Source organism: Crocodylus siamensis, chromosome 1 (assembly GCF_052110815.1).
Source record: "Crocodylus siamensis isolate JL-2025a chromosome 1, ASM5211081v1, whole genome shotgun sequence".
Taxonomy (NCBI): Eukaryota; Metazoa; Chordata; order Crocodylia; family Crocodylidae; genus Crocodylus; species Crocodylus siamensis.
In genome coordinates this window covers 399,941,136-400,046,904 of record NC_143395.1, presented here as the reverse complement: position 1 = coordinate 400,046,904, position 105,769 = coordinate 399,941,136, and the positions used below count along the sequence as shown (strand labels likewise).

The 105,769-nt window shown below is 45.0% G+C and overlaps 2 protein-coding genes and 1 long non-coding RNA gene across 3 annotated transcripts in view; 2 read left to right on the top strand and 1 right to left on the bottom strand.

The window, feature by feature from the left end:
• FUT4 (fucosyltransferase 4) overlaps positions 1-3,614 on the top strand; it is a 5,208-nt gene extending 1,594 nt beyond the window's left edge. Inside the window, exon 1 of the mRNA XM_090030489.1 lies at positions 1-3,614. This exon is cut by the window's left edge and continues 1,594 nt beyond it. The gene's annotated coding sequence lies outside the window, so the exon portion shown is untranslated.
• Positions 3,615-20,922: 17,308 nt separating this feature from the next.
• PIWIL4 (piwi like RNA-mediated gene silencing 4) lies at positions 20,923-85,894 on the top strand. The gene is made up of 20 exons (XM_090030500.1): positions 20,923-21,025; positions 21,529-21,634; positions 22,285-22,416; positions 23,495-23,709; positions 26,030-26,151; positions 29,710-29,790; positions 31,782-31,979; positions 34,751-34,862; positions 37,137-37,260; positions 46,036-46,153; positions 54,858-54,969; positions 58,122-58,306; positions 61,420-61,492; positions 61,687-61,887; positions 65,884-65,987; positions 74,181-74,251; positions 76,225-76,378; positions 76,718-76,843; positions 78,042-78,189; positions 81,543-85,894. The coding sequence occupies exons 1-20, from the start codon at positions 20,975-20,977 to the stop codon at positions 81,657-81,659; spliced, it is 2,550 nt and encodes an 849-aa protein (XP_089886626.1). The 5' UTR covers positions 20,923-20,974; the 3' UTR covers positions 81,660-85,894.
• A 5,642-nt stretch (positions 85,895-91,536) lies between these two features.
• LOC149875286 (uncharacterized) lies at positions 91,537-105,086 on the bottom strand. The gene is made up of 5 exons (XR_016439603.1): positions 105,034-105,086; positions 104,121-104,333; positions 97,264-97,416; positions 96,241-96,344; positions 91,537-96,130 (listed from the first exon to the last, which is right to left on the bottom strand). It is a non-coding gene; the product is annotated as an uncharacterized LOC149875286 (long non-coding RNA).
• Between the last annotated feature and the right edge of the window lie 683 nt (positions 105,087-105,769).

The following is a 105,769-nucleotide window of genomic DNA, read 5'->3' as shown; positions in this document are numbered from 1 at the left end:
TAAACTGTGCCAATTCTATAGCCATACAGCTGTAACCAATTTTCTCAGTTACTGCCATTCCCAGGATGATGAAACTTCCTTATGCTTCAAGGAGATACAGGATCAGTGCTGGCACTTTGTATTTTTATTCCCTTTTGAGAACGTATTTGCCTGCTACACAGAGGCACGTTTATTTAAAGGCAGTCATTGAGCATACAAAACACTTTTGCAGACACATCCTGAGCCTCAAGCTTGGAATTGGCATGATCCACCAGTATGCTGCTGGCACTTCCCGGCAGTGTTTTAAATTGCAATAGCTAAAAATTCAGCAAGTGAATGCAGACATTTGACCATGTACCCTAAGAATTTCAGCGAGCCGAGGCACAAGCGCATGGAAAGGAACGGGTGTGAGTAGAATATCCACCTTTTACGCAACTTTACTTGAAGCATTTCCTTCATTGCTTGTTGAAATCAAGGGGATGAAGGTTAAGAAGAAGACATCTAGGAACAGGAAAAGAAGGAATGTAAAAACAATGTTGGAACACTTCTATTTTTGCTTTATTCAGAAATGTGTTTACAGGAGCCCGCATGGTTTTCCCTGGCAACCTACTGCCACATAGAGAACAGCAGGAGCAGGGTTAGAGCTCTACAGCTCCCTATGGAAGTTCTCAAACTACATCCAATGTATTTATGAAAAGATTAATTTATTTCTATATCATCATGAGAAATTTTTATCAGATAATAATTGTAGCTTGCAACATGCATTTTCATGGAGAATCATAGATTTTAAAACATTTTTTGAGGTGATAGATAATTTGGTACGCTGCTTTGCAGGCTGTAAAAACAGTTACCTTTCCTGTTAGAATAATATAGCTTAGATGGTTTTCTGCAATCGTTTTAAAGTATTGGATGGTACCAGGAACAAATGCAAATCGGTGAGGACATCTTTCTAATATTTATTGAGTTTGTTTGTTTTCTGATGCTTTTATTCTCCATTTTTGTTTTCTATGAGGTGGGTATGTATTTTTTTTGCCCAGGTAGAATGAAGTCCCTATAATCAGAAGGTTTTCAGTCCATGCCTGTAAGGGCATGTCTCCATGACACTTTGCAGTGCTGTGCAGAGGTAATTGAGCTAGCTTTGAACCATTTAATCTATATACATAAAGCAGTGTGTTAGCATAGAACTTTTCCTGGCCTGTTTGTCCCTCTGAGATGTTGTTAGGCATACAAATGGTGGGTCCCAGCACTTCCAGGCAATTATGCCACTTTGCTTGACTGAGATCTTTGCTTTTAGTAGTCACTGGTTGCCACTTCCTAGTTTCTGCCACCTATAGTGTCTTCACAGCTTTACACTAACCCTAAGGAACTTCTGGGGACTTGAACCACATTGCACCCTATTAGCACATATCAATGTCTAACTATGGGCCTCATCCTGTTCCTGTTATGTCCATGACTTCAATCCAAGGGAAAGCATGGAGCTCCAAAGGAAAAGAGAGGGGAGCAAGACTCATTTGCAAATATTTGAGGTACCAGTACAGGTAAGTTTACCAGCATTGGGAACCAGTGTTGAGAAGGGTAAGCAGTAAACCGTAGTCAAGTTGCTAGCCTTATGATTTATTTATTGTCAGTACATTATACCATGTCTTAAATCAGAGCAGCGTCCCAGTGGCTAGAGTGATGGTGAATTCAAACTTCTGTACATTGTGGAAAAAAAAACTTTTGTTAATAATAAATGACAGTCCATGAGACATTTGCACAGAGCTGTCAGATCACATCATGCTAACAACTCATGTCTTATTTCTAGCTGCTTAAGTGCAATAGAATACAGCTAAAAGTACTTGATGTCGTTTTATGATATTACTATTTAATGGTAGTAATTGCCACAAAAGCCCTAGAATAGTATGTGATAGTGGCAGGGAAAATAATCGCCTGAATGTGGGATTGTCTTTTCATTAAAATGTCCACCTTGTGAAAGAAAGTCGAGGTCTCCTGCTTATGTGATATAATTTAAGGTTCTAGCATATCCTTCACTGCATAAGCTCACCTCTTCATTTGCACAGAAAGGATTAGATCATGCTGCTTTTTTAAGAATTATGGTTTTTTTACACTGTTCTAAAAATAAAGTTCAAGTAAGGTGTGTCAGGGAATTCATCTCTTGGTTATTTGGTTGTAGCTGTATTGGTCTAAGGACATAGGCAGGCAAGGTTCTTTGAATAGATGTGATATCTTTTATTAGACCAACTGAGTAGTTGGAAAAAAGTTCTCAGCAAGCTTTTGGATGCAGTCACCCTTCATCAGGCGTAGGGAATCTCTGCTGGTCTTGGGAGTCTCAGACCAAGGGAGACTTCCTATGTCCGAAGAAGGGTGACTGTGCCTGAAAGCTTGCTAAGAACTTTTTTCCAACTACTCAGTTGGTCTAATAAAAGATATCACATCTACTCAAAGAACCTTGCGTCTCTTTTGGTCAGTCTTCCTGTTTGCTTCCTACTGGTTTCACTAAAACACAAAAAGCAATCCACATTCCTAAAAGGTGGCCAGCTGTTGCTTTTAGCAAATGGATATTGACAGTAAGTTGTTTTTTTTTTCAACATTACTTTTTTATATTTTAAGAGAGCTGAGAAGTTTCTCTGCATGCAATCTCCCATGAAATTGTTAGGCAGAGAGTTTTCAGGATCAGACTCCAGTATTTAGCAGACTGGCTAGTTATTTTTCCTTGTATTTTTAACTTAAACAAGCATTAAAATCTTAACACAAGTGGTCACATGGGCTGAATTTTATAAAATACACCAAATATCTTAAGTTTTCTTGATTTTCATCAGATCATTTTAAAAAATCATTTTCATAAAGAAAATTACTGTCACGCTGTTTTTGTAAATTTACTGAGTATTTTTAAATGTGTAAGGTGAACATTGTACATATATTGTAATTACTATGGGACTTGTTTAAGAAGAAAAGCAGCTCTTGCCTGCTTCAAAGCTTTGCTTGCAACAAGCGCTGCTCAATCTTCCTTTAAAATTTATGAGAGAAAATTCTACCTGTCTAGAGGTACAATTCTGTTAAAGCCAAAAATGTTGCATTCCCATAAGCTTGTTTGGATTTTGGTTCATTTGCAGGAGGAACTGACAAGAAAATATGAAACTGTTAAGTGGACTGTTATAGCTTGAGGCCCAACATCTGCACTCAAATGTGTTGGTGTGGAGCCCTAGGATTTGCATTAGCAGATCTGATTGAAGGATGGGGGGACCAAATGCTTGAGATGTGTTAGGGACTGTATAATCCATCCACAAAAATTGAATTAATTAATTTCCCATTCTGAGAGGGGAAGAAAACCAGTGTGTGTGTATAAAATTATAGAGAATGAATGACATTGGAAAATGTGGTTTATTACATGCCTTAAAATACAGGGAAATGCTCAGTATCTTTTTAAAATGAGAAAATAAATAAATAAATATTACATCTTGATTATCTGGTTCAAGTGAAACAGGAAATGTATGAGCCTTTATTTTAAGGACATATGAAGCTTGTATTATATCTCAGGGAATTTTATACTATCACATCTCTTAATCCTTCTAAATTGAATTACTTTTATACTTGTGTTAATTATGTAGAATTACACACAATAAAGTTATTAACAGAAATAACACAGAGTGAGCCAGTTTTATTATTTCCTAATCCTCAAGTGATGTGAATAATAGCTGTTGTGGAAAACTGCTTTCCTGGAAAAAAACTTCTTCTTAGTGTTTGTTTTTCTACCTCTTCAACTATAGAAATACCTGATTGTTCTCACAGTAACCAGACTGTCTGAGACTAAAAATGAAGGCTAAATTGTTCCAGAAGAAAAGGTTTTAGACTGGCCAGTCTGCACTAAGTGATTTATGATGTGAAAAGGAGTTTTTTTCTAAACTCAAGCCTCTACTCTAATGAGCCATGGCAATGTGTCATTTTAACAAAAGTACTCTCCCTCTTGACTTCCAAATTTAAAGAGTTCAAAAGATCCTGGACTATTTTTTTCCTTTGATTGTAATTACATTCTAAGAAAAAAAGATGTTTATTGAGATATTCAGTACATTTTGCTATAATCAGCAGGGAAAAAGGTGTTTTAGCTGGGACTTTTTATTGCTCACTTGCTAAATATCTTCTGAGCGACTTCAGGCAAGAGGCTCAGATCCTGTCAGCCTTTGTGGGGTCAGGATTGAATTAAACAGCTACTTCCTTTTTTTCATCTTTCATGCTAAACTGTGGTGAAAATCAAGGTGAAGCTCTGCTTTTATATCCACTTGATGGATGCTGGAGTTTCTCAGGCACAACTCAGTGGCTTGAAGGATTGGCCCCTAGCAAGTAACATGGGACACAGGCTGCTAAAACATGTCCATTCTTGTTTACTTGTTTACGCTGTCTCGTGCATTTATATCCGAGAGCTGGTTTGTTGATTTGGAGCCAGTGGAGGATTGTGTCCGATTATTCTGACATTTGCTTTTCCCTCATTTGAATAGCTCTACATTGAACAGGCACTCCATCGATATGCTTCAGCAGTGTCAGCAGCCGTGTGCAGGAAGCATTCAGTGGGCCTGGTATAAAATCAACTCAGGTGACTGGAAAGGCTCATACTGGCTTCAACTGCCTATAGACAAATTCTTAAGTGGAAATTGGAGCCAAACTGCAGAAGTCTATTGTTAACCTGAAATGTCATTAGTTTGAAACTAGAAATGCTGCCTGTGGTACATGGCATTAAATGGATGGATTCTGCACAATCATGCATTTTATTATATTTGTATAGTTGTCCATCCAATAACACTGCTAGAGCCACCACAGTGCAGGCTTCACTTTAGCAGAGGGATGGGAGTCATGAGACTTGGCTTTTACTCTTAGTTCTGAAGTATTTTTTCTGTGTGACATTGAGCAAGTCATACCTTAGAAAAGGTGTCTGCTAATCCTGTGTGCCTTTATTTTAGCACCCAGCTTGAGATGCGTATGGCCTGATTTTCAGAGGTGTTTAGCACCTACAGTTCTACTTGAAGTCAGTGGGACATCGACATGAGACGTTTACTGCTCAGTTGACTAATTAACTACACAGTAAATATCTCAGCATCTACATATGCAAAACTAATGCATGCCACCGCAGGGTAGTACTTGTAAATACAAGTAGTGCCTTGCTGTAGAGTTTTTTCATGCACAGCACCGTGCCCCAGCCAGCCCCTCTGCAGCACATTAAGCCTGGTGAAAGCAGCCCCAGGCTTCCTGAAAGGTGGGGCTGCTGCATCCCAGCTCAATGTGTTGTGATCTGCATGTACCTGAGAGCTTCCCTGGAACAATAAACTGTGGAGCAATATGCTGTACAGTTTGTTGCTGCACCCTAATGACGTGTAGACATGCCCAGTTACAACTTTTGGTGCTTGACATCCCAAGTTAGACACTTTACATTTCCTATTTTTACAGTTAAAATGTAGGCCTAGCAAGGGCAGATCCAGGATTTCCCAAAGCGGGCTGTGGGAGCAGCAACCCATACTGCAGGGGTGGCAGCACCCCCTGCTTCCAACCTTTTCCACCTCCACCAGTATGGGCAGACCACACTGCAGGAGTCCCTAAAGCAGATGAAGACCCCCCCACTTCCTTCTCAAAGCATGCCCCTCCCCTCCTCTTCCTGTTCTTCACCTCACAGCTGCCCTGTCTGCCTCTGCTGCTTTCTCCAGTGTTTAGGGGCAGGGAAACCCCAAGGCCAGCTAGGCTGAACAGGGCCTGGTCTCAGCTGGGGAGGCGAGAGTGGCAACAAGGTGGCTGGAGAATAGCTCCTCTACTCCGCTGAGTCTAGAGCAGGCAGGGCGAAGGGTAACCCTTGTCCATCCCTCCTGCCATTGTCCCTAAACCTAGCTGAGCCCAGCTCCCAAGCAGCAGACAGGAATGGTCCTGGTTCTTTGCCTTCCCCTGATGTCTTGGAGGGAAGCAAGGGAGTGGGGAGCTGGGGGTGAAATCTCCGGAGAATCCTGTGATTCAGTCCAATCCAAAAGGAGGGGCGCAGCTGCACTCTTGCACCCCTTCTGGATCCGCCCTTGGGCCTTAGCCTCTTTATCTAGGAACCAAAATGTAGGCCACTTCACTCTTCGTTCTATCACGGTCTCTGTTCACCAAGCAGGTGCATAGTTCATGAGTCATGACCTTCATTGCTTTCAGGCATAGCCCCAGTCATTTTAACTGGGCATAGGCTGCCTTAATCTGTCAAAGATCATCATAGAGAAAAGGTGTTTATACATTGGGGAGTTGTTTCTCCTGTCACACTGGTATGAATTAGCACTAACTCCTCTGGGCATACTAAAGGTAATGGGATCTTGGCAGATGTCAGTAAAAGGAGTATCAAGGCTGTGGCACTCAGTTTATGCTAGACTTAATTGTGACCCCAACCTTGGAGGAAAAGCTCCATCAGGTCATAATGGTAATAATGGATGTTATAGGCTTTCTGTTTAGATAGGATAATTATTTTGTATAGTATCCCTAAACATTTCTAGTCCCTTGTTATCTCAAAGACTGAATGCTAATGGGGAGTCCCAAATCAATCAGTATGCCTGGACTCCCGTACAAATAAGCTCAGTTAATTAGAGCTAAATACATGCTGAGCTGAAGTTCTAGTAAAACAGCAGCAGGTGTGTTAATAGGAAAACAGAGCTTTATTTTCCCTTCTACTAATTACTGGAAGGCATGCCTTTCAGTACAGAGTCTTGTGGGGGAAACAGAAACCTCGATAGTTCATAGTAAACACTTCTTCGGTTTGTGATCCAGAGCTGTCGTGTTTTTCAAATGTAAAAATTATTGCAATTAAAATAATTCAAGATTTAAATATAAAATATGATATCTAATATATAGCACAAGAAGATATTGAACATATATGTGTATGTTTTCACTAGTACATTTTAAAATATAAGCAGTAAAGCATTATTTTTAATTAATGTAACTGAAGGACGAAAGATGCTCTTAATTAAAGCACAGGGCTGGAAGTGATGAGTTATTCTCTTCCTGGTTTGGCCATGGAAATTCTGTGTGACCTGTTGAGGTTCATGTTAGTCATAACTTTAGGAGACTCTGATTTAACCCCTATAGGCTAGATCCAGAAAACAACTTGAGTTCTAAATCCCACTTTATACATTTGTTGCCGGCACAAGATGCCCGAGGGAGGCAACAATTGGGTTCGTTGCCCAGTGTGCGTCGCGCCAAATAAACACACTGGGGGAGAAGCAGACAGAGTTTATTTAAGCTCAAGTAAAAGGCACGGGGAGACTGTATTGTCTCAAATCCTGCACACCTAACCCTGCAACAGCGAGATCTTTATACCCCGGTCAGTTTCGCTGTCAGTGATTTTCCACCTGCTGGCCCCCCTCTTTCTCCCCTTTCCCTCCTCCTCTCTCTCTCTGAGCGGTGCCCTTGCATTCCACAGATAACAGTTTTAGCTCGCCTGCTTTCCAGAAGGACAGGAGATTGCAGGCGCCAAAGAAAGGGTTACAAAGGTTGGGCAAGGGGGGGCTTTGGCTCGTCTGAGCCTGGAGCAGAAGGACTTCCTCGACACTCGTGATCTTCCATCCCTCTGAGTTACCCAGGGTTATGCCCAGTGACACCAACGCATTTAAGTGCAAAATTGGGAACCAAAATCCCCATTAATCTTCCACCTAGCCCTGGAGCTATCCAGTCTGGAGGCATCTGAGATTTCAGCATTAAAGTTCCACAGGTACCTGAACTTCTGCTTCTGGGCATATGCACAACCACCAAATGTTCCCGAATATCAGTGATTGGGAGCCAGTCCACAATTGCTGTGGATACAGGGGTCCTCATGTACAGTGCCCCAGCACCTAACATTCCAGGAAGAACAGTCACCTTTTCGGTGCTGAAGTGCTATGGCTCCAGCACCAGAGGACCAGAGTGAGCACCTAAGTCCCACATGTATCACAGTGGGTGGGCAATTGCTTGCACCCATGCTTTGGGAATCCCAGGGAGTGGGTGACCTTTGGCTGCTTTCCCTTCTCTCCTAAATATATGTTCAATAAAGTGCAATAGCCTCTACTTGACTAAAGTCTGCAGTATGCTTGTGAAGATAAGTTGTACTGAACAAGCAGTGCAAGGGAGATCATTGATGAAAAATGCCAAGGGGAAAAAGGGGGCAGTAGAGTTTTGGCTGTGTACCAGAGTGGCCAGTTGCAGCAGTAGAGGGCTGAGGGGCAGGAAAGGGGGGATATATAGAGATGCAGTATGGGATGCAGACCTGTGTCATGGAATGCTTGGTGTTTGCACATAACACATATGTAGTTTGCAGTATATCAGTTGAAAGGAATACCTGAGTTTCCAGGTACACTTTTGAACCATTCCAGGCAGTTTTAAACTGGTTTAATAAGTTTGTATGTCTGTCTTTTTTAGTTTTAAACTGCATTCAAAATGGTATAAGTGTTACGTGTGTCCAGGCAGAGATGCCATTGTTCAACAAACCAGGCATTGCTAGCTTGTCAATGCCAAGCTCAGAAAACCTAAAGACATATTTTGCTTATTTGAGCTCTAATACAAAATATGTTTTATAAAGAAGTAAGGTCAGACCCAGGGAAATGTCTTGCATTTGAAAGCTTGTCTAACTATCCAAGCTATATAGTTGATCCAATAAAAGATATCACCCTAAGAAATCCTTGCCTCTGATAATTTCTGGACTGTCATAACTATATCACTCTTACACTACCACATTTTATAAAAATCATATATTTTATCAATTATTTTTTGGTACTTCAGTACTTGGTATAAAGAAACACCAATACAATTTCAGTGGGCATGCTTATACATGCGTTAATGCACCATGGCTACAGTGCATGAAATTTAATGAAGTAAATGTGAAGTAACCAGCATTACTGCACAGTAGAATCGGCGCATGACTTTTAAGTGATGCTAATGTGCAGTAAACTAATTCTACTGCACATTCACACAATAGCATGGCTTTTGCTGTGATGTGCTAATGCTCAATAGAATCAGTCTCCTGCTCATAGCACCTCATGTAGATATACCCAGTGCTAACTCACATGTATCCAAAGCATTCTGGGAATAATGATACAAGTTAGCTTAAATAGAAGCATCCTAGATATCATGGGTGACTGGTGCCTCCTGAGACTGGAGCGGGGGTACAGTTTGTGGGCAGCATTGAGGTGGTAAGCAGGAACAGGGTGGTGAGTGGTGACTGCCCACAGAAGACAGTAGCATCTCAGACAATCTCAGGGGGGACACATGCTCCCCCATCCCCCTCCTATCAGTCATCTATGCTAGGTATGTAATTCATAGTTTAGTATAGTAGGCAACCATCAGTCCTTCTAGATCATGATATTTGCATGAGAAGTCACCAGGACCTTCAATGCATACACTGAGACTGGAGTACAGAGTGGAGTCTGACCAGACCTTCCATTCTCTTTTACGCCATTGATGCCCAAGTCTGGGCATGCAGTTTCTTAATAGTTGTAATTGTATGCGTATCCCAGAACTGAACTTAGGTCTCTCATGTGGCAGACAAGGATTCCACCACTGACCCACAACAGTGAACATTCATAGGTTTGCTTGAATATAAACTAACAATACAATAATCTAATTAACAACAAGCATCAACCAAACCTTTGCCTCCAGCATACTAAACCAGTTTCTAAGGGCTAGTATTACCCAAATTCTTTACAAGAATTTTGTAAAGCTCCCAACTACCAGGAGTAGAAAAATGCTGGAGCTTTTATCATATCTCCCACAGTTTCCAAGGGTACTAGGAGTAGTTGGCTGCATGTACATCAATCTCAAAAAGGCAAGGGAGCAGGTACATGCATATACAAATGAACACGACACATTCTGTGCACGTGATAATGATATGTAATGCCCAATTGTATCTCATGGGTGTCATGGCTAAAAATCTGGGGTCATACCATGAAACCTATATATGGTTGCAGTCCAGATTCTGCAGCTACTTTGTTCAAACAGATTTCCTGCATAGATTGGTGCCACAAAGGCAATGGGATGTTCTCCCTCCCTCATAACAGCATACACACTTCATGACCAGGCCACAGACCACCTCAATGTAGTGCAACCCTACCTAAGTGACTGGTATCTTATCTCAACTGAATGTTTGACTTCACAGGTGACAAAGGTACTACTGTCTCTCCACCCTTCAGTATATCTAAGCAAAGTGACCAAGGACTGACAGTCATGCCCACAAAGTCAATGATGCAGAGCACCTTCATTATCTTAAAGGTCTGATGGAGATGCCTTCATGCATCTGACAGGATGCATGACCCAGAAAGGTCAGGTCAATGAAACATTTCTTTACATTTATTTTGTATAAAATAGCCATGTCATGTGGCACACCACTACATAAGGGGCTAGACATATAGCTGTGCAATATAAAACACTGACATTCATAATATGGTCCTGTACAGTCATTCAGGAATGAGACTGTGCTTTGGGGAATAAAGCTATGGTGTGAGATGTGCTACATAGAGGAAACCCATAACTACTCACCATCACCACCTCCTTTCCAGGGGTAGAGTGACTGGTGGATCCAAGCCAGGGAGTGGCTGTCCCAGCACATTCTGGACACTCAGCTGTCTCCTGAGACCAGCTTGCACAGATCAGGACATGTTAAGAGACTGGGGACAACTACCTCTGCCTTTAAGGAAATGTGTGAAGATAAAGATATGGGGAAATGAATAAAGTTGTTTGTGCCCTCATGAAGTTCTTGAATTGATGCTATACATAACATTCTCTTCATGCTAAACTCTCTTTTTGTCACTAGTTTTAATATCTTGCTGTCAGTAAAATATCTAGTGCAAAGAAAACAATGAATAGTAAAGCAGCACACCGTGCAGGGGGAAAGCAGGTTTGAGAGTGGCCATTGAGCAGAACTACATATCAACAAAAGAACAAGAAAGGAAACCTACCAAACAAGTAGACTGAGCATTGGCCAATACAGAGACAGCTTTAGAAACATGTATTTATGGCACTCAGATATGAAAAAGCAGAGTGCTAGAATGATCTTTATACTCATAAGAAAACAAGAACTGCCATTTACTGGGTTAGACCGTAGGTCCATGTGCCGCAGTATTCTGTATCAATTCCTTCTCTAAAAGAAGGGTATTTATACCTCCTTGCTCAGACAATGGAAAGCATTGAAAGTCAAGAGAAACTGTCATTTTCACATAAATCTTGCACTTCCCTTTTCTTGAGCTAAGCATGCATGGCTCCCACTTAAATAGAAGGAAGGAAGGATTGCTTTCCACTTGAAAGTCAGATTGTTAATACACTAATTTTTCTGTTATTATACTTTTCTTTTACCATGTGGACAGGCAGAAACTAGTCTAAAAATACCTGGTTTATGTTGTGAATCATTAGTGGCATACCACATCACTCTTAAAAGAATCTCAAAGCATCCTAGCTGAGAATCACTGGTCTCAAAGCAAGTCAGCTGAGTCAAAAAAAAGTGGTGTCACAAGAAGAGCACGGGACTAGGCGTTCCTCTTCTAGGATTCTATTACTGGTCCCACTACCTGCTATGTGGTCTTAAATCTTTTTATCCTTACTTTTTCTTGCTGTGATATAATGCTCATTAGAACGCCGGAACTGACCCCTGTGTGTATAAAATAGATATAATAATAATGATATATTGGATGCAATACTGCACAAATAATGACTGTATCTTAATAATGTGCTTTGCTGAGATAGGCTAGGGACAACAGTTACACATAAAGTGGTTTAAGTGATCAGAAACTGGTTTAAACCTGTAGCAGAACAGAAGTTCAGTGCATATAAACCAGTTTCAAATGGCCAAAGCTAGTTTAATATAAACCCAGTTGAATGTAGTATTAGACTTTACTGATTTTGGTCAAAACGGTATATGGAATTTCTGTCCCAGACCCCTTAAATCACAGTCCCCCAACATCTCAGGATGCTTTGCAGCCCTAGGCTGTGCTGTGCTGTCTGCAGAGCAGGGTTGCCCCCACCCCTCTACTCTCTAGCTGGAGCAGTGAGGGCTGGAGGTGGTAAACATGGTTGGGGACACAGCCCAGTCTGCCTGGAGGAGCAGCCCCTGCCAGACTTTTCCCACTACAGTGTAGGGGGCAGGGGTATGGGACAGCAGGCTCAGGTAGAGTAAGATTAAAGCTCCCGGCCTCCCTTCTCCCACCTGCACAGGACCCCAACCAGGGTCTGCCCAACTTTTCCCTCCAGCTTGTGGCTCAGCATGGCTTGGGACCCCCAGAACCCCCCTCCCAGGGAGGTGACAATCCTGCTGCACCTTCCTAGCTGCTGAGGCAGGGGTTTCACTTGGGGAAGCCAAGGAGCAAAGGCCAGATTGGAGGTAGGGAAGGGAGAGAAACTGGCCCTAAGCCCAGGTGCAGGGGGACACAGAGCAGAGCACAGAGGGATAACAGTGGCAGCTGCTCCATCCTGTATATGAGCCTTGCCAAGTAGAGGGATCTGGGCTGTGGGGGCGAGAAAGGGGCTCAAGTGTGTGTCCATGCTTCATAGATTTCACAGATTTCATAGACATTAGGGCTGGAAGGGACCTCGGGAGATCATCGAGTCCAGCCCCCTGCCCAAAGGGCAGGAAGTCAGCTGGGGTCATAGGATCCCAGCAAGATAAGCATCCAATTTACTCTTGAAGGTGTTCAATGTAGGTGCTTGAACCACCTCCGCTGGCAGACTGTTCCAGACCTTGGGGGCTCGGACAGCAAAGAAATTCTTCCTTATGTCCAGCCTGAAATGGTCTTGCAGGAGTTTGTGACCATTCGACCTCGTCATCCCTCGGGGTGCTCTGGTGAACAGACGTTCCCCCAGATCCTGGTGGTCACCCTTGATAAACTTATAGGTGGCCATCAGATCACCCCTGAGCCTGCGCTTTTCCAGGCTAAAGAGTCCCATGGCTCTTAGCCTGTCATCGTAAGATCTGTTTTCCTGACCTCTGATCATGTGTGTGGCTCTCCTCTGGACTCTCTCAAGCTTCTCCACATCCTTTTTGAATTGTGGAGCCCAAAACTGGATGCAGTACTCCAGCTGCGGCCTCACCAAGGCCGAGTACAAGGGGAGAATGACGTCCCAGGATTTGCTCGAGAAGCATCTATGGATGCACGCCAGCATTTTGGTCGCTTTACTAGCCGCAGCGTCACACTGCAGGCTCATGTTCATCTTGTGGTCAATGATGACCCCCAAGTCTCTTTCTTCTGTAGTGCTAACCAACGTAGCACTGCCGAGCCTATACGGGTGCTGCAGGTTTTTCCTCCCAAGGTGGAGAACCTTGCATTTTTCGGTGTTAAACACCATCAGGTTCTCGTCTGCCCATTTGCTGAGCTTGTCCAGGTCAGCCTGGATCACCCGCCTATCTTCTGGCGTGGATGCTTTGCCCCAAAGTTTGGTGTCATCGGCGAACTTGGCCAGTCCACTCCTGACTCCAATGTCCACATCGTTAATGAAGATGTTGAACAGTATGGGTCCCAGGACAGAGCCTTGAGGGACCCCACTGGTCACAGGGCACCATGATGAGTGACTGCCATCAATCACAACCCTCTGGGTCCGACCACGAAGCCAATTTCCCAGCCAGCAGATTGTGGTGGAGCCAAGGCCACAACTGGGCAGTTTTGCCAAGAGGTGATCATGGGATACCAGATCAAAAGCTTTTTTGAAGTCAAGATATATGACATCAATCTCTTCTCCCTTGTCCAGGTGATAGGTCACCTGGTCATAGAAGGAAATGAGATTGGTCAAACAAGACCTACCCGCAACAAACCCGTGCTGGCTGTCACTTAGGATGTTAGCCTGGGCCAGTCCCTCAAGGATGGCCTCCTTAATAAACTTTTCTAAGATCTTCCCCAGGATAGAAGTCAGGCTAATGGGCCTGTAGTTAGCTGGATCCACTCTCCTCCCTTTCTTGAAGATCGGCACCACATTGGCCTTCTTCCATGCTAGTCCAGGGTACAGCTGAGCCAAGCCAACCATGCAACTGGGGGAGCAACTCCTGCCTGGTGGTGCCTTCTACCCACTGGAGAGTGGTGCCTGGGTCAGCCCCAGCCCCCACAGCAATGTGCATGTGGGCTCATTCCAGCAGTGCCTGGAGCTGGGCGAGGGCACCAAGAATTTGGGCATCATGATGATGGAGGCCAAACCAGGACAGGCACTGGGCTCCTTCATTGGCTGCAAGGCCAAGGGCACAAGGGCTCGCTGGCTGATGAGAAGCTGGCTCTGGCTGGTGCTGCACAGTACTCACTGGATGACCTTAGCCCTGAGTGCTACTACCATCCTCCAGGCTGCCAGATGCCAAGCTGGGGTGCGCCCTGCTCGCTCTTCCCCTATTTGGCGGCTGACCACAGTTTGGTGGCACAGGCAGCACCGGCAATGCCTACCATGGTGGCCAAGGCAGGCCCCCCTGATGGCAGCAGCAAGGAAGCTGTAGGTGCAGTGCCCTGCACCTGCTGTCTGGTACACGGAGCCATGCTGTGCTGCCGCTGAAGCTAGGTAGAGGAAGAGCGAGCAGGGCATGCCCAGCCTGGCATCCAGTGGCCCAGGTGACTGCAGGTAGCAGTGCTCAGGGCTGAGGCTGTCCAGTTTCTTGGCGCCCTTGCCCAGGTCCAGGCGCTACTGGAGCAAGGCCACACCATGTGTGGCACTGCGGGGCTAGGGCTGGGGCTGGCCCTAGCACCACTCTCCAGCAGGTAGAAGGGGCCACTGGGCAGAAGCTGCTCTCCCATCTGCATGCTTGGCTTGGTTCTGCCCTGGGCTACTGCAGACACACATTCAAGCCCCTTTCCTGTCTTACTGCCCCCCAAGTTCCTCTGCTTGGTTGGTGGGGCTCACATCCAGGATGGCGCCACCACTGCCCCAATCCCTCTGTGGTCTGCTCTGTGTGTCCGCTCACCTGGGCTTAGGGCCAGTTTTGCTCCCCTCCCTCCCCCTAGTCTGGCTTTTGCTCCTGGGCTGCCTCAAGTGAAACCCCAACCCAGTGGCTGGGAAGCCGTAGCAGGATTGCCCCCTGGCTGGGAGGGGGGCTCTGGGGGTCCCAGGCCATGCTGAGCCTCAAGTAGGGGGAAAAGCTGAGCAGATCCTGCCTGGGGTCTCATGCAGGTGGGAGAGGGGAGGCAGGGGCATTTTATCCCTCTCCTTCTCCCCTCCTTCGCCTGAGGTGCTGCCTGGACCATCAGCTGGCCATGCCCCCTGGTGCTCAAGGAAAAGCCTGGCAGGGGCTGCTTCCCCCCTCCCCCTCTAGGCACACCCGCAGCTGGGGTCCCTGCAGGCCAAGGTGGGGGTTTTAGTCCCTCCCCAATCATACTCAGGCCTGCTGGGCCCTGGCCATGCCCCCCACTCAGCTTCCCTCCAGCCTTCTGGTCACTGCTGAAGGGAAGGGAGAGCTCGCTCTAGCTTTGTGAAAACTCAGGCTTATTCTATCCTATGCCTGGATAAGCTATAAAGCATCTCTATTAGAGTGGAACTCTTGCTGAGCTCCCACTTATCCTTCAGACAGGGCTGTGAAGGTATAGCTTCCATGCTTTATACTCCTCTGGGTTTTGCTTCAGAGAGAAAATTCTCTGTACTGTAATGCTAAACCTAAGCCTTGTCACTGGAAATAGGAACATTTTCCTTGTGGCCAACATTCCTGTATTGAGCTTGATTCTGGTTTCATTAAAGGCATAGATTCATGTCTGATTCACCAAAAATATGGGGAAAAATCGCCAGCAAATTTCTTCATGTGACTATAATCATAGACAAGGTGTTTGATTAATCCAGACACCCAGAGCAGTGATCAAGAATGATCAATTGCTTTCATTATTTTTTTAAAAGGAGAACTGCTAGAGTATCAGTTATACAGAATCAGCTGACATTGTTTGCTTTGAAAGGGAAAACTGAACAATGTCATTCTGTTCTTTTTCACATATAATATATGCAGTGGACTTATTTAGCATCAGACTGGTTTACTTTGCTCAGTATTAAAATACATTGTAATTGCTTTCATCTTTGCAGACATACAGATTGCCAGATATACAGCCCAGGAAAATAGATAAAATTGTATTGTCAAATGCATTCTTTTGTTTGTTCACTGCAGAAAGTCTCACATCTTTCTTTGTATGGATTTCACTTTTCAACGGTCTCCACCATAATGGACCATATCTCACCAAGAAACCAGCACTGTTGCCAGAAACTAGTATTAAGCCCTTGTTCTGCTTTAAGTGAAATCCTTTATTTTTGAATGGCATGTCTCCTAAATCTTATCTAACAAGGAACTTCAATCAGATTCATTAATTTTGTGTCCATAATACCAATGTAATGTTGATGCCAAAGGAGTGACAAATCACAAGAAATCTGGTGGAAACGGCAATGAGCACACTGCCTTCAAGGGATGCCAACAGAGGGAGGTCAAATAATGCAATCTAGGTCACCCCAGATGTCAGCAGCAGGGCACAGAACTGAATCTGAATCTCACAGGTTCCTAGCTGGCTTCTTTACTACTGGGCCAGCTTTTCTCCTCATGAATCAGTGAAAAGTATTTTTTCAAGCACTACATTATTTTGTATCATGACTAAAATAAGCTAGGGGTTCAGCCCTAAAAGTAAGCTTTGGCCTGTGTCTATTATTCATTTGTTCTTTATTTCTTTGAAGCATAAATGGACATACTTCCATGTACTATATCTTTTTTTTTCTTTTTTTTTGCAAAATAATCAAGAACTTTTCTTTCAAACTTATGAAGCAGGTTATAAACCCCCTAATCTAACAGCTTGCCAAGAGTCCAGGGATCACACCCATTTTGCCTCAAATAGATCCACTAACAGTCACCTATTTCTTTTACACAGAAATGTGGCTATTGCTGGTTATAGATACCAGTATAACATGTTCCATCTTATTTCCAGTTAATTTGGGGATATATATATATATATTAGTTCTAAGTACCAAATTCAAAATGTTGTGGGTTGTAATTGCCAATGGAGTGTGTGTGCACATGAGTGCCTGTGTATGCATGCACATGTTCATGTATACAGGTTCTCCCTAGGCTCATCAGTGGGGATGTTCAGAACCAAAGCAGCATGAGTCAAATGAGAACATAATTAGGTGCAAGCAAAAAGATATCTCTAGAGGAAGAAATAGTCACATATTCTAGCTGGATTATTGCAAGTGTGGAAAGGGTAAAGGGAAATGTTCCCCCCCCCGTTGTTTTTTATTGTATTTATTTTAAATTTCTGAGGATGGGTACCTCTACTATCTATTTAGATAGTTACTGAGATGCTCCAATTGATATATTTGTGCCTACCCCATGCTCTGGGTGCCCAAATAGTACTCTGAAATTAAATAATATCACAAACACAGGACTTCTCCTCCTACACTAACATAAGTACATAAATGTATGTCAGAACATAACAGAAACCACATAGCAAAGAACAAACCCCTTTAACCTGCAGCCCAGTCCTCAAATGCTCTAAAAGCAATGATGCCCTGAACAGTAACACACCTTGTATCTGGCTGACCACACCCCCAGCAACATCCTCCCTTTTCTACTGAGGTGTCCCAGTTTGAGTGCTCCCACTGCTTTTAAGTGGGATGGTGTTGCACAAGGAGAGAGGAAAGCTCTTTCCTCATCTAGGACCAGGCTAGGAAGTGCATCAGATGTTAAAACCTACACTTGGAATTCCTCCTTGAAACTTCTTAGCAGACACTGTATCTCTCCCAAGCTCCTGTAGTACGCTCTCAGCAGGGAACTCAGCTTTGGTACATCACTGCATTTCTGTTAGCTTCAAATTGGAGGAGTCTCAGCATGTGGTAGAGGATGTTTCAATAAACCAGGCTCAATGTGTGAAACTACAGATAATTGAGGCAAGGTCCAGGCACTTACAAAAGAGACAGCTAAACCCTATTCATCTAGTCATTGGTCAAGCTGTAGTAATACATCTCTGATACAGCACACTTCTGCTACACATGGTAGCTGTACTCCCTAAGTCAGGTACAGGTACACTGGGGGCACAGCTACACATGCATTAATGTGCCATAGTTATGGCACATTAAGTTTAGTACCTGTAACAGGTACTAACTCAATGCACAGAAACCGATGCTACTGTGCTGTATCACTGGAGCACATCTTTTTAGTGATGCTAAAGGACAGTGAACTAATTCTACAATGCCTTAGCACATTAGCATGGCTTTTGCCACGATGCACTAACACACAGTATAATTAATCTACTGTGCATTTAGCATCTCGTGTAGATGCACCCTGATATATGTACGTATCACTCACACTTCTGTCTGCTTGCCACAAACCATGTATATTGTCTCAGTCATTTTCCACACAGCATCACAACCAAGTGGCCCTCATTCAATTTCCAAGTTCATCTAGACATTGGGATAGTTGTTCCATTTCATCAGCCAGGTCAGGCATGGAGCAAACAACCAGATCCCTGTTACCAGCAACCTGTTTTCCTGAAAGTTATTAGAGAACACAGCTAAGGAGACTGAGATCAAATATAATGAGGGCTCTCAGTTTTAGCCAGATTTCATCTGAGCCTTTAGTTGGTGCAAATAAGTAATTCAGCTTCTAAATTGGGGGCAACTGCAGGTCTACAAAGTAATATTTGTTTTTATGCTATAATTTACGTACATGGATAAATGGAAATATTGATTTCTCCCACTTGTAAAATATTTTATTTGGCTTGCACACTGGCAGTAGAATTGGCTGATGACCTTTTTTCCACTGTTGAATTAGTGATGAGAGCTGGAATGTGCATACCTCTTGAAAACTGAATGGTCACTATTAAAACATGGAACAAAGCTGCTCATTTTCTTGGTTGACGTTCATAAATGCCCTTTGTTTTTGCTATTGACTCCCTAGTGTTATATATCCCAAATGTTATGTTTCTATATTTTTTATTTAAATGTATGCAAACATACAATCCTGTCTTGGGCTATATGTGCCTTTAACATACGACTACATAAATGTATGCAGGTTGATTTGAGGTACAGCTTTAAGTCAACATGGGAACAGGATAGAGCTAGAAAATGCAGTCTAGGTAGGGAGCCTGGGAAATTTCTAAATTTGTTTGTCTCTGCTGAAAGAAAACAAAAAGGCATGAGAGTCTTTAATGCACAAACCTTATGGGTGTGTTTTACCCCTCCTGCTCATGACATATGGGGAATTCAGCGTACATTAGAAGCAGGTGTCACAGGCTTTAAACAAAATGAAAATTTTAAAATGTAGACGTGTCTATGCTTGTTGATTTCATTGCACATCAATATCAAACAGGGAGAGACTCAGTGAAATGCACAGCATTCCTTTAATGCAGATAATAAGAAATCTCAGATACCGTTATCACTTGACTGCAGAATGTTAGACTGCCTCTGGGGAAATTTTTATACAGGATTCAACTTACAAATTCATTCTGTAGCTAGTTTACGTTCAGGGTCCATAAAACCCATCTCCTTGCTGGCTAATAAAGAGATAAAGTGCCCACATGATGCATGTGACCTCTCCCTCAGTGAGTGGGTGAAAATCAGGATGATACACCTATACCTAGATGGCCTTTGAAGGTGCCTTCCAGCCCTACTTTTCTATGATTCTATATGTAAATATACCATATATTTTAGAGTGACTCTAACTACTGAAGTGTGATTACAGCTCATGTAGGCATACCAGTGACAGCTCTAATCTAGCTAGCTCAGGTACCAGTAGCAGTGAAGCTCTGGCACCACAAGTTTCAGCCCTGGCTGCTCAAGCCATCTGGTAGCACAGTAGCTGAAGCGTGGGCTGCTTTGCTGCTGCTTTACTCCAATACTTGAGCTAATAAAAGTAAGACAAGTGAGGAGATGCTGACAAGTTCTGCGATCATCCCGCGCATTTTAGCACAGACTCATCCTTCAGCGCCGCATCTTTGACAGCTAACTGCTAATAAAAATGCCTCACAGATGATGGGATCACTCCATTTCTTTTCCCCTAGCCACATGGCCTGTCCCCAAGCGGGTGCCCTGGCACTGTGCTGCAGCGCCTGGGGTCTTTGTCCTGACTCTGGACTGCACCCCGCTGTGAAGTGACTTGGTGCCGGGCTGTACCTCTACTGTGAAGTGACCTTTCTTGGCTGGCTCCCCACTAGCCACGTGGGAGCTCTGTTGTGAGGGAGCTTTTGGGGGAGGAGGGGTAATATTTTTCAGATTCTAGGTCATATCATAGACAAATCAGTTCTGAATCCTTTCAATTGAGCAAAACTCCGTTGTTCAGACCCCATACGTGATGCTACAACCGGCAAGCATCCTCCACCCCAGACTTTTCAGCCTGGCGCTTCAGATGCTCCCAAATCCACTGGCGGGCATCCTATGGGGACGCACGAGCCCAGAGCCTTGGGGTTTGGATGCCCCCGAGTCTCACCTGCCCTTAGCCAATGGTCACAGGAGCGGGCTAGGCAGAGAACCCCCGTTTTCATGACACAGGTGTGTAGGCAAGATCCTCCTGCTAGAACAGGGGCGGGCAATTATTTCGGGCGGAGGGCCGCTCACTGAGTTTTGGCAAGCCATCGAGGGCCGCATGATAGGCAGACAGGGGCAGATAAATATCAATTTTCTAACTTTTTTAGCAGCCCCGCGGGCCCCTGGAGGGCCACATCCAGCCATTTTGCCCACCCCTGCGCTAGAAGCTGGCCACCGAGGAGCTAATTACAAGACTCACTGGGTGTCCTGTGATCAGGGCATTAGGCAGGGGCGCGCCCTCCACTGCATCGCGCCCCTGGGGCTGGGCACCAGACCTGGACCTACCCCGCACGAGGCCCAGGGAGCGCTACCCCTCCAGGGCACAGCTGCCTTGCAGCAAGCCCTGGCTTTGTGCTGACGCGTGGGTGAGGGCCAGCCACCGCCCCCGCCCCCCGGCTCCAGCACGGACGGACGCCAGGGCGGCGAGGGGCGTGGCTTCCCGCGCGAGGGCGTGGCCTCGCCGCGGAGGGGCGCGGCCTGCCGCCGAGCAGGACTGCCACGTGGCGCACGTGTGCGCGTGGCGGGCGCGATGGGTGGACGCGCGCGGGCCAGTGCCCGGGGCCGGGCCGGGCGCGGCGCGGTGCGTGGGCCCCTGCGCCTGTATCGCTGCTTGCGGGGAAGGGCAGCCCGGGAGGGGGGCCTGCTCGGGGCAGGGGCGGGGTGGCCGGGTTTTCTAAAGAAAGCGGGCTTGTTTGAAATACGGGGCCACCCTTTGCTACCATTTGACCTGCTCTTATATGACACTCTCTCAGTCCTCTGAAACCAGGGCTCATTGTATGCCAGTTCAGCAGAGCACTTCAGCACTTGCTCAGTTGTAAGCCTGTGCCCAAGTCCTAGCGCAGAGAGACTTGCGTACATGCTTAAAGCTGAGAAGCATTGTTTTTATTCTGTTGTTCGTGTTGTGCGCCGCGCTGGGCTTTGGGCCAGTACTACCTGTGTCTCACTTCGCCACTCTCAGGGAAATGCCAGTTTTTCCATGCCTATACATGCCTTGAAGTATTGTGACAATGAGCCAGATACAAAATGGTTTTTTTCATGTATACAAGCTTGCATTTATGGAGATCTGTTATCTGTTTCTTGTAGGATTACTCTAGGAGTGATGATTCCCAAGTTGGTGGGACTTCTGTGTCTGAGGAAGAAGCCTCAACCAGCTCTGCCCATGGTGGAGCAGCAAGACTTTCTCAGAGGTGTAAGTGCACAGCTACGTTGCTTTAATTAATTATTAAAATTATATGATTATAAATAATGATATTAAAATTATTTCTTCTACTTAGATTTTAAGTCCTCAGGGCAGGGGTTGTCTTTTTTTATTCTTTAGTATTAGTATGGGCCTTAAAAACTTTGGGTGCTGGTCTATGACTAGGGCAGTACCACAATACAAATAAATAATAGTAAGATTAAAAGAGTATGGTACCTAATTAATTGGCTTTTTCTTCTACCTAAATATATTAAGGCTTAATAAGGGCTAGTAGATTAAGTGGATGCCATAAAGAACTGTACACCAGGTATACTATTTTTGCAAATACCATGATGTCTTTATAAACAGGAATTTATCTTTTGAATTTGTCAAGGAATAAATTAACAAGTAATGTCAGTAGCCCAGTGGCTCAGGCTCTGCTTATTATAAATTGATTTGGCATATTATACAGTATGTTATGCACTACTTTCCAAGTACAATCTAATTAAATATGCTCATGCTTTACAATATGGATTACCAAAACTGAAAGCCGTAAAAAGGGTGAAGATAATAAAAGTGCCCATGTCCCTGTTTCTGAGCTCACTTCTTGGGACCCACGAGGAATGAATAATTTCACATTTCACTCTGTGTTTCTGTTCTAGGTGACCTTTCTGCTGGAGAGTCCAAGTCTCAGTGTGCAGTGCTGGGGAAAGGGGGAAGGACCCGATATGACTTTCCAGATTTGGGAATAAATACTAGAAAAAGTATAGCACATGTCCGAGACTGTAAAACAGGTAGAGTAACTCCTTTTCCTTCACATTAGCTTTGTCTGTGTAGGCCTTGTTTGGAGAAGTGCTAAGCAGTACTTGCGGATTTTTGTGGCAGCTGCGGGAGCTCTGTACTTCTCAAGAGCAGATCCGTAGATTATGGTCAGTATCAGGAAGTCTGAAAATATGGTGGTGCAAAATGCTTAATTTCGAGTTGGAGTCATGAATTAAAGATGTTTTGTGTTTGTGAAATGAAGTATTAGATTTTGGAAGCTTTAGCTGCTTGTCTTGTTACCAGATTTAAAGTAGACTTTTAACATTGCTCAGGACCAAGCATCTTATATCTGTCCCTTATATAGTTAAGAGAATTTTTTTTGTTTCTCTTTCGTGGAAAAGCATATTCTGTTTTTAAAAAATCTGCTATGCTGAAAAAGTGGTCTCGGGGTAGAGCAAAGAACCAGGAGGTAGATCTTTGTTTTGTTACTGACTGGTACGAGCTTTATGTGACTTTGTGGAAATTATGTGTATATAGGCATTCTATGCCTATGTCCCTCAGTCTGTAAAATGGGGATAATATCTTACTTCCTAGTTTTGTTGTCCAAATCCTTTCATGTTTAAATTCTCGAGATGCTCTGGTTGTATGTGATATAGCAGTGCAGAATATTACTTCTTATTCAAAACTAGTATGAACTTCTGTGGGGGGAATTATGCTTAGGAACAAATAAAAAATAGTTTGCTGTATCGTGATTGTGTATTGTTTCATTACATAGCAGACCATTGGGTTTGATATAACCAAGAAGGCTTGGTTTCTGCTGAAGTTCAGCAACCGTATTTGCCTATCATATTTTATCTCAACTGGACCATAGGGTAGTAAGAAGCATTTTTGAAAACACTGCTCTTTTTAGAGAGAGACTAACCTAACTTATATAAGCTGGCATTATCCAGGTTCTTCAAAGAAATTTCTAAAGTTACCAGGTAGTAATATGCAAACATATAATTAACATATAAATAACATATAATTATTTAACATTACTTACCATATACCAATAATATGCTATCTGAAAAAACAAGGAAAACGTAAGTCAACGTAAATGTTTTATTGCAGGCTCCAGTGGAATCCCGGTGAAAGTAATTACAAATCTCTACAGCTTATTGCTTCCTAGGGAATGGCAGCTTTACCAGTACCATGTGACTTTTAACCCAGAGTTTGAGTCAAGGCGTCTATGCCTTGCGTTGCTCTACAGCCATGCTGAATTTCTTGGAAAAGCTAAAGCATTTGATGGAGTCATTCTTTTTCTTTCTCAAAAGCTGGAAAACCAGGTAAAGTGAGCTGCTTATGTTCTGTACATTAAAGAAAAGTCATGGTAGTTGTAATTTCTGATCTTTTTTTCCCATGTGACACTGAAAGAGGGGTAACTACCAGCATCATCAGTAACATTTGCTTCCATTGTTTAAAGCAGTTTAAGTCCTTTGTTTATGACCAAGCCAATTCCTTGGTGAAATTAGTCTAGTATAGCATAGGCAGTGCTTGTTGCTGAAAGACTTGGTTTAGGGCTTAGTTATGTTAACATCAATAGTATAGTACCTGTGGGCATTTGTGCACATGCTTTTGCTGCAGTGCTGGGCGCTTTTAAAAGCTCCTGGCGCTGCAGCACATGCAGTTGTATAAATGGTGAAATGCACATCTGTGCTGAGAAAGTGGCAGCGGTGCGTTTTTGAACTGAAACTCATTGGAGGTGTTTTAGTTCAAAAGCATGCTGCGGCCAGTTTTTTGCGCACTGACCTGCATTTCGCTGTGTATACAACTGCACGCAAAGCAGCACGGTGCATATCAGCTTGTGTCAGATCTCCAGTGCATCGCAGGACAAAAAGGTATGTGTATGTGTCCCATGTTTCCTGGAACTTCAATTTCAATTCTAGTGGAATCAAATCAACTCTTCATCCTTCCAAGGTAAATACACTGACATGCCATTGGTGTGTGGGTCCTTTGGATGGGATTGTTAAAAACAAAGGTGTGTCTGCTGTGTGAAGACAACAAAGATGGCATTTTTCAGTAGGAAAAGAGCTTGTCTCAATCCCTTTGACCGAAACCCTCCTATCCCCTGCCTTCATGATTGTCTTGCCTGCCTTCTCTTGCCTGGCTTGTTGCCTACATTTCATAAAGCTGCATGTCTAAGCAAACGTTGACAGTCCATGCTTGAAGAAAATTCCTTTCTTTCTGTTCATGTTAGTAGATGGTTTTCAGTTACCAGAAATGTCTTTCTAATACGTCTCAAAATTAAAAAATACAGAAGAATTTTTCTCTAAAAAAGATGCTTACTTGATATGCAGTTCTTATTTTTTGAACCGCACGTAATATTTTAAAGCAGCTTCACTTTACCGTGTTAAGATTGCTAGTGTACACTATCTATAGACCGTGTTTAGACTGCAAACTTACCACCCCCAATAGTGGCACACTCAAACACACTGTGTAGCTGCAAGCAGCCAGAAGCCGTAACTATCTGCTACCTTGGGTAGACTTGGTAGCACTGAGATGGGCATTTCTTTGTGGTTGTAGGGGACAAGATTAGGAGCAATGGCCTCAAGCTGCAGCAGGGGAAATTTAGACTTGACATTTGGGGGAACTTTCTGCCTCTGAGAGTGATTAGAAAACAGGTTAGACCAGGAATGTTCAACCCGAATCTGGCCCATAGCACTGCATCATCCAGCCCACGGGGCTCCCAGCAGGTCCAGAAATTTGGCAGCAGGAGAGCAGTGGCACTGGGGAGCCCTGGGCCCTGTGCCATGGATTGGCCCCCAATCCCATTGTATAGACCTGGGTGGGGGTGGCACCAGGGCCCAATCCTGTCATGTGGTAGGCCAGGAGGGAGGCAGTGTCAGTCCCCCAGGACCTAAGCCCGGTCGGTGCTCAGGAGTGGGAGGGTGCCAGGGCCTCAGGGATCAGTCCTGGTGAGGGGGTGGTGCCAGGCCCCAGGGCTCACTCCCAGCACTGATCCTGAGTCAAGATGGTCAGTCTGGCCCATGGACTGGCCCTGCCCCATTCTTTTGGCCCGCAAGGCCAAAAGCTTGAGCACCACTGGGTTAGACAGACACTTGGCTGGCATGATTTACTCAGGAATGATCGTGCCTTGAGTAGGAGGCTGGACTAGATGACCTTGTGAGGTCCCTTGCAGTCCTACCATGCTGTTCTCCTGCATTGGTGCTCTTACTAGCAATGAACTTGCAAGTACTGTGTTTTATAGACCTTTTCAGTAACATATCTGCTATTCCAAGACTCAGCAGCCTGGAACTTAGATTGTAATAAAACAAAAGGGGAATGAGCAAAAATCACTTGCAGACCAGCAAGTTCTTTAGTTTTGTTTATGGGGAAAAAAAATCTCTGGGCATTTTTAAGAGTTGTATTATAGCAGCAGTTTTCCAGCATGGAAATATGGTTGAGGTAGGCAGTGGCTTTTGTGTTATAAAAAAGGTCCGTTTAGGAAGAGTGAAAATTGTGACAAAAATCACAGTGCTCTGGACTTGTTAAATTTAAGGCCTGACTGCTGAGCTGCTCTTACAATAGTTCTTTTACATCATTCAGGGCAAAATGCTCATTCGATATTGTTGTTTTGTCTTCTCACCTTTCCCCCCACCCCCTTAGGTCACAGAATTGTTGACTGAAACAAAAAGGGGCGAGACAGTAAAAATCACCATTACACTAAAAAGCAAATTACCACCCAGTTCTCCAGTCTGTATTCAGTTTTTCAATATCATCTTCAAGAAGTAAGAGATTTTTTTTAATGGGGTTGTTTTTTTTTTTTACATTTAGTAATCTTTGACTTTCAGTTTATTAACTTTCTTTGAAAACCTTTTCGCTTATGGTACATTATTATTATTATTATTATTATTATTATTATTATTATTATTATCATCATCATGTTATGAAAAACTGATAACCAGAAGTCATAAAATTTTTATTTTCATAAATTTCTGTCTCAGTACTGTTTATTTCAGAGCAGCTGCTTCCCTTAGGGCAATTGTGACATTTTTTCCCCTGATAACTAGAAAACATAATGTAGAAACTTCATAAATTGTATTTTTACTTTTATTGAAGTCATTCTCAGTATATCTCAGAGCTTGCATCTCTTTCCATAATTTTAAATAAGCCATGGGTTAAGACTTTTTCCAAGTTGTGTGTTAAAATTTAGTTGGTAGTTCTGACATTGAAGGCTACATACTTAAGCACAGCTGAAAAAGTTGTGCACATATGTGTTTGTAAATACAAATCAAATAACCATAGTTTAGCCATGGTTCATCTATAAATATGTGAGTGAAAATGCAAATTTCACCCAACTTAGTGCTTACAAAATATATTGATACTATTTTGGTATTTAAGGTCTGATGGAGAAAAAGGCCCATTGATGTAATATAACTTAAAATACTGTACTTCTCTTACCCATAAACCCAAAATGGACTCAGATGTATCTACAGCCTAGCTCTGACCTTTCTTAATTGGCAAGTAGTGATCCATAGTATCTATCTTGTCTGTGTCAAAGCAGCCTTCTCTATAGGAAATGCAAACCTTTTGCGGTAAAATTTGCTAGTATGGGCCTGTACAATTTTCTACTTACTGTTTAAGTGCTACCAAAACTTTTAATGCAAGTGCTAATATTTAAGTGATTCATGCGGTCTTGTGTAGGGCCTCTGCACAGGAGGAAATTGCATTTGACGTCCAAGATTTGCCGTTTTTTTTAAATTCGTACCATGGAATAGAATGGTTATTGAATTGTTTGATTTGATGCAACTAGGAGCAGAACTGGGACCTTCCTGTGTTCAGGCATTTAATCTTTCCTAACCTGAATATTATAAGGGGGGCAGTTGTGCTTCCAAGCAGAACAGAAAAACCTTTTGGACGGATAGATGTTTGAGCTCTGAAAATGGAAAAGGCAAAGTTGTGTGCTATGTAGAGCCAATTTATTTTTTAATTATTCACTCATATATTGTAAATGAGACAAATAATAGTAGTGTAAGGTATTTTGGTTTATGTTTGTGGCTTCTATATTGCTGGAATAGAACTTGGTCAGTTCTTTCAGGTTACTCTTTTCTGATACTCCTTACTTGGAAAAAAATTGGTATTATACCTGAGATGCCTTTTTTAAATTGGTCAAGGACTTATTTTCCTCTTCAGTTATAACCAGGGATCTTGGTTTTCTCTGATTTAAAAAAATCCCCAAGTTTTGGATTAGAAAAAGTAACCTAAATCCTACATTTTTCTATGATTAAAATGAAACACCACTGTATATAGATATAGATTTATATATCTTTATAGATCTACGTATTAGTGGTGTTTCATTTTAATCATGGAAAAATGTGGGTTTTGGGTTACTTTTTTCTAATCTGAAAATTGAGGACTTTTTTTTTTTTATCAAAGGAAACCAGGATCCCTGGTTATAATTTGAATTTGAATGTAAGACATGAGAAGCCTTGTATTTTAAGATTATTAGAAGTAATGCCCTATTAGTGGAATAAAGCAAGATAACTGAGGCTGAGTAAGTCTGACTATTGCACAAGTTCATTAATTGGTTTCAGTATCAATTGGTTTGAGTGTTTTGGAATGCTTTATTATTAAGGAGAAACTTGTTTTAATGGAAATAAGGACAGACATCATACATGCACTTCTGCTGGCTATTAAAGATTGTGTGTGTTGGAATCTAGGACCGTTCTGTTTTTCTTCTCTTCCCAATCTAATCTATTGTAAAATGCAGCTCTGCACTGTTTAATGCTTACATTTTCTCACATTTATTGTGTGTGGGAGGGGGTAGGGGAGTGGAAGAGGGAGGGACTGGTATAGTAAGAGTGGAGAGATTCTGGTGCACCTGTTCAGTTCAGAATGCAAGTGATGATAACATCAAGAAAGTATTGCTATTTCAACTTGTTACCTACTCTTAAAGCCACAGTTGTGTTTACGGTTTCCAGATGTAGTAGTGCTGTCCACTTGAACTTTGCACTGGTGCAGGTTTTTGCTTTTTCTTCCAGACCCTCAGGGTGTGAGCCAAATAGATCATATATAAGAGCTATTTCTTTGTGTGTGTGTGTGTGACTATAACCTGTTTTGTAAGAATAATCAAGATGGATTTGTTTCTTGGACTTCACAGCAGATATACTGTAACTTGATGATATCTCAATAAAAGCAACTAGCTTTATGAGACTATGTAAATCTTCATAATACACACAAACCAGTTTCTTATTTCAGCCAAATAAGTATCAGAGTTTGAAATTCACGGTAGTTTTTGCTTTGGTGACTTTACATACTAAAGTCTTATAACTGACAATGTCTTCTGAACTATTGCTTTCTTTTTCTTTTGATTACTTGATAGTAGAGTGGAGATTAGCCTTTTTCCTTTTTTATTATTTTTCTTTACCATAAATTGTGGGATTTACTAGGTACATTTTGACTTTTAGTTTCAGATAGTCTCTTTGAACCCATGCAGTTATTGGAAGTCAGTTTTTGTTTGATATACTGTATATGCATGAATCCAAAACGACTTTGAATTTAAGATGCCCCTCAATTAGATTCTGTAGGAATTTGTTAAATTTTCCAGGTATAGAATCTAATCATTAGAGGGTCACTTTGAATTTGTCACCCCACCCCCAATGTTGCAGGACAGGCAGTGGTAGGAGGCAGGTAGTAGGGGAGTCTGACCCTGCCCCTCCCCAGTGCCTGCATGCCCTGCTGCGTACCCCCCTGCACAGCACCTGCCTTCCTCCCACTTGCCATCCCTTCCTCTGCCCCCCCATGCCTTGTGCCCCGGTGCCTGACTTCCTGGGTGGTGCCTGCCCCCTGCAGCCTCTGTCCTCGCCCCTCTACTCCCTGTTGCTTACCATCTGGGTCCAGTTTCAGTTGCAGCTCTGGCTCCACTCCAACCCAGGATGCAAAGCACACGATCATTTTGGCCCTGACCTGGCCACACAGCAGTGGTTGTGGTGGTGGCCATCTGGCCCTAGCTCCTGAGCCAGAGCTGGGACCAAAGTGACCAAGTACTCCATGCCTCAGGTTGGAGCAGGGCTGGAGCCAGGGCTGGAGGATAAGTGGTGAGGAGCCTGGCAGGGGCAGGTGAGCGGGGCAGAGGTGGTGGTGGTGTTGGGCAGGCCCTGGGTTTGTCAGATCCAGGACAAACTCAACATCTGTTTATAGCCTGATACAAATTTGGTTAACTTAAAACTTAAGTTTAAAGTTGTTATTGGTTTATTACATAATTGATGTTCTCTTTGACCAAAGTTTATCTGATGTCACTTTCTGTTTGTTATGTGATGCGTTTAGAAATCTGTGTTGCTCCATAGGGTTTTGAAAAAGCTGTCCCTGTATCAAGTTGGACGGAACTTCTATAGTCCTTCAGAACCCGTGGTAATTCCCCAACACAGGTGAGTTTTTATTTTGTTTTCTGTCTGCTGAACTTGGTCTTCTGACAGTGCTTTATGGTCATCGTCTTCTCATATCTCTGTTCCACATTTGGCCGTTTTGTTGCACATGGTTGTGCTCAGTTATTGTACTTTATGAGGTCTTCCATTGTACATGTGCCTTCAAGCAGCAGGTACTGCAGCAGGTGTTGCAGGAGTCTGAGGCTCAATGCCGCAGTTGTCGGTGGTTGAACCAATGGTACAGCCCCACTTTTCATTAGTCCCTTGAAGTGTCCGACTCTGGTATGTAGATAGTTGAGACATCGCCACCTTTGCCATGGATGCTTTATGGTAATATTTGGTAACGCTTTGCCAGTATATTTATTTCTGGAGAATAGTTTTCATTTCTGAACCATACATATAAACAGAACACCCAGCACCATAAATGTGAGAAAATGTAAGCGCCCAGCACCATATATAGGTCTTAACTTTATGATTGTGTTTTAGATAGCCTTAATTAATAATACAGATTCTCAAAGGACCTAGGGTACTAACTATATTCCTTGCATATTTGTGCATTTTTGTCTCCCTTGAACTTTTCTACATGTCAAAAATTATCCTTTTGTATGTGTTATGTTCCCCCCAATCCCTTCAACACAGGCATGTGCACACAAGCACATGCACACTTATTCACAATCACTCTTCATGTTGTGGAGGTGTAGTGTATTTTACCCTGGCTATAGGTATGTGTGGATGTAAGATAAAACAGTATAATTTCCAGTTATACATGTGTGACCCCCCCCATCTGGCTTGCAAGTTCTAGAGGCACCTGCAATTGCCATTTTGCGCGTGACTAGGATTCTTGGGACCTGAGCAGCTAGGTGCCTAGCATCTGCTCAGCCCTGTTAGATCCAAACCTATGCAGGGTAGCACTTGTCATCAGAATAGGCACACTTGGAGTATGCCTAACACATGTCAGCAAGAACAGACCCCTCACAAGGTGCAGTGGCTCCTGCTTTATTTTAGTATACTGCTGGTGATGAACTTTTATGAACCTGCCTAGTGGTACCTGGGTGGAGGGTTTAGCTCATACTCTCTGGGACAAGTAGATCTCCAGAGTTGGTGGGTGGAAGGAATACTTCCCTAGGTCAGGTTAGCAAGCACCATGTCATGCATGCATGCTCCTCTCTGAGCATATTTTAATATAGCTAATTTCTCGGTCCTGCAGTGGTTTCTTTGCCTTCTTGCTTTTTTACTTGTGGTACTTTTCTACTTGTCAGGCTTTTTAGAGAGTGCTGAGTGGCTGCAGTGTGTGGGAAGGACAAAGGGGTGTGCACAGACACAAGGCATTGGACTTGATAGCTCAGGTAGCCCCTTCTAGTCCTGTGTGTTTGTGGATACAGAATATTGAGTCAGAAAATGAGGGGTGTCCTGGGCCCAGCCTGAGGGGGTTCAAAGCTGTATCTTTCACCTGCTCCAGCAACAAGGTTATAGGCTTGGTTGGGATGAGGTGCACTGTACCTACCCTCTTGAAACTGGCCTACTGGCAGAAACAGAATCAGAGATGGGATCAGAGATATCACACATTAAGAGAGTGCATGACTTTAACATAATGGTTAGGCTGTTTGCTGTGTGTCCTGCCTGTTCCCCTTGCGGTACGTGTGTTTTATATTAAAAAGGTATTGGATAAAGAAATCATAAGTAACCCTGAGGACTTCAGCTGATGGAAAAAGGCAAATGAGAGATATGGCTGATAACAGGTTTGCTATTTTCAGAAAGTAGCGCACATCCTCATATCTGTTTTAGCAGCTTTGGGTTTTACAGTATTAACAAATCCACTTGTTTTGCTCATCAATGAAAGGAAGGTCTTTCACTGTTTAACAACCTGAGTAACAATAATACTTACAAAAATAAGTACAAAACTTAAATGGAAAGTGACACCACATTGTTGGTTCTGAATGAACATTGTGCTTGACAAAATACCATTGAAAACATTTTTCTTTGTATTCCCTAAGGCTGACTCTTTGGCCAGGATTTGCCATTTCCATTTCACAGTTTGAGAGCAGAGTGATGTTGAGTGTTGATGTGAGCCATAAAGTCCTTTGCAATGACACTGTTTTGGAGTTCATGACTGACCTGTATACAAGGTGTGACAGAGCAGGCTTCACCGAAATGTGTGAAAAGGAGCTAATTGGGCTCATTGTCTTGACCAGGTAAAGACGTTGCCTTTTACTTTGCTGTGATGTGGATTCATGCATTTTGTCACCTAGAACTTTTTAAATCTGGTGCCTTTAGAGCAGGGGTAGGCAGCGTTTTTTGGCCGGAGTGCCGAAAAAACCACAATGTCTACCTTGGAATGTGCTGGGGGGCCGGCATGCCAGAAAAAAAAATGAGGGCGGGGGTACGTGGCAGGATGCACGGCATATTAGTATATTTAATAATCAAAGATATTGCCTTTGTTGTTCTATATTCCTTTTGTGTTGAGCATGTTGCAATAAGAGAGAGAGAAAAGAAGACAAATAAGAGAAGAGAAAGAGAAAGGAGAGCAGAGAGAGAACCAGGCACATGCACATGCACAACAGAGAACCACATGCACAAACACAGAGAACCAAAACACACTCAGAACACACCTGCAACCAGACACGTGTGCACACAGAGGAAAACAAACACACAGAACCAGATGGTGGGCTTGGAGTGGGTGGGAGTCAGGCGGGCTCAGCTGCTGCCAGCCCCAAAGCCAGGGCTGCTCCCAGCAGGCGGCTGGGTGGCTGCAAGCCCTGCTGCAAGCAGACCAGGCTCCGTGATTGGCAGCAGCTACCCAGAGCCCGGGCCAGTTGTAGCCAGGAGGCTGCAAACATCTGCTCCGGACTCTGGCATCAGCTCCATACTGGTGGGTGCATGCACGCCTCAGAGCAGGTGGTGGAGATAGGGCCTGAGGCAGCACAGCCCTTTTGCTATCCGCTTTGAGGTGCATGTGCAGTCACTGTCAGCATGGAGCTGTGAAGCCTGGCACAGCTGTTGGCAGCCTGCTTGCTGTCTGCTGCAGCTGCCCAGAGCCCAGGCTGGCTGCACCAAGCTCCAGACCCCAGTCATCAGCTCTGTCCCAGCAGTGGGGGAGAGGCTGGGGTTGTGCTGCTTCAGGCCCCCCCCACCGTCTGCTCCGAGGTACATGTGCACCCACCGGCATGGAGCTAATGCCGGAGCAGATGTTTGCAGCCTCCTGTCTTACCGGGCTTTGGGTAGCTGCTGCCAACCACAGAGCCCAGTCTGCTTCCAGTTGGACTTGCAGACACCCAGCTTCCTGCTGGGAGCAGCTCAGGCTTTGTGGCTGACAGGAGCTGCCTAGAGCCCAGGCTGGCAGTGGTGTGCTGAGTAAAATAGCCTCCCGTGCCATGCTTGGCACATGTAGCAAGGGTTGCTGACTGCTGCTCTAGAGCATTTCTTAATTAAAAAGAAAGGGCCCATGTTACCAAAGGGCATAGCATTTTGTTACCAGTCACAAACTAAGCATACATGTGCCAGGAGGTGGGTAGATAGTAAATAACAGAGGTTTATAGGAAAAAAATGTCAGGAGCATGAGACCTTTCGTATATGTTGAGACATCTCATGGTAGACACCGAGCAGAAGTGTTGTATTGGCTACCTCTTAAAAGACTAGGTGGGGGAGAGCTGCTGCTACATGTGCACATACTGCCTCTCTGCAGAGGTTAGCAGAAAAGGAAGCACATCCGAATAAGTTCCTCTGGGAAATGACTCTAAAAGGAGTTGTTCTCTGCTAGCCTTTCTGACCTTTCAAGGGTTATTGAGGTTTTCTCCCTGCTCTCTGTGAGTTTCCTGGCTCTAGAAAAATGAGGTTAACTGTTATTTACCTGTGTGTGCATTTGGGCCCTGGGGCTTAGGGCAGAAACCCTCCTTTCCCCTCTCCCCACAAATAAAGCATAATCTGGATGCATGTGAGTCACTGATTTCTTTGAATTAAAGCTGTGTGCACCACAGAGTGACTTTTTTTTCTTTATTATTTTAACTTTTAAAAAAGTTTTCAGGTATGAGGGTTTGACTTACTGTCCCAACACTGTTTTGAAAGGAGAGGGAGGACACTGTTTAGTCTGTTTTCTCTTCCATTTGCAGAACCCCTTCTTCCTGGCCAGGAAGAGGAGGTGAAATGAGAGAGATGAACTGTCCTCTTGAACGTGATTGTTTCAGAACTTGGGTATTGGTCCTACAGGCTTGTACATGTAGTTGGGTTTTGTGGATTTTGAGCAATCACAGTGATATCAATTCATACATAGAAGCAAGGTTTGTTAGATGATGTATTTTATGAAACCAACTGTATAGTTGGGTGAGATGTTAGACATGCTTTGGGGTGAAAAAATGTCCTTCTGCAGGTCTGAGAGAAACAGGTAACAGCCTAGGATAAACAGTAGCTAAAACAATGACTTTTGTTTAACTCTGTTATGTAACTAAAAATAGTTGCTTAAAGAAAGAGAAAAGAGCAATAACTATGTGGTGAAAGAAAAGTTATCAGAAATAACAAAAACACTGATCCAAATAGATTGCTTAAGACTAGCACATGTATAAGTCTTGGCTGGTTTGGTAATTTCGTTTTTTTAAACTCACAGTTTGTTGTCAGTAAAGTGATTACCGCAATAGTAAAGTAAATATGTGCTTATTTGTACATCTCGTTAAGTGTATATACATATTATGAAGTTATTGGCAGTTGTATTTTATAAGACTTAGTTTTGTGAGTTTTATGTTCTGTGTTTGAATAAAGGTGTTACCTTCCATATTTCCCCAGAAAATAAATCTTACATCACACAAAGCAGCTAAGCAATAGCCTGCTGATGAAATTCAGTATTTTATTCTAAACCTTCTTTTTTTTTTTAAACCAAATGGGCAAGTTTTTATGGTATTCCTAGGGCTAGAATTGTTTGTATCACACGTAAGCAAGAACATATAGTTCCCTCTCAAGTTCTGCATTTTTCCAGGTATAACAACAAAACCTACCGTATTGATGATATCAATTGGTCTGTGAAGCCAACTGACACTTTTCCAAAACGAGATGGCACTGACATCTCTTATGTTGATTATTATAAACAGGTGAGTAATGAAAGCCATTACCGAATAATAATAATAAAACAAAGAAAATTCTATATTACTGGTTTCTGAATGCACTGCTGCTATCAGCATGAGTAAATTTTCTTATGTTAAGAATGAATGTGCATGACGGGATCTTAAGTAGAAAAAAGGAAATATTGCTAGTTCCATGATGTATATTAGCATTACAGTATTAATATTTAAGATTACTTTTAAAATAGATTTTTGGTAACTTTTTGCTATGTTCCAGTTTTAAATAATGTTATTAGAAGTGCAGGATAAAAACCTAGCTCTGGAATCCCAGATATACCAGACCCCACTCTGTGTCCTTTCCTGAATGACCAGGTCACTCTCTATGACCAAGTCACTAAAAACTTAGATGCAGGAGTTGAAGTAGATGTAATCTACTTGGACTTTAAGAAGGTCTTCGACATAGTAAATTGAATGGCTGTGCCATAGATGATTTACATAGTCATGTGGGTGGCAAATTGGCTTAAGGGTTGTACCCAGGGAGTGGTGGTGGATGGGTCGGTATTGACCTGGAAAAATGTGGGCAGCGGGGTCCCCCAAGGCTCAGTTCTCGGGTCGGTGCTGTTCACTGTGTTCATCAGCAACCTGGATGAGGGCGTAGAAAGCGCTCTGTCCAAATTTGCAGATGACACCAAACTATGGGGCGAAGGAAACACACTGATGGGAAGAAACTGAATCCAGGCAGACCTGGACAGGTTAGAGAAGTGGGCAGAGAACAACAGGGTGCAGTTCAGTAAAGACAAGTGCAAGGTGCTGCACCTAGGGAGAGGGAATCATCAGCACACCTATAGGCTGGGGGATGACCTCAGCAGCACAGCGGCAGAAAGAGATCTCAGAGTCATTGTCAATTCCAAGATGAATGTGAGTCATCAGTGTGATGAAGCAATTAACAGAGCTAACTGTACTTTGTCATGCATTAGTAGGTGCATCATGAATAGGTCCAGGGAGGTGATGCTTCCCCTCTATGCGGTACTGGTCAGGCTGCAACTAAAGTACTGCATTCAATCCTGGGCACCACAATTCAAAACAGATGTGGACAACCAGCCTCCAGTGGCAGTCTATTCCAAACCTTGGGGGCTCAGACAGTAAAGAAGTTCTTATGTTCAGTCTGAAACGGTCCTGGAAGAGTTTGTGACTGTTCGACCTTGTCATCTCTTTGGGCACTCTGGTGAACAGACGTTCCCCCAGATCCTGGTGAACACCCCTGATAATTTTGTAGGTGGCCACCAGATCACCCCTGAACCTGCACTTTTCCAGGCTGAAGAGTCCCGTAGCTCTCAGCCTTTCATCATAAGGTCTGTTTTCCTGACCTCTGATCATGTGCGAGCTCTCTTCTGCACTCTCTCAAGCTTCTCCACATCCCTTTTGAATTGCGGAGCCCAAAACTGGACGCAGTACTCCAGCTGTGGCCTCATCAAGGCCGAATACAACAGGGGAATGACGTCTTGGGATTTGCTTGAGAAAATCTTGTGGCACTATACAAATTCATGGGGGCGGGGTGCAGCAGGGAATAGGAGATGCTCTGTTTACCAGGGTACCCCTTGGAATAACCAGGAACAACGGCCACAAGCTGATAGAGTAGATTTAGGTTGGACATCAGGAGGAACTTTTTCAAAGTAAGTGTTTCCAGAATCTGGAACAGGCTCCCAAGGGTGGTGGTGCTCTCCCCTACCTCGGGGATCTTCAAGAAGATACTAGACAAGCACCTGGCTGGGGTTGCATGATCCGAGCACTTTTTCCTGCCACGGGCAGGGGGTCAGGCTCGATGATGCATTGAAGTCCCTTCCGACCCTAGCATCTATGAATTTTGGGGGAGCCTTAGGCACCTTTTGAAATATGGAATCATATCAGGGCTCTGCTAAGCTATGCTGAGCTGACTATGGCTCCTAGGGTATAATCGCTGGCCAGGGATAATTGGAAAAATATCATTTTAGGCCCAGCATGCTCTCTGCTCTTGGAAAGCCAGGAATTGCTAGTGTAGAAAAGTCTGTCAGCTCTGTTACAGAGAAATCTGTCTGTATGAAAAAAGTCCCCATTTGGTTAGGGAAGGCAGCCTTCCATTCCCTTTGTACCACAGGAGGGACGCTATTTTATATAATTTTTGTTGACAAAGTGAATTGGGTTTTATTGTACAGCTCCAAATACAGACTTTGGAATTGCTTGCAATTTGTGAGCTGATTTGACTAGTTATTGGAACACAATACAGTTGCTCCTGATTATCTTGTTCTCTTCCTCTTCCATTCACAGCAGTATGAAGTTGTCCTGAGGGATCTAAATCAGCCAGTGCTTGTTAGCCGGCTGAAAAATAAACAGAAAGATAGCATTGAGCCTCGTATCGTCCACCTGATCCCCGAGCTGTGCTATCTAACAGGTAAACGGCATGTAATTTATAAATCATATACAATCCAACAGCCAACTGAAGTTGTCTGACAGCAAGAGAGGACAAGGAACACTATAGAGGAGTGTTTAATGAGCAAAATGCCAGCCTATTGAGCTGACTCAGTGTAAAGGAGTGTGCACATGTTTGTATAAAGGTGTGCATTTAAATAATGGCATCACTCTAGTAATGGATTTATTTCTAGCTTATAAAAGGTAGGAAAATCCTTGTAGGTCTGTAAATTATGCACCTTACTCTGTCATTTAATTAGTTGCTTTTCTTTGATAGTGTCGTTGAAAAATATAAAACTGTTTTGTGTAATACCAAATGCTTTCCAATTTAATAAATCTTCCATCCCACTTTCCCATATGATCTGCATGAGGAAAAAAAAAAAGGCATTTAAATTAGGATGGAAACCAGATGCTGTGTGAAGAGTGCTGCAATAGGTGATAGAACAGTAATTCAGAGTCTCTTGTCTTTTCCATTATACCCTGGATACTTGATCTCTTTGGAAACTAGAAAAAAAATATACTGGAGGGTTGCAGAAATGCAAAAAAAGTCACCCAAGAAAATAATAGATGAATGGTTCACAGTTTGTACCGTGTATAGACATTTACACCTGGGTAAAGTAAGTTTAAAACATTAGGGTAGCAAACTGTAAAATATTGGTAGCTATCTGTTTGGTACCTACTGATGACCACTTCGTCCAAGTGTGACTGACTTGACAAGATAGTTGCCAGTTTTTACAACTGTTCAGTTCCATTGAGTTAAGTTGTGTTGCACCAGTAAAAATGCATAAAAGATCCTGGTGGTCACCCCGATAAACTTATAGGTGGCCATCAGATCACCCCTGAGCCTGCGCTTTTCCAGGCTAAAGAGTCCCATGTCTCTCAGCCTATCATCGTAAGATCTGTTTTCCTGACCTCTGATCATGCGCGTGGCTCTCCTCTGGACTTTCTCAAGCTTCTCCACATCCTTTTTGAATTGTGGAGCCCAAAACTGGACGCAGTACTCCAGCTGCGGCCTCACCAAGGCCGAGTACAAGGGGAGAATGACGTCCCGGGATTTGCTCAAGAAGCATCTATGGATGCAAGCCAGCGTTTTGGTCGCTTTATTAGCCGCAGCATCGCATTGGAGGCTCATGTTCATCTTGTGGTCAATGGTGACCCCCAAGTCTCTTTCTTCTGTAGTGCTATCCAACGTAGCACTGGTGAGCCTATAAGGATGCTGCAGGTTTTTCCTCCCAAGGTGGAGAACCTTGCATTTTTCAGTGTTAAACACCATGAGGTTCTCGTCTGCCCATTTGCTGAGCTTGTCCAGGTCAGCCTGGATCACCCGCCTATCTTCTGGCGTGGATGCTTTGCCCCAAAGTTTGGTGTCATCGGCGAACTTGGCCAGTCTGCTCCTGACTCCAATGTCCACATCATTAATGAAGATATTGAACAGTATGGGTCCCAGGACAGAGCCTTGAGGGACCCCACTGGTCACAGGGTACCACAATGAGTGACTGCCATCAATCACAACCCTCTGGGTCCGACCACGAAGCCAATTTCCCAGCCAGCGGATCGTGGTGGAGCCAAGGCCACAACTGGGCAGTTTTGCCAAGAGGTGATCATGGGATACCAGATCAAAAGCTTTTTTGAAGTCAAGATATATGACATCAATCTCATCTCCCTCGTCCAGGTGATAGGTCACCTGGTCATAGAAGGAAATGAGATTGGTCAAACAAGACCTACCCGCAACAGACCCGTGCTGGCTATCCCTTAGGATGTTAGCCTGGGCCAGTCGATCAAGGATGGCCTCCTTAATAAACTTTTCTAAGATCTTCCCCAGGATAGAAGTCAGGCTAATGGGCCTGTAGTTAGCCGGATCCACTCTCCTCCCTTTCTTGAAGATCGGCACCACATTGGCCTTCTTCCAGCCTTCGGGCACTACACCAGAGCACCAGGAGTTTTCAAAGATCTGTGTCAGGGGCTGGGCTATGACACTCGCCAGCTCCTTGAGTACCCTGGGGTGCAGGTTGTCAGGGCCGGCTGACTTGAAGGTATCCAGCTTCTCAAGGTGTTCCTTCACGAGGTCAGCATTTATGGAGGGTAGGGGATCCCCACCACCCGGATCTCCCTGTCCCATAGCAGGCATGGGCGTCCTGTGGGACTGATGAAAGACTGACGCAAAGTACCTATTTAATAGGTTGGCTTTTTCCTGGGCGTCAGTTGCCCCATCTGGTTTAGCAGGGGTCCAACGTTGGCCTTGCTTTTCCTCCAGCTCCCCACATATCTGAAAAAGGACTTTTTGTTGTCCTTGATGCCTGAAGCTAGTTGGAGTTCAGTTGCAGCCTTGGCTTTCCTGGTTTGCTCCCTGCAGGACTGGACCAGCGCAGAATAATCCTCCTTGGAGGTGAATCCCGTCCTCCATCCTTTGTAGGCTTTCCTTTTTAGCCGCAGGAGGTCCGCTAGGTCCCTAGAGAGCCAGGAAGGCTGCTGTGCCTTCTTGCTGCCTTTCCTCTGTGTTGGAATAGATTTGGCTTGTGCATTGAGGATCGCTTCCTTGAGAAGCAACCACTCTCCTTGAACTCCCATCTCCCTGGGGTCATGGTCCCTAAGGGCCTGACAGACAAGCCTCTTGAGCTTGTCAGAGTTGGCTTTTCTGAAGTCAAGGACTTCTGTGTTGCTGACTGACTTGCCAGCTTTACGGCGGATGGTGAAGGTGATAAGCTCGTGGTATCTGTGAGTTGCAGTGAGACCCCTCAGAGCTAACAGGTTGGGATGGAAGGAAACCAAGCTATCTTCTTCCGTCAGATTGAGGGAGGGGAGGGACATGAGCAGCTAACAGCAGAGTTTCCATGGGACCTTTGTCCAGGTTATTGAATATCTTTGGGTCTTTCATGATTTTTAAGAGTGCAGGGTTGGGGTTTTTTAATTCTTGAGTTCTCTGTTCCGTGTGTGGCTTTGATCTACTGTTTGGTCTTGATCGAGGGAGTTTACTAGAAATTCTTAATTGGGAAGTAGGGTTTGTCTTGACCTAAAACATCTGTTAATGAACCACTGAACTACAAGCAGTGGCATTTCTGTGGGAGTTTGAAAGAATTTGGGATCTTTATTGGATGAATGCTGTTTAACAGGGATGAGAGTCATCAGTTAGTGACAAAGTCCGGACACTAGGGCTGTGTGAAGTTTTGGCAGCCAATTCAGTTCAGAGAAGATTTGGCCCAATTCGGCGGCCAAATCTCTGAATCCGAATCAAAATGGGAGACCAATTGAAAGCACCGAATCAAATTGGAAGCCTCTGAATCAATTCAGAAAAGATTCGGCCCGATTCAGTGATTCAGCCATAGGCTAAACAGGCAGCAATCCTTGAGGATGCTGGACACAGCTGCCTCCAGCTGATAAATCTGTTGTGGTGGGTGGGGGAGGGAAGGAAGGGGTGCTGGGGGGCAGATCAACACCCCCACAGCAAGGGAGGGATTGGGGCAGGGGCTGGGACAAGCTGGCCAGCTGGGGAAAGGGGGCACAGGACTCGGGGAGGGGAGCTCCTGCCACTGCTTGCTGCCAGTCTGGGAGGGCATGGAAGCGGGTATGTGCCCCCAGGTCTGTGCGGGTCAGGCTGGGCTGGGCTGCGCCCTGGAAGGCTAGCCCCAGCTGCCTGCTGCCAGGCTGCGCTCTGCGGGGCGGGTGGAGCAGGGCTGTGCTGCAGCCTGGAGCGCAGCCCTGGCTGCGCCCACCCTGCAGAGTGCAGTGGAGTGGGGGTGATGGGGGGGTTGCAGCCACCCTAACGTCCCATAGCTCCTGCCGCTAGGCCTGGCCCAATCCAGGTGCACGCGCCCTCTCCCACGCCCTGCTGCTGCTCGCCCAGCTGGGGCGAAGCCGTGGCTTGCCCAGGAGGCACGGGTATGCTGGGTGAGTGGCAGGAGGGCAAAGCGCCTTCCACTGCCTGTCCGGAGTGCAACCCCACCCCGCACAGATCTGGAGGCACACGCCCACTCCCGTGCCCTCCGAGAACAGCGGTGCACGGTCGTGGGAGCCCCCCTCCCTGAATCCCACGTCCAGGGGGTGGGAGTGGTGAATCAGGGCGACTGCTTCAGGCCCCGCAGACAGTCCCGTACAGGCCCTGCCGCAGTCGCCGCATGCCGCCACTGCCAGGCGCCGCCAGCTCTGCTGCTGCTGCGCACTGCCGGCTCCAGCTGCTCCTCCGGCTGCTTGCCACCTTTTCCCCCCCGCCCTCCAGCCCTGCACACCCCTACAGATGACTCTGCCCGTGCCCCCCCAGCCCATATCCCTCCCTCACTGTGGGGGGTTGATCTCCCCCTCCACGTCCCTTCCTTCCCCCCTTCCTCCCCCCTCCACCTACCACACCAGACTTACCAGCTAGAGGCAGCCAGCTGTGTCCAGCGTGGTGAGGACTGCCACCTGTTTAGTCTATGGCCAAATCTCTGAAGTGGCGCCAAATCTTCGGATCTAATTCGTCTGAATTGAATTGGGATGGTTATTCGAATCACTGAATCGAGTCACTGTCTGTCCAAACTGACCGAGTCCAAAGCAAATACTTGCTGCTTCACGCAGGCCTACTGACCATTGCAAGAAGAGATAAGACTTTTGAGATCAGTTGGAGAGACTCCTTTGGCTTACATCTGCATTTATACTGGTGGCAATTTACCAGGCACCTTTCCACGGATCCTGGATAACTTGGGGAACAGGCAAATAAGATAGAGAGGAGTATGCAAATTAATCTCTTGGAAATCCTTACTATTACCGAGAGAGAAAAGAAAGGAGGCAGAGCATGCTGGAGGTGAACATTTAGTTAAGTAGTATGAAGGGGGAAGGTCTTGGTTTTGTTAAAGTCGGAGCACCTGCTTGTTGTTCTGAAGGTGTCTGGCTAGTAGCTGAGTACCTGTATCCTCAGTGACTTTAAACAAATCATAAGGGAGAAAGGTGGTAGCTGATGGATCATGGTATAAACACCCCAATATGTAAAACAGCCCCCAAAGGTATCTCTAAGAGGCGTGGCCTGGCCCTAGACCAGGGAGCAGGCATCTCTGTTGAAGAAATCCAGCTGTGGGCATTTAGGATAATGAGGGACTATCCCACTAGTAGCTTAAAATCCCAGAGGAGAGAGCAGGGGGCATAAAAATGAGTGAAGGAGCAGTTTGCAGGCAGGAGGTGTACTGAGACTCAAATAAATTTGCTGCTACAAAGGGACCCCACAACTGTGCTGGGCCAGAGCCAAAGGGCCCTTCCTGCTGCCTGGAAAAGGCTAACTGAGTACAGAGGGAAAGTTTTATGGCTGACAATTTTGTGAAACATCAGAAACATGGAACATTCCGGCTCTGGATACTTAGATTTTATTTGCTTGTTGGCTTGCTTGGTGCAAGGACTATATTTTTGTATTTAAAGGACTAGTTGAAGAGCTCCTTAGGGAACAAAGGCAGCCTGCTAGGCAGCAGGCTCACACCATCCTGCATGCAGTATCACAGATAGCATGCATCCAAGCAAATAGGGCATATAAGGGACACATTTTTAATGGTGTACAGTATATGCAAATGCTAGTGATAAATAAGAGGACTTGAAGATGCTCTACAAAAGAACTATATTCATATTAATGAAAGTTGGTGAAAGTGGGTCATATGATTAGAAAAACAGCTGTCCATAAGTACTGAGATTTTTTTTATTGGCGATTGACACAAGATAGGCCTGGACTATGTTTTTGTTTTTTCAGTATAGTCATACGTTACTTGGCCCCCATTGTTCTTGTCTGTCATTTCAGAAAGAGAAACCTTAGATCAGTACAGTAACATCTCTCTTAATATAGGTCCTTGGAATTTTTATGAGGGTTTTGTGCATTTTCTTTGACCATTTTTGTCTGCATTTAACAATTATCTTCCCTTTTACTACACAGCTTCTTTAATTGCTTATGAATGTAGTTGCATGAACATGTTGCAGGGGGGAGGGTGAGTAGGCTTATAATGTAGATATTTAATCAAGAGAAACTTCTTGTTTCCCTTGCAGGATACGGACCTCTTATTTTAGTCTACTTACAAACTATTATACACTTAAAACAACATTTTATAGAGCTTGCAGAGCCAGCATGCAAAACTGCTGTGAAAAATCATGAAACAAACAGTATAAATCTTTTTGCTAAAGAAATACCTGATTATGTTGCATATGAGGTAGTGCTTAGAAATAAGCATTTCCTTGCTTCTCTGTTGTTCCTTTTATGGTGTGCCTGTCTACTGTGACTTAGTCTAAACCTGGGATGAATCCAGTGAATACAAATTTATCAGAGCATATTTTTGGCTCCTTGTTAGTATTGGAGTAGATTAGAATATAATTCTGACCCAGTGTAACATTCAGAAATAGGCAGCAGCAGGAAATATGGTATAAACATTTATGCTTCTTGGATTGATACTTATTTTTGAAGCAAATCGAAAACTTTGGATCACCTGGATCATTTTGATTCAGTTACACCAGATTAAGCTGAGTGGACTCCTCAGCAGAGAATCTAAAATTGAGAAGGAGCCACACTAAGATGTTGGCCAGTGCTGTGACAATTTGGTGTGCTGAGAGAGGTGTGATTGCTCGTATACATTAAAGGTACATAAATTGATGTCAGTAAGGGTGTCTGTGGCACACTCTGAAAACACTCAAGGGGGCACAATACCTGGCAGTCTTAATGTAAATCTGAAGGAGGAAAAGGTCCCTATTTCAGTAATCTGTGATTCAGGCATTGTGGTGGAAGGAGATCCAATGGCTATTATCAACCTAGACACTTGAGAGCGTTTTTTGGCCATGGCTTTAAGATGTGGCCGAAGAAAGGCCAGTGTATTTCCAAGACTGGTAGTGGATGTCACCATTTAGTTCCCCAACGGCCAAGAGATTCACAGAATAACAATTCTCTACACCTGAGTTTAGATTCCTCACCTTTCGTTTGTATTCAGTGCCCACAGACTTCCAATAAGTTAGTCTGTAGGTCATGCCCAGGACTAGGCAGATTGTACCATGGCATGCTGGGTTTTGTCTATCAAAGGAAAGGATTGGCCTTCATTATTTTATAGGGAATTTCTTTTGTTTTGTGTGTATTTTGTGTGTGCAATTACAGTTGTAGCTACTGCTTCTGACTGAATTGCATGCCTAGTACATAGCAGAATCTAAGTATTTTTGTCAACTTTCCTTTCCACAAACCCAGCCCACTCATTTATCTTATTCTACGCTTACATCCTTTAAACTAGAAGGGTTTGGGAGATGGGGGTTGTCATTTCCTATTCATTTGTACAGTGCCTTGCATAAAGAAGTCCAACCAGGATGCGGCTTTTATCTATCTATCTATCTATCTATTGGGGCTGTGCGAAATTTTGCCAACTTTTTCAATTTGACACTGTTTCAACTCATTTTGAGCTCGAAAGAGTGAAATCAATTTGAAATTAAGGGTTTTAAAACAGCCTCGAAACAAAATGAGGCTAGTTGCAATGTTTTGAAGCGTTTCGAGTTTTGAAGTCAGCAGCGAGGTGGTGAGAGACAGGGGAGAACCAGGGCTGCGCTCCCAGCAACAGCTGGGAGCGCAGCCCTGGCTCTCCCCAACTCCCACTGTCAGGCTGCGGGAAGCTGATAACAGCTCAGGGAAAGGGAACTGAGCCTGGGCTCAGTTTCTCCCCCTGGCACTGCGATCTTGTAGGGAGTCAGCCCAGCTGACTTTCTGCCCCTGCCTGATCACAGCGCCAGGGATGGAGTATCAGCCCAGCTGGGCTGACTCCCTTCCCCCAGCCCCATCGAGTAAAAACTCAAAACAGTGTCAAAACAGCCTCACTGTTTCAACAAAGCAAAACAGAGCGGCTGTTTCGAATTAAAATGAAATTGGAAGCGGAACACTGTTCCATGGAAACCTTGAAACTGAAGACGAAACGGAACAGTGTTGTTTCGCACAATCTGCCTGCCTGCATGCCTGCCCGTCTGTCACATTTAGATACCAGGATGATCATAACTACTCGAGATCAGTGCCTTTTCTGGAATATTTTTGTTTAAGAAGTTGTGGAAAGACGTTGTCATTGATTCCCCAGGGAAGCATTTGCTTGCGACCCACGGCTTCATACAGTTTTTTTGAATGTTACTTGAAGTCAGCTCAGGCATTATTTCTAGAGTAGCTGACCCCTGGACTCCTTGGAATTTAAGATGTGGCTTTGTGTTCTCTGACCTCCCCAGGGAGCTACCTTCTGCCTTGGCTCCTAGAGAGTCTGCAATAAAGCATATTGCTTCATAAAACAAAACCAACTTTTATTGGTCAATAGCAATACATCAAGCAGAGTTCTTTGGTCACAAGGTCTAGGCCAACTCCGAGAGAGTCCCTGTCAGGTAAATATTGCCTCCCTCTTTCCCCATACTATTCTGTCTCAAGACCGTACTCTCCTTGTCTTGCATTTTTTCTCTATCCTCCTTTTCAAGCCTGTCTCTTAGCACTGAATCTTTGAAGTCCCTTTTTGGCATGAAAAAAGCCTCAAGATGTTAGGGCTAAAATCTATTTGGGCTATGGTGTGTCAGCATATGTAAATTGGTCTGTTCTTTTGGCCTAGTCCCCCTTAGCGGAGCACTTCAGTAGATCCTCAGAAAACTCTTTTAACCTATACTTTTCTATGTGCAGTTTTTCTATGTGCTATTCAGGAAAACTCAGGCATGCAACATTATTATTATTATAAACGCATTTAACCCCAAAATACTGTATGCAGTACCATAATCTATCACAGACATTCTGTTTTTTATATTTTGCCTTTGCTTTCATTGGTAGGTTTGACCAGTCAGGCAAGGGCTGACTATCGACTGATGAAGGATCTGGTTCAGGAAACTCGCTTGAATCCTGAGCGTAGGCAGCAGAGGTTGTCAAGACTCACTGACAACATTCAGAGGTAATATAATGTAAAAACTAAAGTTAATGTAAAAATAAACCCCCAACAGCTACCTTCCTGCCTCTAAGATGGAAATCAGATTTCTGCCTGAGCTCCTAAGTAAAGTGAGTTCTGGGATGATGTGATCTGCTGACAATTCGTGGTCTTTTATGCCTTACTAGACAGTCAGGCACCATCTCATTCTATACAAATGCAGAAGAGGAAGAAAAGATTATTGAAAAACCTGAGCACTCCAGAAAAAGAAAATCTTGCAAAACATTCTGGTCCAATTTGCACAAGACACAAAACCAGGAGGAGTCGCAATTACTTTGGGTGACACGATTAAAATTCACAGGGATCATGAAAAAGTGGAGAACTGGGCAATAGACAGCAAAATGCAGATCAACAAAGATGATGGTAAGGTTCCACACATGGGCATTTGACTCTTTTTCCTGAAGTACTTAATGGGAGATAACTGACTTGGATCTTCTGAGGGTCATGGTGGATCACAAAGGCAACAGGAATTATCCCTGTGTTTGTGTCAGAAATGCATATTTAGACTGCATTGACAGAAGCATTGTATGCAAAACTTAGGAGGTCATAGTACAATTTTACTCAGTGTTGGTTAGTTTGGAGTATTAGTTCATTTAGTGTAATTCTGAGCACCATATTTTAAGAAGGATGTTGAGAAACTGGAGAGGATCCAGAGGTGAGTGATAAAGATAAACATAGGGTCACCCTATGAGAAGTTGTAGGAAGTAGGTGTATTTAGTGTGAAGATAAGGAGTTTAAAGGGAAACATGTTAGCTGTTTTTGAATATTTGAAATGTTGCTGTAAGGAAGAGTGACAAAAATTATTGTCCTTTGCCACAGAAGGCAAGACAAGAGGCAGTGGGTTTAAACAACAGCAAAAACAGAATTAAGTTGGAAAAATTTCCCATCAGAACAGCAGAGTAATGGGACAAGCTGCCCAGAGAGGTTGTGGCATCTCCTCCTTCACTGGATGTTTTTAAAAAGAGTTTGGATACAAATTTTTCTGGAATGGAAGCATATCCTTTCTCTGGGGGTTTGGGGATGGGGAGTGAGAGGGAATGGGTTTAGTTAGATGATCCCTGTCTTCTAACTGTAACTCTTCAGTTCTGTGGTTCATGAATCATACAGTAGCCTGGTTTCAAGCTTACCGAGAACTATTTTGGGACACAGCTAAAATATAGGTTGTTCTTTTCTCTGCCATTTGTCATAGCATGTTGAAGGTGTGCCAGGGACAATCTTTTGCAAATTAGGGCCCATGACATAGTTGGTTTTTTTATTTTTGAGGGATTTTTACCCTGTACATACTGTAAAGGGACCAAAAACAAGAGAATGCATCATTAAGAGTGCCTTCTGGAGAAGTTTGATCAGTAGCTGAGCAGCTATAACAGCCATAAACTTTTAGTAGCACATTAGCTCAGTTTTATAGCACTGCCAGTTTTTCAGTTGAAGGCTCAGTATTGCAGCTATGGAAGTCAATGGCTGAGTTGACACTGATTACCATTAATGAGCATCATAGAAACTATCATATTCAGATCAGTATGTGGGGGTATTGTGTGTAACTTAAGCACTGTTTAACTATTTTTCTTTTAAATTGATAAATGAGTGTGTGTGTGCGCATGCACATACATGTGAGTTTGTGTATGTATGTATATATACATATGAGATGCATACATACACACGTATGTATGTCTCATGTATATATATGGGATACATATAGGTAGAATATAGGTTTTCAAATATTTTATTCAAATTATGTATGTATGTCTGTATAGATCTCCTGTTTGGAAATAGAAGGGGGTGAAATAATGATAATGCTATTTACATCACTGAACAGTTCCCCCATGCAGCTATGCTAAGCTTTGAGATGAATTGATGAAAGCAGTATATGTCACCTCTCGTGCCTTATTGCTAGGACAAAGCATACAGAAATTTATGTGGGTATTGCAAAACTTCTGTTTTATTGTAAGACAAGATTTCATAAGATCTAACATTTTTCATACAGTAGAAATTATTTTTAATCATTTTTATTCTTAAATGTCTCTACTGGACTCAGTACTTAGGTTTATATTTTGCCAATATTGATTAGCATCAACAAGAGGGGAAATAGGCATAACAGCAGCAGTGAAGGTATGTCAGAGTGAAAATGTATTGAGAAGAAAAGTATAAGAGTTGTGTAGCTGAGGACAAGAATAGGGAGCTTTATGGCTATCAGAAAAATCAGGGGTTAAGAAGAGACAAATACAGGCTTTGGGCTTGAAACCATGTTACTGTATTTAAGACGAACACCACTTTCAATTCAGTGTTGGGTCCTTAACAATTGTGCACACCATGCACACATGTAAGTCGCACCATGACTTACAATATAATTAGACCCCTAGATGGAGTAATAGTACCATAATCCTTGTTTGTGGCGTTACTTACAGTGCACTAGCTGGTGAAGACTAGTTGATTTAAAATATTTTGTGACATTGACATTACCAAATACTCTAGATAACAATTCTAACCAGCTGTTATTTTTTCTTGTCTGAGAAATTAAAATAGACTAAGAAACACATTGTTTGAAATTCTAAGTTTGCTGTAGATCAAGGGTAGGCAATTATTTTGCTTGGCAAGCCACTTAAGTTTTGATGAGCTGTTGAGGGCTCTACACACACAATCTTTCAAAAGAAATCATTTAAAAAATTATAAAAAAAACAAATCATGTTCTAAAAAGCAGCTACTATAACACATTTTAATTTTATTTCAAAAAAATATTTTTTGTCCTTATTTATGTTTTTTGAGTAGTGTAGGTAGAGGCAATTCCATAATAGATCAAAACAAAGTCTTACTTTTGTATACAGATTTCCCTTGATTTATACAGGTTCCACATAGGCGAATTTGCTCTTATGCGTTCACCCTTTTTCTACCCCAAATTCCTTATATGCGAGGTAAATTCACTCGTATGCAATCAGCGCTCCACTTGTCTCCACTCGCCCCAGCCCCTGGGCTGTGCCGTGCCATGGTGCAGGGAGGTGGTGTCAGCTGGGGTGAGTGGGGAGAAGTGGAGCCCTGGGAGGTTTGGGGCATGGTGCAGCCCAGCGGCTACAGGCAGCTGGTGTTGGCTGCTCCTGCGATTGCTGCAGCAGGGGCTGACGTGATCAGGGAGAAGTGGAGGCCCTGGCCTGCAGCAAGCAGCAAGGCTGCAGGAAATGAGTGGGTGGGGGCCACGAGGCAGGGGGGTGCAGCTCTTGCTGCTACATGCCCTCTGGGAGGCTGCAGGCTGGAGGGCTGCGTTGGGCTCCTCCCAGGGGGCACAGGCTCCTGGATCTTTGTGTGGGATGACAGCAGGCTACCACTGCAGGCTGGGGCTTGCAGTGGCACTGGGCTGTCCCTGGCACTCGGCCCCCCGGCACAGCCCTTCCAGTGAATGTGTAGCAGCAAGAGCTGCGTCCCCACACCCACTCACAGTTCCCACTGCTTTGCTGCCTGCTGCAGCACTGGGAGCTGTGGACAGGCTGTACCGCACCCTTACCCCCCACCCCTTCCCTAATCCCAGCCTCACTCACTCCCTTCCCTCCCTCACAGCCATGGAAAGGTATCCCTATTTGTTGCATTATAAAGTGGGTTCGCTTTATGCAAATTCAGTTTATGCACTGTTTTCCAGGAACAAACGTACCACATAAATTGAGAGAAACCTGTATTGTGGAGGGGGGGGAGGGGTGTGGAATGTGTGTAGGCATGCAGTGTGTTTTTTCAGTGTGCACAGCTTCCCAATGGGAGGGATGCCCTTGCTGCTGCAGCCACCCAGGTGCTGCTTGGCTCCCCTCACCTCCAGTGGTTCCTCCTGCCCCTGCTGTGCTGCTCTAGGCAGGGAGAAAACTGCAGCCAGGCGGCTCCTGCCCCAGTATGCAGGGCTCCTGCTCCAGCTCCTGGCGATCTTCCACCCACTCAGCCCCCACAGGCGGCTGCTCATTGCACTGGATGGGCAGAATGGGTGAAAGGCACCCAGGAGCTAGTGCTGACATTGGTGTTGGAGCCTCACACGCTGGGGAAGGAGCTACCTGGCTACAGCTTCCCCCTGGCCCGGTGTGGTGCAGCACAGCAGGAAAAAGAGGAGGGACCATTGGAGCAGACCTGCTGAGAGAAGGAGCAGCCCCACTGGGAAGCTGTGTGCACTGGCTGGGGCTGGTGCTGGTGCTGTCAGTGAGCATGGGGCAGGTGCACAAGGGAGCACGCATGGCATGGGCTGCCCCTGGTGGGAATGGATGGGGCTCAGCCCCATGCGGAGTGCTGTGGGGGCACTGTGGGCTAGAGTCATAGTTTCATAGATTCTAGGGTCGGAAGGGACCTGAGTAGATCGAGTCCGACCCCCTGCCATGGCAGGAAAGAGTACTGGGGTCAAACGACCCCAGCAAGGTGTTCATCTAACCTCCTCTTAAAAACTCCCAGGGTAGGAGCCAGCACCACTTCTCTTGGAAGTTGGTTCCAGATCCTAGCCGGGCTGACAGTGAAGTAGCACCTCCTGATATCTAGCCTGAATCTACCCTCTGCCAGCTTGTGACCGTTATTCCTACTTACTCCTGGTGGTGCTCGGGGGAACAGGGACTCGCCCATTGCCTGCTGGTCCCCCCTGACTAGGTTGTAACAGACCACTAGATCCCCCTCAGCCTTCTCTTGTGGAGGCTGAACAGGTTCAGGTCCTGTAGCCTGTCCTCATAGGGCCTGCCCTGCTGTCCCAGATCATGTGAGCGGCCTCCTCTGGACCCTCTCCATGTTGTCCACATCCCTCTTGAAGCGCCCAGAATGCTGTCTGATAAATGCTATCTGTGTTCCAATTCCTTTACCCCTCTGGCTGCATTCTCATAGTCTCTTCCAAGATGCTGAGGGTAATATCAGGCAGTATCATTAGTGCCAACATGGATGAGCAGGAAGGGGACATGGTCAGAGGAGCTGAGTCTCAATGACCTCTCTACAAAATGTCCTGAATTTCAGCTATGGGCAAGCAGCACACCATATTTTCTCATATAATACATGCACCCTGTTTTTTTGGAAGGCAGAATGTATAGAAAACCGGTTTTCCACTGTCATACCAGAGAGCTGACTGAATGTAGTACCACGCTTGACCTCAGCAAACTTGTCTCTTCAGGCAAATTCTGTTGTGGAGACAGGGCAGTAAAAACAGGATGCAAGCAACTCTTAGCCGAATCAAGGGCACTCACCGCAACTCACAGCCCATCTAGTCCATGAGTTTGCAGTTTACTGCTTATATTACAGAAGTGCCACATTTTAAGGCATGACTTGATTGTAGTGGCTTTATAGACTGCATCTGGGATCCTTTCACTGGTAAGGAGGGGCAGCCACTGAACCCTTTTCACTGGTAGGAGGGGCAACCGTTTTCACAGCCGCTGCCAAATGGGCAACAGCTCTTGGCTGCTTAGCCAAAAGCTATTGCCAATTCAACACCAACACTGAAAGGATGAACACTGGACTCCACCTTTGCTGCTTGCTGGCCCAGAGTAGTAGCCATTACAGTTCAGCATCTTCATGCTTCTGTTCCTCTATGCTTCCATTACAGTGAAGAAAATTAGCTTCCCCACTATTTGAGGGCTGATTTTTAGGACAATAGTACATGTGGCATGCAAGTACATGTGGCATTTGCCCAAATCCAAGATGACCTTGAATTTAAAATAACTAACTTCTACACATGGAAAATGTATACGTTTGTTACAATTTTTCATGTATACAATCTGACTGTTGGAGGATTGTCTTAAATTCGTCCCCATTGCCAGTGTAGTGGGGAAAGCAATGATCGAGGGAGGCAGTGGGGAGGGCAGGCGGCTTGCCTTTTACCATCTGTCCCCCGCACTTATCCTTTCCTTGTGTTTTCCCCCATCTCTGCACCTTCACACCTTGGCTCTTTCCCTACCTGCCTTTCCCCATTTTCCCCACACCTCCTCCCATGCTGCAGCCAGCAGCTTTGGGCCCCCTTCCCTTTTTCCCCCTGTCTTCTCCCCACTGCTTACCCTTGCTCCAGCACTGGCAGGCTTAATCCCTGATCCAGCCTGGGGCATGGCCCAGATATGCACCAGCAGAGCAGAGCCAGCACATCTGCTACAGGGCTGTGCTCCATGATCTAAGCTGGAACAAGGGTGGAGCCTGTTGGCACTGAAGGAAAGGTAAGCAAAGCAGGTGGTAGGAGGAATAGTGCAGGGAAACAGAGTCTGCAGCATGGGGGTGGGAGAAGAGAGGAAGGGGGATAGAGGAGGAGACAAGATGGGAGCGGGGGCATGAGGCTGCAGGGGGAGAGACATGGGGTGCAGAGGTGGTTGTGGGGCAGGCAGCAACTGTAGTTCCAGCTCCTACCTGGGGCTGGGGCTGGGGCCACAGCCTGGGCCACAGCAGCTGGATTAGGGGTTTTTCCTCCATGTTGAATTGGGGGAAGGGGAGGGAACTAATCTTGGAATGGAATAAATACAGTAAACACAGTAGGTCTCAGTAGTTAGGTCAACCCAACCATTAGGTACTTTTTTTAAGTAGTTCTCAAGCACGCCCCCTCCCCCCAGTTCTTTTCTCGGGTATGGTGGTCACAACCTTTTTATTCCTGGGGAGTAAGTGACTCCTTTGAACTGATGCCATCCTCTGCTGTTACCCAAGATGCTGTCTGCAGTACCATTGCTGAGAAACAGAAAGCAATTATTCATCCTTTTGTGTATGGGGTGTTTTGTGATTCACTTTCTGGGGGTCAGAAATTCTCTTATTCTCCAGCCAGCTTTAGTGCTTTCTCTCTTCGTACCTGAGGCAAAATCTTTTGGCTTGTGGATGTCTGCTTTTCTGATGCTATGAAACAGGTAGTTGTGCTTCCAGACACTGGACATTTTCCTCCAGTATGGCCACTGGCTTGTATTTAGCATACCAGCACATGCAGAAAGGCTGCTCCGACATGCTGTAAATCCAGTGCATCAGAGCAGACTCACTTAATCGAGTCTGCTGGAGTGCAGAAATTTACATGCTCCAGCATCATGTATATCTCTGTCCCGGTGCTGAAAAATGGCAGCGGGGCACTTTGAACTAAATCTCGTTGGACAAGCTTTTAGTTCAAAGCACCACCCTGATACACATGATGCTTGGGTGCTTTTAATTAATGTGGCTTGCTAATTAAAGCACCTCCTGCAGCCTCCCTGAGCACGTCTGGAAATCCCCCAGAAGTCTCCTTAGTATTCGGGGGAGTACAAACAGCATATACCCCGTGGGTTCCAACACCTGATTTCTTCTTGGCCAGACTCACCCCTGTGCACCCTCAAGAAGTGGAAGCTATTTCCCTACTCTCATGTTTTAAAAATAAAATAAGTCCTTCCTGGGTCCCTTTTCAGGGGAACTCATAGGCAGTCTCCTTCCTTGCTGTTTGCTGCTTACTCTGTTCACAAGTGGCTGTGCTGATTTTTAATACAAGTCAGCTGTACCTGACATTTTTGGCAAGCTATGACCCCCAGGCACCATACAACAGAGAACACCATGGACATATCAGGGGGCCAGACCTGATGATCTGTTTAGGACTGTAGCAGGGCATTGGGGCGCCTGCTGCTGACAAGCAGTGGTGTGGGATCAGCTGCCGGTCGCCGGGGCGGCGCAGGTGTGGGTTGCCGAGACGGCCAGTCTGGTCGGCTGACCGGAAGGGGGCAGGGCCTGGCCTATGTAATCAGCCAGGCTGAGACCAGAGCTGGTTCCCCTCTGGCAGCCAAGGAAGGAGGAGCTCTGCTGCAGCAAGCAGGGCAGGCATAGCAGAGAAGCCTGATGGCCTAAGCGGCGTCTGCATGAGGATACTGGGTGGAGGAAACCCTAGTAGGGATATATATGCAGGTTAGCCGGGTGGCTTGGAATTTGTGTTGGGACGCAGGAGTGGTAGTTTTCTGTTTTGTTGCTGTGTAACACCGGAGGACCGGGTGAGGCTGTAGGGGTTGGAGGAGCCTCATAGGAGCTCCCCAGTAGTGGAGGGGGGGCGTTCCTGGCGCCGGAGAGGGCACTGCGTTTTGGGGTGTCCTGACCCCAGCCCTAGTGTGGGCAGTATCGGGAGGAGCGCAAGACCTGAGCCTTGATTGTGAGGATCCCAGTGGGTGTGAAACCCGGGAAAGAGGTCTGGAGGCCAGGCGTGGCTACGGCTACCTGAGCCTCAGCTGCGGGGAATTGCGAGGCAAGGCCCCGGTGCGGGCGGGGGATCGCGGAGACAGGCCCCGGTGCGGGCAGGGGGATCGCGGAGACAGGCCCCGGTGCGGGCAGGGGGATCGCGGAGACAGGCCCCGGTGCGGGCAGGGGGATCGCGGAGACAGGCCCCGGTGCGGGCAGGAGCCGCAAGAGAAAGCAGTAGGCGCCCGCGAGGGCACAGGCAGGCAACTAGACAGAGCCCAGATGCATCAAGGCACCGTGCCAAGGAGGGTTAGAAAGGCAGCCTCCCCTTTACTATATCAATATCAAAGACGTGGCGGGCGAGATAGCGAGGGTGCATTAAACCCGATTTGGCACGGTAGGTAGGGGGCGCTAGGGGAGTTCACGGCACCCCCAGGTCGCACGCTGCCACGAGGACCTTTCCGACCCTAAGTACCATGATACTATGAATGACTGCTGCTTTCGTGGGATTTCTGTGTGTGAGTGCGGTGCTTCTTGTTTGTTTGCTTGATGCTATGGGCAAGAATTAAAAACAAACACAATCTTTGTGCAGAAACAGTGAGGCTCGTTTAGAGCTGGAAACCTGGGGGCTGCAGCTCGAGTGCCAGATTTCCCTGACTGGCCGCATTGTCCCAGCTGAAAAAATCCTGATGCAGGGGGAGATGGTGAGTACCAAACCTTCCACTTGAAATTTCATACTCAAATCTTTTCACTCGAGGTCTGTTTGCCATTGGGTAAGCGCCAGCAGATCCAAGGCTGGGGACGACACGGACGCGAGAGCAAGAGAGGACACCGCCACGCGGAGGGGTGGGTGGCCCGGCGGTGAACCAATGCTGCCGAGAGACGACCCCTGGCGCTGGGCGGGAGCCCCTCCGGGGACCCCACTCCTGGCCTCCCCGAGGGGAGGGGGAGGGGGAGCGGTGGCGGAGGGGGCCTCCCGGGGGAGCCGGGGGGCCGCTCGGCACCTGGGTCCCTCCCACAGCCGGGGAGGGACCCGTACTGCACGTCGATCGGTGTGTCCTGGGGCTGGTCTGTGCATGGAGCCCGGTCCTATAGCCTGCCTTCATTTTATAACTACAAGGGTTGGCTCAGCAGCCTAGGATTGAGTGTATGAAAATGGGTATTCGTTATTTTACCATTTGTAGTTGGATGTTTTCTGTAAGCCTTTATGTACTACGTCATCTTGGGTACAGAAAATTCCTTTCTTCATAAGTCTGCTCACCCACCATTAACACCTTTGACATGAGGGCATTGAGCCAGCTCTGAGGCATCTTTTTGTAAAATTGTACATTTTAAAAACCAGCTTTTTTCTAATAATGTAAAGTGCAGTATGCCCCATCTCCCACTGAAAACACTTGCTTCTTTACATAGTGGTGAACCCAAAGCTGGTTTGTCCTCAAGTCTGTCAAGTTGACTTTGGGTTGGAGGGAAGATGCTTTCCAGGCAATAGGTGGAATCAGCTCAGCTGCAGAAATCATTTAGTCTGATGCCTTAAGATCAACTCCCAAAATTGCAAGTTCCCTGAAGAAGAAAACCTTGAAATTTCATACATCTCCTGACCTCCCTACAGAAACAAGCTTTCTTTTCCTGTCCTGGTGTAGGCTCCCCTGTTATTATTACAGACTTGTCAGCTTGCCCTGCTTGGTCCTAGGACCAAATTTGTTTCTAATTCTGTTTCAATTAAAAATTCTTGTTGGGGGTTTTACCTGGTTTTTTTTAAATGTTTTTCCTTTGTTCTGGGTAATAATGTTTATGTAAAAAAACTGTAAGAAAGTTTGTATGAATATTTATGAAATATATTGTACGAATGTCACTCACTTACTCCTTGTTCCAGGCATATGTGTCATCAGGTCTGCTGTTTATGATGTTTGTTACAGAAGGTACCCCCTGCAGGTGGGGTGAATTTCTCATTTGCCTGCAGGCTCATCCCAGATCCCAGCTTACAACTCTTCACACTCAGATTTGGTTATTATTTCCAGGTTGGATCTGTGGAGCAAAGTCAATATATACTCAAGCTAATAAGATTTTCCCAGTACAAGGAAATGAAGAGTTTGATTTCACACTTTGATTAAACCCTATAAAAATGCTGCTATGTTCCCTTAGCAGACTACTAAAACGTGCCTGTCTAGAGAATGACAAGGTGCAAACACTTGACATGTTTACACTATTGTAATCTGCCTTTACACCAGCACAAATGGGTAGTTGGCATAAGACACATAGCCAACACCAGTGTAAAATCATACTGGGGTAAAGTTACCCCAGAGTCAGGACTAACTGGAATACTATAGTATAAGTTACTTGTGTATGGCTCCTGTATCTGCATATTCGGTTACATCTCAGTGTAGTCCTTTGCTCAGCTCAAGCATACAGTGACGTGCTTCTCCAAAACCTCATGGTGAAACATTGTAATTGTGCTTGCTGTGGGCAGCTACCTTGTCTGGTCATCTGACTGCTCTGGACAGCCGTCTGCTTTGGACATGAGTGTACAAACCAGCACATGTCACACAAGTGTAAAGATGTATTACATGTCTGCACCCTTCAGCTTGATGCAGAAATAGTAGGATGATGCGTAAATACTGTATTTTCTCACATACCATACACCACCAGGTAAAACACACACTTGTTTTTGGGAGTGAGGAAGGGGGGGAAAAAAGATTTTTCTAAAGTTATGGCTGCACAGAGCAAGGGCAGAGCCTAATCTTCAGCTCTCACTCACTCTCCCTTTTCTGTTGAAACAACAGCTGTAATCCTAGCTCCAGATGAAGACTGGTCTCCATGAGTGGATCTGTGATTTTGAAAAGAGCTAAAATAATCTCTTAAGACTGTGAAAGAGGTGTAACTAGAGAGCAGACTAAGCTAAGTGTCACACTGCTACTTGCTGTGCGCGAGGACCGGAGATAAAGTTTTCGGGACTTTTAGCGGATGGTGGGGTTGTGCAAGGCCAGCTTGCGCGTTGTTGCGATTAAACAATTGACAAGGAGCGGGTGAGGTGATGAAAAATCGAAGGGTTTTAATTACTTACGGCGGCAGCTGCGGGAGAGAGAAGACAGAAGCAGACGAGAAGAATGCAGCCAGCAGTACATGCTGACATGTCACGGTGATAACAAACGGTGTCTGGCAGTAGCTAATCGCGGACGGGAGGCAGCCTCCCCTTTACTATATCAATATCAAAGAAAAGCTAGGTGATATTGTCAGGCTAGTGTCCCTTGTAATAACGGAGTGGGCGATGAACGACCTCGCTCAGGTGCAGCTAGGCACTCCCTTATATTACTAGGTGATGCATGTGATGATGAGCGGTAAGTTCACCCTGTCACCTGTCTGGTTTTCAAAAAGCGCGCGCTGCAACTTTCCCTTCCTTGGTCCCATGACATGAAGGGCGGGGACTCCCGCCATCTTGTCGCCTTGCGCACTAACGCGATTATAATAGGGAGACACTAAGTAGACAGAAAAATTGCTAGAAGCAAGCTTAGCTTAATTAGTGGAACATCAGGACTATTAAAAAGGAAAAATGGTTGTCAACACCCATGACATGAAGAACAATGAACCATTAAGTCTACTGACTCCCTTAGCTGCCTGAATAGAAATGCCACTGCTTCTTCCTGTTGACAAAGGAATCGAAGTGGGGTGCTTCTATTATGAACAGAAAACCAATTTCCCTGCTTAAGTTATGCGTCCCAATTTGCAGGGGCTGATTTTTGCATAAAAGGTGCATGTGTATGTTAATAAATATGGTATTTTCTGTTTGCTTATGAAGGACTCTCTTCTGAATAGTTTATTTCCTTTTAATTACTAAATTACACTTTTTTTCCTTTGCCAGTGTCTGCCAATGAGTGCTGGTGATTGGTCAAAGGATATGCGTAACATGAAGATGCTTGGAGTACCATCTCTGGACACCTGGTTAATAGTGTGCAGTAACAGAAATGCAGAAATAGTGAAGAATCTTCTGAATTGCCTGAGAAGAGTTGGTGGTCCCATGGGGTTTCGCATTGAATATCCCAAAATGTGAGATTTTTCACACGCTAATTACATTTGCTTTTTGTCATTCATCAGTCTCATTACTACCAGTAGTAATAGCAGCAGCACCTTGCATTTAGGTACCACATACATATGTTACACCTCAGTTCTTCGCAGATCTAACAAACAAATGATGCAGCTGTGAAAAATGAATAATGGCAACACAAGTCAGTCACTCCTCCGTCAAGCATTACTATGCTTTCTTTCACACTGTCCCTCCTTACCAGTGAAAGGATCCCAGATGCAGTCTGTAAAGCCACTACAATCAAGTTATGCCTTAAAACTTGGCTTTTTTGTAATATAAGCAGTAAACTGCAAACTCATGGACTAGATGGGTTGTGAGTTGTGGTGAGTGCCTTTGATTTGGCTAAGAGTTGCTTACATCCTATTTTTACTGCCCTGTATCCACCAACCAGGCCTGTTAGTTTGTCATACTCACCTCTTTTGAGCCCTTTTAGATCTTAAGCTCTTTGGGACAATAACAGTTTTTTACTCTATGTTTATATAGTCCCTCACATAATGGGGTCACATCCCTGTTTGGCTTCTAGGCACTACCATAACATATACGTCAAATAATAGTAATAGTAATAATAAATTAGTAGACTCTATAGGTGAAAAAATATACGCAGCGAAGTGTATATTCTAAAGAAAAAATTGAATCTAAAACACTAAGTAATATTTCCATCACTTTTGAGACATAATGAAGCAGCTTTTTAAAAATACATAGCAACACTATATGATGGAGGTTTAGGGCAGAGGAGTGAAAAGAAAAAATATCTGTTTGAAAGTAGAAGAGTAATTTAGGGAGACGGATAACCATTCAAAGTCAATAAAAGGGTGCAAGACTTAGCTTAAAATCTCTAGAAAAGATTTCTGTGGCTTCATTCATCTACCATAAACAGAGAAACAAAGGTTAAACTTGAAGCTTTACTGAAAGCTAGATTTTAAAGGATGCAGCTTTCAGCAGACACAGCTTATCTCATGGGCCAGACCACTTCTTCAGTTTATTAGTTCTGTGTTGAGAAGGTAAAAATAACATTTTGAAGTCTCCCAACTTCTGAGGATCAGAAATACTATATTTGCTCTCATACCACATACATTGTTTCCCCCCAAAATTAGCTTTCAAAATTGGGGTACATGTCTTAAGTGGGGAAGCTGATTTTTCTGCCCAGAATAGCAGCGGTGGCATTTCTGTTCAGGCAGTGCTGAGGAAGAAAATGGACTTCATGGAGTGTTAGAATCTACTGGATCCTGTTAATTGTTCTTCACTCAGTAGGTGTTAATGACCCATTCTCAGTTGTAATGGTCTTGATGTTCCACTAATCAAACTATCCTTTTAAAAGTCATTTTGCTGAAGAATTTACAGTTTAGATGCACCTGGTCTTACTCTTCCTGTTTCACAGCCCTACAGGCTGTGTTTAGCTGTTTTCAAACTACTTGATATGCCCGTAGAATCCAGTCTTCAGCAGAAGCTCCAGTTTCAGCTTTTGGTAGAGCAACTAACAGCTGCTGGCAATTCAAGATCAGAAACTGTGAAAGGGTTAAAACAGTAACTTTTGCCTGAGCAGGAAAGAGAGGGTGAGTGAGCTGAAGATTAGGCTCTGTTCCTGCCATGTGCAGAAGGCAGGAAAGGTTTGTACCTTATACCCTGCCTTCTGCTTGACTTCAAGCTAACACAAGCCAGCTACCTCTCCCTGCTGTATGGAACCATAATTGCAAACAACAGGTGCCTGTCTTATTTGAGAGCATGTGGTATGCGAGAAAATAAGGTATGCTGATCTAACTTTTCCAGTGGTCTTGGGCTGTGTTCTCTTCTACTTCAAGACCTACTTGGCCTTAGATAGCAAGACACTGTCATGGAGGCACAGGTCGCTTCTAGAGTCTTGGTATACTGTAGGTTCCTGCTAGAGCCAGACTCACTGTTTGCAAGCCTTCTGATTAGTTTAATAATATAAGCCCTTGTTCTGATGCCAAGATAGTTGAAGCATGTGTCCGTACCCCAGGATCAGATATTTGGGGAAGGTCCATCCCTAGCTTAGAACCTCAGACAGGATTGGTGGGCAAATGTATGCAGATTAAGAGAGCACACTCTCTAGCTTTAATGCTGTGGAAGTAGTGTCATCACAGCAAGTTCATGGGATACATACAGCAGTTCTGTAGGATCAGCTGTTAGTGCTGCTGCAGTGGTTCACTTGTTATGGCATTGTTTTTGTCCTCAAAGGAATGTGTCACAAAGAGAAGAACTGTGATGTTTATGAAGATGCAGCTGCCTTCCAGCCAGCAGATGGACTGCTGGGGCTCATCCCCACATGCAGGGGCATGCATTTGTGCCACTGTGCATGCCCCTGCATGTGGAGTTTGGTGTGGGGTAAGATGCCCCACCTTGGAGAAACAGCTGTTTCCCCATACCTACTGGTTCCTGGCATGCTGGAGGAGCCAGGGAACACCTAAAAGCAGTGAAGAGGTTCTAGCCAGCAGCCAGAGCATCTCCTTGGAGGACCCAGCCTCCAGTTGCTCTGCATACTCCTGAAGTGTGCACCATGCTGTTTTTTTGTGGCAGATTTTTGTTGTTTGTTTTATACCGGGAGTTCTCAATGTCAAATTTTGGTGCTGCACTGCAAATATGTAGTGTGGAAAACAGTTGCACATACACTGTGTTTGGTTTGCAGCACCTCAGACAGATTTGAGGCACTGTAAACTGCACAAGTGTGCTCATCTAGATCGGGGAGGGCAAAATGCATCCCGTGGGCTGGGTGCAGCCTGCCAGGCTATTCTATCCAGCCTGCCAGGCCCCTAAAAAACTTAGAAAATTAATATTTATCTGCCCTTGGCCATCTGTCATGTGGCCCTCGATGGCTTACCAAAACTCAGTAAGCGGCCCTCCACCCAAAATAATTGTCCACCCCGATCTAGATGCATCTTTAAGTATTAAATGCAATAGAAGAATTGTGGTGTCCCTGGGTGCTGGCAGATTTGGAACCAGACCGATATGACTAAACTTTTGAGTCTGCCTAGTGAATATTTATGAAGATGTACAATGGATTGGTCTTTGCAGAGTTAGTGCATGTCTAAATGTATATACTGTATATTTTTGCCTTCAGACTGCACGTACAAGAAAGTACCCTGGCCTTCCTGAGGGCGTTGCAGCAGCACGTGAATCCTGAAGTGCAGCTGGTACGTACAGGTTTTTCTTGCTTGTCTGGTGGTGCCTTTCATCAGGATAGACCTTAGGCTTTATAAATTTTTCTTATTTGTAGGGAAAATCATGTATCATTAAACAGGGAAACGTATCAAAGCATAATTAGAGACAGCTGTAGAAGCCCAGCATAGCAGAGCTCTTCATTCTCTTTTCCCCTACTTTCATTTAGGTGATGTGTGTGTTGCCTTCTAATCAGAAGGACTGCTACGACTCGATTAAAAAGTTCTTGATCCTTGACCGACCTGTCCCAAGCCAGTGTGTATTAGCACGCACCCTGACCAAGCCGGGTATGATGATGAGTGTTGCCACAAAAATTGCTATGCAAATTATTTGTAAACTCGGAGGAGAGCTGTGGGCAGTAGAAATCCCTGTAAGTAGTTATTTTAAAGCATTTATTTTTATCATGGCAGATTTTGCTCAAGCAGTCTTTAGTGCATCTTAAGGCCAAGTGATCTTTGGTATGTCTTAAATGTTTAACTCTAGCTGAAGTTGATTTAATCAAACACGGGTTATGCTTCCTCGGCATTCTTCAATCTGAATGCCTCCAAACGCTTTAGATATATAATACTGTACATGAATAATTGCTCCCCATCGTGATGGAGGATCACACATATTGGGGTTCTGTGTTTGTGATGTAGGAGATCTAGGCCTGATGTGATGATTTAAGAAATGAACACTGTATTGATGTTTTTAAACCTGGCACTGTGATTTTCACTTTACAGTAAGTTTGTACGAATACTTAGAAATATGAATACTGGTTGTTTACAAAGGAGATTTAATAAAGGGTTTGATGACAAAGGTTTTACAAAATGCACACATTTTTATAAAGGTTTAAGTAGATGAATGTGAATACCAACATCTGATGAGCTTTTCTTTGATCTCCATTTCTGAACAGGAAATCAAATGTTTGTGACCCCAATGACTCAGTCTAAAATTCTGTAAATAAAAGCTGTGTTTTGGCATGTGGCCACAGGAAACTTGGCTTTGCTTTCTTCAGACATTTTACTTGAGGTTGATAGGGAGAGCAAAATAAGATATTGCCAACAACATGTTACTTGTTTAGTGTTTTGGCCATGGGCCAGTGAAAGTTGGGGGTCATTGCTTTAGCTGTTAGAAAAGAGAACTGGAAATTGTGTGATATTGTTGTAGAGACCAGGGTTACTGTTCCATTGTGCAAAGCACCTTACAAAGGCATAATAAGATGCAGCTCCTCCTGCCAAAAAAGTAGGATCCTAATAGGCAATGGAAGTGTTTTATTGTTTTATATAGCTATGTAGCTGAGACCAAAGTGACCTGCTCAAGTTGCATAGGTTGCTTCTGGCAAATACAAGATCTGAACCCATGTTTTTTCTTTACTCGGTTCTACTGCCTCATTTGTGAGATGACCTTTTCTTTCTGTAGGAGGAGCCCTTTTTCCAGATTTGCCATTGACTTACTGTGTGAACTCACTTGACCTTTGTCCCTCAGTCTGTTAGCCCTATTTATAATTAGTGTGATAGTAGTATTTATTTCACAGGAGATCAGTGAGGCTTAAGTCCTAGAGATGTTGGTGGGACTTCTTACGTGAGTCATTGCTCAGTGGCATAAGGGTTGTACAAACAAAACCAGGTAGTTCCAATTTGCTCCCACTGCAATCAGAGCCAAGACTTCCATTGACTTCAAAGGAAAAGGTTTGGGCCCAGCGTATGTATTAAGCACATATGGAAGTTACAAACTTGAGGGTGAAAGTGATTTGTACGTGTCATGTCAACACTTTTGTGACTTCTGAATGAAAGGCCAATGCTGAGATATGTTTTGCTGTCAGCATTGCTTAGACTTGGAGGGGTAATTCCATTAAAACTTGCTTATTGATGAAATAAAAGGTCACATTTCAGAATATCATAGAACCAAATAGGTTTCTTTTCCCAATCCAGAAATAGATCAGAAATGAATTCAACAGAATCCTTTGTCTCCATGTTATTCAGGGGTGGTGCTTCTAAGCGGTAAATATTTTTGAAGCGGTCAGAAAACAAGTGATTTGATTGTATTCCTTGTACTGAGTGTCAGTCTGCCGATGGATTGGATTGGATTGGATTGGAACCAGACCACCCTGTTTCTTTATCTTCATTCTAGCAAGAAAATTGACTTCTTTCAATGTTTTGTCAATATTTATAAAAACAATTTGACAGCAGTGTTGGAATTCAGCTGCCAGAGCTGAGAGAGGAGGAGAGTCGGGCTGCTTTATTTTGTTTAGTTTGATCTCTCATTAAGAGATCTCCTTAAGATTCTTCTGTCTAGTCCGACTTCTCATCATAAGAGATGTGAAGACTCCTCAATGAATGATTAGGGCTTGACCACTCCTGGAAAATAGACTTGTAATAAGTATTCTGTTTTTACAGTTTACTGTGAGCCAGAGAGAAGCGGCATTCACCTGCTGCTTTATCTCTCTCCTGTCTTTAAATGGTTTACTTAGTCAAATAATTAACATGTTTTATTTTAATATGTGTCTGGTTCTGGTCAGAGTTACTCTTAGTTACATTTTTTAACCCTTGGAAAAGCCTCTAGCTGTTTTGCTGTGTAGGTGAATTTGGCTCTACAAGGCTTTTTGTGTTGGGCTTTTTATATTATGTGAAAATATATGGAAGCCTTGTAATGATGAAGCCCCACTGTCATTACAAATCTCAGTAAAAACATACACAGTATCCCATGGATTTACATTTTATGCTGTTGTCTTTTTAAAAAGCAAAGCAACAACAAAAACACTAAAGGATTTAATTTAAGTAGGTGAGATTAGACACAAAGATGTTGTGGGATTTGGGCTACTTTTCCTCTTTAGAATAAAACATGCTTTGTTTTTTCTAATATGCATGGGTAGAAAAACCATTGCAAAATATGGTACCACAGCATTAGTTTTGTAGAGAACTCATGATTTATCAACAGATAATCATGTTCATTTTTTTACATCTTACTTTATCTCAAAAGATGTAATTCACTTATTGCTGGTTGATTATAATGAGAGTTCTCTGTTTCTTCTCAGATTTTACCCCATTCCTCTTCTAGGTCCAAAGCATGCTACTTATGACACTTACCTTCAGTAATAAATATGTATCACATAGTGTACACAATATATTTTTAATTCTTAAACCATTTGTCCCCTGACAAGAGACAAGGAGAAAGGAAAAACCACAGGTGATAGGTTAGTCACGTTGCATGATGCACACTGGAAGATGCTCAGATGCCAGGGCTCATTAATAACGGCTAAGCAGAACAGACTACAGATAGATGGTGGAAAGTGAGAACCTTACAGAATTAGCAAATTGAGCTTGAAATAATTCAGTAGCTGCGGTTTGAAACTTTGCTTTAATTAAACTGTTGAAAGTATTTCATTTAGCAAAATGAAATTTGAGGATTTGGGGGGTTGATTAACATTTAAACAATAATAGGGTCTCCTCTAACAGTGTTTTAGCTTTGCTTGGTTGTAGCATCTGTACCCTTTTTTAACCATATTTACTCACAGACCACATTCACCTTCCCCCACAAAATCACCCTCCAAAACTGAGGCACATATCTTAAGTGGGGAAGCTACTTTTTCTTTGTTGAAATGGAAGCAAGCAGACACTGACTGGTAGCTGCCAAAGTGGCTGCCACTTCTCTGTGGCCCTAAAAGCAAAAGGGACAGAGTCCAGTTCTAACCCTCTCACAGCCTGAGCACTTTGATCTGGCTCAGGGCAAGTGAGCTGCTGCATGCAGTCTGTAGTATGCTGATGAGGCTTGTGGTGTGGAAGCAACACTTCGTGTATATGATTTTTATGATCCCCATACCAACAAAGACTCATAGTGGCTTACAGTAAGAACAGAACAACTTGAAAAGGCAATTAGCATAAATAAAACAAAATAAGGTAGAGATGCATTAAACAGTGTTTTGGCCTAGCTATGGTTGCTAAATGCCTGCCCAAATAGAAAGGTCGTTTTAGTGCTTCTGAAATATTTGCAGGACCTTAAGTAAAGAATGATTTACAGTAAAGAAGTAACTGTCTTGCTACTGCCCTTGCAAAGGTCTGCAGTCTAGCCTTGTTGCAGTCCTGCCGCACCAGGAAGTTTCTGCTGCCTCACCCAGACTGTGTCTTAGGATGGCACACTTCCCAGGCACTCTGCAGCAGGACTTAAACTGTGTCGCACAGTCAGCTATAACACTGGAAAGTATTTCCTGCCCTACATTCTGCCTTCCAAAAACCAAAGTATGTTTTATTTAGGAGTATGTGGTATGCAAGAAAATATTGCAGTTGTTTCACAAAGTGATTTGGTAAGGCCTGTGGTTGGAGTACTGTGTATAATTGACAATTCATTGGATTGCAAAATCACACTGAATTGAAATGTTACTTCACAGCTGAAATCACTTATGGTGATAGGTATTGATGTCAGTAAAGATGCCCTCAACAAAGGAAGCTCGGTAGTAGGCTTTGTGGCTAGCACCAGTTCCAGAATTACAAGGTAAGCCTTCAGTAACGCTGCTAATACTAGTAAGTCTATAACAATGACTGTCCGCTTCTGAGAGGTGTTCTGTGGCTTAATTGAGACATGCATATTATATTTATATGATATTTTAAATTAAACTGGAATATCTAGACACTGGCAAATTGTATTAGTTGGCTGTGAACTATCATGTAGTTTCTCTATTAAGCCCACAAAGGAAAGAACAGAAAAATTGAAGCCCCGATATCATAGTGTAAAAAATAAATATATATTGTCTGAATGAAATGGAGCTTCTCCTTAAATGGTAAATCATAGGAAGAGAAGTCAATATGGATGAAAGATAGAAGGCTTTGATTTCACTGTTGGGGGGGTTGGAGGATGCTAGGGAGCCCCAGTGCAATGATCCGATACCTGATGCATGTCTCATAATGATCCTGTAGGTGTGCTAGGGGCTAAATACAAAGCAGCCAGAGAAATGCCTTCACAGTAATCTCCCTCCCTCCCATGCCCACTGCCAGCACCTCACCCTGGTGATGAAATAACCAGCCCTTGAGGAGCTGGGGGCCCCTGGATGGAGGGCCTGTACCCTTACCTGTATGAGTTAGGTGGAGGGTGTGTGCCCCTGTACATGTCTCTGGGATCTGGCCTCTCAGATTTTGTGGGAATTGTGAAGATGGGAAGCCCAGCTGCAGGTGAGGAGCATGGGTGTGTGTAGACAAAATGGGGGCTCTAAATTGAAGCTGTAGGTTTTTTAAAACATGGCTTCAATTTAGGGCCAGTTAAGCCCCTTCTTGTGCACACACCCGACTTAACCTGCCTCTCTGGCGGCAGGGAAGGGAGGATGAGCTGCCAGCAGGCAGAGTGGTCCTTGAGCACAGGGGTGGGGGTTGGTGCTTTCCTCTGCGGCAGTGGTGGCTCCCCCTAGGCGGCACCCTCTCACAGGTACCCAGCTCAGGCGGTCCCAGGGGGGCACCGCAGCTGCGGAGAGAAGCACCGGGTCTCCCCGCAACTCAGGCAGGCAGGCTGGGTGAGGGCGGTGGGGAAGATCAGGTTCACCACTTCTTTTTTTTCTGTCTTAGGCGGAGCCTGCTTTCCTGGGCTGCTGCCAGGCTGCCTGCAGGGCTTCCTGCAGAGCCCCTGAGCTGCGCAGAGCCTGGTGCTTTGCTCTGCAGCTGGTAGGGCAGCAAACAAACTCATAGTTCCATAGTTGGTAGGGTCGGAAAGGAACTGAGCAGATCATCAAGTCCGACCCCCTGCCATGGGCAGCAAAGGATGCTGGGGTCAAATGACCCTGGCTAGGTAATTATCTAGTCTCCTTTTGAAGACCCTTGGAGTAGGAGTGAGCACTACTTCTCTTGGAAGTTGGTTCCAGATCCTAGCCACCCTGACTGTGAAGTAGTGTCTCGTGATGTCTAGCCTGAACCTATTCTCAGTCAACTTATGGCCGTTATTCCTACTTACTCCTGGTAGTGCTTATGGGAACAGGGAGTCACCCATTGCCTGCTGGTCCCCCTTGGCCAGTTTATAGACCACCAGATCCCCCCTCAGCCTTCTCTTGTGGAGGCTGAACAGGTTTGGGTCTCGTAGCCTCTCCTCATAGGGCCTGCCTTGCTGTCCCCTGATCATGCGAATGGCCCTCCTCTGGACCCTCTCCATGCTGTGCACATCCCTCCTGATGTGCAGCACCCAGAACTGGACGCAGTACTCCAGCTGCGGCCTGACCAGTGCTGCATAGAGGGGGAGGATCACCTCTGTGGACCTGCTCGTAATGCATCTGTGGATGCATGACAAGGTGCGGTTGGCCCTTCTGACTGCATCCCCACATTGGCAGCCCATGTTCATCTTGGAGTCTATAATGACTCCAAGATGCTTTTCTGCCTCTGTGCTGATGAGAGGGGAGTTCCCCAGCCTGTAGGTATGAAAACTCCTCAGAGGAGTTTTAGTTTGCTGCGCCCCAGGTCATTTAAGGTGCATTACGCTGCCAAATTTGCTACAGCAGCTGTAATTAATGCACAATACGCCACCAAGGCGTGTAAACACATCATTAAAACAGTGCAAAAACATTTAGCATGCTTTGAAGTGTTGTGTGCACACACCTCTCATTTCATCTACACACAGCCCATGTGTCTTAGCACAGATCTCTACCACATCTTTAAAGACATCCTTCTCTACAGTCATGAACATCAATTGCTTCTAATGCATTGGAACCCAATAAGCTGTTAAGAGCCTGATCGGTGAACACTGTGCCAGCAAAAAAAGGGAATTTTGTGTCCTCTACAGTAATGCTCTAAAACAGCCAGAACCCCTTGGTATCTAGGGAGCAGGTCAGTGATCCCTGATATAGGCTAGGGATGCTGAGTTTGAGGTGCTTACTATATATATGTATCTATGTACACGGATCATCTGTTCATCTGTAACTCAACAAATCTGAGCCCTCATTAATTTGGAGCTAGAGTAAGAGCTGCCCTCTGCAAACCAGGTATGAGATGAATAGCAGTGGGGCAGACTTGTCAAAGTTCCTTGGGGAATGGCATTAGCATTGAACTGAAAAATCTGAAATTTATACTGATAAAGCTCCCAAATGGGCACAGATTAAGGAAGTAGTAAAAATAAAGCCGGCAGCTCACTGATACAGAGGAATGTGTTGATTGGTAAGATGGATGCAGGGAGGGTGCGGTGGCAAGGGGAGGGAATGTGCAGCTGAGTACTGAGGGGAGGGGGGGTTACAGGGAAGCTTGTTACCTGCTTGAGGGACTTAAGGTCTCCTGCAGTGCAGTTTGCCCACCCTGGTGTGTGTGTGTTTTGGGAGAGAGGGGGGAATGGAGGTGCAGCATTGCTCCTGCACTTCCCTTTCCAAAATCCGGGATCTGGCCATGGTTGGGCACAATCAACTTTTATATTTCAGTTAAGCCAGATGTAGGATCATATGTCCAGGAAGAAAGAATGCAGGTCTTACATGGAGGATGAGGACTGTGTTCTGGGGTTACCTGGCAGGGGAGATACTGTGATACCATGAGGTGTGCCCAGGTGGTTTTGCTTGTCTGGCTGAGGAGATGCCATTCTTCTTGACCACCACTTGATGGGTTGCAGGGTAGGCCCTGTCCCTTGGTCTGTGGGCAGGCTTACTCCTGCAAGAATCTGTGGATGCCTCTGGGTGCAAGGATCTTGGCTACAACACTTACGGTGATGGGGGATTGCTCTCCAGCTTTCCCTTGAGCTTGCTTCTTCAACCTTTTGGCTTGGGGTAAGCAAGGCTAGGGGGCATCTGAACTCCAAGAGCCAGAAACTGGGGCAAGAAAAATCAGGCGAGTAATAAGGCACAACATGTTAGTACATACAGCAGTTAGTCTGTAGGACAACGTACTGATGTGTATGAGGAATTCCCAGCACTGGAAGATTTAAACACCCATATAGACATGTTCTAGGTCAGGAGTGTCACACTTGCCTGGCCTGCCTGGGATGGATCTGGAACATGGGGCTCTTTGTAGGCCTGTAGTCTTATCTGGATCGGTTAGGTGGAGGGTGTGTGCCTCTCTACATGTCTCTGGGATCTGGCCTCTCAGATTTTGTGGGAATTTGAAGATGGGAAGCCCAGCTGCAGGTGAGGAGCATGGGTGTGTGTACACAAAACAGGGGCCCTAAATTGAAGTGGTAGGTTTTTAAAAACACCACTTCAGTTTAGGGCCAGTTAAGCCCCTTCTTGTGCACACACCCGACTTACCTGCTTTTCGGGAAGGGAGGGCAAGCTGCCAGCAGACAGAGTGGTCCCTGAGCTGGGGGGTGGTGCTTTCCTCTGCGGCAGTGGTGGCTCCCCCAGGCAGCACCCACCCACAGGTACCCAGCTCAGGCGGTCCCAGGGGGGCACTGCAGCCACGGAGGGAAGCACCCGGCCTCCATGCAGCTCAGGCAGCCTTCGGTAGTGGGGTGACTAGTAGTGGGGTGGGAATTAATGCTGGCATCACTCATGCCATGTCCCAGCAGGGACTCTGTACCTAGCAGTTTCGCAGCTGGCCCCACTACCAAATTCCTAGTCTCCAAGAGCTTTGCAGGCCAGGTGAAATGACTCTGGGCTGGATCTAGTTCGCAGACTGTATCTTTGACATTCCTACTGTAGTTAATTAGAATTAATTCAGGGTTAGTTCTGCAGCCTGTGTTTATGTAACTTAGGTTAGATTATCTGTGTGGTCACTCTGGCCTTAAAAGATACGAGTCTGAAATCTAAGGGCAGAATCCTGTTTCACTTTACACACCCAAATAACACTTACCAAGCGACTTAATGACATTTTGGCCACTTACACAGTTAGCTATCTTATTTCACCTACTGTGTGTGCTATTGTGTGTGCTTACTAGGCTGTGCTCTAGCAGGTTCATGTTTTATAAAAGACTAATCAGATTCCACAATACTCCTCTGAGGAAGATAAATAGGTAGCTCAGTTTGATGAGCACAGGACTGGGAACCAACAATATATTAATCCTGGTGCTACATCTGACCTCTTGTTAGTCTTGGGCAGTTTAGATACTCTTTGTCAGAGCGCTCTGATCTATGAAGTGGGTATATACATTCTTATCTATTTGACATAGGTGTTGTCACAATAAATTAGTTAATGTTTGTTCATACCTTAAGTAGTATTGCAGATGGATAAAAAGACACTGAGAAATGAAATGTCCACTGTAACCAGTGCAGAGTTGGGAATAGCGAGTATGAGGAAAAATACAAACCACTATTTAAAAAGTATCCTTAAAAATATCTTGTTTGAGGAAGATACCAACTAGTTTGAAATGGCTCTAATGATTGAATAGATAAAATGCGTGTTTATTAACACTGAACCAGAAATTAGCACAGTGTTAGAGGATGCTTGCTGCTGAAGGGGCTTCTTTTGGATGAGGTACCAAAAATAAAAAAATTCTGAATTCATACAATGCTAGGGTAGGGGGTTGCTAATATAGTTTCAAGCCTGCAAATACTTGGAAAAATAGAATTATGACACTTAATTGCAATGCTGCATATATTTTATGGCACAGATTCAGTATTAGAGCAAATGACTTTTGTGCAGTCTCACATCTCTAGAAAGCTAAATGTCATACTGGTTTATACAAGTGTATTTGTGTGCAAGTATTCAGTAACCCAGGCAAACTATTTTTTCAAGCACAAGCATCTTCTCCACCAACAATAATGCTGGATATTTTTAAACCATTGAAACCACTCAGTATTATTTATGAAGATATGTAAGCTGTCTGCAACAGCAGGATCATGTTTCCACAATCTGAACCCAGAAAGGCTTCCTCACAGAGACCTGATGAGGATTTTAGAATGCCAGTATGCAGGTCTTCAGCTGTAGCAATGTGATCAGTCAACCTCTAGGAGCAAAATGTTGTTAATGCTCCAACCACAGACATTTAATATGATACTGTGTAGTGCCTCTCTGCATGTTGTTGCTATTATAATAACAGCGATTTTCATTTACGTAGACCAGCCATCTAAGGATTTGAAAATGCCTCACAAGTAATAGTTAACTTATCTTGCAGCACATCTATGAAGGGAGTAAGCATTTTACTGAGGAGGAGGGAAGAACAAGAGATCAAATCCATCTTTTCAAAAATTGCCCATTCTTCAGATTCCGTAGTCTTCTGGGTGCCCAACATAGAAGCCAGTTATCTGGGGTTTTTTGTTTGATCAGTGCAGTTTCTTTGGAGCACTTCAATGCGATGCTGCAGCTAATAAAGTGACCAAAACGCTGGCTTGCATCCATAGATGCTTCTCGAGCAGATCCTGGGACGTCATTCTCCCCTTGTACTCGGCCTTGGTGAGGCCGCAGCTGGAGTACTGCGTCCAGTTTTGGGCTCCACAATTCAAAAAGGATGTGGAGAAGCTTGAGAGAGTCCAGAGGAGAGCCACGCACATGATCAGAAGTCAGGAAAACAGACCTTACGATGACAGGCTGAGAGCCATGGGACTCTTTAGCCTGGAAAAGCGCAGGCTCAGGGGTGATCTGATGGCCACCTATAAGTTTATCAGGGGTGACCGCCAGGATCTGGGGGAACGTCTGTTCACCAGAGCGCCCCAAGGGATGACGTGGTCGAACGGTCACAAACTCCTGCAAGACCGTTTCAGGCTGGACATAAGGAAGAATTTCTTTACTGTCCGAGCCCCCAGGGTCTGGAACAGTCTGGCAGCGGAGGTGGTTCAAGCACCTACATTGAACACTTTCAGGAGTAAATTGGATGCTTATCTTGCTGGGATCCTATGACCCCAGCCAACTTCGTGCCCTTTGGGCAGGGAGCTGGACTCAATCATCTTTCGAGGTCCCTTCCAGCCCTAATGTCTATGAAATCTATGAAAAGTGCCATGGAGTGTCAGCTCTCTAGAGGTCAAGTGTATGTGTACATAGTACAAGAGAGTGCTGTGCAGACGTACCTGAGCCAGCTCTGTGCTCCCTACTTTTCAAGCTGTAAGAAGCATAGCAATTTCTATGCAGTCCTATACCCAAGATAACAAGCCCTGCTTGCCTTGCACCATGTAGACTTCTCCCAGTTATGAAAAACATGGTTCGTAAAGGCAAGGGAAAAGGATGGATCTGACTTGTCCTCCCTTATTACCCTGTATCTGGATTTCATATCCTCCTCAGGCCTCCACTGCTTTGAAAAGGTCCAGAGGATACTTGTATGAGTTTGAAGAAGCTAGCACTGAAGATAGCCAATAACACAAGAGACTAGAAGTCAGAATTTATTCTGCTTATTAGGTGCCTAAGTGGTTCTGGGACACCCCACCTGTTTCCTTGGAAGACTATTAATGCAGCAAACGAATGCCCCTCCCTCCCCCCCCCCCCACGTACTCAAACTTACTTCTTTTGGCTCCTGGCTCTGGCAAATGCTGGTAAAACCAGCATCGGGAGTGACTTGTAGGATGGTGAGGGCTTGGTTGGCTCAGGGAGGGCTGGCTGGTCTGTGGGAAGTTTACCAGTCTGGGGGTGGAAGGAAGGGTTAAGTGGGGGCTAAAAATAGCCTGTTGCCCTGCAGGGGTAGGAAAAGTGCAGCTCTGGGGCTGGGGCCAGCAGCTGGACTTTGAGCCGCAGAGCTGCACTAGGAACTGTACAAAAGTTCAGTTAGATCAGTTTCACCAGACCTGATCTGAATTAGACTACCTCAGAGGCAGAGTTAACTTTGATCACGTCAGCTGTTTTAAGACTGATCTAACTGTCCTGAACTTCTATACAGCTTGCACTTAGATCAAGCTAGCCAGCAATCTAAGGACACCTATATACATAACAGACCTCTGCTCCCATGTGTGCTAATTAGCACACGTTGGAGCAGACTCAATCAATTGAGTCTGCTGTTGCATGATAATTAGCGGTCGCCAGCAGCCTCCACGTCACATGTATTCAATGTCCCCACATTTCAAAATGGAGGTGGGGGCACTTTAACTAAAACTCACTGAAGGAACTTTAGTTAAAGTACCCCGCCACCATTTTGAAACGCAGACCACTAAATACACTAGACGTTGTGGGTGCTTTAATTAGAGTGGCTCCCCCCTCCCCAGTACGTGTATAGACACCTTAAGCCAGAATTTCCCAACCAGTGGTCCGTGGCCTGGTACTGGGCCGTGAAGGGTTGGCTGCCGGGTCGTAGCACGAGCCCCCCGCTCAGACCCCCATCTGTCTGCCTGGGCAACTGGCTTCTGCTGCCAGCCGTCACGTGTAGGGTTAGAGCTGGGCAGCAGGGCAGCCAACTCCATGCATCCCGTCCTGCTCCCATGTTGGTCCGCAGTATAAAAAAGGTTGGGAACCACTGCTCTAAGCGTAAGGTCTGCACCTGGGTAAACTAAGTTAGTTCAGGTGACCATTTTTAATGCAATCTGACTTCCCGGGACTTCTGTATATGTCCCCACAGTGACTTTCTCTTGAGGCTGTTGCACTTGTTAAATCTGCCAAATCTTGTAATGATACAAATGAGGCTACCCTTGCTATCATTTAACCCTGAATGAAACTCTTGCATCCACATAAGAGGCTAGAGATGTAACAGTTACATTCCTAACAGCTTTGCCCAGTATCATTCTGCCGGGATGTAATTGTTGCATCTCTCCATGTTCACAGCTTCCTAGGAGCCACTTAGACAGGTGGAACAGGATCTGGTCCTCAGGTTTAAAGTAAAAGAGTGCCTAGAAAACACCAGTGGTGACTTACCTGGCAACTTACTGCACCTCTTTCTTTTTAGATGGTCCTCTCATTGCATCTTTCAGACAACAGGGACCGATATTGCAGATTGTTTAAAAGTCTGCATGAAAGGTATGATGCTGTGTATTTTTTGGTATTACAAGGTGGTTTATAGGTTGATTCTTGGCTATTTTTCAAAGTATTGTGCACATTACATAATTCCCTGTTTAAATGATTTTTAGAGGGTATAAAATTCAATATTGGAGAGAAACCCCTTGGATAAATTGGCTGGCCAGCTTTACAGCCAGAGGTGCAACATTATTACATGGATTGCTCTGTGGTTTGTAAATGGTTACACTCATTCATTCGTACTTTTAGTAGTAAATTAGGGTTTTGGCTTGTAATCCTTAGTGGTTCAAGTAGTGCTTATTGCTCTGTTGGGCAGTAAAGTTGATTTATTTGTAGTGTCAAGCCAACCAAGAATACTCTCTAAATTTAGAATTATGGCAGAAGGGCGTGACAAATTCACTCCTACAGAGTGAAAATAACCTTTTTTTCCAGGAGTTTATCCACAACATCTGCAGAACCTTAACTCTCATTTGAAAATAAAAAATATTCTAGCTCTTATGATTACAAATAAAAGTCCACAAAGACCTGAGCTGATCAATTCACTGTTGAACCTAAGTATCCAGAGATGTTTTGGATGTTCTTCCCATTGTAAGGAGGAAGTGGGTATGTCTTCTGCCACTTTTAAGGCTGCCAAAGGTCCATCATTACTCCTAGGTGTGCTATTGGGCCTTGTCAGACTTCTACACGACTATCAAGAGGACACAACTCTAAGTCTAGCAAAACGTTTTCCTCCTGGCCCTACATGTATTTCTGTGTCTGCATCTTTCTCTTGCCTTCCCAGAGGGGCGGCTACAAATGGAGCACAAGCAAGGGCACTAGATAATGCTCAGCCTCTACTGTCCTGGTTAGAACCATGTGCTGGGAAGTCGGAGCAATGCAGGTTCGACCCTACATGAGCAAGGAACTCCATTTTCGGGAACAGGATGGTCTCAAATACACTATGTAGGAGAGCTCTCTGTTGCTGTCCTAGGCAAAGAAGCAACTGCTGTTGGTCTTTAAACTGGCTTCATATGCTCTTTGGGAGGGGCAGATGGAAGACAAGGTCTCTGCCTACAAGTACATTGCATTATTTGGGCCAAGGAGTTGAGGTTTGGCTGATGCAAGCGTAAAGAAGGCCCAGTTGCATCAGAGTTGATGTAATTCTCACTTTCTTCATCGTATAAATTGCAGAGACTTTTTCCATATTTCAGACTATGTATACCTTCTTCCCCTGTCTACCTTTAAATCTTTGGCTTTGGCCATTGAAGATACATTCAAAGCCTGTTTAAGCTGATGGCAGTATTTCCTTTGGGCTTTGGATGGCTCTCTCAGTTTTCCTTCCAGTAGCCTTCAAGCATGTTCTCAGTTGTGCCTGAACTTTAAAATATCTCAAGATGTATTTGTGTTTGTAACACATTGTGTATATGTGTGTAGTGTCAAAATACGTATATGATGCTTTCCCTAACATCTTTGTAGCCGTTTCCGTATGCTTGCAACTAAGACAGTAGTTTTTCTTTTTCTGTACTTGGAATAAGAAAAAAGTCTTGTAACTTATGAACATTTGATGGAACTAACTGCATATAAAACATGGGAAACCACAATGCAAAGGTTTTATGTGATTCATTCAAATCAAGCTTGACTATATTTGTACTATAATAGCCTGAAAATCATACTCTCTATATTAATGTTTTTTAAAATCTAAGTAAAACAAAAGTTCCTCAAAGTACATGCTGTACCATTGATAGCACATACATGCAGTACCTTTTTTTTTTTGAATCAGAGAAATTAGGCTGGGGAAAGATTTATTAGATCCTTTGGCAGTAGAAGTGAGATTTGATCTTGAGTACTAGTCTTGTGTTGCATTGTTCTATGAAAACAAAAGCCAAAAGTATGCGTATAGCATCCAAGAAAGAAAACAAGGCAGTTAAACTAAAACTAGGCAGGATAGAATTGAAGCTTGATCAGTCTTTTTCTAACTGGTATGGGTATTACTTTAGGTGCTATCAGCAAATGGCTCAAGCATAACCAAGAATTACCTGCACGGATTATAGTATACCGTGACGGTGTTGGGGATGGCCAGCTGAAGATGGTAGTGGATTATGAAGTTCCACAACTTTTTAGTAGCCTGACAGAACTGAGTACTAACTACAGGTAACTAAAATGTCTTTTCTCTCCACATTAGATTAGTCATAAATTTAATGTAAGTTTATCTGTTGTGCCATTTGCTGCAATGGGTGTGTGCGTGTGCATGTGTGTGCAGGTATGTGTATACATATGATACACTATTAAATAGTGTAACATGATGTTGCCTTTTAATTTTCAAAATTAATGCTCTGTTTAGCTACCCAGGGTGTGTATACCCTTATTAACAACATTCTGAATGATCACAGTGCCATTCATGTTGTCTGCCTCTGTTTGTACTCATCCTTTTATGACCAGGAAAGATGTAATATACAGGCACTTCTCATAGCTGTCCTTTTTTGCTTCAAGACCCAAAGTTTCAGTCGTCGTGGTCAGGAAGAAATGTATTGCTCGATTCTTTGCTGAGGCAGATGGAAGTTTGAGGAACCCACCAATTGGTACAGTTGTTGACACAGAGGCTACTCGTCCTGAATGGCAAGTATATACTTGAGTCAGTCCAAAAGGACATCCTGCTGTCTTCATAGAGCACAATTTGGATAATCAAATTAAGGGAGTGCAGTCTTGTTAAACAAGTATCGTCCAAAAGTTCAGATTAGAAAATCGTTTGAAATGCACTTGGGAAAACATGTTCAACCTCCTGCCAACTCTCTAAATGTGTGGTATAATGTAATTGAAGAAGCAAGCATAATAGGTTTTTCAGACCTACTTGTGAATCCCTGTCTCAACTGAATTAAAAGTACAGAGAGCTGTTAAAAGTCAAATATAGGCTGTTCTCAAATGATTGTGACTAACCAAATTGGAAAAAAGTTGCATAAAAATTAGCATTAATATTTTATTACTTTAAAGACTTTTCATTAAAGTATGCAAGGCAACATGTATACCCAGCTAATCCATGTACGTTTACCTTTTTTTTTTGGAAGGGAGAGGTAGTTGGCCCTTTCTAAATGAATAAATCTTCAAGGTGCCACTTTGCCACATCTTTATTTTAAAAGGTTATTTCTAACAAATCTCAAGAAATAGACCATATATACCCTTACAATAGCTTATATTCCTATATCTCATATGGGTCTGATTCGCCAGTGTCTAACTCCACTTTTACATTGTAAACATATTAATTTTAGTTGGGTTACAGTGGAGTGAAATGAGTAAGGTATTTGTAATCCAGATGTGTAGTACTTACGAGTGGCCTAAAAAGCTGTACTATTACATACAATGGCCTCAGAAGTTTCTCCAGGAAAAGTCTGTGCGTTGTGATGTTCATTTGGAATCCACTCCTAACATTTCAGCACAGATCTTGAAGCTGATCATAAATGCTCATTTACATTGCCTGAGCAGGTTTAAGAGGTCTCGGAGTGGGCACAGGCAATAATACTACCCTTAATGCTGTCAGGCTGGTGTAAAGCAGCCTAAAGAGATAATGAGCTCTAGCCCACATACCGTTTTTCTAATTGCATATTAGTTCTGCATCAGGGGAAATCAAAAGGCTTCAGTCAAGTTACTCCCAAGTTTACCCCAGTAAAAGTTCCTCAAATAGCAAGCAATAAAAACCCTACTTTGCTTTCACATAATGGTTTGTCTTCACCAGTATTGCTTATAAAATGCACATAATTTCAAAACTTATGTGTAAACCCAAAGACAGGGTATTTTTTTCAATGATGACTGTATTTTTTAGGTATGACTTTTATCTGGTCAGCCAACTAGTACATCAGGGGACTGTCAATCCCACACACTACAACGTTGTGTATGATGACAGTGGGTTGAAGCCAGACCACATGCAGCGACTCACGTACAAGATGTGTCACCTGTACTACAACTGGCCAGTGAGTAAAGTAATGCTGTGCAGAAGTCATTAAATCCATATGATTTTTCCATCTGGTTTAAAGCAGAAAACAAAATAATTCCTGGTTTCAAATGGGATGACTCAATACTACCCTAATATACATGTCTGAGTACTGGTGTTACCTATAGTAGGGTTGCTCAACCCAAGCCCACTGGCCAGATTTGGCCCCCAGTGTTGTGCAGTCATGCCTGTGGGGCTGTGGAACTACATGCTAGATTGGGCGTACAGGGTGGTGTGGCTCCTGATCCCAGCATATGGGGCCTGATCTGGCCTGTGGATTAGTCCTGTGCCACTCAACTTGCCCATAGGGCCAAAAGATTGAGTGCCGCTGATCCTATAGTGTTTGTCTACAGCTCTCTTTCCAGTCTATACTGATGCCAATATGGTTGGGAGGAGCAGTTTTTCTGGCTGAGAGTTGGTCCGTGATATGTATAAGGGTTAGACTTTTATTTGTTAGTCACCAAAACCTTTCAGAAATTGCTGAAACATTGGCAAATGTGTTTGTTGCTAATATAAAGGTATCTGTGTTTGAATTGTTGGCACCTTTGCTGGCATCTAGAATAGAAAGCCTAAGGTTGATTTGGCATAGAGCTTTTGGCTACTCTAGAAGTGGTCCATCAATGTCAAGATTGACACACAATTCTGGGAAGCTTACTGTGTGCCTTGTCTTTGCAACACAACATAGCCTGTAAAAAAAGTGAAAAAAGGTACAAACATTCAGAGAATTGATCTGTATTTTTCTGAAAAGAGATATAAATGAAAATTACAGAATCCTAGAATCAATGAGTAGGAAGGGACCTAGACAGATCATTGAGTCTGACCCCCTGCCATGGGCAGGAAGGAGCACTGGGAGTGGCAGGGGTCGTAAGACCCCAGCCAGGTGCCTATCCAGTCTCCCCTTGAAGATCTCCAGGGAAGGTGAGAGCACCACCTCTCTGGGAAGCCTATTCCAGGCTCTGGCCACCCTTACAGTGAAGTAGCTCTTCCTAATATCCAACCTAAACCTATCCTCCCTCAGCTTGTGGCCATTGTTCCTGGTGACTCCAAGGGGGGCCCTGGTGAACAGACTTTCCCCGAGTCCCTGCTCGTGGCCCCTGATAAAGTTGTAGGCAGCCACAAGATCCCCTCTCAGTCTCCTCTTGCGGAGGCTGAAGAGATTCAGGTCCCGCAGCCTCTCCTCATAGGGCTGGCCACAGAGGCCCTCAACCAGATGAGTGGCCTCCTCTGGACCCTCTCCAGGTTCTCCACGTCCTTCTTGAAGAGCGGTGCCCAGAACTGGACACAGTACTCCAGCTGCGGCCTGACCAGCACCGCATAGAGGGGGAGCAACACCTCTCTGGACCTGTTAGTGATGCCCATGTTGATGTATGACAGGGTGCGGTTGGCTCTGCCTATTGCTTCATCGCATTGGCGACTCATATTCATCCTGGAGTCAATCATGACTCCAAGATCCCCTTCTGCCTCTGTGCTGCCGAGGGGGGCAGCCCCTAACCTATAACCATAATGCCGGTTCCCTCTCCCCAGGTGCAGCGCTCTGCACTTGTCCTTGTTGAACCGCATCCTGTTCAGATCCACCCACTTCTCCAACCTATCCAGGTCTGCCTGGATGTGGTCCCTGCCTGCCGGTGTATTCATTTCACCCCACATCTTGGTGTCATCAGCACACTTGAATAGGGTGCTCTCCACACCCTCGTCCAGGTTGCTAATGAAGATGTTGAACAGCACTGGCCCAAGGACCGAGCTCTTGGGTCGGTCCCTGAAATGAAAAAGGCATTTCTAAATGTAATGCAGTAACGCATTTTTTTATTTCAGGTTTTTAAACAAACATTTAACATTGGAAGCTATTTCTAGACCAAAGATCATACTAAAGAAATTAAAATCTCTGTTAACCATACTTGTGTAACTTTACTAGCATGATCAAACACATGTAGGGCATCACACTTTTACTTCTCACAGTTGTGTACAACTCTTCCCTGGACAGATATAAATTAAACTTGAGACTGTAATAGGAATTTTGGAACAGCTTCCAAAGTTGTGTAGAACTGATGCCCAGCCATGGCTCGGAGGCTTTATTTTCATGAGATAAGTAGACACAGCTTGTTCATTTCAGTCCCTCCGTCTGATATTGTAATGTTTTGGTCTTTCTTACAGCCATGAGGAGAAAGTGGGCATGTAACCCTTAACTAGTCTCTAGTAACCTGTCTTTAAATCTGGAGTGATCTAGATATACATTATTGAAAATGAGAGCAGAATTTGGACCCATACAACGTAGTACATGCATTACTAAATATGTGTGTTTGTTTAAATGCAAGTTTACTGATTTTTCTTTTCAATCCTTTAAGAGTGTAAATAGCCAATCTTCTGGAATGAAATACTAGCTTTCGGGAAACTATCTTCAGATCTGAAACCCAATTCTGTTACTTCATTTTTACATAGAAAATTTTCTATTGCAGTCACTAAAAGTCTCATTTGACTCATGATAGATAAAGTTCATGAGGATCTGGCCCAGAATAGTTGATATGTGGCAGTGTCAACATTTGAAGGTGCTGAATTGCACTATGTATAGAAGAATGAAGGAAAGTCTTCCATGAAATGGAGGAGAGGAGAGGAGAGGAGAGGCAGGAGTGGGGGTGGGCAAGACAGGACTCCTGACTGGAGCAGATCCCACCTGACTTGGCCTCTTCACAGTGGAACCTATCCCTCATCTCAGCTTGTGCTTCCAGCACAATTTACCTTCCCCTTTACCTGTTTTTGACAACTTTGGGAGAAGAACAGTGGAATCCATATAGGAAGCTAACCATGAGGTTGTGATGGAAACAGACATCAGCTCAATAAAGCAGCAGCAAGGAATGAGTAATAAATAGGAAGTAGGAAAGACTTGTCTATCGCCATGTGATGCTTAACTCGGCCACTGTAGGGGAAGACTGCTGGGAAGAGGAAGCACTCTTTGAAAGGAAGGAATATACTTAATACCTTCTGTTGGTTGAAGGAGTGTGGGAAGAGGGAGATGAAGGTGCAAGTCCTTCAACCTATATTTGTGAAGTTTAGGTACAGTTGCAGCCTAACAAGGAGGGGGCAAGCATCCCCCTTGTCCACTAATATGTACAGTACAACCCATGAATAAAGTAGAGTGTTCTTTCATTGTGTAGTAGAGTCCTCTACTTGAATTTCATCACAACAAACTTTGGGTGATTCATATGTGCCAGTGGCTGGGAGGGGAATGCTGGGATTATGTGTCCATGAAACATTAGGAATAGTTCTTTCTCAAAAGAAAGCAGCAATGCAGGCTGGAGAATTTCTTTCTGACCTTTTTTCCCAATGTTTGTTTCATAGGGTCTAATCAGAGTGCCAGCACCCTGTCAGTATGCCCACAAGCTGGCCTTCCTCGTGGGACAGAGTCTTCACAGAGAGCCAAGCCTGGAGCTGACTGAAAAACTTTTTTATTTATGAAGAGAATAACATTATATTACAAAGCTGACTTTCAAAATTGTCCAAACCTTTACGTAGTTTGGGCCCCCTTTTTTTTTTTAGGAAAGCAGTTGTTTTAGGTTTAACACAAAAGAACAAGCTGCTCTCTGCAGTAAGAGAACAGAGCATTCAGAGCACCTAGAGCAAGGGTAAGCAGTTAAGATAAAGGAGTAAGTTGTAGTACTCCGTTTAGCACCAATAGAAGTCTTAGTAACTCCTTAGTAATACCCGAGATACTTTTTCATTCAGAGAATCATATAGATGTTTGCGGAAGGTTGAAATAATTTCTAAGAAATAAAGTTTTAATGTTTGCATCACAAGCTTGTTTCTTATATTTAATATGAATTGATAATTATTCGGAATGCACTGTCTTTTAGGTTGTCTGCCATTAACAGGCAATCTTGATATTTGAAAAATAAGCATTGTGCAATTGTTTTGTAAAATTAACACTAATTACAATATAGTACTGTAGGAACAGATGCATGCATTAAAATGTATACATTAGCTGGAAACTGTTATTCTTTTAAAAAATTGCTTTAGTTCACACAGTCTAGAAGAATTACAATGTGTTTTTAAATCTTAAGAAACAGTATAGGCATCTCACCGCAGTAATCAGGCAGTGAACTTAAAGGTCCTAAAAACAATCAGGTCCCATACTTTCAATAGGAGTATTTTGTGGAGTCCCTGCTTTATAGGTCAAATAGTTTGAGGCTGCCACTCTGAATAGTTAATTTAGGGACCACTTGGGCAGGACCAGGAGAGAGTATAATTCAGTCCTTTTCTCTTTCTGCTGATTTTACATAAGGTGGCAAACTGAGGTCCTATCTGATGTTCTCTTAGATGCGTTACATGTGCCTTCTGCAACTTTTTGTTCTTTACCACAGGGAGGGGTACGCAAGAGTAGTGCACTGCATAAAGATGGTGAGGGTTTGATTTAAAAGACTAGCACTTAAGAATCTCACGCTTACTTTTAAACATTAAGAAAAGTTTCTACAAATCAGTTGTCCTGAAAGACTAATATGCTGTGACCTACACAGGAAACAATTAAACCTTCCTCTTTAATTTGGGAGAAGGAACCATTTAATTTATTTAAATTTAATTTACATTTAAATTTAATTTAATTCTTTAATTTGGGAGAAGGAATTCTGAAGAATCAGAGTCAAGGGGAAATAACGTGTAGGTTTTTTTGTCCCTTATTACATTAACTTCTGAAGGCAAAAGCGCAGTAGTTCTTCTCATCATGTATACTGCCTTCTCCCCTCCATCCAGTGTCTTAGCTCTGGGCCTGCATAAGAGGAAGGGAGTAAAGGGATTCTGTTCTAGGGGACAGATTACTAGAAGTAGGGTTTTGAAGTGCCTACGTAATAGGTGCCTAAATCCTTTAATAGGTCCTTAAATATTAGGCACTACTGTCATGCTTAAAGCTAAGCATATGTCTAATTACTTCTCAAGATAGGGTCTGCCACGGTTGTTTTTGACAAAAGTGTTTCATCATGCAGTAAATTGAGCAATAAGAGGAAAAGTTCAAAAGCAACATTTTTTTTTTTTTTTACCAGAAAATATATGTAAGGCAATTAGTTGCTCAGAATGGATTTCAGCTCTAAATTTAATTTATCCACTATTCCTTGAATTATATATAGATTTAACATTTATTCTTTGGCAGTTTATAGTTTCTGAAAAGGTCGTGTTTCAATTCCTATTAGAATATGCCATCTTGACTTTCTGCTCATGTTCTTTTTTGTATATGTGAGCTGCTTTGGGTATAACCCTTATTACTTCCAAAAGCATCTTGTATACTCACAGTTTTATATGAAGTAATTTATTTCAAACAACTCAAAGTAAAATGAATGGTGGTTAGGTGTTTTCGTCTGACATCAGGCGCAAAAGGTAGAGCAGGGTGGCACCATTTAGGCTCTTAAGAGTGGCTGTAGATAGGCAGGACACCTGTTCTGACATGCTGAAATTAGAGCATGTCAGAACAGACGCAATTAATTGAGTCAGCTGGAGCATGCTAATCAGTAGCCAGCAGCCTCCTCATCTTGTGTATTCAGTGTCCCCATGCTTCAAAATGGTGATGGGGGAACTTTAACTAAAGCTCATCAAACAAGCTTTAGTTAAAGTGCCACTCATGCCACCTTGAACCATGGGGCGCTGAATACATGAGACACTGTGGGAACTTCAATTAGAACAGGTCCTGAAAGCCACTCTAATTAAAGTGCCCCCCCTCACACCTGGAGCACATGTAAAGATGTCCTAAGGTGTTACCGTACCTCCTGTCAGAATAAAGTAAGTCCTGTGATAGCTAGCAAGCCCCAGATTCCCAAGAATTATCTGATTTTTTTTTTTTTCCTGAAAGTATAGAGCCTAACACAGATCAGGTAAATAAAAACAAAGGTGTGGTCTAAATGGAATTTGTATCTTTTTAAATGTGTTGGTTTTTGCCCTGATATACTTACAGTGAATATAAAAACTAAGAAAGTACTCTGAGGAAGAAAGGAGCTGCTAAAAGTCCTACTACGTGGAAACACCTCAATAAAATCTATAGGATAACTAAAGAACTATTATGCACAGCTTCATTCTGAAAGCAAGGGTTACCAGCAAAAAACAAAAACAAAAGAGAAGAGATAACTTAATTTCTGAGAATAGCTGGTTCTGGACAGTGTTGCAACAGACGGTGTACTATCAGTCTGAAAGCAAATGGACAGTTTACAAACTTAGGCACAGGTGCACAGGGCTGTGTGGTACCAGGAACAGTGGTGTTATCACTGAAGGGAAAGCCACAGGCAGCAGAAAGTATATGGGTGCAACTCAGAGTTTTCAGTGCCGAGTTTATCCCTGCCTAAGGGAATCTGTGAACTCACTGTATGGGTAAAGAACTTTGAAAATGCTCCAGGAAACAAAGGTGCCCCTTCTTGGATTATAAACTGGGTCCTGCCTTTGGTCTTATCAGCAGGTGCATTCATTGACACAGTTAATGATATCAGTACAATAAGCAAAGTAGGAAGTTAGGAACTATTGGGAGAGCCCAACCGATCTTATAATTCATGGATTGCTAGGGGCTGGAAGGGACCTTGTAGATCATCGGGTCCAGTCCCCCTGCACTAGGCAGGAAAAGACAACAGGGGGCAAATGACCCCAGCGAGGTGACTGTCCAGTCTCCTTTTCAAGATTTCCAGGGTAGGTGACTGCACCACCACTGGTGGGAGTTGTTCCTCTCACCCTAAAGCAGAGGATAGAAAATCAGCTTTGAGTGTAGTTTATTTTGTTCCTGGTATTATGTGGTATTCAGTTATCACTTGGACTCAAGGCATCTGTTTCATTTAGTGTTTACATTCTAACTGTTCTGCGCTGTGCAACGTGAGGACCTGGAAAACATAGCATGTGGTTCCAGCTGACTCCTGCAAGAGCTTCTCACAGGTACAGTTCCCACCACCTGGCATGAGACAAAGCATGTTACTCCTTTGTTTGCTGTGGTGTTGGTTGTTGCGGGGGGGGGGAGGGGGAGAATTTAATGGGCTTAAATGCAGACCCAAAAGAATTACATTAATAAAAATAAAACCTTTCCTATTACCTATAAAAGAGACAATTTTGGGAGAGATTCCTGCAGCCTAATATTTGTTTTACACTTGACGTGACAAAGTTCCAGTAGGTGCCCTCATGGGCCAGGTCCTCAAATAATCCATTTCTAAGCACCTGGAGGAAAAGAAAGTGATCAGGAACAGTTGCATGGATGCATCAAGGGCAAGTCTTGCCTGACCAACCTGATTGCCTTCTATGATGAGATGACTGGCTCTGTGGATGCAGGGAAAGCAGTGGACATGATATACCTTGACTTTAGCAAGGCTTTCAATACCATCTCCCACAGCATTCTTGAAAGCAAACTGAGGAAGTGTGGGTGGATAGAAAGCTGGGTGGATCATCGGGTTCAACTTGTAGTGATCAATGTCTCAGTATCTAATTGGAAGCCAGGATCAAGTGGAGTGCCCCAGGGCTTGGTTTTGGGGTCGGTTTTGTTCAATATCTTCATTAATAGTCTTTAAGATGGAATAGAGTTCAACCTAAACAAGTTTGCAGATGACACCAAGGTGTAGTAGATATGCTGGAAGGTAGTGCTAGGATTCATAGTTTCATAGTTGCTAGGGTTGGAAGGGACCTGAGTAGATCATCTAGTCCGACTCCCTGCCATGGCAGGAAAGAGTACTGGGGAGGATCTAACCTCCTCTTAAACACCCCCAGGGTAGAAGCCTGCACCACTTCTCTTGGAAGCTGGTTCCAGACCCTAGCCGCCCTGACCATGAAGTAGCACCTCCTGATATCTAACCTAAACCTACCCTCTGCCAGCTTGTGACCGTTATTCCTGGTCACTCCTGTCGGTGCTCGGGGGAACAGTGACTCCCCCACTGCCTGCTGATCCCCCCTGACTAGTTTATAACAGGCCACAAGATCCCCCCTCAGCCTTCTCTTTTGCAGGCTGAACAGGTTCAGGTCCCGTAGCTTCTCCTCATAGGGCCTGCCCTGCTGCCCCCTGATCATACGAGTGGCCTCCTCTGGACCCTCTCCATGCTGTCCACATCCCTCTTGAAGTGCGGCACCCAGAACTGGACGCAATACTCCAGCTGCGGCCTGACCAGTGCCGCATAGAGGGGGAGGATCACCTCTTTGGACCTGCTCGAGATGCATCTGTGGATACATGCCAAGGTGCGGTTGGCCTTCCTAACTGCCTCCCCACACTGCTGGCCCCTGTTCATCTTGGAGTCAATGATGACCCCCAGGTCCTTTTCCGCCTCCGTGCTGACAAGAGGGGAGTTCCCCAACCTGTAGGTATGGTGCCGGTTGTTCCTCCCGAGGTGCATCACCTTGCACTTGTCTGTGTTGAAACCTATCCTATTCTTATCCGCCCACCCTTGTAACCTGTCTAGGTCTGATTGCAGCCTGTTGCATCCTTCCAGTGTGCCCACGTCCCCCCACATCTTAGTGTCATCAGCAAATTTGAACAGGGTGCTTTTTACCCCCTCGTCCAAATCACTGATGAAGATGTTGAACAGTGCGGGCCCGAGGACCAAGCCCTGGGGGACCCCGCTGCCCACGTCCTTCCAGGTTGAGAAGGACCCATCCACTACCACCCTCTGGGTGCGGCCCACCAGCCAGTTGGCAACCCATTTGACTGTGTGGGTGTCTACACCATAGCCCCCCCCAGTTTCTTAATGAGAACGGGGTGAGAGACGATGTCAAAAGCCTTCCGGAAGTCCAGGAAGACTATGTCCACTGCTACCCCTGCATCTAATGATCTGGTGATCTGATCGTAAAAGGCCACCAGGTTGGTCTGACAGGACCTGCCACTGATGAACCCATGTTGGTTGCCCCTACGCATGCAGTCCCCTGCTGGCCCCTGCTGGATGTGTGCCAGCATAATTTTCTCGAACAGCTTGCATAGGATCGAGGTAAGACTAACTGGCCTATAGTTTCCCGGGTCCTCCTTCCTCCCTTTTTTGAAGATGGGGACCACGTTGGCCCTCTTCCAGTCCTCCGGTACCTCACCAGAGCACCACGAGTGCTTGTAAAGTTGTGCCGGGGGACTTGCAATGACCTCAGCCAGTTCCTTTAGACCTCTAGGGTGGAGATCATCCAGACTGGCTGACTTGAATACGTCCAACCACTCCAGAAGTTCCCTAACTAAATCCTCGCTAACCCATGGCCCAGGTGTGCGTCCCCCGGGGCCCGAGGGGGGCCCAGCAGGGAGGTGGCTGTTCTGGTCCCTACTTAGGAAGACGGAGGCAAAGAAATCGTTAAACATGTTAGCTTTGCCATCTGGTGTGACGACCAAGTTTCCCATTGCGTCCTGCAAGGGCCCCACATTACCCGGGACCTTCTTTTTACCCCCTATGTATTTAAAAAAAGACTTCTTATTGTCCTTAATCTGGGAAGCTAGCCCCAGTTCCATCTCTGCCTTGGCCTTCCTAACTACCCCCCTACATCCCCGAGCAACTACAGAATAGTCCTCCCTGGTGATGACCCCTTCTTTCCATTGGGTGTAAGCCTCCTTTTTAGCAAGGAGACATTCCCGGATGCTTTTGGTGAGCCACGGAGGCTTGTGTGCTCTCCTGCTCCCTTTGATCCTCAGGATTACCTTCCTTTGGGCTTGGAGGATCGTCTCCTTAAGGAGCGACCACTCTCCTTGGACACCTGGCTCCCCTCCCCCCTGGGACCTCAGCGCTTCTCCAAGTATCCTCCTTAGCTCGTTGAAGTCTGCCCTCCTAAAATCTAGGGCCGCTGCCTTACTGCATGCTTTTGCCACCTTTCGGTGGTTGGTGAATTCCAGTAGGCGATGATCGCTGTCGCCCAGGTGGTCGAGCACCTGCAGCCCCCTCACCAGGTCATCACTTGTGGCCAGCACTAGGTCCAACAAGGCATCCCCCCTGGTGGGGCTGTGCACCTCCTGGGTTAGATGGAGGTCCTGCACTCCGGCCAAGAACCTACGTGAGCGGTCAGACCTGGCTGACTGCTCTTCCCAGTAGATGTCCGGGAAGTTCAGGTCCCCCATGACTACCACATCCTTAGCCTTCACTACCTCTGTGAGCTGACCCAAGAATTCCTGGTCAAGCTCTTCTCCCTGGTTGGGAGGTCTGTAGTAGACTCCCACCGTTAAGTCCCTTTCCCCTCGACTGCCTTGATTCAGAGTGATTTAGACAAATTGGAGGACAGCCAAAAGAAATCTCATGAGGTTCAACAAGGATAAGTGCAAAGTCCTGCACTTAGGATGGAAGAATCCCACGCACCATTCCAGGCTTGGGATCAACTGGCTAAGCAGCAGAAAAGGACGTAGGTGTTACAGTAAGCTATATGGGTCAGCAGTGTGCCCTTGTTGCCAAGAAGGCTAACAGTCTACTGGGCTGCATTAGTAGTAGTGTCAGCAGATCAAGGAAAGTAATCATTCCCCTTTACTCTGCACTGGTGAGGTTACATCTGGAGTTCTGCGTCCAGTTTTGGGACCCCGCCACCAATATAGAAAGGATCTGAACAAGGTGGAAAGAGTCTAGTGGAGGGCAATGAAAATGGTTTGGGGACTGGGGCATATGACTTCTGAGGAGAGGCTGAGGGAACTGGGCTTATTTAGTCTGCAGGAGTGAAGACTAAGGGCAGATTTGAGAGTAGCCTTTAAATACCCAAAGGGGGGTTCCAAAGAGGATGGAGCTAGACTGTTTTCAGTTATGAAAGATGACAAAACAAGGAGCAATGGTCTCAAGTTGCAGCAAGGGAGGCTTAGATAAGATATTAGGAAAACCTTTCTCACTAAAAAGGTGACATACTGGAACAAGTTCCCCAGAGAGGTGGTGGACTCTTCATCCTTGGAGGTTTTTAAGGCCCAGCTCGACAAAGCCCTGGTTAGAATGATCTAGTTGGGGTGGTCCTGCTTTGAGCAGGAGGTTGGACTAGATGATCTCCAGAGGTCCCCTGCAACCCTATTTTCTATGATTAAAACAAAGCACATGCTTGTGTGCATTTAAGACCTCCTTTGGGAGGCATGGTTTCCTCTGACTCCCTTTTGGTTAGCAGTCAAATTCTGAGGTACCTCACAGAACAAATGCAACACATATGTGAGGACATGGGAGCAACCAAGATTTATATAGTTTATTATTGATCTGGAGAAAAACAGTAGAATAACAATGGCTCTGAGCAGCTTTAGAAAGAGCCAGAGTTGCTAGGTAAGTGGATATGTGCTACAGATAAATGGGTGATATCTTTTCCAAATCCCCAAAAGGGGGGGAGATCTGGGACACAGAGCTGGCCATTTGTGCAAGAAGGCCTTAATCAGGCAGTACAGTAGCAAGTTAAAACGGAGGAGCCACAAAACATGGCACAGAGCTATAGTGGGTTTGCTGTCCTGACAGCCAGGTGCTGAGGTTTCAGGAGAGACCTGTGATTCCACACAACAGCCTGGTAACTTAGAACGGGGGCAGGCTGGAGGGCCACTTACTGAATTTTGACAAGCTGTCGAGGGCTGCATGGGTAGCCTCTCCCTCCTCGGCAGGTGCCTGGCACCCTGATTGCCATCTTGTGACTGGAAGTCCCGCCCCTGAACCCATGACCTTTGCAACAGCTGGGCGTGAGCGTGGGGCCTGCTCCAGTGTCCCAGGACGCTGATTACGCCCGAGCATGGTGGCAGGAGCATGAGGCCTGGGCTGGCAGGGGCTCTGGAGCCAAGTCAGGCTGCACCAGTATAAATGAGGGGAGCCAGCCTGGCTCATAGAGCCCCTGCCAGCCCAGACGTGTTCCTGCCACCCCGGTCTGGGTCCCGCTGGTGCTGGCCCTGCGCTCCCATCCAGCTGTCACTACACTTGTGTGCGTCCATTCGCTGCCACTCTCCTCCCCTACCTGCTACTTTCACTGCTTTCCTGCCTCCTGCCACGATACTCTGGTACCATGTGGTTTCTGGCTGCGTGGCTGCAACCACAGGACCCAGCAGGAGGCAACCCAGCCCAGCCCCAAGGACTGGTGATCACCCACAGTCCACTCTTGCCTTCCCCCACACTCTTATTTGAATTTCCATCCAGCTGAGGGAGGTGGGAATAGCTCCGCAATTCCAGGCCAGAAGCCTCTGCTCAGGCAGCCAGGAGCAGATAAATATTAATTTTCTAAAATTTTTAGGGGTGTCACGGGCCAGATAGAATGGCCTGGTGGGCTGGAGGCTGTATTGTGCTCGCCTCTGACTTAGAGTCTAATTCCACATTGTCAGTGGTTTGTTTATATGGCTCTCAAATTCTGTATTACTTTAATATTGACTGCTCTTGTATTAGTTATATCTGAAGATTTGTGTTACAGCACCATTCAGATGCTAGAACTCAGATGCTAAAGGAAGCAGACCTCTGTCTAGCTCACTGGTGGGCAATTATTTTGGGCAGATGGCTGCTTACCCAGTTTTGGCAAGCTGTCCAGGGCTGCATGGGTAGTGCCGCACCTTGACAGGTGCCCCACCCCCTGGTCACCATCTTGGGACCAATGTCTTGGGACTGATTTCTCAGGGTGAGCACTAGTGGGGCTCAGAGCAGGGTGCAGGCTGGCAGGGGTCTGTGGATCTGGGCTGGGCTGCACCAGCAGGGAGAGGGAGGAGCTGGCCCAGCTCCATAGAGCCCCTGCCAGCTGGGACCCTGTACCCCTGTCACCCTGTTTTGGGCCCTGCTGGTGCTGGCTCTGTACTCCTGCGCCCGCTCACTTGCAGTACCCCCCAGTACAGGTGGGGGGCAGTGCACAGCCCTGACCCCCTGCTCACTGGCAGGGAACGAGCTGGTGCTGAGTGTGGGGAAAAGCGGCCCCTCACCAGCCCTGTGGCCGGCACTCCCTGCCACAGCCACTTGCAGCCTGTGCGGGGCTGTCCTGAGCAGGCACAGGGACCCCCAGGTGGGCTGCAAGTGGCTGCAGTGCCAGCTTGTAACCCGCCCCTGCCACCAGCCTGGGCCCCAAACGGCTCTGGGCTTGCCTACTGAGGCTGCTCCATGACGGCAGCAGCTGTGGTTCCCCCGCTTGCTGCGCCAGGCATTGTTTGCCACTGCTGCCTCTGAGCTGCCCAGCACGTGAGCTCTGGGCAGGCAGCAGCAGCAATTGGGGGTCCACAGCTGCTGCCTTCATGAAGCAGCCCCGACAGGTGAAGCTGGAGCTAGCACAGGGCCCAGGCTGGCAGCGGGGGCAGGTTACAAGCTGGTGCTGAGCATGGGGGGAAAACCGGCCCCTCCCCTGCCCCGTGGCCAGTGCCCCACACTGCAGCTGCTTGCAGCCCACCTGAGGCTGCCTGTGCCTGCTCAGGACAGCCCTGTGTGGGCTGTGAGCAGCTGCAGCAGGGAGTGCCAGCCACAGGGTGGGCGAGGGACCACTTTTTCCTCCTACTCCCCTCCCGCAGCTTTTTACCGGGCTCCTTCTCTGCCCGGGGTCCTCCCCTCCTGTCCCCCCTGCCGGGGCAGCCACATGGTCCCAGGCCAGAAGCCCCTGCCCAGGTGGGCCCTGCTGTTGTAGGAGCCCACCAGGCTTCACCTGGGTCCTACTGCCCCTGGCTCGTGTCATTTCTGACAGGAACCAAGGACAGACAGATCAATATTAATTTTCTAAATTTTTTAGGGGCGCCGCAGGTGGGGAGAATGGCCTCACAGGCCAGATGCAGCCCACAGACCATATTTTTGCCCACCCCTGGTCTAGCTTCTTGTCTCCGAGAGATTTTTGGAAACCTCACAACCACACATGGTCTCTACTGGCCTAGGAATTGAGAGACCTGGGCTCAGTCCCTTGTTTTACTGAAATCTACTGAATGACCCTTAGCAACTAATTAGCTCAGTTGGTGCCTCTGTGCCCCTTCCCTCTCTTAGTCTGTCTGTATAGTACAAAGGGTCTTTGATCCCAGCTGGGGCTCATAAGTAATACTGTAATACAAACGAATAAAATGGAAGCAAAGCAAAGCAAAGATGAGACATATGCAAATGTGAAGAACACTACAGAGAAATAGAAACCATTCCCCTGGGGCAGAAGAGTCTTGCATCATTAGACCACTGAAAAACAGAGCTTCAAAGTCAGTACCTTATACAATTTCAGAAGTTAAAACTCAACTGCTTGAATCCTTGACTGCTGTTAACTAATTTCAGTGTAGAGGAAAAAAGCATCATCTCCAATATAATGGATTCCTGTAATCCCTATTTTCAGCTGCTACTACTAAATAAGTAATGCTGCAGTCTTCAATCAAATTTTAAAAAGGAACATAATCATGGGAGTTATCGCCTGCTGCATTATTACTCTGATGTTAACTTTCAAACCAGGTGACATTTACCCTGGGCCAGATTCTGCCCTCCTTGTCCCCAGTGAAAAGCATTTTATTTCATGAGTGGCCTTCCTGAAATCTGTGGGACTGCTCTTATTGGATTTACAATCATTCTAGTTGAATGACTTAATACCTGTTGTAGCTCCTGATTGCTTTTAATCAGTTTCTTCTCTTGGACTTGGGGCATAATGGGGTTTATCTGCATGGTAACAGGAGCTACAATAATGGATCAAAGAGTAATCATCCTATGCTTACCCCACGGTAACTGTGTTGGGGCATTTTTTATGGAAGAAGAGTTCCCAACTTTGATATCCTATCTAGTGGTAAAAAATAATCTCTCAGTTTAAATGAAGTTTTATTAAAGCACAAAGCCATATGTAGATTTGCACCAGAATAGCAAAATGTTTGAACTGCAGTTGAGTTGCTACATTGACAAGGCAGGAGCACCGCCAGGAGTGACCAGGAATATCAGTCACAAGCTGGCAGAGGGTAGGTTTAGGTTAGATATCAGGAGGCGCTACTTCAAGGTCAGGGCGGCTAGAGTCTGGAACCAGCTTCCAAGAGAAGTGGTGCTGGCTCCTACCCTGGGGGTGTTTAAGAGGAGGTTAGATGAACACCTTGCTGGGGTCATTTGACCCCAGTATTCTTTCCTGCCATGGCAGGGGGTTGGACTCGATCTGCTCAGGTCCCTTCCGACCCTAGAAACTATGAAACTATGAAGGCTGGAGAGAGAGTTGTTAACTTCCTTGTTACTTTGAACAGCTGTATTCAAAGGGAGACTGAGATGTGTTCTAAGAACATGCAGTCTTGTGCTTTACCAGTTCATAGTTATCATAGTCTTATGGATCCCCTGGTGGTTTATAGTGGGATGAATTTTATCAACTTTTTAATTATAATTCATGCAGGATTAAATATTAAAAGCATGTGAAAGGTAAGCTCTCAGTGATAAGGACATGACATGGTTTTAAGGTAACTTTATCTTAAATCTGCCTTTGTTATATTTGCATTGTGATTCGAGGTCAAATCTTGAGCTGGTATATATTGACTGTTTACTTTCTGAGGATGTGGCTCATGGTCTTTGATTATATGATTAAAGAATCCTGTGTTGCTGATCCAGGAAAACACATTGTCATGATCCTAAACTTACGCTTTCGGTTAAATCCTGTTGATTGTAGTGGGACCAGTCACGTGTTGAAACTTCAGCTTAGACTTAAATTTCCCTGTTGGATGAAGAGATACTTCCATACTATTACAATAAAATTAAAACTTACTACATCTTTAGATGTGTGCACGGTATCTCACAGTGTTTTATGTTTCACTAATTTAGTTTTTATAAATGCCCTTTTGTACCATTACTGTTGGATAATTTATCATCTAAAATGTCTTTCTGTTTAAAGTGCATATTTTAATATTTTAGTCAGCACAACTATATTCATCCATGTTTGTTTGTGTATTTACAGCCAACACAATATCTTTTTAGGTGTCTGGAGGGGGATGAGGCACATAACAGGAACATTAACTTACTGTGCAGTCATTCACAGCCCACACTTTCTTTTATGTGTTAATCAAGCAGGAAGGCAGATCATCATTATGAAGCTAGCTCCACTCACAATTTATCCCCTAATTCCACAGACTCCCATACACATGTTTGACTTTAATGGAACTCTGCCTGAAAATAATGCCAATGGGACTGTTTGTATGAGTGTGGGCATGAAGGCAGAAAAGTTAGGGGGACATCTTGCTATAAATCCAGAGATGCTGTGTATAAAAGTCATTCCAGGCTTACATAAAAGGCATTCAGACTGCGGAGACAGGTGATCAGATGTGATCCTAGCCACAATCTCTCCCTTTTCTGCTATTGATTATGAGGTTAGCCATGCTAGCCCAATGGACCATCTAGGATTAGGTGGACTTTGACTTACAGGAGTAAATGTAAATATTTAAACATTTGCATGACCAAATCTATAGGTAGCCAGTATATAGCAGCAACTTTGTGTTACTCTTTGTGATGTGGTTCATATTTGGCTCTTTCTAAACATTTCAAGGGAATAAACAGTAAAATTGTAGAAAAACAGGGCTTAGAGGGACCTCAGTTCATCATCTTAGTCCAGTCCCAAGACAGAACCTTCCTTGTCTAAACTATCCCAACCATTAGTCTAATATACATTGCAAACTTCCCAGAGTACTTAACCATCCTCCTAGTTAGAATGATTTCCTTAATATACTTAAATCTCCATTGCTGCAAGGTAAGCAATGAGAGAATTTAAACAAGGGAGGAAAGCTGTTTAAGCTAAAAAGACAATGCAGGTACAAATACAAATGGGTGCAAATGGACCATTGGTACTTTTATAAGATAATTTCCTACCAGCAGAGGAGTTGAGACTCAGGAACACCCTAACAATTGAAGTTAAGAAAACAGAAAATTTAGTTAGTTTTAGGATGAAGGTTAATGAATTTATATTCATGATTATATGACAAGGTTAGATCATGCTTGGTCCAAAAGGTTGGACCTTTTATGATCCAGGAGATCCTTTCCAGTCTTCAGTCCTATGTTTATAAATACAATTTAATGAATGTTTGTCATATAAATGCCTTTTATGGACTGTTTAGTCATAATAGTTGGACTATCCTAATCATTATCTACCTCGTTATTCTCAAGAAAGCATGTATCCCTTTGGCATGAGGTTATATAAAGCCAAATTCTGGTGGGGAATGAGACTGAAATAAGTGGTTTAGGAGAAGCACTGGACAAAGCTCACTAAATTTACTCAGGATACCTGAATGTAAATGAAGGTAAAATGTAAACACAGGCAAGCTCAATCTAAATAAATTCTTCAAAATATATGGAAACAGGAAGGTACAACAGCTGATTCCAGTACCATCACAGGTGCTTATTAGAGTGAACCAAGGTGCAGCAAAAGATCTTAAGGCTTTGAGGCGATTAAAAAAACCCCCCAAAACTGGAGGTTGGGGTTTGTTGAAAGGCAGTTGCAGAAAATGTAGGTGGTGTCCTGGGCAGCAGGAATGGAAATGCCCTAGGTAGAACTAGAGAAAGGAGGGCTGAGCCTGCAAGCCATTAAACTATGCAGTTTTGCATTTTTTGTCAGAAGTTTTTCTTGAAACAACTTTTTTTGCAAGGAAATTCTACTTCTCCACTAACTGGTTAACAATGCAACATGTTTCCTATGGAAGATTTGCCCCCTTAGGACCAGCTGCACTTAACTCTTGGAGTCGCTCAGCATTTCTCCAGTGAAGTGCAGCTCCTTTTAGCAAAGGGGTGGCAACCACCTCCATCTGTTCAGCAGGATTACTTCACTCAGGCCTGGGCACTGTTCTGTAGAAAACAAACAGGACCTGGTCCTGCCAGAAACATGTGGTTTCTCTGCAAAATCACCTGCTCCCAGGATAATTTGGCAACATACAGACACCTCCAAGTCTTTACCTAGTTTCCATTCAGAATGAAGCAATTAAGTGACCTCATTTACTCCATAGCTGTGAGAAACAAAGTTTCCTTCTAATATACTATATGAGGTCTGGAAATTCATGTGGTAATCAAAATATCTTCACTTGTTATCGTGAAAGAGTAAACAGCGACGTGGCAAAAAGAGCCGGAGAACGCCGCTTCTGGAGCTATTACCATATTAGGATAGACGCTCTGGGAAAAGAAAAGAAAGAGAAGGGAGTCTCAGAAAGGGAGAAGAAAGAAAGAGCATCTGAAGGAGAACGTGAAGGAGAAAGAAGATCTCCAGGAGATAAGACACTTACCTCAGGATGTTTCTCGCCACTGGAGAGAACGGAGCTCTGAGAAAGAGGAGCGGATCCCTGAAGAGGCACCGGAGACGTGGGTGGCAGCCGCGCTGAAAAGTAAACTAACAAACAAAAAAAGAGCAGAGTGAAATGACTCACTCCCACAAGCTTAGTGAAAACAACTGAGTGCTGACCACAAGGAGTCAAGGCTTCAGGCACGCACCAGATGAAAGGTGCACACTCAGGGTAGCAAAAGTAAAGAGAGAGAAATAACAAGGCTTGAAGAGAAAAGCCTGCTCTTAAAAAAAAAAAAAAAAGGAAACAAATGGAGAAACCAGAGTAAAAGGGACTTTGTTTACTAACACCAAGTTCAGTCCAACCAAACTGATAAAGGTTAAATAAGAACAGTATGTAGATAGAATTACGAAGTTGATATAATTGTTAAAAAAAAAAAGACCACTTCTGTTTAAAGATAGCAAAAGGTTGTATAGTGTTATAAAGAATAAAGATAAAGACAAGCGTTAATTTGCATCTGATTGTGAATATATATATCGGCAAGTGTGTGGGACTAATTGAGTGAAGTTTTCCTCTATAATACCAGGATTCCTAATAGAGACACCCAAAGAGCAAAATAAAACAACAAATATATATATATATAAAACAACCCTCCTGACAAGTGACATCATAAAGCAGAACATATTGTAATAATATCCAAGATGTGGCAGGCGGGAAAGTCGGGGTACTTTCAGCTCTTTGGGAGATTATAAAAGGATACAGAGAGGCAAGGTCCACCATCACAGTTATTAATGACAATCATTTAGAAAGAGTCAACCTCTGTTGGGGGTCAGGATGAAACCAAACAAGACAAATTATTTCACATTGGTCTTTTGTGAGGTCCTTATACCTTCCTTTGAAACATATACTACTGTCAAAGTTAGGATACCAGATAAGATGGACCATGGGCCTGGTCCATTTCTCTGTTCCTAGAAGAGTTGATCAAAGAGTAATATAGGGCTCAGTTCTGAGGGTTATCAGCCTTACCTGGCAAGAGTCAGTATCCAGGGTCTCCTATGGCAACTGTTACATTGGCCCTTCTGTGATTGCATGAGTTTTCCTGCAGTCATGACAGTGGATGAGTCTTGCTTCACATCGTAGAGTTATCAAGTCTTGATCTCTACCAGTTCATCCATATAACTGAAATGAAAAGAGATGATTACTCATGCAAGATTTCACTGACTTCCGCTTCTGTTTCTAGGCTGGTGGAAGTGTGGTCTCCCAGGACCTGAATGCTAAAAGCACTCTGAAATACAACAAACAGGCTTATCACAAGGGATGCCTTGATTCCCCTCCTGCCCCCTCCTCTTGCCCCTCCCTAAAGAGACTTTTGAGCTTCCAATCAAGGCTTGTAAACAAAATGCAAAATTCAAAGAAAACCTGCAGTCTCCCTGTGAAAGAACATACTGTGTGTGTTTCACTGGGGAATGGCTATCTTAAGTTCACTTAAAAAGAAGTGCTCACAGAAAAAAAACATTGCAAGCACAACACTGTCTTTTCACACTCCTTAGCAGATGGAGCAGAACGTATTCAAGACATGGGGCATAAAGAACTTCTCAGCAATACATCTTATAGGCAATATAATCCAGTTTAAAAATGCATTTAAAGCAACAGTACCTTGGAAATCATCTCATAATGTATTGAAAACTAATGGGAATATTTGTTCTGTAAGAAGGGGGAAATGTCAGGATTATCATAAAGCTATACTGTCCCACAATGCGGCATAACAGCAGAGAATGAAATGATAACAGCAAGAGACAGAGTGACCACTGTGGAGTCCACATGCAGCCCTGCCAACATGACTTCAAACCTGGCTACGTGTGATGTCCTCCTGTCCCTTCTTTCCTCATGTCTTTGTGACAAGGCATTTAGCAGAATTCACAGATTCATTTGGGATCTGACATGGCAATGCTGTGAACGCTTCTGCTATGGCCTCAAACTCTCAACCTCTAGGCTTCTGGCTTCTCACCCACATCCACGGCACTGGAGCAGAGTGTGTCTTCCTGTAATCAGGCTAGGGACACTGGATGAAACACCACTGTGCAAAACAGTCGGCTCAAAACTTTATGCATAAGGTAAGTCCTGTGTATGTGCCCAGGGCATAAATGACACAGGTGTTGTGTAGCCCTCTGCACAGGGATGATTTGCCTCAGTCATGGTATTTGTGAAATGGTACATCACTGTAATGATCTTCAGGGCTAGATCCTACCTGCTCTTGCATAGGCAGGCAAAGTAGACTGAGGGAGCATGGAGATGTTTTTTTTACTTAAGGAAAGGAAGGGCAAAGAAGAGACATTTGTTCTTTAAGATTCCTTCTGGGTCTCTCCTTTCCTCCGGGATAAAGCAGCTCCATTTGTGAACAGTCCCCGTTGCTCTTGTTTCAGTTCACCATTGGAGTTAGGCCAGCAGTAAAGTGTGTGACAGCCACTTCAGACATACCTGCTCCCTCCTGGCTTAGCAGTGGCAGCCACAGCTGCAGCTGGGCCTAAGGAAGTTGCAGCTTGTTGACAAGCTCTTACATGTGAGCTGGCAGGAGGTGAATGCATTAGAGCTGCTTCATGATGGCAGCTTCTTCCCGCATCACTTCAGCTGCCCATCCTGAGGCAGTCTTATTTGCATTCTTCCTTCACCTCTGCCTTCCTGTTCAGATAAGCTGAGGGAAGCAGGACCCTGAGACTCCTTGATTGATTGAAGGGTTTGCTTCCCTGAAGTGTGACATGGGGAAGGTAGTTTATCTTTGTTGTGGAACCGAATGCTGAAAATTATGGCCCATGAAAGCTTATGCATTAGGGCTGTGCAAAGCGGGTGGTGATTCAATTTGGAAGAGATTCAGCCCAATTTGGTGGTGGAATCTCCAAATCTGAATTGAATTGGGACCAATTAAAAGGTCCAAATCAAGTCGAAGCTCTCTGAATCAATTTGGAGAGCTTTGGTGATTTGAGCAGTCCCTATTCACTGCCGCAGGGAGCTGGACCCGGACTCCGTGTTGGTAAGTAAGGGGGCGAGGGACATGGGGCTGGAGGAGGGGGGGAGGGGACCATGGGGGGACCCTGCCAGGCCCCATCCCCTTCCTGTTCCCCCGGCCCCACTAAGTGCCCCCCAACCCCTGCCTCTCCCCGAGCCCCCCATGGCTGCCCCGCCCACCCCAGCTCCTGGCCCTTTGGGGGCTGGGGTGGGCCGGGAGGGGCTGGGGGAGCAGGTGCAGGGGTTGCGGGGCTTGTAACAGAGCCTCCCATGTGGCATGGGGCAGTGGAGATCGCCCCCTGCCAGGCAGAAGCCAGGAAGTGTGGGCTTTTTTTCCCAAAGAGCTGGACCTGGGGCCGGGCGGCCATTAAGAGTGCACAGGGAATGGGGCCTGTGTGATTTGGAGATTCAGCTGATCTGGTAGCAGCCGGATTGCTGACTCAGATTCAGCTGAATCAGTTCCGGTCAGTGATTCGAATCACTGTCCCCTGAAACAGCCAAATCCAAAGCGACTACTAGCCACTTCGCACAGGCCTATTATGCATCTCTGATTAGTTAGTCTATAAGGTGCATCTCTACCCTCCTCCTGACTGATGACTGAATAGACTGATAATGGCTTTTTTGATAGCATAAGGTAACGGTGATGTGCTTGATACAGAAGCTGCGTGCCTGGAAGCTGGAATGGTGCTTAGTTGGGATATCATTGCAGGGTACTGTGTCACTGTCACTGAGAACATTCTATGGCAATTATTACCTTATTTTTAATTAATGATATAAAATGAACACGCTCCCAGGATCTAATTTTATTCCTGAGGTCAACCAGAAGTACCTCTGCTGACATCTTCACGTGTGTCTAGTTCCAAACAACACAGCTTGAAGGCCATTTCTATAACAGACAAAAGACATTGCAATGTGGTTGCTCTGGTGTTTTTTATGTCTTGTTTTAACATGGGAAGCACGTAATTGGTGCTGGTTGCCACACAGACCATAACTGGACACAGCCAATAGCCTGGCTACAGTGGGAGAAAACTCTGCAGGTAAGATAGCAACAGTACACCCTGTATTTACTGATGCCCCAATAGTGCTGAGACAGGATCAGGATTAGGGTCATGCCTTCGATCTGGTATCCCATGATCACCTCTTGGCGAAACTGGCCAACTGTGGCGTTGGGTCCACTATGATCCTCTGGTTGGGAAATTGGCTCCGTGGTCGGACCCAGAGGGTAGTAATTGATGGAAGTCACTCATCATGGTGTCCTGTGACCAGTGGGGTCCCCCAAAGCTCTATCCTTGGACCCATATTGTTCAACATCTTCATTAATGATGTGGACATTAGAGTCAGAAGCGGACTGGCCAAGTTTGCCAATGACAACAAACTTTGGGACAAAGCGTCCATGCCAGAAGACAGGCGAGTGATCCAGGATGACCTGGACAGGCTCAGTGAATGGTGGGCGGACAAGAACCTGATGGTGTTTAACACTGAACAATGCAAGATTTTCCACCTTGGGAGGAAAAACCTGCAGCATCCTTATAGGCTCGTCAGTGCTACGCTGGCTAGCACTATGGAAGAAAGAGACTCAGGGGTCGTCATTGACCACAAGATGAACATGAGCCTTCAATGCGATGCTGCGGCTACTAAAGTGACCGAAATGCTGGCTTGCATCCATAGATGCTTCTCAAGCAAATCCCCTTGTACTCAGCCTTGGTGAGGCCGCAGGTGGAGTACTGCATCCAGTTTTGGGCTCCACAATTCAAAAAGGATGTGGAGAAGTTTGAGAGAGTCCAGAGAAGAGCCATGCACATGATCAGAGGTCAGGAAAACAGACCTTACGACGATAGACTGAGAGCCATGGGGCTCTTTAGGCTGGAAAAGCGCAGGCTCAGGGGTGATCTGATGGCCACCTATAAGTTTATCAAGGGTGACCACCAGGATCTGGGGGAACGTTTGTTCATCAGAGCGCCCCAAGGGATGACGAGGTCGAACGGTCACAAACTCCTGTAAGACCGTTTCAGGCTGGACATAAGGAAGAATTTCTTTACTGTCCGAGCCCCCAAGGTCTGGAACAGTCTGCCAGCGGAGGTGGTTCAAGCACCTACACTGAACACCTTCAAGAGCAAATTAAATGCTTATCTTGCTGGGATCCTATGACCCCAGCTGACTTCCTGCCCTTTGGGTGTGGGGCTGGACTCTATGATCTTCCGAGGTCCCTTCCAGCCCTAATGTCTATGAAATCTATGGAATAATTTGTTTTTCAGTTTAGCTGCTGAACTGAAAAATTTGGGGAGGGGCCAAGTTTGGTTTTGATTCAAAATGAATTTAAAGTGTTTATTTTTTTTCATGCCATAGAATCATAGAAAAGTAGGGCTGGAAGGGGCCTTTGGACCCTCTAGGGTCATCTAGTTCAGCCCCCTGCTTGATTCAGGATGACCCCTGTCCAAACCATCCTATACAGATCATTGTCTAATCTGTTAGTAAAACTACACAGTCCTACCCTGTCACATGGCCTACCTGCTACCAGTAAAGCAGGGGGCCAACGGTGGTCAGTGCACTGTTGCTGCAAGGGTTGTCGAAATACATTCCAGAGATCCAAGGGAAAGGGCCATGCCCCCATCATAGATGAAGGCAAAAGTCCCCACAGTCTGTGCCAATCTGACCATGGGGTAAAATTCCTTCCTGATCCCAAACACATTGGCAGAGTGGCAGGAACCTCCATGTTTTAGTCCCAGCATGAGCATTGTCACACCCCAGTCAAAATCGCAAGCTTTTACTGCAGCCAATACCCAGTGTTTTTAAGGGAAGTGGTGGGGGGGGGGAACAGCCCTGAACTGTAACAACTAGATGGGGAAAAGTATCCTCCCTGACTCTGAGAGGCAACCGGTGAAGCCCAGAAGCATAGGAAACGCCCACAGCATAGGCACAGGCATAAGCATTGCCAGAATAGGTTTAAAATGTATGTTGTTCTGCATAAAACTTGGTATTTCTCTGAAGTGCTAGCTAAAAATCAGTGCTGGAGAAGAAGTTCCTACTGCCTCCGAGTCTCCTGCTTGCCATTAATTCAGCAGTGGGAGGAGTAGCATAACTAGAGGGGCTTTGAGTGGGGCAACACCCCTGGGTGCCAACTATGAGGGTGCACCAAAATGCCCAGTGGAAGACTTTGCCATGATAGGGGCAGCCTTGTGCTGTCAGCTGTAGGAACTGGGCAGGTACAACCTTGCACCCAGCAGCACGGGGGCAGGGCACAGGTGGGGTGAGTGGAACAGTGCTTCTTCCCCCAGCCACCTGGGGAGTTTTTGTCACAACAGGCACAGTCTTGCACCCAGTAGTGTATCTGGCCAGGGGAGGAGGGGGTGAAAAACTCACTCGGTACAGCTGCGAGGGACCCTGCACCATGGGGCTGCTGCCATCCAAGCTGAAAGTGCTGCAGCTGCACCAGTGGCAAGCATGTATCAGCTGCCTTTGGTGTAAAGAGAGCCCAGGCTGGTGAGATTTCCCTTTCCTTCACCCATGCCCCTCACCTACATTACTCAGCATATCCCCACCTGGGTACTGAATTAGCTTGCTTTGCCTCTAGGTGGGAGCTTAGGCTGTGAGATAGCTGACTCTTAATTTTCAGGCTAGAATGACCCTCAAGTGTGGTGGTTAGGACACTCGCTGGAAGAGGCTTCTAGTGCCAGCTCTAGTGAATGTTTATTTAAAGTAAACTTGTAGCAAACGGACACCTGGAGAACTTCCCTCCTTCCCCTCCCTAGTTGCCTCAAACCAATAGTCTGATGACTGGAGCACTTACTTGGGAGGTACAGATTCATATCCCCTTAGCCACAGAAGGACACGCATGTGAGTGCTGAACTATTGGGTAAAAGGGGCCTGCTACCACACAGCTACCTCCTACAGCCTTCTTGTGAATCTAGCTCCAAAACCATTTTTCCAGTTAATTTTTTTTCAGTTTGGGTTGAACTTACAGTTTGGGAATGACCAAAACCTCATTTTTTTTACTAGTAGTACAAAGATATGTGTTCATAACCTGGTAGTGTGAACAATCTCATAGGCAAAGAGCATCCTGGCTTGTTAATGGAGCCAAATATGTTGGTTGTTGGCTAGTGAAGGCTGGTGGTGAGCTGTGACTACAGCAAGAATGAGAGCGAGAGAGAGAGAGAGCTAAGGTGCCCATGCTCTCGGCATCCCAGAGATACTCCAGGGCTGAGAGACCCCAACAGTGAAAACTCTGAAGTGCAAAAGCTGTATTCAAGATTCAGAGGGCTATGAATGGGCAGAAGAGCAGCCATATAATATGTGCATGCATTGAAAAGCATCGAGTTTTGTGTTCCCCAGTTCCCATGTAAGAACACCCACATAAGGACTGTGGCAGGCCAGTAGGGGGTGCTTTTGTGTACAGCCACCCACCTCACTGTGCCCAACCCCCTTCTAGACTCCAAGTGCCTCCCTGGGGGCGCCTCATATCTGGCTGACCCCCTTCCTGGAGCACACCTGCTAGCCTGGGGGTAACACTGCCACCACCCAGGGATGGGCTTGATTCTGGCTCTGCACACCCTGGGAAACACAGGCCTAGTAGCCCTGGAGGGTACTTGATTCACTTCAAGAACTTGGGATGCTTCCCTCAGTTGGAAGCACAAGTAGTGGTCTCCCTTAGCTGAACCAAGGGGACCCCAAGGCATAATCTAGACCCACTCCCAATATGTCTCCCACACTAGGTACAAAGGATAACTTTATTGGTTACAAGGGGTAGGGTTGGAATAGGATACAGGGTAGAGCAATATCAGAGAAATCCCATAGAGCAAACTGGCATGGCTGGGTAGCCTTTGATCACGCATCTGAATTACTGCAAGCTATATATCTAGTTAGATCTCAGGTAGTTTACTCACAAGTATCATTCAGAGGTAGGTGGAGATTCCCTCTGGAGGCAGGCAGTTCCTTGATCATGAGTTTTGAGAGAGAGAGCAAGTTTCAGATGATCCAGCTCTTCTCTTTCTCTGAGTCTTCCTCATGGCTGCTGCTCCCTCCTCCTGGGCAGTCTTTAACTTATATAGCCTGTATGACCTCATTTACCTGGTCCAATGGAGGCCGGCATCTGTTGGCTGTCAGCCAAACAATTTGAAATGCATCACTAGTTGCTGGACAGACTGGCAATTCCTAGCTCCCCAGGGAGCCCAAGCCCCTCACCCAGGGATGCGATGCCAGTCACGTAGGCAGAGGTAGCAGGTTTCTCCTCTCCCTCAGGAATGTATTCCCTTGGATTGCTGCTCCACTTGGCCCCATCCACTGCCAGCTCCTGCAGCCCCCTGAAGGCTACCCCCAACCCCCTCACTCCCCCAGACCCCCCCCCAATGGCTGCCCCCCCCAACCCCAGCCTTGGGCACTTAAAAAAAAAAAAAAAAGCCTCTACTTACCAAGCAGGGGCTGTGGGAGCTCTGGGACCTCCTCGGCAGAGCCCTCCACCAGGCAGCACAGGGCAGTGGGGGGCAGAAGGGCCTGAACTGGGGCTGTCTCCCTGCCCCATGCTGTGTGGGGGGGGGAGCAGTGATCCATACAGCAGCTCAATCTGCCGGTAAGTGCTGGGAGTTCCCCCCTGATACTGGGGTGGGGGGTGGCGACTGGGGGGGGCTCAGGGGGCTGGGAGGGGTGGGGCTGGGCAGGGCAGGCATCGGGGGGTTCAGGGGGCAGGCAGGGGATGGGGCCAGGTGGGCAGGGCTGGGGGGCCTGGGGGAGTGGCAGGGCTGCTGGGGGTCCCCACATGATTCCCTCCCACCTCCTCCAGCCCCCTGACCCCTTACTTACTGGGAATGGAGCCTGGCTCCAGCTCCATTCATGGGCAGGCAGAGTGCTTCACCACCAGGGCAAGAGCTAATCATAGAGACGCTGTGGCAGCCAGAGTATCTCTGTGGAGGACCCAGCCTCCAGCTACCTCAGGGCATGGTCCCTGCCCCACTTTTTTTCTCTGTTGGTTTTTTTTGACAATGTCCAGGGGTCTAATTTTGCCCCCACGCTGCAAATTTGCAGCATGGGAAACATTTTCTCATTCCTGCACATGCCTCTAGCAGTGTCTCAAAGGAGTTTGTGACGCTGCAAGAGGCATGTGTGGGCTCATCTGGACGTGTCCTTTTTCTCTTTCTCAGGTTTTGACAAGAAAATTCTACGTGCAAGTGATGTTTGTGCAAGGGTTGTGAAATACTGTTGTGGAGAGCGTTCTCTGAAAGCAGTCTATGTAGCTTTCCCCAAGTTACCCTTCCAAGGCATCTCATTCCTGACCTGCCTGCTATTTTAGGCCTGGCACTCTCTGGAGTAAAGACTTCCATTTATGCTGAGCCATGCACTTTGTGATTTGAATCAAAGTCTTAACTTAGTCCTATGGCAGCTGTTAGCTGGGGCTCAGGGACATGACTATCTCCTACATAAAAGTTCTTGGCAATTGTATTATTTACTCAGTGTCACAATGTAGGGCTCCAAGATGTGTTCTGTGTATAACAGGAACTTCCTAAGTAAACAGTAATAGCAAAACAAGCACGTAAGTTCC

Excerpts from the sequence above, each read along its gene's own strand:
- PIWIL4 (XM_090030500.1), top strand. The coding sequence starts at position 20,975 with ATGGGTGGACGCGCGCGGGCCAGTGCCCGGGGCCGGGCCGGGCGCGGC. Across the intron at positions 37,261-46,035 it reads CGAGCTGTGCTATCTAACAG|GTTTGACCAGTCAGGCAAGG; the intron begins GTAAACGGCATG and ends TTTCATTGGTAG. Across the intron at positions 76,379-76,717 it reads GAACTGAGTACTAACTACAG|ACCCAAAGTTTCAGTCGTCG; the intron begins GTAACTAAAATG and ends TTTTGCTTCAAG.